The 134,477-nt window shown below is 35.0% G+C and overlaps 2 protein-coding genes across 2 annotated transcripts; one reads left to right on the top strand and one right to left on the bottom strand.

Moving 5' to 3' along the window:
• The first annotated feature begins 17,792 nt into the window (after window positions 1–17,792).
• LOC123658956 (myogenesis-regulating glycosidase) lies at window positions 17,793–49,690 on the top strand. Its single transcript, XM_045594246.1, has 8 exons — window positions 17,793–18,314; window positions 30,839–30,933; window positions 42,745–42,889; window positions 43,343–43,565; window positions 44,121–44,300; window positions 44,713–46,121; window positions 47,036–47,213; window positions 48,796–49,690. Exons 1-8 carry the CDS (start codon window positions 17,793–17,795, stop codon window positions 48,933–48,935), a joined length of 2,892 nt encoding a protein of 963 aa, XP_045450202.1. The 3' UTR covers window positions 48,936–49,690.
• A 5,618-nt stretch (window positions 49,691–55,308) lies between these two features.
• LOC123658955 (microtubule-associated protein futsch-like) lies at window positions 55,309–107,078 on the bottom strand. The gene is made up of 8 exons (XM_045594245.1): window positions 106,989–107,078; window positions 104,605–104,830; window positions 93,052–93,210; window positions 86,809–86,990; window positions 85,866–86,037; window positions 63,269–85,611; window positions 56,353–63,226; window positions 55,309–56,263 (listed from the first exon to the last, which is right to left on the bottom strand). The coding sequence occupies exons 1-8, from the start codon at window positions 107,076–107,078 to the stop codon at window positions 56,094–56,096; spliced, it is 30,216 nt and encodes a 10,071-aa protein (XP_045450201.1). The 3' UTR covers window positions 55,309–56,093.
• Window positions 107,079–134,477: the final 27,399 nt, after the last annotated feature.

The following is a 134,477-nucleotide window of genomic DNA, read 5'->3' as shown; positions in this document are numbered from 1 at the left end:
TCGGCCTACGTTGTATTATACCGTAGGTATAACTTTTCACTAAGTGTACCGATTTTAATGATTCTTATTTTAGTCGAAATCTAATGCATGTCTTGTCATCATCATCACATCAGCCTTTCTCAGTCCACTTCTGGACATAGGCCTCCACAGGTTCACGCCAAAAATGGCGTGAACTCATGTATTTTGCCCTTAGTCACCACGCAGGGAAGGCGGGTTGGTGACCGCAGGGCCGGCTTTGTCGCACCGAAGACGCTGCTGCCCGTCTTCGGCCTGTATATTTCAAAGCCAGCAGTTGGATGGTAATCCCACCATTGGTCTACTTTTTAAGTTCCCAGGTGACAGTGGAACTGTGTTAGCCCTTAGTCACCTCTTACGACAGCCACGGGAAGAGAGGGGGTGGCTATGTTCTTTAATGCCGTAACCACACAACGTTCAAAAAGTCTTATAGTTCCATTAAAATTTGTTCGAAGTCTGATAAATATTTTTTGAGTAATCTTTGATAATGTGTATTTATTTGACTATTTTTTCGTCTATCTACGTTGCATTAATTTATATATCGATGTAATCGAAGACGGTTTAAGTCAGTTTTTTTTTCGTTTGCGAGAAAACACAATTTATTAAACTTTTATCATAAATTAAAAATAGTAAATGTGTTTTACAATTGAATAGATAGAGCTAATTAAATATGTTTTATATCATTTCGTTTTTTTTTTATTCACTTTAATATAAATATCACTTCATATTTTTTAATAAAATTTTACAGTATAACATTTGATAACAATACCTAATGATATTAATAATAAATAATATTAATTGGTATTAGAATCTAATAATTATTTAATTCATATTACATCAAGTTATAACTTTTGAAATCTATAGATATACTAGCTTACCCAGCAAACGTTGTTTTGCCATATTTATTATTAATCCACTTAACCCCCCCTCCCCTTGTAACTAAGGGGTATGAAAAACAGATGTTGGCCGATTCTCAGACCTACCCATATACACACAAAATTTCTTAAAAAACGGTTCAGCTGTTTCGGTGGAGTATTGTAACTAAAATTGTAACACGAGAATTTTATATATAAGATATATCGCTTTACAGCAGCAGAAAATATCCTGTACAGAGTTTGGAGCAGCTCGACTGTGGAAGTACTTCATACTTACAGAAGATCACAGCGAAATAGTACTGCTTTCTGCGGTGAGTAAGGTTGCCAGAACTCAATATAGAGAAAACATAAAGTGAATTCATCAATCGTTTAATTAAAACTAGCTAATAAAAAAGTAATAAAAACGTCGAACTCCTTACATACTTACCTTTACAAACATATTAAATATATATGATTAATACTAGCTGACCCCGCAAACGTTTCTTTGCCATATATGTTATTAACCCGCTTAATCCCCCCCCCCTTATAACTTAGGGGTATGAAAAAAAGATGTTGGCCGATTCTCAGACCTACCCGATATGCCCACAAAATTTTATTAAAATCGGTCGAGCCGTTTCGGAGGAGTTCAATGTTTAACACCATGACATGAGAATTTATATATAGTAGTATTTATATATTTAATATAGGGAAAGTTTGAAAGTAGTACCCGTGATGAGGAGGGATGAAGGCTGTGTTGGTAAAAGAATGTTAGGGATGAATGTCGAAGGACGAAAAGCGATCGGTAGACCGAAAAAGCGATGAATGGATTGTGTGAGTGAGGATATGAGAAAGTAAGGGGTAAGCGCTGAAGTGACGAATAATAGAGAGGAATGGAAGAGGAAAACATGTTGCACCGACCCTACATAAGTGGGATAAGGGCAGAAAGATGATGATGAATAAACAAGGCGTTCAGTCTTAAATTGAACTAAATTATTCTAAAGTCTCCATTTAAAACAATATCTAAAAATCATCTAAAATCTACTTAAAAACATCACAGAAGCATTAGAATTACTTCATAAAATGCGCATGAATGTGATCGCAGGTATTGTACCACACGAGGACTCCATTAACATGTGAATACCGCTGCTTAGAGATCGTGATCTGCTTATGATTATAATTATACACTAGTTTTAGCGTACAGGTTCTTTCGTAACGTTTTACATTTAACAAAAATACTTATACAATACAAACTACTGAGCTAAACTGAATCAAATTTTTACGGGATCAAATGACGACTATTCCGCATCGAACAAAAACGTAAATCGGAGGGCTTAGACGAGTGGCAAAAACGCTAAACAAATAGAACAGAATAGAATTCTCGATGCATGGGAATGAAAGCTAGTGTCATTCCCATATATTGAGAATTCTATTCTATTTGTTTAGCGCTTATGCCACTTGTCTAAGCCGGCGGATTCGTTAAATTATTGTACGTGTACGTATTACATAATAATTCCATGGGCGGATCAGAAATCTCGGCGTAATAGGTGTAATACAAAAAAATACCAACCGAATTGATAACCTCCTCATTTTCGAAGTCGATCAAATACAGTATTAATACATTTTTATTGAACCCAAAAATACAAAACACACACCGAAAAAGTACAAAGGCGATCTTCTCTTCTTCGAGGTGAAATTTTAAACGTAATCTAAACGTTACCAAATCAACATATTTAACTAAATTATATCCGATACAATAAAAAATCATTGGATTAGATCATCGAATAGAGACAAAGAGGCGTCTAAAACTTTTTTATATACTAAACTACGTATGTAAGAGCGTGTGTGTGATCTTGTTATCTCGTGTGATATGACGTAAGAAATGTGGATGAATCGTAGGTAAACATTTAACTTAAGTATGTCAAGAAATATTACTTTACTGCTACTGGTAACAGCACTGGTTTGTTACTATTTCGCTGGCTGTTGTGGGTTCGATCCCCGCACATGACAAACATTTGTATTGGCCATACAACTGTTTGCCGTGGTCTGGGTGTTTGTGCAGTCCTCCTCACCGTGCCTCGGAGAGTACGTTAAGCCATCGGTGCCGGTTGTTATCATGTAAACCTGATAGCGATCGTTACTCATAGTAGGGAATATATCCGCCAACCCGCATTGGAGCAGCGTCGTGGATTTAACTCTGATCCTTCTCCTACATGGGGAAAGAGGCCTATGCCCAGCCGTGGGATATTATAGGCTGAAGCGAGCGAAATTGGATTATATATAGCAGGTATAATTTACTCTTAATAAATAAAATCAAAGATTATTGAAGTGGACTTCAAAAGCCCTTTTATGGCCTGTTTAACCGCTTGTGGATCACGCTATTTGACGGATGACGACACAAACAGACTGACAGCGGGAGGTAGAACAGGCCAGTAGGACATGTTCCTTCTCAGTTAATACACAACAACTTTAACGTTAATATATGCAAATAGCAATATTTATATATATAGTTGAACTCAATGGTAAAAAAGAAAAATGAATCAAAAACTTTTAACTGTCGGATACTGACATCCGCCGAATAGCGTTATCTACAACTGGTGGAACAGGACCTTAAACCGTCATTGTATATTTCCGAATTAATTATAGTCATCAAGAAGCTATATAACAGTCAGTCAGTCACTTCAGCCTGTTGCAGTCCACTGCTGGACGTAGGATTCCCCAAGTTCGTACCAGACATCCCGGTTTTTCACATTCCTCATCCAGCTTACACTGGCAATCTTACGGAGATCGATAAAAATCTATATAACAATAGTAAATTAATACTTATCATTACAGCCTTTACAGTCCACTACTGGACATAGGCCTTCACAAGTTTACGCCAAAAATAGCGTGAACTCATGTGTTTTGCCCATAGTCACCACGCTGGGCGGGCGGGTTGGTGACCAAATACTTATAAGTACTTAATATTGTAAAGCTGAAGAGTTTGTTTGTTTAAACGAGCTAATCTCAGAAAATACGGGTTTCAATTGAAAAAGTCCTTTTTGTCTCGGATAGTCCATTTACTCAGGAAGGATATAGGCTACATAGTATTTAAGTGTATACGTTTACCCCCCTCAAATTAACGTGAGTGAAACCGCGGGGCAAGCTAGTATTTATTATACGCACACGATCGACTGTTCCTATGGTAGATTTAAGTAGTCTGTAGGACTGTGTATTTAGGTAACAGTTAACTCAAGTAAGCATAAATTCACAATACCATACAGTCACCATTCAGTAAAAGCAGTGAGATTACTATGACCCAGGCGTCTTCAACGTCACCGGAATATCGGGATTTTTAAAAAGTAATCTCAATAGGTAGAGTATAATTAATTTGTACTGTGTGGCTACGGTACTAAAGAATATAGCCAACTCCTCTCTTCCCGTGGGTGTCGTAAGAGGCGACTAAGGGATAACACAGTTCCACAGCTACCACCTTGGAACTTAAAAAGCCGACCGGTGGCGGGATAATCATCCAACTGCTGGTTTTGAAATACACAGGCCGAAGACGGGCAGCAGCGTCTTCGGTGCGACAAAGCCAACCCTGCGGTCACCAACCCGCCTGCCCAGCGTGGTGTTCACGTTATTTTTGGCGTAAACTTGTGGAGGCCTATGTCCAGCAGTGGACTGTATAGGCTGTAATGATGATAATTAACGGGCAACAGAAATACACATTAATCAATTGGAAATCACAACGCTGCAACTACATTGAGTTTTTTGACTAGCCCGTTGGCGCAGTTTTTAGTGACCCTGCTTTCTGCTCCGAGGGTTGTGGGTTCGATTCCCACCCCGAGTCTGGGTGTAACATAAATATTTATTTATATATTTATATATGTATTATTTATAAGTATGTTTATCGAAAAACTAAATGTAGTATACCAGTCGACTGTTACCTATAACACAAGCATTAAGTTGCTTACTTTAGGAACAGACGACCGTGTGTGTATTGTGTAAATATTTATTTATATTTATTTAAAATCAGGATCACTGCGAACTACGCCAACGGTCAATCAAACTCAGGTATAATAATGTCATTATAATAATTGTAAGAGATAAAAAATGTGTCCATGTGTAGTTGAGATATCTTTAAAGTATAGCAAATAATTTGTAGACGCTTGTCTATAATCTATACAAAAAATTGAATAGCTATCAGTGAAAATCAGCTCTTTAGATGGAATACGTTTTTTATAACAATTTTTTATTTATTTATGTACAATCAATAATAATAAGCTATTATATACAAAATTATACTTTTTGCTGTCTGTTTGTTTTGTAAGAACATTTAAAATTCTTAGTTCTTATGAAATTAAATTAATTATTGCTCAATAACATATCATATATCATTATGACAGCATGTAGGGACGTAATAAGTAAAACATAATAATATCACACTTTTTGATTTATTACATCATTCATCATCATTACAGCCTATACAGTCCACTGCTGGACATAGGCCTCCACAAGTTTACGCCACAAATAACGTGAACTCATGTGTTTTGCCCATAGTCACCACGCTGGGCAGGCGGGTTGGTGACCGCAGTACTGGCTTTGTCGCACCGAAGACGCTGCTGCCCGTCTTCGGCCTGTGTATTTCAAAGCCAGCAGTTGGATGGTTATCCCGCCATCGATCGGCTTCTTAAGCTCCAAGGTGGTTGTGGAACCTTGTTATCCCTTAGTCGCCTCTTACGACACCCACGGGAAGAGAGGGGGTGGCTAAATTCTTTAGTGCCGTAGCCACACAGCATTTATTACAATAATTTTTGTATTAATTTTAATTTTAATTTTAATTTTGACTTATTTTTAAATTATAATTCTTTCATTTGACATAATTGACACCTTTGGCTCTTTTTTTGACATTTTATGACTTTTTTTTAATTTTGACTTATCGAATGACCCGTCTATTTTATATTAATTTTAGTGGAAATTTTATTGATAAATAATTTTTGTATCATTCTTTTTGGGCTTATTTGGTAGACATACATATTGCTAAATAAATGACTGAATTGTATCTGTTAATCTTTTAAAGTTTTTGTTAACTATGTATGTTTAATTCATTTTTTTAATCACATAATTTTTTTTTAAAATCGAACTATTTTTTTTTTTCTCTTTTTGACAGTAAATTTAATTTGTATTCTGTTAACTTAATTTAAAATATCGACTTTTCAAATGACATGTCTGTTTATTATTGTTAGTGGAAGCTTTATTGATAAATGTGTTTTGTAAGCAATTTAATTGTATGTGACGTTTATATTGTTTGTTTCCCAAATAGAATAAAATAAAAATATACACTTGTAAGTTTGGCTGAAAAAACGTGAAGCTACAAATGATAAAACGGAAAAGTGTCCATTGTAATTACAATGGACACGATAGTGGTAAAACTGCGCGCACTTATAGTATAAATCGAAGCAGTTTTTTGTGGGTTGAACGCACTAATCTCAAGGCTGATTTTATAAAATCTTTTTATATAGAATATCAGTTCATTAATAACGATACAGTAAAAAACGCAAACATATAATAGGAAGATATGTCTAAATCACAATCAAATAATCTTTATTCAAACAGGCTTCAAAAGCACCTTCGAGTGGTCATTTTATAAATCAATTTTTTATTAATTTTAAAAGTAGAGCTACCACCGGTTCGGACTACAGACAGTCAGAAAAAGTTGTAATAAATGTTATTTTGGGATATGTACCGTGTATACAGCCGCATTTAGTAAAAAGCGGTTATTTCAATATTACAAACAGACAATCCAATTTTATTTATTTACATAGATTCCACTTAACATCATTACAGAAGTGAAGGCGACGCTGTAATGTCGTCGTTAACTAAATCGCTGGACATTATTCCTACTTTTCTGAAAGGGTAGTTATATGGACCGTGATTTCTTTGTTGTAAAAATAAATTCTAAGAAAATCATAGTAATAGTGTTCATTTGTTAGCTTATGTCCACTTGCGGTAATTACTTCGTGTATGTTCGTACTGATACAAGTTTGACGATTTCACGACACTCTCAAAGAAATATGAAGTTACTTTTATGATACTAAAAGATATTTTAATTCTATATTTCAAATACACATGAACGGTATTATAGATTACTATTCAATAAATTTCATTTGGTGCTGCCATCAAGGACATGCCTCTATGTTCCACTACCAACTTGGATCTTATAAAGCCCACCGATGGCAGGATAACCATCCAACTGCTGGCTTTGAAATACACAGACCATCATCAGAAGTATCAGTAGTATCGGCAAGCGCGTTGCCGACATTACCCCCAATTACCCCCAGGAGCTCTGGTCACCTTACTCACCAACAGGAACAAAACACTGCTCGAAAACAGTATTATTTAGCTGTGATCTTCTGTAAGGTCGAGGCACTGCCCCAGTCGGCCTTCTCCATATTTTGACCAGGAAATTTCCTACTGTGCCCTACTTCAGTTAGAAAATACAGCTCATTGTAAACTACCGTGAGTACTTTACTAGTACTTACTAGTACTTACTCGTAGGCATAACGAAAATCAAGCCACGGGCATAGCTTTAAATAGTATCGAATATATTTATAAAATAAGCTTAATAAGGAAAACAGTCAAATTATTATAATTATTACACTATAATTTCCTGTACGAATTTGATAAGGTATTGCTAATGACAGCGCATAGGAGCTTAACTGACAGTTAGTTTACAATCGACCGCTAGTGGCGTTGGAAATAAATTATTGTTATTTCTAAAGTGTATATGTTTGTGTGTTAACATAATTGCTGCGCTTAAGCAAGTCTTCAGCGCATGACAAATTGTTAAAATAATAATAATTCTATTTTTTTAAACATGCCATAGTGTAAACGCAAAATCGTTGAATAAACGCAATGTGTGATGTGTGAGAGTGATCAATTTGGACGCATTGTTTTATATAATTCACTAGCTGACCTGGCGAACTTTGTACTATCCAATTTTTTTTGCGAATATAATAATTATTTATATCGAAATAAAATATAGCCTATCTTTCAAGTTGGATCAAACTGCACAGGGCGTGCAAATTTGATTAAAATCGGTTAAGTAATTTAGGAGTCTATTGCAGACAAATAACGTGACGCATAATTTATATATATAAAGATTTACAAATCACTTTAAATCTATATTCAGTCAACATTGTATCAATTACTGTTAGTTAATATTAAAAAAATCGAACTCGAAAAGCTATTAGAAATAATTTAATACTTACGTTTTAAATCAAGCTTACATTTTGTTTATGGTCTATGAAGGTTTTATATATATTTTGTAATTAGAACACATTCCTATGACATATATTTGACTCTGTGATTTTTACAATCGACTTATGTATGTTGGATAAAAAGTAAACACGGCTATAAGCATATTTAATGCTATAAATGGTTTTATTTAATATTATATTCCAAGAGTCTATTTAAAATTTAAATAATTATTTCAATCATCTTTAAAAATCTACCTTAAATTATTTCCCGATAATCTGGGTACTAATCATAACTATAATTATACTTGTGTCTTAGCGAAAAACTCAAGGACGACTGGAGCAATTCGATTTCCACAAAAGGAGGAGGTTCTCAATTCAAGTGTATTTTTTTATTTTTTATTTAATGTACTAGCTGTGCCCGCGACTTCGTCTGCATGGAATTTAACATAATTGTGTTTTGCTGGCAGACAAAAAAAAAACCGACTTCAATTACATCGACAAGTAATACAATGTAGGTAGACGAAAAAATCGTCAAGTAAATACGCATTATCAAAGATTACTCCAAAAGTTGTAATCAGATCTCGATGAAATTTAAATGTGACCACATGATAAACATCGGCTTTCGATTAAATTAAAAATCATTCAAAAGTTATGCGGATTTTCGAGAGTTTCCCTCGATTTCTCTGGGATCGCATCATCAGATCCTGGTTTTTTTCCTTATCATGGTACCACACCGGGGATATCTCCTTTCCAACAAAAAAATATCAAAATCGGTTCATAAACGACGAAGTGACGACGACGTGTATAACAGTAAATAAATAAAAATAAAATATATTTAATTAAAAAACAACATGAAACAAGGCTCTTTGGTCTTAGACCTTTGCCTTTACAGTTATTTAAACAAAAACAATGAATTTATGCTTACATTGCTTTGGAGCGAAACGATAAGTGGCGCGCCATTTTGTTTTAAAGCATCTATATCTCAGTCATTAAACATCAGTTGTATCGTTTGTTAAAAAACCGTGTGAAAACAATAACTTAACGTCTGCAATGTTAATATCAAGTGCGAAATGTGAATATAACATCTGAAAGCTACGGAACTAAGCATGGTTACCGCAAGTTGTATCGTTTGTTGATCTTGGAGTCGAGATCGTTTTTACATACTCCTGTTCGAAAATAACTTATAAAGTTGCGCAACGGCGCATGGGTGGCACTCCTCATAGCACCAGAGCTAAGGTGAAGTCAGACGCGTAGCTCAAAGGTATTATAATAGCTTTAAATTCTTCCTCTAATCTCAAAACTTTAACCATGGATATCTCCATAACCATGGGGTTTCGAAGTGTGTCAGTATTACTTTGTATAGCTTCCCCTACACCCTCCGCCCTCCACCCCTCAAAACTCCATAATTCGGTTTCCCGGTTCTCCATTCATTATTATAGATATAACTAGTATGTTACATATAACTATATTTGGAATGGTCAAATAAATATATATACAGTCGAATTGAGTAACCTCCTCCTTTTTTCGTTTGTTTGCAGAGTAATAAAATTAAAAAAATAAATCTAAATTAAAAGAAGCCTAAGTTACTCCTTATTACATCAGCTATTTGCCAGTGAAAGTCCCGTCAAAATCAGTCCAGCCGTTTCAGAGATTGGCCGGAACAAACAGACAGACACAGACAGCCAAAAATGATAAAAAAAAATATTTTGGTATATGTAGCATGTATACATACATATGAATTAAGTTAAAAGTGGGTATTTTAATATTACAAACAGACACTCCAATTTTATTTATTTGATTAGATACTGGAATTACGATTGCATACCGAAAAATAAAAAAAACAATATTATCATTAACCCGACAATTTGATTATACCTTCGTTATCGTTAAATTAATTAAATCGAATGACGATGAACCGCATGATTTGCAATCGTTAGCAAGTCATTAAAATAATTAGCAAACTCGAAATATGCTCTTGCTAAAGTCTAGTATCGCTCTGAATGTGAACCTTGTTATTATTTGTACCTATAAGTAAACGCACGGAAATCTATTAGAATAAAAAAAAAAGTAGAAAATCTCTAAAAAGTTTTTATTACGTTTACGTTTAATCATCAATTTACAAATCCGTCAATTACGTCATTCTCAAAAAAAAAACTAGCGATCTCTGTCCGTCGATATTTTTTACATGATAAGTAATCACCAACATATCATATACTAAAACCTTCTCCGAAACACGCTGCGTCTTATGGTGTAAGCATTATTCCGATCGGTTCAGCAGTTTTCGCAGTAAAACCGAACAAAAAAATCGGCTCTCCATTTATTATTATAGATATAATAAGTATTTTACCTACTTATAACTACATTTGGAATGGTCAAATAAATAATTAGTCTGTTTACAATTTTTTTTAACTATGTCCAAAAATCTATACTAATATTATAAAGCTGAAGAGTTTTTTTTTTGTCTTTTGTTTGTTTGAAAGCGCTAATCTCAGGAACTACTGGTACGATATAAAAAAATCTTTCAGTATTAGATAGCCCAATTATTGAGAAAGGCTATAGGCTATATATCATCACGCTAAGATCAATAGAAGCGGAGCACCAATGATTAATATTTCAAAATCGGGGGATTTTTTTCAAGTAACTATTCCAGTCGGACGAAGTAGCGGGGAGAAGCTAATTTTTAAATTATTTTTAATCGCCAATGTACCAATTTATTGATATAAAATACTTTTCTTAAGTATTTGCTATTTAACTTACGTATTAATTTTTATTACGTATTAACTTACCTTTTTAAAAAAAACCTATAAAAAGTTTGTGTGTCTATAATTAATAATTAAAACCTGTTTATATATGTATTTAGTGATGTAATCAGACCATCAATGGTGGTCTTTAAATAAAAAAAAGCGTGTGTATACTTATGTACGCACGTAAGAAGTTATACTTCATTGGCTAGCTAACTCCACGTCGCTAACTTCTTACTGACTAGCTCTCAAGGTGTCGGTTTTTTTTTGACAGTGTGCGCGCGCATTGTAAAATTTACATCATTTTCCCCAAGCGCGGTAAGAAAATATAACTTTGAAATAATAAAAAAAACTTGAATATCTAAAACTGATACACATTTAAAAAAAAAATATTTGACCACTCACAAATCTTGTCAAGCTATTTTGAAATGTATATTATATTAAGATTCTGATACCTAACTTTAACTTAGGTACGGCAGGAAATTTCCTTCAGATTTTGAGCAGCGGTACCCTACAGTAAAAGTCCTCTGGTACCGTATATTAATTGTTGTAAAAACAATATCAATTAAGAATGACAGTTCAATAATTATGCAAATGTCGTAAAGACGTAATGACAATCCAATAATTGTGAACGTCATAAAGTGGAAATATTAGAGGCTGAGTGTTACTTACTATTTTCCTTAATTTAGGACTTAGTCACTTTTTGAAGACATATCACAGAGCTACAATACCTTAGGTTCATATATAAACGCAACTTAGCTAAAGTATTCTCATTAACTTTGTATATACTTGAACAAGAAAGTACGATTATGTTGTATAAAAAAATAACAGTATAAAAAAGAAAGAAGGCTTGGAAAATAACTAATTTAAGAAATATTTTCATTCAATATACAAATACAGTTTTCGATAATTGAACGAAATATCTGTTACGTTAAGAATGTAAAAATTTCAAATCAATTAACAACAAATTTTAAAACAGACTCGATCAACAACAACGGTCGACTCGACTAACAACAAAACGTGGTCAACCTTCTTTGTGATATCGTTTTAATTAAAAAAAAAAAGAAAAAGAAAAAGAAAAAACAATGACAAACATAGTGGAATGTGCATCTACTGAAAAAAGTTGTAGTCGTTGGTTTATATTGAACTTTGATTATATTGTTTATGCCATATTAACGGTAGCTGTGGTGACAATATTCGTGTATTTTATGGTGGTAACACCATGAAGAGAGATAAATCAGGTAATTATTATTAATACTTTTATGAAAATAGTCAATATACTATCAGGTAGATTATCTTGTATTTAATGATCAATATTGCGCGTAAGTGGTTATTATTGTTTTCTAACATTTACGCGGATTTCACTCATTATAATAAAACAACTTTTTCGGATTTTATCGCGGTTTATTATATATGTATAGTATGTAGACACTATTCACAGCTAAGTGATATTGCTTTCAAGTTGTTGTTGTTGTTGTTTCAAGTAGTTGTTGTGTTCCTGATTGAGGGTAGGGTCGGCAAGCGCGTTTGCGATGCTTCTGGTGTGTCTGTAAGCTACGGTAATCGCTTACTATCAAGTGAGCCGTACGCTTGTTTGCCGACCTAGTCGTAGCTATGTATAAAAAGGACAGCTATTCACCTATTCGTATTCAGAAAACACATGGCTAAATTTTCACGCACAATTAATCTCGCTAGTCATACCTATAACTTTGAAACTCGGTTCTTTAAAATAAATTAAAAAAAAGTATCTATATTTGAACGAAATTCGATTTTCAAACAAAATTACGATTATTTATGCATTGATTTATAGTTATTGAGTTTAAGTTTCTTAATATCGCTCTAGCCTGTAATATCCCACTGCTGGGCATATGCCTCTTTCCCCACATAGGAGAAGGAGTAGAGCTTAACCCACCACGCTCCTCTATATATTTCCGAATATAAGTAACGATTCATATCAGGCGTATATGATAACAACCAGGGCGGACTGCTTAACGTGCTCTCCCAGGCACGGTTGGGAGACCCACAAGGACTAATAACCTGACCGAAAATAAATATTTGTAAAACTACGAATGCGAATCGAACCCGCGACCGTCGGTGTTTAGGCCAAAACGGTTTAGCGGATTATAATATATTTTAGTTATTATTTTCAAAATGTTTGCTAGATTGTCAAGGTTCTTTAAGTATGTGTACAAGTAACGTAGATACATTATGTATCAAACGGTAAGTGTGAAGATTATTATCTTCAATATCTCAAGAGATAATCATAACAAACATGTGAAGTGTGCTGTGTACATAACAGTGTATGAAGCGAAGCTTAACTTGTAATTGTATTAAATTCACGTAAAAATTGGTGTATAATTGTGCTTGGAACAATTTTTGATAAAGATTTTTAGGTAAATTAAAAAATCTAAAATTTGTGTAATTTTTAATTGCAGTGCATTTTTCCCGAATAAAATTTACTTTAAGCAATAAAATGGTATTTTTATATCTTTATAATTGAAATGTAACAGTTCCGTGGAAAGACTAGTTCATCATTACATCATCATTACAGCCTATACAGTCCACTGCTGGACATAGGCCTCCACAAGTTTACGCCAAAAATAACGTGAACTCATGTGTTTTGCCCATAGTCACCACGCTGGGCAGGCGGGTTGGTGACCGCAGTACTGGCTTTGTCCCAGCGAAGACGCTGCTGCCCGTCTTCGGCCTGTGTATTTCAAAGCCAGCAGTTGGATGGCTATCCCGCCATCGGTCGGCTTCTTAAGTTCCAAGGTGGTTGTGGAACCTTGTTATCCCTTAGTCGCCTCTTACGACACTCACGGGAAGAGAGGGGGTGGCTAAATTCTTTAGTGCCGTAGCCACACAGCACGACTAGTGGAAACTGGAAAGACTAGTTACTAAAGATAAAACTAAATTATTTTTTCGGATTTTTAGCCGAGTTCCAAAAAAGGAGGAGTATCTCTATAGGATTGTATTTTTTTATTTTTTATTTTATGTATGTTAGCTCAGAACTTTTGACTGGGTGGACCGATTTCGATGATTGGTTTTTAATCAAAAGGCGGTGCCGGTCATCCACATGTCCCGCTTAAATTTAATTTAAATCTAACAAGTACTTTTCGAGTTATATCTAATAATGCGTTTTTACTTGACGCTTTTTTCGTCGACCTACGTTGTATTATACCGCATAACTTTCTATTGAATGTACCGATTTTGATAATTCTTTTTTTGTGGGAAAGAAGATATCCCTAGTTTAGTACCATGATAAGGAAACCAGGATCTGATGATGGGATCCTAGAGAAATCGAGGGAAACTTTTGAAAATCCGCAATAACTTTTTACTGGGTGTACCGATTTTGATAATTCTCTTTTTGTGGGAAAGAAAATATCCCTAGTTTAGTACCATGATAAGGAAACCAGGATCTGATGATGGGATCCTAGAGAAATCGAGGGAACTTCTAGAAAATCCGCAACAACTTTTTACTGGATGTACCGATTTTGATAATTTTTAATTTAATCGATAGCTGATGTTTGTCATGTGGTCACATATAAATTTTATTGAGATCTGATAACTACTTTTTGAGTAATCTTTGATAACGCGTAGTTACTTGACTATTTTTGCGTCGATCTACGTTGTATTACTCGTCGATGTAATTGAAGTCGGTTTTTTTTTCGTTTGCGAGCAAACACAATTATTCGTCAACCTACGTTGTATTATACTGTATAACTTTTTATTGTTCTTGTTTTAATTGAAAGGTGATGTTTGCGTTGTAGTCCCATTTTAATTTGATAGAGATCTGATAACGACTTTTTGAGTAATCTTTGATAATACGTATTTACTTGAATATTTTGTTCATCTACCTACGTTGTATTACTTGTCGATGAAATTTTTTTCAAGTCGGTTTTTTTTTTCGTTTGCGAGCAAACATAATTATGTCTGTCAGTCATTAATATTAGCTGTTCATACCTTTTCATAGCAGGCTCTTACCTATAACATAAGCATTAAGTTGCTTACTTTAGGAACAGACGACCGTGTGTGTATTGTGTAGATATTTATTTATTTATATTATATTACATTAATTATCTTAGCTAAACGAAGGAGAGAGTAATCACGAACAATGTCGTGAGAACAATTAGCTATTTATAGAATAACACTTCATTTGTATATAGTCTTTAAATTAGTTCATTTATTCTTTTTAATTGTTCAACAGCTCGACAAGAATCACTCTCGTTGATTTTCCTACCGATTGGTAACAGTATCATAAGTATTCGAATGTTAGGTGTCATGTAGTCAATGTATGTAATGTAGTGTCTAATTGTATTAGCACACAGGAGACTGTGCGAACACAGAAATTAGAATGACAGGATAATATTATATTAAGCCATGTTAATATATATTTAACCAACTTCAAAAAAGGAGGAGGTTTTCAATTCGACTGTATTTTTTTTATGTATGTAATCTCAGAACTTTTGATGATTTTTTTTAATCGAAAGGTGGCGTGTGTCACGTGGTCCCATTTAAATTTAATTGAGATCTGATAAGTACTTTTTGAGTAATCACTAGAAATACGTATTTACTTCACCATTTTTTCGTCGAATGTCATTGTATTACACATCATAAATTATTATTAGCTGAACCGATTTCCATGATTCTTTTTTTATCCGATAGGTGGTGCTTGTCGCATAGTTTCATTTAAATTTCATTGATATATGAGTAATACTTTTTGAGTAATCTCTGATAACGCGTATTTATTTGATTATTTTTTCGTCTACCTACATTGTATTACTGGTCGATTACAAAATGTAAAAATATGAATTATACCAACTTTTTTTACTTTGTTTTAATTTATTTTTTATTTTGATTTAGGGACTTTTAGCATGGCTGGAAATATCAGTCCTATTATACCCTAATTATTTTCGACAAATCAACAATATTAAAACAACTTAAGGTAGAGAATACAACAATCTCGCCTTAAGGGAGTAATATTAACGATTTATGACTTCATATTCATCGGTATTGTTTACAAAAACTTATATGTTTAGAACTTTGAACAAAAAATTACATCTACATTCAACCTTTAACTATTATATCATCTACTAGACATATTAACACTTTCACGCGAACAAGTCAATATTGTAGCTCTATGCGATATTGCACATCATTTTTTCATATAAATTCGAGCGGCGTCTAATGACGTTGTGCAAATAGCTGATGATATTAGTATTTAAATATATTGCGCTGACGTTCCTAGACGTCGATGTTAATATACGCCATGCTTCAAATGATTTATAAAAATCTACGCAGTAGCGAACAACGTATCATAACGTTGAAGTCCATATACGCTGTGCAACAACATATATAAAAAGTGCCATGACGAAGAATGTATTATAACGTCGACGAAATTAGGTATTATTCTTAACAACAAAAATATAACGTACAAACAAAACATCTATAGGCTACATATTTTGTGTGATTTCCAACTAAACACTAGTTGAAGTTTCATCAAACTCAAACGTAGGTACGTCTGTAGTTGTATATTCCCATTGATCTATTGGCTCAGGACTACGATTTCTTGAACGTCTCAGATTACTTTCTACAGTGTCGTCCTCATTTCCAGAATTTCAATTACAGGATACAGCGGACGATTCCAGATCCAAAGATGGCGAAGGCAGCTGAAGGTTTGGTGTAGGTCCTAGATATGATGCGGCCTGCAGCATGTTCCGTGTTAAATTAGCTTCCGTTCTTGCAGGGTCTAATGACGGCGAACGCGAATCCACGATAGGCATAGAGTTTGGGGAAGGTAAATGCGGCTGCACATAAATTGTCGAGTCAGATTCCGGTGGAAGTAACAGCGACTGCGCATGAGATGTCGAGATTCCATAATGCACTTTTAAGATTTGGTAAAATAGATGATGGCTGACCAACAGGTCATTGGCCCTCTGTAGAAAGGTTCTGCCAGAGAAGCTGTGACTGATCTTCTAAGTCTCTAAAACCGTTAAGTAGAAACGCATCCTCTAAAAGGCCATCTCCTACATTTTTTCGCAATACTTCAGAGTATATGTGACATATTTGCAATGCTATCTGGACTGGGTCGTAATCAGCATCCGATCCAAATTCTCCATCGTCAACAAAAGGGTCTGGGGTGATTTCCCGTGATAACGAAAGTTCTAAGATTTTCAAAGAAGATTCCTTTTTTTAGCTCATTTTACATATCTAATACAAACAAAAAATACTAAATATGTATTTTGAACATATTCAGAATGATTAAAATAAAGTAAAATAAATTATTATAATGTATATAATGTAGTAAGATAGTAAAAATACTTACATTTTACGTCAATATTCTACGCGAATACAGAATCGGCGCACGCACTACCCCCGTGAGGCGCACAAGTCGAGTGAAGTAATAAAACTTCTTAGGCGAAACGACGTATAGTGACGTTGTGCGCTAAAAAAGTAGGTACTGTATCAGGACTGAATGCCATCAAAGAAGGCAAAATTAAATCGGTGCGGCGTAGCACTACAATTTTTAGAATTCGATATGTTGTGGCACAGCAACCAAACTTTTAAACATTAGTATGGCCAGGCACCGAACTATTACGTTGTGCTCAATAAATCGGGGTTTTGCTGAACGTTATAGTACGTTGTGCCATATCATATCTACCAATATGTGACGTACATATACGTTGTTCGCATGAAAGTGTTAATTATTGGATAATCGTTCATGACACTATAGGTATTTAAAAAAAAAAATGTTAGTGCAAGTCGTGATGTAAACTGCCATACTAAGAAAATTCCTTCTCATCACTTCAGTCAATCGCAGTCCACTGCTGGACATAGGCCTCCACAAGTTCGCGCCAAAAAGGCGTAAACTCATGTGTTCCTTCCTTCTAATCTAAGCTTATTATCTTTTCCAGACAATCGATATGAAATAACAACGCAAAACCATGGCAGAAAACGATACAAGCAACGCACCATACGAAGATGTGGCGAAAGGACTAAACTCACCCGAAATACGATCGAACACAAACATACCGTACGTAGATGAAGTCGTTGAAATGGAGCACGTTACAGCTGACGAACCGATCAGACCAAAGCGTCTTAGAGACGTAGAGAAAAATCCAGAACCTTTTGAATTAAAACAGGATAGAAAGATTCATGCGTCTGATTTAGGTACAGTGCATTCACCAAATAGTGACACTATAGTAGTCAATACACCTGAAGGAACACTATACATAACACTTGATCCCGATTCGTCTAAATCATCCAAACCTACTAGTCCCAGTACTCAATCGACTGATGTATCCATAGAGACACCTACTAGGCCTAAAGCATTTGGAGCTTTAGAGTCAGAAGATATGATAACAGTCGAAAAAGAAGTTGAGCAGCGAAGAAGGAGCTTAAGAAGAAATTCTATATCGATGCCTACTCTGCCGAATCTAGAGTACATGGGACAGACGCAAGACCAGGTGGGTTTTTGTTTTTGTTATTTTTTTAAATTAACTTTTAAGACAAAGATTAGAATTTATTTATACATATATACAGTAAATCATTTGCGTAATTTGAGTTTAAAATGTCAAGTTATATTTAATAACAAAGATATTAAATGTCATATAATCACGTTGTAAATTCAAGATATAACAATTAATAAGTCAAAGATCATCAATATTGATAGTTTTATCTGAATCTTTGCACTCATTAATCTACATTTGCTAACCCTTGACACTATTGCGGGTATGTATGCGATGTTAGCTCTGTAAAGATAATCTTCTAAAGCCCCACTAAGGAGACTTATTCTCATATATAATCAGCAAGGAAATATTATACAAACATTGAAACGAATGTTTATTTGACAATCATTTCATTATCTCGCGTCAGTTTTTATCAAAGCGAAATGATATGAGCAAATTTGATACAAGAAAGAAATTAAATTCAGTTTGATATCGCTGTCCCAGTGATACAAGTGTGATGATTTCGAAATTTAAATGTTAAAATTTTTAGCTCAATAAAAACTCAAAAATTAAATTTGTATTTCAAGTTAATGTGAATTTGTGATAGTGGATGTATTTTTCCTTGCTTATCGAGATTAGTAGCACTTCCTTCTGATCGAGAAAATTTATCCTTGGAACAAGATAAGCGTTATCTAGTGGCTAAAATATATCAAATATTTACGTTAAAATAAATATTTTCACGTCATTTCGAGCATACTTAGGATTATCAAAGGTGAATGAATTAAAGTGAAAATGAGGACGAGGAAGAAGCCAGATCTTCGCCTGGATATACCATCATATCCCCATGATTATGTAGAAATGCCGCCGGAAACGAGACGGTTGATACACGAAGCTAATAGAACCCCCAACGATATACAATACATCGATGATGATAACAAACCGGCAATAGGGTTTCAAGTCGGTAGTCCGTTATCGCCGAGCAAATTCGGATTTCGTTCTTCAACACCTGAAATAAAAATTTCTGGACCAGAAGACGACGCCAATTACAGCAAAGAACAAACAAGATTGTCTTCAGAAAATGAAGACAGTCCTGTCGTTTACAGAGATTTCAATAGAGCTTCTCTCTGTGTTCCGGACAAATGGAAACATTCCCAGAGCATTACGAACCAAAATAATGTAAGTTAGCAATCATAAGCAAAATACACAAAACGACAATAACTAAAATTGTCAAAATTAAGTTTATTGTTGCTGTATCGACCTATATTGTACATTTATAAGTTATACAGCCTATAGCCACAATGTCAAAATGCTGTTAAAAGCAAAAAAAAACTTTATATTATACGGATTCTGTAAATTAGTATCGGTGTGTTCAAATAAATCAGCTGCCTCATTACAGTTTATAATAGAAAAAGTAGTAGACGTAACTTGTTACAATTAAATACATTATTCAGATGTACATTAAAAACTCAATCAATCAAGGTCAATCAAAATCATCTCAGGTCAATTTTTGATATGATATTCAAAAAAATGTTTAGAATTCCTAATGTGTGGGTAACACAAAAATAAAATCGTACATATTAAAAATAGCATGGTGTCGTCTCCTGTCAAAGATTTTCATTGTAATATGAAACTTTGAATAGTTACGGGTCTCTGTAAAGAACTCACTATAGACGGCGCCACGGTTCGCTTAAACCGAAAATAAAAATCATCATATCAAGAATTTCGCTCTGGCGGGTACATCGTTCCATAGCTTAATTGGCTAGAGCGCCGACACGGTCAGTCGGAGACGCGAGTTCGAATCCCGCTGGAGCGGTCAATTTTTGATATGATATTCAAAAAATGTTTAAACAATAAATTAGCTGAAATGGTCGAAACGTTCTCGAGCTATGCACTTAGCAAGATTCATTTTTATTTATTTACTTATTTATTTTTTTATTTACTAGGAAAACAAAGAGAAAAAACATATCTAAAACAATACACCAACTACATGTTTTCACAATAAAATTACAAAAAAATATCTTGTTTACTTGATACAGTTGTATTAAAATGATAAATGGCACCTACGGATCAGTTCGAGAGCTATTAAACCAAGTGTTCGTCAAATTAGTTTTGAAATAAATTAAAAAAAAATATATAGATCATTATTTGCCATAAAAGATTAAAAACTGTATCTTTATGCATATATCATTAGTTTAGATACTATTATGGAGAGAAATGACTTGTATTTTTTAAAGTTTCTAATGTTTTCAATTTTCAAAAATTCTAGACACCGGTAGAATTCTACGTTATTGCAGTGTCTTAGGCTACATTTTAAAGAGAAAAACAGCCCAAATAGTGTACCTATACAACCGAACGAAGTCGTGTACGGAGAGTTAGTAAAATATTTATTTATTTTTATTTATTCATTTATTTTTAACCGACTTCAAAAAAAGGAGGAGGTTGCTCAATATATACCGATTTTGATAATTCTTTTTTTGTTGGAAAGGAGATATCCCTAGTTTGGTAACATGATAAGGAAACCAGGATCTGATGATGGGATCCCAGAGAAATCGAGAGAAACTCTCGAAAATCCGCATAAATTTTTACTGGGTGTACCGATTTTAAATATTTTTAATTTAATCGAAAGCCGATATTTATCATGTGGTCACATTTAAATTTCATTAAGATCTGATTACATCTTTCGGAGTAATCTTTGATAATGCGTATTTACTTGACTATTTTTTTGTCTACCTACGTTGTATTACTTGTCGATATAATTGAAGTCGGTTTTTCTTCGTTTGCCTACAAACACAATCATCTAATATTACAAGCATAAATAATATATTTTTTAAATATTGAAATAGATAATGAGAATAAAAATCGTCTGGTGAGCTTGTTCTTAACCGGGTTAACGTATAATTTAAAATTTATCTTAATATATATTCACGTGTACCTGGAGATGTTTGTAATGAAATATTTCATTTATGGATACACGCTTTGGCTCATACTCAAAGCTCACTTTTAGTAATTTTATTTACTATAACAATATTTTCTTGAATTGGAGGTTGCGACTGTGATGAGTGCTGTAAGATTTGGTATCGTGCGTTGTTTTAACAAACATTAAAAAAAAGGTTTTTTTTTCATCATCACTTCAGCCTATCGCAGTCCGCTGCTGGACATAGGCCTCCCCAAGTTCGCGCCGGACATTATGACGTGAACTCACGTGTTTTGCCCATAGTCAGCACGCTGGGCAGGCGGGTTGGTGACCGCAGGGCTGGCTTTGTCGCACCGAAGACGCTGCTTGTTTTTTTTAATCCATACTAATATTATAAAGCTGAAAAAGTTTATTTATTTGTTTACTTAAACACGCTTATCTTTAACTACTGTTTCGAGTTAAAATTACAAAATGCAATTTTTTTTTGGCATTAAATGAGCTGAAGAACGATATAGACTATTTTGAGGTGGCGAATGCTAGCGCGACCCCATCTCGCTCCACCCAGGCAGACGACTGCTCACACATGGTGGTTTTTAGTCAGTCGAAGGCTGACATAACCCTTTGGCGCCCCCGCGCTGGAGGGTATCCATGAAGGATTTTCCCCACGTAAAAAAAGAAAAAGTAAAAAAGGATATAGACTATTTTAGAATGCATTTTCCTCAAAGCAAAGGGCTTAAAACCGCGAGTTACAACTAGTTTATAATAAAAGGGCTTACTTAACATCACATCATCACATCAAATCAGCCAGTCCATTGCTGAGCTTAGACTTCCCCAAGTTCGCATCAAACATTCCGGTTTGCCGTAATCCTCCTTCGGCCTCCACTAGCAATCTCTCAGCCATATTAATAATAGCAACATCACCGTGGTCGAAACCTCTATAAAGTTCTAGTTCGATATATTTAAACGAACAAGCGACAAGTCCGCGGCACTCACTCAAAGTCGTCTCGACGAAATTGCCTGACATCCTGTCGAGGGACGCGCGATTTTTTAACGATAATATTCCTTTATATATCGATTATCGTAACATTGAAACATTTGCTTTCAACTAATATTAAAGTTTACTCTTAAAGATAGGATGATAAAAAACGAGTGTGCTTAAGACCACACGACTGAAGTAAAACTACTTTAGTTGGCTCTCTCTTTCTATCTTCACTAACTTATATCTCCCTCTCAATTTCCATTCGCCTCGCCCGATTACACTTTTCGTAACGCTCTCGTCCAGTATCCACCAGTTTACTCCCCAAGTAAAGCGTGCGTATAGAAGTTTTACTTCAAAAATATGCCAAGGTAAATCGTCTGAAAAAACTGACGCTGACAATCAGTGATTTTACAGCGCTTTTAGCTGTTTTTGTAACATATAGGCATAACCATCGGCGTACCCACAGTGGGGTAAAGTCGGGCATTTTCGCTACCCTGACTCGAAGCTCCTAATTGATATTTTTTAACAAGGAAATTTTAGGTAGATGTAGCCAAAATCTCCATAAGGTATTATTAAAATAGTAAAAGTAAAATTGCAGTGATTAAAAAAATCCCTTTCCCCTACTATCGAATTTTGCATTTTTTGACGCCATCTTTACAATATTCTGGATACGCCCATGGACATTTATATTATTATTCTAATCTATTTAATATAGCACTTTAATTTCTAATTATTGCACCCACATTTTTTATAATTGATCTTTATTCTTAATTAGCATTGTCGAGAAATAAAGATAAGACCCACGTTCAATTACAATGGGTTACAAACAAACTTAATTCGAACAGCGTAAAAATTAAGTGGATTTAGCTTATCACACGTTAACAGTTTCAAATTGTTGACCTTAATTGAAGTTTGTCAAAAGTTATACATTGTTAATTTTATTACTTTATATACCTATATCACATCACTAAATCTTAAAGGTCGCCTGTATCTCGTTGCCTATTTGCCTACATCAAGCGCCCGTGATCTTACAAAGCATCTGTTATCTTAAATTCGTTTGACTGTGATGTGTTTGATTTAAAGTATACCGTTTACATTTAAAATATAATTCTAATTAAGAATTTGATTCATTTAAATATGATTATTGATTTAAAGGCTATCTTGTGATTCTGAGTTTCGATGCTTTTGATTTAAAGGTGTTGATATATTTTGGATTATATCATTGATTGTGTTTAATCAGGATTAACATATTCCTACTTTCAATTATTTAAGTTTCAGATTGGAATAATTGTTTGCAAAAGTAATCGTGAGAAAATATTTACAGCTATCTACTTCCTTTGAATTCAAGTACAAATAAATTATTAAAAGTTAAGGTTCAGTTTTCCGTGTTTGTTTATTAAATATTAAAATGATGAAGAGTTCGTATTCAACATCCCAAATGAACAATGAATCAAAACTAAACGCTTTCGCACATACATTCAAATATCGGTCACCGTTGTGGATTGAATCTGATTCAGACATTAGTAAGAGTGACAGTGGGGGTGGGAGTGGGGGTTTGGGCAACAGTGACGAGAGTTTGGAATGCAGTTCCAATAGTTCGGATAGTATCAACAATTTTTTGGATAAAAAGGTATATTCAATATATAGGATAGATTTATTCGATTGATTATTTTAATTATTAATAATATTTATTTTTGATTTGATGTCGTGTGCCAGAAGCGGTTGTTAGTTCGGCAGCTTATACCTTTAATAATTCGTTACAACCAAAAAAACAGAAAAATATTTTGGTGTTTATTGGATCGATTCTTAAGGAGTAAATCAATTTTCACATAAGGCCCCCGGTATGAAAAAAATATGAGGAGTAAAATCCAATCTGAACGAATGACCTCGTTACGTTTCTCGTAACGCCATCTATCGGAACCAATAGGGTTTCAATTGATGGCGTAACGACGTTTTCTAATAACCCCATCTTAGATAGATAGATAGCGCTATTTGATTCGTTTATTTACCATTAGATATGGTATTAATCTTTTTCCTAGACTAGTAAGTCTTTTTTGTGCCTATTTAAACAGTTGATTTGAAGGAGTATACTCCAGTCGTGCGTCAGAGCTGGCACACACACTTTTTTTGTTTCTATTATACAATTAAAATAGGTAAACATTATTTTGAAAAAATGTTACACAAACGTATTTTTCACTTTAAGGTATCAATATGTGTACACAAACGTGTATATTTATATAAAATAACGTGTCAATGTTATTAGATAAACACAGGAAACGGTAAAACAAAGGAGTAAATTACAATATTTTGCAACAATGTCGAGATAACTGTTGCTATAATTAGAACATTATTAAATATGTGAATTCGTATTATATCAAATAGTAATTGTACATTTGTTCTAAAAGTTTAATATACATAATAATAATAAATAATAAATATCTATAACATACACACACGGTCCTACTTATAACTTACATATATAAATAAATAAATAGATATTACACCCAAACTCTGGGAATCGAACCCACAACCAACGGAGCAGAATGCAGGATCACTACAAACTGCGCAATCGGGCTAAGCATGTGACATGAGAAATCTGTACCAAAAATATTAACGAAATGACTAAATTATTAAAAATGTCAGTTAGGATCGGGATTTGTAACTCAAATTGTTGGGTTACCTTAGAGGAATTATGAAGTAGCCAAAGAAGTTTTACTGCATATTCATCTGCGTATATAAAATATGGAGCAGCCCGACTGGGGTAGTACCTCGACCTTACAGAAGATCACAGCAAAATAATACGGTTTTCAAGCAGTATTGTGTTCCTGTTGGTGAGTAAGGTGACCAGAGCTCCTGGGGGGGGGGGGGATTGGGGATTGGGTCGGCAGCGCGCTTGCGATGCTTCTGGTGTTGTAGTCGTCTATAAACTACGGTAATTGCTTACTATCAGGTGAGCCGTACGCTTGTTTGACGACCTAGTGACATAAAAAAAAAAAAAAAATTAGCGAATAATTTAAAAGTCTCAATTTTGAACATAACACCAATCTATTTCTTCATCTAATTAAGTATAAAATTCGAGCACTATATTTAGATTATCGCTTATACTATTATTTAATAGAATAATAACAAAAAAAAAAATTCAAAAGCAATGAGTTACTGATTCTGCTCCTCTATTGGTGATCTTTAGAACTATATAGTACAGATTGAGCACTGTCAACTAGAGTAATTGTTTTACTAAATGTCGTGTAGATGGCGGTAGTGAGATATACCTCAAATTATTTCTTTTTAACCGACTGTCAATTTAAATTAAACTATTATTTTATTTTGCATTATTCAATTGATGTTAATAGTCTGTTTCGCCGGTTGCTTTATTTCCTACATAAGCTACTGATAAGTTTTACCAGCAGTAATATAACACCATCACGACCTTTTTGTTCTTAACTGCAACCCCTAGATCAGCTGAATAGTACTGATCAATACGAAATTCTACTGGATGGTTTTCATTGTAGGTAAAACTACGATATATAGATCTTTAGTTAGTTTTTTGTAATTATAAAAAAATTGTATAGAATCAGAAATCTGAATGAGAAAACGGATATGGATATAAAATAAAAAAATGTTGGTTTGTCTATCGGTAGGTACATTATTAAATTAGGTACACCTAATTTCTTCCCACTTGAAAAAAAAACTTTAAATTGTCACTAAATAGTTGTGCAAACGGGAGAGTTAAAAAGATTCAAAATTTTTAGTATCAACTTTACCTGATTCTCTTCATCTAACTTCATCTAACCCATAGGTATTTTTTCAAATTTCCCTGAAATAAATGAAAATCTTCAACATTTCCGACAAAAGACACCTTAAGTGGTACAATACAAATGATTACGTCCAGGTCAAAGTAACACTTACAATCTGAGAGCAGACGCGAGTCAGACGTCAATTAATTAAAAGTTCTCTAATTGTCACTCTGAGATCCGTTACGGTTCACCGCGGTGCAGCGGGTTGCAAGATGCGCAGTGTGAAACGTCGTGATTTTGACTGCATTCCGCTTACTAAGGTCTGGCTTTATACTATTATATACATAAATATATTTTAACACTTTTACTAGAAAATGTATTGGAATGAATAACAAATAGAAATTTTATTAATTTCTGATCTGTAAATAAGTCTGATCGTCTTTCTTTCTGTTTTGAGCAGAAGAGTCTTAGGGCCGGCTTCGTCATGCGTCAAATCGCGTTTTCTACAACTGGTGAAAAAGGCCCTTATTGTCTAATTATTTAACAGTCATACGCAAGAACGTCCAAAGACATAATACACCTAATATCCTAAAAACAAGTATGCTTTAGACCAAACAACTGAAGTAGAATTTCTTTAGCTGCCCCTCCAGTTATGTACGAAACGTAACTCTCTCTTTATCTTCCCTAGATTAAGTATATCTCCCTCTCAACTTCCGTTCACCTCGCACGATCACACTTTTCATAACGCTCTCGTCACGCGTTCACCAGCTTACTCCTCAAGTCAAGCGTGCGTAAAGAATTTTAACTTCAATAAATACTATTTATTATATAATAATAATATTTCAAATTTAAAAAAAATATATATGAAAAAAGGGAACCAACTAGCGTACGAGTACGTGCCAAAAACTCAATTTACTAACTGTAATCTCCGAATATTATTAATAATATTCTTTATCACACACCATGTTAAAGCTGTCGTTTGTCTGTTTGTTTATTTGAATGCGCTAATTAATATTTTAATGTTGTATAGTCTATTTACTGTAGAAGGCTATAGAATATGTAATATGTTAGCACGTTTTTCCCATAAATTAGAGCGGATGAAACCGCGGGGAACAGCTAGTTTTAAAATAAAAGTTGTTATAATATTATTTTCTTTACTATAAAAATACAAGAGCTTAAGATTTTGTAAGCGTTAGGGAAATAAAATTTGCGATAGATGATCTTATTGTTAAGGCAAAGGTATAAACAAGATGGAAAATCATTAACGTCCGGTTACCAAGATTCAACAAATTGTGCATAAATGGTTTATGTTAGATGAGAGGACTCTTTCTAATATATAGAATAGTCTTGGTCAGTGGACTCGCGTCGATATTTAGAGACTATAAGGCTAGTTCTTAAGTTTTCTAAAGTAACGGTGAGGTACCGATGCATGTTTAAAGGAAAAAAAATTAAAAAATATGGCATAACAAAAGCACGGGATAAGCCTGTGGAAATATCACTTACATAAAAAAAATATATATCTTATATGTATATAAAATTCTCGTGTCACAATGCTAGTTAAAATACTCCTCCGAATTGGTTGGAACAATTTTTATGAAAATTTGTGTGCATATCGGGTAGGTCTGAGAATCGGCCAACATCTATTTTTCATATGCCTAAGTTATAAGGGGCAAAACAAAGTTTGTGGGGTCAGCTAGTATACTCATATTATTTTAGATTCATATAAGAAATACTCTTCATGTACTTGTAAACATTACCTTGATAATACTAAGACCGGCTACTTGGCAACGTTTGCGGTCTTACGCTGATGTGTACTTAACACAATTATGTGATAAGGGTAATTTTGTTTGTATTGCTCCGTGTCCACACTTCAAGGACAGATTTGAAGGGCATTGCAACTGATTTTTTAGGTTTCGTACCTAATGACGTTTTTTTTTTTGTTTTAATTCGTAATATTAACGTTTACACTTACCCCATAAATTTATATATTTTGTTTTAAATTTTCAATCTATGCGATTGCTGTTTCCCGCGATTTCACTCGCTTCAGTTTGAGGAAATGACGTATTTAGTGCATTTAAATAAACAAACAAAGAAAAACAAAGTCTTTAGCTTATAATATTACCTAATATTAATAATCTTAGGATCTACTGGATCGAATTGAAAAATTCATTTTATGTTACGCTTCAGCCTGTAATATCCCACTATTGGGCATAGGTCTCTTTCCCCATGTAGGAGAAGGATCAGAGCTTAATTCACCATGCTGCTCCAATGTGGGTTTGCGGATATATTCCCTACTATGAGTAACGATCGCTATCAGGTGTACATGATAACAACCGGGACCGACGGGTTAACGTTCTCTTCGAGGCAAGGTGGGGACACCCACAAGGACTGCACAAACCACGGCAAACATCTGTATGACCAATACAAATGTTTGTCATATGCGGGGATCGAACCCGCAACCGTCAGCGCAACAGCTACAAATCAGTGCTGTGACCGTTGCGCCAACGCGGCGTCATTTTGTGTTGGATAGTGCATTTGTCGAGGAAAGCTAAGCTAATATCCAAATTAACGCGGGTAAAGCTGCGGGACACAGCTAGTCGTTAATAAAATTTCATATAAAGTGAGTCCTTTATCATTATTGACATAGCGACCAAAGCAAATTAATTTATTTGTACCTACCCTCAAACATTCGATGACATGATAAACTGCGGACCAACAAAATGATTTTATTGTTGTAATGTGTACTACTGAGTTATGGAAAGTTAAAGAGTCGGTCGCGTTTGCTTTTTTTGTATAAATTATGTGTTGCACTTGTAAAAAAAATTAAACAGTGTAAATAATAGAAAGTTGCAAGTTTTGAAAATAGTTTTGTATTATTTCTTATTATATTTATGATTTTTTTTTATATTTAATTCTGGCTTACTTGTGAAGTCATTAGAAAAATGAGCAGAAATTTACACGTTAATGTTATTTTGTAGATTAACTGTGTAGTGGATTAAATAGGTACTAATACTACCCATAGGCAGTAAAGGTTCAGCTGTGGAAATGGAACGTTGTCAAAGTGTTATTCCAGTCACATTAGAAGTTCCACCTCTGAAGAATAGACAACGTTTCAAAGAGGATTTAATATTATTATTTTTTTGGACAAGAGACCTTTTCCAAAGTTAACTGAAACCTCCGACGCCTGTAGCTAATTTACTTAAAAAATTCAATATTTTCGTAGCCCTATTCTATCCTTATTGATTCAAAATATATACCAATTAAAAAAAATACGATTTTCGTTTATGTCGACCCCTGAAAAGTGTTTTTTCGATCGAAATGGGTGGTAATCGAATACCTAAGTTGCCGTAGTTGAAAAACGTACCGAAGCTGAATTCCATTTTCAAATTTAAATGACCACAGTTCAATAAATTATATTCTGGAGACTAGACCTAAACACAGCCAGTCCCATTTTTGCTTCATTTCTACGTAATTTAATTCTGGACTAATTTTACGCACTACAAAAACATGGTGTCTGGTTTTTTTTTTTACAAATTAATCGTTTTTATATTTTATAAAAGTAGTTTTGTCACGCACTTAGGTACACGGTTTAATGTCTAACAATGTTACTTTATACTTCTGATATGTATTCGAAAAATTACTCGTAAAACTATGTGCAAACGCCTGAAGAGATGGATTTAAAGCACCTACGAGTTATTTATATGGTCAGTAATTTGTGCGTGAGAATTTTTTGTTTAAAGCAGTATCTAGTCTAAACTAGCTGTGCTCGCGACTTCGTCCGCATGGAATAAAATAAAAGTAGCCTAAGATACGCCTTATTACGTCAGCTATCTGCCAGTGAAAGACCGGTCGAAATCCGTCCAGCCGTTTCAGAAATTAGCCGGAACAAACGGACAGACAGATAAAAATCGTAAAAAATATTATCTTGGTATATGTACCGTGTACATCCATATGCATTTAGTAAAAAGCGGTTATTTTAATATTACAAACAGACACTTCAATTTTATTTATTTGTATAGCTTACATCAACACACTGCTTTTTGGATAAGATAAATTACATAGGTTTTCTACAAACTTAAATAAAAAATGGAATCAGAAGTTGGGCTAAAATTTCTTAACAATTTCTTAAATTGTTGATCTATTATCTTCTTAAAAGGCTACAGTTTCATATTTTATATTTCCTCGTATAGAAGTAGATTGTTACAATGTGGAGTTTTCATAATCGAAATATTTTTGACAGCGTAATGTGAAATAGATATTGATTTGTCTCCATGACAACATTTTTAAAAGTGTGGTAGAAGTTGGTGTTTTGAATATAATATGCATGTATTCGTATATCGAGATCACAGCCTATTTTTCATTTGATACGACATAGCTATTCACATTTATTTGATTTTTTCAAAACAGTAAATTTTTAAAGCACGAAATAACACTTTTTTATTATTTAACTAGCTGTTAATTTAATCTAATTTTTTTTTAACAAATAGGTCACCAGTTAACATAACTTTAAAAATCAATATTTAAACAATATTGACCACTTTAACAATTTAGACATAGCCCACAGAATTAGCAAGTTGAAGTGGCAGTGGGCTGGTCATCAGTGTCGCAGGACCGATGGCCGTTGGATCAGACGGTTCCTGGAGTTGAGACCGCGTCTTGCCAAACGTAGTGTGGGACGTCCTCCGGCCCGTTGGACCGACGATCTACGTAAGATTGCCGGTGTAGGCTGGATGAGGATTGCGGAAAACCAGGATGTCAGGCGCGAAATTGGGGAGGCCTATGTCCAGCAGTGGACTGCAATAGGCTGAACTGACTGACTACTTTAGCACTTTTTTTTTTGCTAACTTTAATTTACAATCAAACTACGATACTACTTTTGCAAAGATATAGAAGCTATCCTTTTGTCTTTCACCAGATCCCTGAACATCATCAGAGCTCGACATCCGTGTTCAGCGATGGCGACAACCAAGCGGATGACGCGAACGTCGTTTCTGATGAGGAAGCCACCAAGTAAGTTTTATTTGTTTTTATGTAAGACCAGTAAACTAATGCGGTTTCAACCTTGACTCTGGTGGTTACTGTTCTTCTTACGTATTTCTATATAATACACATTAATGTCAGAAGCACTGGTTATCAGGAGTTGACTTGACAGAGACAATACCTTCCTAGCCAAAGTACCTAGTCTATATAAATAAAAATGAATGTTGCTAAGCGCATAACTCAAGGATGGCTTGACCAATTCCGCTAATTTATGTTTTTGTATGTTCCTTAAAGTCCACGGAAGGTTTTAATAGAATAAATAATATTAATAATAATAAAATTTACTGTTGACAATAAAGGCCTGATTGCGTTATACTTACTACAGAACGATAGTAGCAAATAAGCGTGATTCTGATGTTTAGTCGTAGCAAATGGACGCCTACAACACTAGAGCATAATTTCCTTTTCAATCATCATCACATAAAAATGTCTTCCAAAACACCCGATTTAACTTATAATGGGTTTAATTCAAAGATAAGCTCAAGACAAACTCACAGATAAATTCCACTTGAAACATTACAAAGTACAAAGATCACTCAACATCATAGATGAACTACGGAAGACTGTAATATTCGCCAATCGCCCTACATCGCGATGACGAAAGGGCAGACGGGTCAACGGTCGAATGCACTTCCTCATTAAATCTCAGACGTTGAGAAATCGCATTACTGAGTGCCTAGTGCGAGTTTTACTCACAGAAACATGAGAGAAACGCGTTTATACGTGAAGTTTATTTTGCATGGGAATTTAAACACTGCAGCCTAGACGATAAAGAATAGTATACGATACAATCGATACAGAGTCATCTAGCGGCACACGCGAGAACTAGGTTGAAATGCCGAATTTCCCATACAAAATTAAGTTAAAATTTACGACCGTTATTGCGAGACGGATAAAACAAAACTCGCACTAGGCACTCTGACCACGTGAACGAGTTGCGAGTTGCGGCCATTTTGTAAATCTGCATTTGCATTTAGGTTACTTCATAAGAGGATAAAGGAATTGTTTTTTGGTTTCAAACAGACTTTTTCATACAACTTTGCCGGCAAACAAGCGTACAGCTCATCAGACGGTAAGCGATTACGGTAGCTTTTAGACGCTTGCAACACCTGAAGCAATGCAAAATGGTTGGTGACCCTACCCCAAATCCCTCTAAGGGCTCTGATCACCTTACTCACAACAGAAACACAGCACTGCTTGAAAGCAATATTATTTAGCTGCAATTTTCTGTAAGGTCGAGGTACTTTCCCAGTCGGGCTGCTTCAGATTTTGACCAGAATATTTCCTGGTGTGCACTACCTCAACAAACAATTCCAGAACGGTTTATTACATATCATAGTTTAAAGCTAAGTGTACTTTAATTTAACTTACTCAAGAACGTCTTATTAAAATAAAATCAAAGTAAGAAAATGGCTTCATTCAAGTAAACTTCATTATCTTGATTATTTCATTGATTCACCTGTAATCTGTAAACTCAACTGAAGGCTCTACGTGTTCTCCGTGGCAAGGTAGAACTCACAAGAACAGACAGCTAGACCGTAATTAAATATGTACAAGTACCTACAAAACTTAAGTCGCTAGCACCGGGCTTGAAGTACCATAACTAAGGAACATCATAAAAATTTTAATGTAAAACTGCTAGCGATACATTGTCTCTCAGGCGTTACACTTTAAAGTGACATATTTTAACGCTGGTTCATTTTATACCGAAGATGTGCGTTAGTGCTACAATACAACACGGTTTTTATAATTATAGGTACTTAACAGTAATCACGGAGGTACAAATAAATATCTATTTTTTTTATTTTTGTATACAAATGTAGGCAATATTTCTGTCGGGTTCGTTACGGGTCAAGAATCCTTCAGCCTTCAGCACCCTATTGAATAAACTAGCAATTGACACACATCGCACTGAGATGATTTATCTCTGACTATTACTGTGTCGCTGACACTTACTGACTACGATCACGCTAATGACAGTAATGCGTTTACTGTCGTTAACTGCTTAGAAACAATGACTCGGTCTTCATTTTTGACTCCGTGTGTGTGTAATAGAATTTTTTGGGGTAAAACTTCTTTAAGCACACTTGATTTGGAAGTAAGCTGGTGAATGCGTGACGAGAGCGTTACGAAGTGTGATCGGACGAGGCCGACGGAAGTTGAGGGGGTTAGTGAAATTAGAAAGAGAGAGAGTTACGTTTCGTAAGTTTTACTTCACACTCGTTTTTGTTTACATGAAACGATCATTTTTGTATGTGTACACATATAAAAGTTTTATTAATTGTAAATCTTGTATAAAAAATTATGGTTGAGTCTTCCCAGTGAGTCGCATAGATAATTGTTTGGGAAATGGCTAGCTACTGCCCTTTATAATACTGATAAGGAAACTTAGTATTATAGGTATAGGTAATATTTATGAAAACACGTTCTAAGAACCTGTCAAACAATTTTAATACAAATATCATTAGCATATTATTTTACTGAGATGTAAAATTGATAATCCCCAAGATAACGTAACTCGTTTTATCTAATTTTACTCGAGCTAACATCGCCTTTATCTTTATTTACTAAATTAATGACATATCAACTGTCTCATTAAATGTTTGCAATACAAAAGCTCGACTAAATATAAAAATAAATTACAATAACTAGCTTATTTTGTCGAACGGTAAAAAGTAATAAAAATTTAATATTAGTTTTACCTACTCAAAAAAAAAATTTTTTTTTCCTAAACGACATTTTTGCTCTGAAAATATATACAGGCGCTTATTTTAATTTGTTAATTGAAAAATCGCAGTAATATACGATGTTCGTTGATTACAAAATGATATACGGCGTAACTTTATAAATAAATAATGTTGTCTGTCTGTGTGTAATATATAAAATATTACGTCAATTGGCGAAGACTTTGGCGCAGCGGGCAGTGGTTATGGCTGTTGCGCTGACCTTAGAGATGATCGCCATTTTTTCCACTCGCCACTTGGGTGATAGAGTGCTCACAGTGCCCGTGGGCGTCCTATAGGCGAAGGCGGCCCAGACAACCGTCGAGGCGTTAGTGGGGATTTTGAGTGTGAGGTCGTTTACTTATAAAAAAATATTTTACTTTTACTTCACGGTCTAAAACGATACTTTTCAACATTTATCTTTTCGTTCCCGTGTGAAGACCATTTTGGTAACCCTGCTAAAAATTGCTAATAAAAAACGATGATTTGTATGGGAAGTTATTGTATACTGTTGTGTGTTTGAAACAGGGATTCCAAAATTTTCATACAATTTTTATCTGTTTTTATTTTTATCTGGAATCCAGATAGCCCGGATAATTTTCGTTTTTTATTTGAAATTTTTAGCAGGGAATGTGTAAATCGCTGTAAGGTTGACAGTTGTGGGTTCGATTGCTATCATAAAAACCTGTTTTATCTGTTTTTACTTTTATCTGGAATCCAGATAGCCCAGATCATTTTCGTTTTTTATTTGAAATTTTCAGCAGGGAAATTTTAAATCGCTGTAAGGTTGACAGTTGTGGGTTCGATTGCTATCATAAAAATCTGATAGCAATGGTTATTTGTGATTGAATAAGGTCCCATTCTTTTCCTCTATGTAAAAGACGCCCTTACTCAGCATCGTGACGTTAATGATCTGATTCATTCATACATTTAAAAGAAGGATGTCATTAGACAGCGTCATCAATATTAACATAATAATTACTTTTAATAAGTAAATAATCTACACGTACCGCGTGACTTCGGTTGCATTTTTTACTCCTAGACGTGTTGACTGTGTAACCGACGTCCAAAAAAGGAGGAGCTGTGAACTATAGATTTGAATTTGATTTGTTCTACATTTCAAAAGTGGGAATAACAGTCGAAATATTTCGACTTTCAGACTCTAGCCCACAAAGTCTTGGTTGTGTCAAGTAGTGTTACTTATTAAGGAAATCGTGTATATATGTGTGTGGCGGCATCTATCTTGCGATATACAAACTAGAAAAAACTGACGTGTCCTACATCGCGCTATCAAAATTATCAGAACGATTGAATATATATACAAGAACCCGACAACAACCGTCGGGCGTTAGCCCACCAGACACAACACCTGTCTGGTTGGAGGATCCTCCCGTTTCGATGGGGAAGAGGACCTTTACACCGATGTTGATACGATTCAGGGTAGATGCGACCTGTACCGTATCTAATTGCGATTTCGAGGTTCACGGTTTCAGGGTAGATGCGACCTGTACCGTGTATAATTATGGTTTCAAGCTAGAAGCCACTTGTATCACTACCTTAATATTATATTGTTATAACATTAAGTTTTTTTTTCTTCTATTTGTTACTAATGGAATTTTAAAAAAGGGTATTATAATAAATGTGTTTTGTTATTATTCACGAGGGCATGAATTTTAGCGGATGGCCGAATGTTAGCATTTAAATTTGTAATTCTAACAATTATTAAAATATTGAATTTTGTATTTATATTGCTCTTATTGTTTATCCGTTTAATACCGGAACAGTACAAAGATGGTGACGCCATCTACCGAATGGTTAATACCTTATAATTTACGATTAGTTAGTCACTATCTTTGCTGTCTGTTTTGCAGGGTAGTTACAGAATAAATACTGTTATCATTTAAATGTGTGCTTCTAATCTAATATATAAAATTCTCGTGTCGCGGTGTTTGTAGTTAAACTCCTCCGAAACGGCTTGACCGATTCTCATGAAATTTTGTGTGCATATCGGGTAGGTCTGAGAATCGAACAACATCTATTTTTCATACCCCTAAGTAATAATGGGGGGGGGCTAAAGAGGGTTATTAAAATATTATGACATTTTGTGTGCATATCGGGTAGGTCTGAGAATCGGCCAACATCTATTTTTCATTCCCCTAAGTTATAGGGGGGGGGGGGGGATTGAGAAGGTTAATAAAATATATGGCAAAACAACGTTTGCGGGGTCAGCTAGTAATTTTATAAGATTGTATCGTTCTTATTGTGATTATTATGTGTTGAAGTACCAGTTAATACTAATTTTCTGATTGGTCAGTCGCTCTTTGTCATGTATTGGCAGGATTATTGTCTTATAAATATGATAATTTGTAAGTGATGAAGCAGTTATTGTTTAATGTGCGGCTAGCGTTGCTGCTTGATAAGTGGCGTATAAGTGATTAATGTGATAACGTATTCAATGTAGTTAAAAGAGTGTATTATGAATGAATTTCTTAATTTTTTTTTCATTTTTTTTTATTATTACTGAAAAGATAAGATTAAAGCATGCTGTGTGGCTACGGCACTAAAGAATTTAGCCACCCCCTCTCTTCCCGTGGGTGTCGTAAGAGGCGACTAAGGGATAACAAGGTTCCACAACCATCTTGGAACTTAAGAAGCCGACCGATGGCGGGATAACCATCCAACTGCTGGCTTTGAAACACACAGGCCGAAGACGGGCAGCAGCGTCTTCGGTGCGACAAAGCCAATACTGCGGTCACCAACCCGCCTGCCCAGCGCGGTGACTATGGGCAAAACACATGAGTTCACGTTATTTTTGGCGTAAACTTGTGGAGGCCTATGTCCAGCAGTGGACTGTATAGGCTGTAATGATGATTATGAATGAATAACTATAGATTTGGAGTAAGAAATAATTTGATTATTTTTTCGTCTACCTATGTTGTAATACTTGTCGATGTAATTGAAGTCAGTTTTTTTCTTTTGCGAGCAAACACAATTATTAAAGTTGTTAACGTTTAATAAGCTTTCTATCCTTAATTGCGAAGTACGAGGAACTCTCTCAATGAAATAACATCGCTTCGCTAAACAACAGTGCGATTTTTAATACTAACATATTGATTTTTTCTCAATACATATATATATATATTACTATTCATTCTTATATTTTAGAGTTATTTAGTACTATCTAAGGAGTTAATTTGTGTTTGTATTTGTACTTTTTTATGTTTCGCGCAAATCATATAACATACAATACTCGTATACCTTATCACACACAGTCGTACATTTACGATTTTATTAATTTATTAAAGGATAACACACGAAATATATATATTAATAATAATTTCTTACACGTGAACTTACATCAGGATGTCAATGTTCTTTTAATTACAGGTTATCATAACATGCAATGTCACGTTAATTAACACGAAGAATTTTAATATCATTTAATTGCTAAGTACAATAATTAGTCAATAGATAAACTCATCGACAAGTAATCACTAACTAAAATTTAAAATTAACAATTTCGTCAATGTGTGTCAAGTCCAATGTGCTAATCCAGTAACAATTCAGAATTCTATCTGTACTAATAACTGTTTTGTTTTGTTAGATCATATTGCAAAATCTATGGAAATGATCGGAATAATACTTATACAATAAGATGCAGCGTGTTGCCGAAAAGGTTTTGGTATATGATATGTTGGTGATTACTTATCGCGTAAAAAATATGGATGTCAGAGGTTGCTAGTACATGATAAAATACAATGTCGAAAGCACAAAAATATAAGATGATCCCATTAAAAAAAAAAATAATAAAAAACAACACTCGCACACACAAGTCAAACACAATTAACAAATTACCACGTTATGCCAAAATACAATGTCAAAATAATAAAATTAAATGTAATAAGTTGACATAAATTATGATTTATAATAATTTATTCAAGTGATTGGTAGTAAAATAATTCGGTATTAGTATTGAAAGTCGAAAAATAGTTACTATAGAATAAATGATCATCATGAATAATAATTATTATGTGAAAACAGAAGTAAAGATTCGAATGGTAAATAATTTTTCCCGTAAAGTTTCATTAGAACTCAAACTCTCATTAACTTTACAAAAATGTTTCAAATTATATACAAAATTTTAATAATACTTCAATATATTAAAAGAACAAAGGAAAGTAAGATGATATGTTACAACTATCAAATTAGTATGTCAGCAATGAGTGATTTTAAATTCACTGACGTATAGGTGCAGTGTATCATGATTTATGTAAATTTTATACTTTGATTAGACACACCTTTACTTTGATTAGGCAGACCAATTCTACGATGTATTTCAAAAGCAAACGTTTTGGTGCAGTGACATCTGCGACTGAATATTTAGGCCTTGCTATAACAACCGGGAATTTGATTTATGTTCATGACATATCTCTATATTCAGAGTATGTACATATTTGTTTTTTATCATGCCTTAAAAACAAAACGTGTTTAAAAATACATACTATTTTAATTTGTCATGAACATATAAATAAAAAGACTCGGTATACCTCTCGTTACTCTGTTTCTATGGTAGACAACATATTACTTCTATTTTAGGGTCGGTCTGCGATATTTTGCAGGCTTTGACTCATATGACTCCCGAAAAGTGGGTTATCTGTCAATTGTTTCAATGTATTAATTAATTATAACATACATAGACGTTATGGGCTAAGATTGAATAAATCTTTTGTTGTTTATAACGATGCACTCTCACTTAGCGTATAACTTATTTCCATTACATCGCTGAGCCGTCATACCGGCCAGTGTGTCTTGACTAACGCCGTGACAGGCCGACTCTTGCACAGTTTTAGTGATGTGTCTTGTCCTCGTGTGCTAAATTTTATATGTAAGTGTTTTTTTAATAATCTCAATCAGGGCTACCAAAACTATCTAGTGGCTGTTGTGTGCTGTGATTTTTGTTTCTGTGAATTTGTTGTTATTTTTTCTTATTATAATTATGATGTTGTAAATTCATTGGAACCGGATTTTTGTTGGTTTTGTGTTTAATTACGTTTCCGATTTTTATTGTTTTGATAACTTTTATTTGGTAAGTTAAATGTTTTTTTAAGCGGAGTGGAAGTGTTTTCATTTAATTTTTAGTATGAATTCGTTCGAACGAAATTGGAAATTTGAAATCGTTTTTCTTTCTAAAATTGGACCTTTACACAATCTAGTACCACTAGGTACAAACAAATAATATAAAAAGGCGGCTTTATCTCTTCCAGGTAACGTTTAATGATAGCAGTTTATTTATCAATTTTTTTTTTTAAATTATATTAATTTATTTAAAATACCAAGTTGTTATTTATTCTAAGAATGATGAATATTTATAACGTAGCGTAACTATTTACTTGATAAATTTATGCAAAAATTAAACAATTAAGACTAGTTGTAGTTAATATCTGTTTGTCATATTGAAATGTCAAAATTGTTTTTTTTTTTTTAACAAATACATTTTTACAACAACGTGTCACTTTTTTTTTTGTTTTATGAATTACTTTAAATTAAAATGTAACCAAAGAATTTGAATTTAAAATACCACACGTAAAATGTATTGGAAAGTTTATGAATTAAATTTGCTTACTTTAAACAATCTACAACTGGAATCGACATAATTATGTAACAATATCAGTATGTAAATAATGTATTATTTATTATGTATAAACCTGTTTAGTGATTTGAATCTCGAATTTCCTAGACGGGTAAGAGTTTCAAACTTTACTCATATAGGCATTAACACGTGCATAATCTAGATGCTTCCAGATACTTTGTGGTGCGTGGTTTAGAGGATCACCACGCACGACCTCGCACCGTGCTATGAGAGATTGGTCTCGAAACCAATTCTCCTGTTACATTCATGTCCCATAATAAAACTATAGTTACGTTTATTTTGACGCTTTGTACATTCTACTAATTGATTTCCTTGCCACTTGTTACTCTTTACCACTAACACTCGTTGCCACTCTTTAGAAATTAGTATATTTTTCATGTTATCGAATAATTCTTATATTATTTTTACTACTTTTTATCATTTTGATAGTCGAAGCCATAAGAAGTTATTTTGCTAATGAGTTTTTATAAGTCCCGAAAAGTATTAGCGTGTTGGTCCCCCGAGTACATGATGGCACAGTAATGGCTTAAAAAATATTTTAGTGCCTTTTTCCTCAAATTAACGCAGGCATAACCGCGGGACATGGTTAGTGTTGCGATGTTTGTAATGTACGTAATGTAATGTAGCAATTTTGAAACTAATGGATATTTTTGCTACCTTCACTTTTGTCTTTGAGAACGTAGATTAGAGTAGATTTTTTTTAAATGTTATTTCATTACCCATTCATTACCAATTCAAATTTTTTATTATTATTTATAAAATGGTTAATTAGTAAGTTAAGTGATCAGTTTTAAGTAAGGCAAAAGTAACGAAGAAAAACTAGCTTTACATATAGTTTATATCACAGAATACAGACATAGTTTAATTATTATGATTATTATAAACAAGAACCTTTTTTTATGTCATAGGTCGGCAAACAAGCGTACGGCTCACCTGATGGTAAGCAATTACCGTAGCTTATAGACGCCTGCAACACCAGAAGCATCGCAAGCGCGTTGCCGACCCAATCCCCAATCCCCCAGGAGCTCTGGGCACCTTACTCACCAACAGGAACACAATACTGCTTGAAAACAGTATTATTTAGCTGTGGTCTTCTGTCAGGTCGAGGTACTACCCCAGTCGGGCTGCTCCATATTTTGAGCAGGGAATTCCTGCTGTGCCCGACCTCAGTAACCTATAACAAACCTATAACAAAGTTCAGAAGAGATGCTTCACATTAATAGTCCCATATAAAAAACTTAAGATTAATACTAAAAACATCACTACGAATTGATTAACAACCAGCCAGAGAGAGAGAGAGAGAGAAAGAGAGAGAAAAGTAATCAATAAAGGAATTCAAAAACAATACGGGCATTATGAATCAAATAAATAAAGAAAACTTATCACAGAATAGCCTCGTAAGAAAAGATTTCAGTGTTAGCGTCGATTAACCTTGTCCAGAATCTTGCATCTGAGGTAATGAGGAAACCAAGCATTACACGAGCATTAGTTAAAATACAGAATTGTAACACCTTTACATTTGATAGGAATATGAGCCTTATGTCCTGAGGGATATGAACTAGATATTCCCGTGTAGGAGAAGGATCAGAGCTTAATTCACCACGCTGTTCCATTGCGGGTTGGCGGATATATTCTCTCTACTATGAGTAACGATCGTTATCAGGCGTACATAATAACGACCGGGACCGACGGATTAACGTGCTCCGAGGCATGGTGGGGAGATCCACAAGGACCGCACAAACACTCAGACCACGGCAAACATCTGTATGGCCAATACAAATATTTGTCATGTACGGGGATCGAACCCGCAACCGCCAGCGCAAGTCACAAACCAGTGCTGTGACCGTTGCGCCTACGCGTCGTCGTAAATGCTGTTAATATGGGTAGGAGAACTTCTAGTAAGTTCAAGAGTGGTTTGTTAAAAAGGAATATCATTTTATATATATAATTGGTTATACACTGCGATTTTTTAATTTTGAAACACTAAACGTTTTTGTGTTTCACAAAATGTATAGCGAAATTGAATACTTCGAAGGAAAACAAAAATATAAACCCTTGAAACTAAGTTTTACTTGTTAAATAAACCATTATTTATATACTGGCTGCCCGGACAGACTTCGTTCTGCCAAAAGTTAATAGTAAAATTTAAATTTAAAATAATACATTTTTTTAGTTTTAAAACCCTCCGTGGGCCCTAGGCCCTAAGGAACATACAAAAAAATAAATTAGCCGAATTGGTCGAGCCATATAGATTTATATATAAAACCTTTAATCTAATCAAAAACTTATACATTTTTGTTGATTACAAACACTTGCTATATATTTTACTACCCTTTAGAAGTGGCTGTAGCATTAAAAACTTTAAAGTAAGGGCAATTAAGGTTATTTATTAATCAATAATGAAATTAAAAATTAGTTGTGTGTTTATTTATTTATTTACTTATAAGGGATGGTACACAGCACAGAAAAAAATATAAAAAAAAAAACTAGAATGAAATATAATCAAAAAGGCCAATAACGACCATCCATCCGTTTAAAATTTAAATTAACAAACGTGAAAAAATAAAATAAAAGGAAAAACACAAGAAAAATAACAAACTTGTTTTCATATTAAACCTATAAATACCCCTGGGAAGGATAATTTAAAAACAATTAACTCTATATGGAAGGAAATATAACATAATATATAATAATGATAATAATAATAGTGAACATTATATAAATATTTATGAAATATATATAAATTATTTATATTTAGTTGTAGTTTTGATTATTTTTTTTAAAGAACTGTTGTTTTATTTTGTTTTGAAAAATATTTTTTGAACCATTGAAAATATTTACGTTTTGAAATTTCAAATTGTATGAGTTAGGTAATCTTGTAAGTATAGAATTCTGTGCATAGTTGGTGGAGCAGTTCGGGACATAAAATAAAGCAGTGTCTTGTGCGCCGTGAAGGGTTGTTTAGTATAATGCGTTCAACAAGTTCCGGGCAGTTGATGCGGCCACGAAATATATCATACAATAGCCCCATGTCTAATACCTCCCTGCGTTCTGTTAACGTCAGAAGGTTATAAGCTCGGCAGGTATCTACGTATTCATAGCTTATATCGGCTTTTTTACACTTAAATTTAAGGTGATGAACAAATTTCTTTTGTACACTTTCAATGCGTTTTATATAAACATCATACCTTGGAGACCATATAGGAGCAGCGTATTCTAAGATGCTTCTAACGTATGCATAATAAACTATTTTGAAGCTAAGACGATATTGTGTTATACATAAGAATATTAAAAAAATCTCTAACATCAAAATAGCACCATTACACTTTGATAAGAAAAATGTTTATATTATAATAATTTCGAAAACGAGTTTCAAATATTCATTCTGATTATTATTTTTTCTTTCAGAGTACCCCTCAGGTCACCGCGTCGCAAGTCGACAGCGCCCAGAAGATTCAGATCAGAGTTCAGCATGGATGACGACGAGTACTCGCCAAGCAACTCGGTCACCAGCGTCAATTCGTTAGCAAGCTTACTCAAGGAAAAACTACAAGTAAGTAAAAAACGAATGTGCTTTAGACCACTCTCTCTTTCTATCTTCACTCACTTATATCTCCGCTCTCACACTTTTCGTAACGCTCTCGTCACGCATTCACCAGCTTTCTCCCCAAGTAAAGCGTACGTAAAGAAGTTTTACTTCTAAAATATTTCAGCTTTGATCTTCGGCGTCGGCGCAGGTTGTAGTGGCCCTGCTTTCAAGGGTCGCGGGTTCGATTTTGGCCTGAGTCGGGGTAGAATACACATATTATACCCCGATTCAGGCGAAATTTATATGTATATGTATTATTTCTATATAAATTTATCGAAAAAATAAATACCTATAACAGTCAGCTGTTACTTGTAACACAAGCATTAAGTTGCTTGCCATAGGAACAGACGACCGTGTGTATGTTAAAGATAGCATATTTGTCAAACAATAACAATCATATATACCTACATTTTTCAGAGCATCCCACAAAAAATAAGAAAGAAACCCACTGACTACAAGCTCCGAGCGTTCGTCGGCCTCATGTTCCTTGCCGTGGCTTTCTTCGTCGGTTTTGCGTACGTGCTCTACCACCGACAGGCGCTCACCAAGGCCTACTTCCAGAGCGTACGGTTCAACGAACCCAAACGATTAATAAGAGTTTTTAATAACGACGACGTCGAGATTTTGAAAGCTAGCTTGGGTAAGAATTATTTTATGTCACGAAAATGTGGACCAAATCTTAAATATGAATATCATTTTTTTTTATATCACTAGGTCGACAAACAAGCGTACGGCTCACCTGATGGTAAGCGATTACAGTAGCTTATAGATGCCTGCAACACCAGAAACATCGCAAGCGCGTTACCGACCCAATCCCCAATCCCCCCAGGAGCTCTGGTCACCTTACTCACCAACAGGAACACAACACAGCTTGAAAACAGTATTATTTAGCTGTGGTCTTCTGTAAGGTCCATGTACTACTCCAGTCCGGCTGCTCCATATTTTGAGCAGGAAATTTTCTCGCTGCTCTCTGCCTCAGTTAAAATTTAATTTAAAATATAACCAAATATTTTTTTACTATGATCTTAATGATGGCCAATAATAAATTTACAAATTAAACGGTTGTGGTATACCTTTTTGGACATTACATACTTTCATTTAAAAAAATGTAATTTCGTACTTATTTCTTACAGAAACATGCAAATATTAGGGGCACAGTTTCAATTTTTGATCCTTTTCGTAATTGAAATTTCAGCCGTTGGTATTCAAGGCAAGCAGAAATCATTTCCTTGTCTCCCCGAGCACCGTTTGTCCGATGGCTCGGAATGTCTGGAATGGCTTCACAATCTCCGCTTCTATTTGAAATGTCTTCCTCATGACCCTGGAGTCGATAATACTACGTGCTATTCTATTCATTGGAAGGCGTTAAAACCAGGTTAGTATCTACCAATATTTAAGTATTTGAAAATTTATAACTAACTAGTTACACCTCGCGGTTTTAATCACATATTATCCGACCCCATGGAAATTTCAGCGTAAAAAGTACCTTATGTGTTATTCTTAATGTCTAGTTACCTAGACAATTAATTTAGTAGTTTTCGCTTGTAATTTGAAAATTCTTGCGAAATCACGTAACTAATAATAAAAATAACTCGCTAATCCTCTGATGTAGCGGGTATCTATGGATGTTGTTTTCACTTACCATCTGACTACAGGATGACTGTCCGTTTTCCCCTATTCTATATACATATATATATATATATATATATATATACATATATATATATATATATATATATATATATATATATATATATATATATAAACAATTCGATGTTTCTTTTCAGATGTAACACCAAACGACTGTTTCGATTGGAGCGACACGAAAGTACACTGGTTCGGTGCTGGACAATCAGTAAACCTAACATGGCCACTCGACTCTGGTTCAATCGATTACACGCCCTTTATAACTGGTGACATGCAGAAGTCTCAATGGGGTAACGTACTAACACGCTATCTGATAAACTCCAAAGGCGCAGCAATAATTATTGACGAAGAGACTCCATTGCATATTTCCGTTAATCAAGGTAAGAGAGAGATATGTTTAAAAGCTAAATATGACGACTTCGCATTCGCTAATAGAGTCACAGAATTTCCTGAAATGAAATATAATATCTGTACGTCAAGAGATATGAAATCGCTTCATACATCCATCCACAGTCACAGAAGCGCTCCATTATGGGATGGACTAAAGCCAGCTGATATGAAGACTTTGGAATCTCTCATTTCTGAACCAGTGTGGCAAATTGCTCCACGTTTCAAACACGAATTACAAGATGAAACGATAGCAAAATACACGGAAGATGTAATCAGTTTAGGTTTTTTAAAACAAGGGCATGTTCTTATTAACGAATTTTGGCAAGACGAAATAGGCGATCTAACTGTCGACACAAGTCGATTTGCAACACTCAATACAACTGTTGATAAGCTTCACAGACGAGGTTTCAAAGTAGCTTTTACCATTCAACCTTTTATAAGTACAGAGAGTAAGAACTTCGCTGAAACTGTCCAGAAACGTTTGCTCATAACTGAACGGAATAGCGATAGACGGATACCAGCTTTAACTAGATTTAAGACATTAGCTAGTGCCGGTGTTTTAGACATTACAAATAACAGATCAGTGCCTTGGATACTAGATAAGTTACAGGCTGTTATAGATAAATATCACATCGATTCATTCTATTTTGATCTCGGCACCGCATACGATATGCCCCATTACTATCAGTGTGAGAAAAGGTTAATTAATCCTGATCAATACAAAACGATATTTACTAGAACTTTCGAAAAAATTTTGAACATAATCGGTGTATCTTCAGCCATTAACTTGCCGAGACCTCCGACTTTTGTGTCTCTACCACCGTTCGAATCGAGTTGGGAAGCTTTGAGACTAGTTATACCAACAATGTTGACGTACGGTGTAAACGGTTTTCCATTTACGATGCCTGGAGCGGTAGGTGGTGATATATACTGGCCGGGTAGTGAACAGTTTCTACCATCAGCTAAAGGTGCAGCGGAATCGAACACGAACACAACACAAGACAACGGTATCGCACTACCAGAGAGAGAGCTCTACATGAGATGGTTGCAAATGGCTACCTTCTTACCAGTTATGAAGTTCACTCACCTCCCGAGCAAGTACAATGATGAAAGAGTGTTGGAGATGGCCAAAAACTTGACGTTGTTAAGACAGAAACTTGTAAGTACATTTTCCGGTTTTTTGACATTAAAAAAATAAAATCTTGATGTATTATCGTAATTAAATTAAATAAACTGCCTGGAGCTGGACTCGACCCTCGATTACCCGCCGTTATGGCGACTACGTGCGTTGCGATGCTAGAAAAAATGTAAAATACCCATTATTATGTAACTGACATTAAATGCTGAATTAAATGTTACACTAAATAATATACACTTACGCTTCAGACTGTAATATCCCATTACTATCTCCATGTAGGAGAAGAATTAGAGCTTAATCCACCACGTTACTGTGGTTTGGCGGATATATTGCCTTCTATGAGTAACGATCGCTATCAGGCGTACATGATAACAACCGCGACCAATAGTTTAACGTGCTCTCTGAGACACGGCGGGGAGACCCATAAGGAATAACCAGACCAGAAATATTTGTGTAAAGTCAAGTATTCACTCCGAGCCGGAATTGAACCCACGACTGTTGGTGTTTAGGCGCCGCTGACATGGCACAAGCACCATTGCACCAGAGCTGTCGTCGTAAATAATAAAACATAGATTAAAATGAAAGTATTAAAATAAAAAAGTCACTGACAGCTGCAAAAACATATACATACAAACACAAAGAAAACTGACAGAAAGTAAAAAGTATCTATCTCAGTATAATTTGGCAAGAGGCAATGTCCAGATGTATATCTATTTTCTGACATACCCTCCTCGTCAAGAGATTTGTTGTTGTTGGCATTTAGAGCTTCCTTCATTTTCTTCTATTTACTCCTACTAAGGAATTAATTCCTTTGGTAACTTTAATAGAAATATAATTCTAGACGAATTTTAGGAGAGTTCTCCTTCTCCTGTACAGTAAAACAAATCTACACCTCAAAATTTCTTAAATTATTTCAAATAGAAACATAATGCCAGGTAACTCCCCTACTCCTGAAGTACAAGCGCGAGGCGCTGGAGGAAGGCCTGCCGCTGATCAGGCCGCTGTGGCTGGTGGCCGACGGGGACGCGCCGCTGCTGGTGGACGATGAGTTCTTGATCGGGGACGAGCTCGTGGTGGCGCCGGTGCTGCGTCAGGGGGAGACTACTAGGGAAGGTACAAGTGATATATCTGCTAGGTTTACATTTTTTACCATAAAGCGAACAAGTGTAGCTTGTTGGTACGTGGAAGCGTATCGACGTCTGAAACACCGGGAGTACTGCAAGCGCGTTATGGAACCTATTTTAACTGAGGTAGGGCACAGCAGGAATTTCCTGCTCAAAATATGGAGCAGCCCGACTGGGGTAGTACCTCGACCTTACAGAAGATCACAGCAAAATAATACTGTTTTCAAGCTGTGTTGTGTTCCTGTTGGTGAGTAAGGTGACCAGAGCTCCTGGGGGATTGGGGATTGGGTCGGCAGCGCGCTTGCGATGCTTCTGGTGTTGCAGGCGTCTATAAGCTACGGTAATCGCTTACCATCAGGTGAGCCGTACGCTTGTTTGCCGACCTAGTGACATAAAAAAAATTCTCGACCATCCCCAGGAGCTCTAGCTATCTTACTCACCACTGGAACACAACATTACTAGTAGCATAATTTAGCTTTATCTTCATTACATATATTTAGATATATTCTCAATTTTGATATCCACTCTCACACTTCATCTTTTTGATCTGTGGCTTAGTTTCTGACGCACAGTGTCCTCTATGTTTGTGCGATTCTGTCAAAACCATGGAGCATAGAGAAATGCTCCATGGTCAAAACACAAGTTACCTTTTTGCCTCCAAATAAAAATATTCAGGAAAAAAGGATAACATCTCTATGTCTATGTTATATGTTATTGTTATTATGTCAATCTTATCGTAAAAATCACACAGAAGCTGATTAACCACAAGACAGTTTGTCTTTATAATCTTTACATAAATGTCTAAATAGCCATAAGTCCGCCCATTGTACTTCACAGTCTGTAACCGTCTTTTTAATACAGTAGCTCAAAAAGTGGCGTATTGCAGGGACGTATAGCGTTCGGGATGTGGGCTATTACATAGTCGTGCTTTTTTTACCCTTCCCGAACCTTTCCCGAACTCGTGCGTTCTCTTTCCCAACTGTCAAAATAATGTCTATTAAAAAGAAAAACCAACCATGAAGTTTTTACTAAAAAAAAAATTCATAGAAGTTTTTATGATTCATGCAAATACGTATATTTCTAAAAAGAAGCTACTAATTTGTTTCAATATCAGATTTAATGATTTGATTGAATGAGTTTGGTTAGGTTTCATTTCATTTCATCTCATTACATTTCATTTTCATTTCATATCAATAAAAAACTTCTACTGAAGACTTGGCTGTATGGGCATAATTCCCTTTGCCTACCAGAATGGGTAAAGAAAAAAAAACTCTGTTTATATTCTACGGTTGGCGCCATTTTTCAGAAATTTTCTGTATTAAATTGCTTCATTTTTTCGCAACTGTATTAAAAATAGTCGTTCAGTACACGTGCGGAACCGTCACTGCAACTTGTTCCGACTGTCAACAAGACATTTGTCGGAACTCTTTGCAATGACAGCCTTTCCACACTTGTAATGAAATACACTATTAAGTGTGTTTAATGTTTAAAATGTACTTAAGGTTTACAATAAAGTATTAATAAATAAAACAAATACATTTAAATTAACGTGCTTTTTACGTGCATTCCAGTGTATCTCCCCGCTGGGCTGTGGCAAGACGGTATCGACGGTTCCTTACGCAAAGGAAACAGATGGATGCACGAGTACAAAGTGCCAACTAATCGCGTCGCGTACTTTCTAAGAAAACCTGATGATTTGCGTTTTAAATAACGTAGTAGATGAACTCGTGATAGATATTTATGATGCCAAGCGCTGCGCCTATATTTATTTTTAGTTGACGCAACGGTCAACTTTTTGTAAGTTGAGTTGCGACAACTACATTGCCTAGTTTATGGTAGCGACTTTTTTGTATAAAAACGGACAAAAAGGTTGTTACGAGTTGCCCATTGTCGAAACTAGAGAATGCTCAGCGTCTTAAATGTTAATATAAATGATAGTATTGCTAATGTGATAAAATGTGTAGTTGTATAGATATTAGAGTTGCCAGTTGTCATTTTTTTGCCTAGAATGTATTAAGGCAATTCTAATTTCAAAATTTGTTTTGTTAAACAAATGTGCCGATTTTTAAATGAAATTATTCGTATATAGATAGTTCTAAAATAAACTTTTTTAAAAATACCTTAACACAATCAGAAAAAAATCCAAAAATAATTATGGTATCTTATACTGCGAATACAAATTAAGACTTAAATGGCAACTTTAATATATTTAATGATAGATAAAAAAAAACGCTTTCCCTAATTGATGCACCAAAAAATCTTGTAAGAGTTCTTGCCTACATCCAAAAACGAATTCATTTGCGGTTTCAACGGGAACAAATCAATTCGTTTTTTGGTTATAGGAATTGGGAATATAGTTTTAATGATTGTAAAATTTTATTTAGTTTAGATAATATATTTTGATAAGCAATTCAAGTTTGATAACTATACGTTTTATAAACGAAAATTATAGAAAATTAAGTAAAATTCTTTTTATTTATTTATGTATTCTTTATGATAGTGCTAATGATAATAATAAATTCTTTATTTTATTACAAGTATTTGAATGTAGACATTTGTATGTAAGTTTATTATACATCTACACCACCTACCCAATTTAGATAATAAGTTTCCTTTCTATGTATGGGTTGTCTGGAAGAAATGGCTAATTAGCCATAAGTCCGCCCATTGTACTTCACTGTCTGTAACTATCTTTATGCTTTCGATGTAATATATTTGTGGTGTACAATAAAGTATAAAATAATATATACATACTATTAAAACGTGTGGTAGTAAACATTATAAGGAACACAATAGTTTCTTAAACGTGAAAGAGATAGATGCTTTCATAACAAACGAATACGTATTTCTACAATTGTTAGTAAATAAAAAACTTTTTTTTAATGACAAATAGGCAGCCATTTGACCACAATCTCACCTGATGTTAAGTGACGATGCGGTCGAAGGTGGAGCATGCCTGCCTAATAACAGCCTATTCACTCTGGCCTTTAAGGCACCCAGATTGTATCGTTCTTAACTTAGAGTATGTGCTAAAGACTGCACGGCAGAACTGAAAACTTCATTTGTATGTTATAAAAACTAAAACGCTTTCAATTACAAGGTTTTATTATCTCACTAACAGGTGCCTTAAGACAGTGAAGTAACTAAAAATTTGAATTTTCGGGAATGTGGAAAAAAATGAAAAAACTTACCGTGTTGTGTGACTTGGTTTCATCTATTCAATTAAGCACTGACTTTACACTATACAGTGCTGGGTTTAAGATAGAAGCCATTTTAAGACATTTATTTCTTCATCAATCTATAATCAAAGATAATTTATGTTTAAATTGATTGCCTTTCATGTGGTTGTGCTTCGCCATACAATTATGATCAATATTCCATCCAAAGTAAATGAACCAAAACCTGTATGATAAGAAGTAAATAAAAAGTTTAAAGTGAATAATTTAATGGATTCTTATGACACATGTGATTCAAACATAAGTAATAATGATATAAAAATAGCATTGTGTGATTTTGTGTTTTATGCCTTTATATCTAAGTTATTTATATATAGATATAGTATCTAATTAATGGCAAAAAGTCGATGAGACACATTGATCAATCTTGAATTTCGGAAAATATTTAAGTTTAAGTGAACTTTTATGTATACATATATGTATATTTTAGCAAATAACTATATAAATAGAAATTTTTTGTTATGAGCTGAGGCAAGAGCGTTCAGAGAGGACACGCTCTCGCCTGTAAGTTATTACGAGTGAGAGAATTTAATCGTATTGCTTCTTTGTGATTGTCTTCTTGAGTCTAGTCTTATTGGAGATATTTTTCAATATTTGATTGTTTCTCTGAATATGTTGAATTGAATATATGCTAATTTATTGAGTTTGTGTTTTCATTCACAATGATATCCCCAGTATGATCTTCATTCATAAACTATGTGCATAAAAATATATGATGAGCCCTTTGGCGCAGTTTGTAGTGGCCCTGCTTTACGTTCCGCGGGTTGTGGGTTCGATCGCCGCCTGAGTCGGGGTTTTCTTTGTTTATTTATATTTAAAAAAATTAGCTATAACAGTCGTCTGTTACCTGTAACACAAGCATTAAGTTGCTTAACATGGGAACAGGCGACCTGTTTGTTATATTTAGAATTCCTAATGTGGGTAACACAAAAATAAAAATCTTAGATATTCAAGTACTTGATTTAGTTCTCGCAGATAATCACAGATGGCTCTGATTCATTATTTTATTATGGTAGAAACTAAAAATATTTATTATTAAAACATTGAAGGACTTTTCAGCTTTCATATTCATTTTTGGCCTTCTTAATTCTAATAATAAGTTCGCTAATGTTTATCTAGCTTTAAATTTCATTAATAAAGATTAAAAAAAAATGAGAAATAAATCGTAACGTCAGATATATTTATTGGTCATCATATCGTTATTTTATTGCTATTTTACAAATAAATAGTGATCGCCCAGTGGTCGAAATTCAAACCATAATTTAACAACAGACTAACAACACATAAACGAGTACGATTATGCGTATGTGTGTCAAATACATGGTAGTGTGTGTAATATTTCTTTTATTGATTTAATAATTATATTTTTATGCATAATTTTCGAAAAATCTTAGCATTCTGCACTCCCTCTCTTTATAAAGTACTAGCTGACCTGGCGAACTTTGTACCGCCTTCTTTATTTTTTTCTTAAATATAATAATTAATATATCAAAATAAAATATAGCCTATCTTTCAAGTTGGATCGAACTGCACATGGTGTGCGAATTTTATTATAATCGGTTAAGTGGTTTAGGAGTCCATTGAGGAAAAACATTGTGACACGAGATTTATATATATTAAGATAAGACATACTTACTACTACATTTCATACTTCTCCGTCCGCGCAAATAAATAGATTAATAATAGATCGAATTTAAATTATAATTTTGCAAAAACGACTTGGCATTTAAGAGTTAATAATGTTTTCTTTTAAATAAATGTGTAAAGAAATGTCAGGGATTTGATAAAAAAGTTGTTATTTGGTAATATTCCTATGGTTAGCAGTAAAACAAAAAATATATGTGTATATGTGAGTGTGCGCGTGTGTGTAGTGGTGGATTTCTCTCTTAGTGATTTTGAAGTAGAAATTTTAATTCAGACAGAAGTTAACCAAACACTTTTTGATTTTTATGAGTAAGTTGCTGCTTTTTGCTCCGGGTGTTTAGGGTTCGACTCCATCCCCGAGTATGGGTGTAATATTTATTATTTATGTACAAATATATTAAAATATGTATAAATATCAGCTAAAAACTCAGACATTGTGTCCGTACCGTAAAAATGCTAAAGATATGTTTTGAAGTTATACTTCTTTTGGCGTGTTAGGGAAAAATTATGAGAGTAAATTTTATAATTTTAAATTTTATATTAAAATTTACCGACTGAAGTTAGGTAGTCAACGAAAAATAAGTTAGCAACGTGAAGTTAGCTAGCCAATGAAGACATGACATTTTACATGCGTACATAAGTATACACACACATTTTTTATTTATCTGATACTTATCAAGTATTGTTCCATTGACCTGTATGAATAAAAATATTATATACCTAGTTATAAGTTAGTTGGGTTACTACTATAAGAGGTCACGACTGAAATAAAAGATACGGTAACATTTTGAAATATTTTTTTTTACTTTAATGATTCTCATACCAAACACGCTCCATGGAGATTAGCGACATGACTGATACAATGAATGGTTTTTATATTATATACTTTTAATTTTAATTTACATAATACAGTAGACATTACAAACACCTAAAGATCCACGAAAGGATTACACATCATTATTGAAATTATTAAATCATTATTGAATCGAAAAAATAATTGCGAAACAAAATCCACCAATACATTCATCAGTCTCTTGCCCATCTACCGTGTCATTGCCAAAATAAATCGCGACTCAATCAAAATAAAAACATATATGATTTAGGAATATAATATTTTATAAAGCCGCGATTTATTTTGGTAATAATTATTATACAAATTCGTCTTAGCAGTTGTTAGCACCACATATTCACACAAGGTTTTCACACCGTTACCATAGAATTTTCACACTTCCGTATACATCGCGAAATTTCATAATTTAAATCATTAACATATCATTAATTAAAGTGATTTAAGCCGATCGAAACGATACATAGAATTTTTCTTAAATATAAAGAGATTCAGAGAAGCTTCGAACGAAATTATAAAATTTTCAATTTCATTTTCGTTTTATCTTTTTTATTTTATTATTTTACATCGAATCGTTAAGTATTAAAAAAACAACAGAAGCCTCAGTGTTATTATGAAGAATACAACATTTAATAATTTTGATAATGATTTATTTCTCAGAGCTATTGATGTTCACTAAGCTGATACAATTCTTATTTTAATAACATTTTAATATTCCTAATATAATATGCATTAGAGTTCTAGCTATCAAATACAATAGTAAATTTTGGGTCAGGCTTCGAAACCAGCAATAGTGGTCGCTGGATGAGAATACTAAGCCGACATAGATACCCACTAGCACTCAGAAAGCAAATGTTCCAAGATCGGTGCATCTTCTAGAAGACTCAGAAGGTATAACAGAATTTAATGAGACTAAAAAAGAGTCAAACACTATAGCAGAAGTCTTAAAAGTATCGCTAAAGCGAAAGCCTAGTGTAAATAATCGCAAGTATAAATCAAAAGAAAGACTTCAAGAGATGCACCAATAATGAATCATATACACTTCAAACAATTCTCGCCTCCCTGTTTCGTCCCACTCAACTGTTATAAGCGTTTCACATAACAAAGAACGTAATTGTGCTCACACAAAACTAACACACATTGATATAATAAACATTATATTACTATAAAATAAACTCACATCCTTTCTCACAATATTGTTAGATATAAAATAAATATATTGTATACAATTATTTATGTATTTGTTTATGTATACATATATATATATATATATATATGTATGTTATTATATTGTGCTGGTGCCATCATACAGAATCATTTTTACTATTTTTTTTTCATTAATTATTATTTAGTTAGTTTGGCAAAAAAAGCGATGACAGGCTTAGTTCTGCTTAACTCTATGGATGACTTAAAATTAATTGACTTAATCTTCACTTGAATTGGCAAACAAAAAGAGATTTTTTTCTCGTTCAAGGAAAGTTCTCTTACAGCTTATCCACTAAACTAGATGGTAAATTTGATGATTTTTTTTTTATCAATATCACATTCTCTCACACAAACTTGAATTTTACGGTAATTTCAAACAAATATCCATCTAAAGGAGAAATCACAATGATTATAATAACATTAAATCAAAATCAATAGATAAAAATTCTATAAATCATTTTACATAGGAACATATAATATCAATACGCATTCACATGTATTTGGGTTGAAATCGACTAGAAATTTAATATAATCAATAAAAACGTATCAGAAATAAAATATTGCCAAACGATTCGTAAATCAGAGATCTCATTATAATTCTGTATTCTGTACATGAAATGAGTTCAATTTAAACAACATTTAAAATATCATAGTCATCGCAACAAGCAGATATTAACTTAAAACAAAGGTAAATATATTGTTTTATTTTTATTAATAATTCTAATAAAACATTTATTTTAATATGGAGTAAGCTCTCTATCATCTTAGGCTGATATCTAGTTAGACAAATAGCTGCTTCGTTATGGGAGAATACGGTGCGTGATGAAACGCATCAAACGCAGGCACCATTTGATAAGTTCCACGAACGCACCGATTATAATTTTACATGTCTGATTTGTACACTTTCAAAAAGGTCCCAGTTGATTACGGTACTTAGTATTAAAGGAAATATTGAGGAATCTACTTCCTTCAACCGTCGGTACCGTTCAGTCGTTTGTGGTCGGAGGAACAACTATCCTTGTCTGCTAGATACAGATATAGAATAAAATGACATCGTTTCTAACAATAATTAGTTTACGTAATTAGTGCAAGCGGCACTAGCTCGTCGTCAGACGTTTCAGAAGCGTCTTCATAAGACAATAAGTAAAATATACTCTTCAAATATATATTTCAATCACATTACAAAACATTTCGTGTAATTCAGATGAACATTGATCGTTCTCGTTATCGTTTATCAAATAGAACTGGACATCGTTTCATATAACACGTCCGTCATAAAGCGATTCGCTAAAATAATATGCAATACGTATACAACATTTAACAATAAGTCCTATTAAGAAGTCAATGCTTTAGCAAAATAATTTGATTTTTAAAAATTTTAATATTTCGCACAAGCGGTGTTTTTTGGCTAAACAAAATGGACTGGTTTCGCTAAAAATCGTGTATAAAAGCACTACTGATTGTATAAGACCAAATTCAAAAATACCGTCAGAAAAATATTTTAAATGGCATGTACTATTTTTGTCAATGACGCTACTAGAAAACAGTTTTAGAAAAAAATGGACGTTTCTGTTTTTAGGTCGAGAATTTGGTTTTTGACATTCGTATTGGATGCGGTTTAGGACTTTATCGTTTCAAGATCGAATCTCGGCCGACAAACACTATACACTTCATAAAACTTCTACGGGTTTGTTAAACTCCACAGCAGTCTGTCGATTGCGTTCTAATATCACATAGTCTTTTACTGCATCTATTTGCAAACTATCTCATACGGAGTAGTGTCCTCCAAATTAGGCGCTTTTGAATGCTCCGTTCTTTATCACAGCCTTAATTTCCTACAACAATATATGACTCTTTGGTTCCCCATTCAAAAGTGCCCAGTTTTTCTAAAAGAGGATCACTTCTTCGATGAGAAGGCTACAAATAGACCCGACACCTAGAATTCGAGCCTATACGCAGCGCATGAGGTCTCGTGGTCTTGCAAGTTGATTGTGCAGCGGGACGCGGAGGGAGAAAGATCGATTTTGTATTTCTCGAGCGCTTCCTCGTTTTCAGTCACCCAGTAGCCAAGAACGTCCGTATCGTACGTGGGAATTATGGTGACTTCTGCAATTGAAAAATTAGGGTTTATTTTAGCTTTAGTTGAAGTAAATGCTTAAAATTTATTTAGATGTTGTTAGAACTTGATATCTTACCTAAATCTTTATTTTCCCATGTCTTCTTGGCATCAAGAAGGGCGTTATAGATTTCTTTCGATGGCTCCGTTCCAGAGAATACATAATATCTAGCCCGAACTCTCTTGAAAAATTCCATAGCTGAATAATACGAATTGCCGTGATGAGGAACGTAAGTTAAATCCATATAAATTGGAGCTGGAGATTTTTTCTTCGAAGGAGATTCAGATGCCCTTTTCGCTTCCTTACTCTTCTCTTGATTGATTTTATTCTTATTAGCTACGGTTGAGCTTACTTGTTTCTTTGGTGTGCCTTTACTATCACCCTGATTAGGTGGAAGGATTGGACTTGGTAGGCCAAGTGGCTTACCCCATGATTCTATTGGATCTTTAGAGAGGGTGTGCGACGCTGTGTGCTCAGTTTTCTCTGACTTAGGTTCTTCTTTACTACTGCTAGACGAAGAACTTGTCTGTGTCACTTTTTTTGTATCGGTTTTCAGATCTTTGAGAGTTAAAGACGTCGTCTCTTTTTTATGCTCCTCGTGACTCGAACTAGATAAGTGATGCTGATCGAGTCTATATTTTCCTGTAACGCTAGATATCACTTCAGGCCCACTTACTTTTTTATGTTCTTCGATTGCCTTTTCAAAATGTTCGTCTGCTTCTTTCAAAAACGAAGCATCTGAAGTTTTACTAGTAGGTTTCGTCACACTAGAGTGGGATTGTTCCTGGCTAATAAACTCTTCAGTTAATTTTGTATCTGTTTTATCAACGAAATGTATTTCAGTCTTTTCATCGGAATGTGTTGAATATGTACAGGAATCGTCATCAGGTAATTGTCCGTAAACTGACGTTGACATTGGATCAAATCCTGTTCTAGCCGTAAATGTATCATGACTGGTTTCTTTGTACTGCGGTAATTTCGTGTCTAACTCGAAACTCAAGTTTGATCTCGGTGAATGTGCTATTTGAGATTTTGTACTACTGGGACTTGCTTGACCATCATCATCACTATAGTACATACCACTACTTTCAGTTCCCCATATATGAGTTGCAGCCCGCGATTCTCTTGAACTAATATCAGAAGGTGGTGATGATATACCAGGATGATCTAAATCATCGCTAGCGGCAGATGAGCTTCGCATATCACTGGCTTTCGATGACAATTTAGAGAATGATTTTTCACTTTCACCCGTGTCAATAATTTCTTCATATTCTTCTTTAATTTCAGATATCGTTGTTTTTGTCGATTTGGTGGTTTTTGTGACACCATCGCTTCCTCTACTAACAGTGGTCGTTTCAACAGTAACTTTAACTTTCTCAGGAGATATAACTTCTTTAGTAGTAACCACGGTTATTGTTTGAGTTATCTCATTATCACCCTCTTTTAACACTTTCGTGAATGTATCTGTTTCTGTGGTTATTTCCCCAACAGGTGAGCGTTTTTTGGGCTTGGATTCAGGTTGCATTTCTATTTTTGATTCTAACGGCAATTTACTTACAGTCGGTTTTTCCTCTGTAGCACTACCATCGCTTCGAGATAAGGATTGTTTTTCTATTTCTTCTAATTCTTCTGGAGACCAATCCTCAAGCGTTGTTCCCATTGGCAGATATGTCACTTGAGTACTTATATCATTTGTTATCTGCGTTGTTCCATCCTCATTCACATTTTCTGTAACGGTTTCAGTTACTGTTTTAACTGCTACTTGGTTCTTTTCGGCATTTACCATTTCTTCTTTGGTGACATAGGTTGTTATTGTTTGATTTATTTTTTTCGAATCATCCGTGAAAATTACTTTCGACTTTTTGTCAACTGATGATTTCACTTTGCCTGTCGGTTTAAGACCTTGTAATGCAGCCTGTAAATCACTATCATAAGTTTTTTGTGATTCTGAAATTGTTATTTTTATATCCTTTGTAGTCTCAATCAATCCACTAGGATATTCATCATCTGTTATTGTTTCTATAGTAGTTCTAACACGTTCTATATCTTTGTCTGAACTAGCCAAAATTTCACGTTTTGTTTTGGTTGTAATAGTGCGGTTTATATCCATATTATCTTTCCGAACAATTTCATTTTTTACAACAGAATCTTCAGATGTATCCTCCACTATTTCACTTTCACCTATATATGCTTCCGTATTCTCTTGTCCATCTTCAGCTGATGGAACACTAAGCAAAAAATCTGCAATGGAAACTTTCTCACTCTTCTTAGTTACTACTGTACCATCCGGATATTCATCTTCGGTAGTAGTTTTAATAGTTGTTTTAACTTTTCTAGATTTCATTTGGACATTTTCGAATTGTTCCCGAATTGTGGTGATTGTGATTTTTCTATTAATTGTTTTTCCGTCCTCAATAATTTGCTCGTTTTGTACATTTGTTTGTATATCTGGCTCTTCTAGCTGTGTATAACCTACTAAGTTTTCATCGAAAGAATCGCTTTCGTAATCAGATACAGTGATTTTTACATCTTTTGTAACCTCGGTGGTTCCATTTGGTAATTTGGTCTCTGTAATAGTTTCAATAGTTGTTTTAACAATTTTCTTTGCATTATCTACAGTAGCTAAAATCTCTTTAGTAGTTGTTATATTAATTAATTGATTTACTTTAATACCATCTCTCACAACTGTCTTTTGTTGGTTATCTATATTCACAGACTTGTCTAATAACTTTGAATACTCTTTCAACTCATCAGATTGCAATGAATCCTCACCATCAACGTCTGTTATTGATTGTCTCTTGTCAACGCTGATGCGCGAGGAACCATCTGGATATTTGTCAGTTGTTGTTACAGTAGTAATAGTCTTTATTTTTCTGACTGTTCCATGCGCATCTGCATAATTGGTCTTAACAGTTTTAGTTAAGATTGTTCTTTTTATAACTAAATCATCGTGTATTATGTCTTTTGTTTCGGTATTTTCACTTTCTTCGGGTTCACCCATAACAGCAAGATCTTGTAGTACTTCTTCTACATTATAACTAGCATCTTCATATACTGGGCTGGATGTAAGTTGCGTAGTGGTCGATTTTATAGATTCAGTGGGGCTTTTTTCTGCGCTACTTATCAGTACATCATCTAGAATAGAAACCTTTTCGCTAGTTTTTATTATAACAGAACCATCAGGATATTCATCTTCGATTACTGTTTTAGTCGTTGTTTTGAGACGTTTAACATTTTGTACTACATTTGTAAATTCTTGAGTAATAATAGTTATTGTTGTTTTTCGTTTTATTTGAATATCGTTCTCATTTACAATCTCCACATTTTCCGTAACTTCTTCTTTAGGTTTACCAACAGATTCAAAACCTTCAGGTACTTCGTCTTCAGGTTTTCTGGTATAATCTGAAATCAATACTTTGGATTCCTTTGTGACTTCAGTTGTACCATTAGGAAGCGTTGACTCAGTAACTGTTTCAATTGTAGTTTTAACTTTTTTCTTAGTTTTATCACTAGTTGTTAAAATTTCTTTTGTTGTCGTCGTTGTTATTATTTGATGTATATTTTTACCATCAATTACCGTGTCCTTTTCTTGTTTATCGACATTAACCGTTTTGTCTTCTATCAGAGTATAATCATTAAGTTCTGTGGTTTCAACAACATTTTTATCTTCAACATCTGTTAACGATGTGCTACAATCGACTTTTGTTTGAGATGAACCATCAGGATACTCGTCGGTTGTGGTGACTGTGATTACTGTTTTTATTTTTCTTAAGTTTCCATTCTTGTTTGCATATTTTGTTTTGACAGTCCTAGTTAATATTGTCCTTTTTATAATAACGTTTTCGTTTACTATATCTTCTGTTTTAGTTGATACACTTTCTTCTGGCTCACCTAGAGTAACGTATTCACTTAATATCTTATCAAGATTACTGCTAGAAGTTAAAACAATATCTTCTGTCTTAACTTCTACAGTCTTTTGAATATCCTTAGAACCATCAGGATATTCTTTTGTAGTAGTCACTTCGATTGTAGTCTTGAGAATCTTTTTATTTTCATTTATTCTTATAGTTTCTTTTTTTGTAGTGGTAGCAATAGTTTCAACAATGTCTATATTATTTTCTTTAATAACTCGTTTACTTACGTCAGTGTCAATTACTGTATCTTCTATATTTTCTTCAGAATCAGATTCTTCTGAGAAATCAGCTTTAGTTCCAGTTTCTTCTTTATTGATATCTTTACTTTTACTGGAAGACATTTGGGATACTTTTTCAGTACTTCCCTTCATATGGCTACTTGTAGTGGTTTCAGTCTTTTGATCGCTTGAGTCGAGGTAGGATTTGTCTAATTTGTTATCTTTCAAATATAAATCCATTAGTGAGGTAGACTTAAGGCTGGAAGAACATTCTGATAGAAGAGTTTGTGTATCTTTAGTAGTAGTTGTAGAACCATCGGAACTCTTACTAAGAGTAGTAGTTTCGATTGTTGTTTTAATATTTTGAGGAGTGCCATCTTCTCTTGAAATAATTTCTTTAGTTGTCACTGTCGTGATGGTTTGGGTAACAACATTTTCACCCTCTTTTATAATTTTCGTTACTGTGTCAGTTTCAGTTTTAATCTTGCCAACCGTTTGCATCAAGTTCAATATTTCAGAATCTCCATCGTCTTCGGTGTCACTTTTTAGTGTTTTAGGTACTTTCTCAGTAGATGTCGATATTCTTTGAGTAAGTACATCGTCACCTACATGTACAACTTTAGTAATCGTTTCTTCACTTCCATCAGATTTATCGTATGTAACTTCACTTTGAACACCATCACTTACTTTAACGTCTTGGAAGCTACTCGGTACCTTTGGTAAAGGACTGACAGGGACAGTAGGTGGTGTAGATACTCTATCAAACTCAGGATATACAGTAAGAGATTCTACTCCTTCGCTTTTTATACCTTGCTGTACAGTGTCATCGCTAAACGCTTTATGTACAGTTTCCATTAATTGAATAGCATTTTCTGTTAATGCTTGTTTGACACTGCGATCACTTACAGGTAAACTTTGATCTGTATCTACGTGTATACTATGTATTCCAGAATCAGATGTTTCAGATAAAAGAATTTCATCTTTTGGTTGCTCAACAGAATCCAGTGTAAATTTTTTTAGTTCGCCGTTTTTATCCATTTTAGTTTGTGTTAATAACGGTTCAATGGAAAATGATTCTGTACCAGACAAATTCAACATATCTTCTTTTTTCTGCACAGATTTTTGAATCTTTTCAGAGCTCTCAAAAGAATACTTCTCTTCTAGACTGATTTCTTTGGATACGTCTTCTGAACTACTATGTACCAGGGTTTGTGGAGCAGCTTCTTTATCTGTGCTTGTATCATCGACTATACGTTTACTAGCGCTTGAAGTTTCTTTTAACTGTGTTTCGTATTTTGATATCATCGATCTTTCTTCATGAAGCATTTGTTCCGTTTCCTTTGCTAATTGAGCCATAGATTTGGATTGTAGTGTCTTGTTAATTTCGTCATGAGCGTCTTTGGGTGATGATGTTAATTTTAATTCCTTAGTGCCTTCTTGTTGCGGTAATTTCTCACCCACTGGTTTTGTTTCACTACTAGGTAGTTGCATCTTAGTATTTTTGTCCTCTTCTTTTATTTTTGGTTTCAAATCACTCTTATCATATAGTGTTTCTTCTTTAGAAGATACTCCATTAACTTTTAAAACATCCTTCTCATCTAAATCTTTTTCTTCGTACTTATCTAACTCTTTTGTCGGTATTTTATCACTTGTTATTAGCTTTTCTTTTTGACCTGTTTCATATTTATAAAGTTTTTCGTTTATGTGCTGGTGGTCTACAATATCATCAACTGTTGATACCTTTTCAGTAGTTTTTACTACAATACTACCATCCGGGTACTCATCTTCAATAGTTGTTTTAATTGTTGTTTTGGTTCGCTTAATATTTTTAAATACGTTATAAAGCGTTTGAACGATTTTCAACACTATTGTTTTTCTTTGAATGGAAATGCCATTTTCTACAACAGAATCTATTTGTGTGGTAGTTTCTTCTTTTGGCTCCTCTGAAAATTCAAATCCGTCTTTAGACGAGGCTGACATAATTTCAAGTTTCTTATCGGTTGAAGTGATGTCAGCAACATTCAATATTTTATCAACCAAACTTATTTCTTTGCTAGTTTTAGTTGTAATTGTTCCATCAGGATATTCATCCTCAACTGTTGTTGTTAAAATTGTTCTAATTCTATGCATATTTGCTTGTGGATTACTGTAAGTTTGCTCTACCGTAGTCCTCGTTGTTTTTCTTTTAATAATAACGTTATTTTCTGTAATACTCTCAACATTTACCGTGCTAAATTCTTTAGGCCTGTCCATTAAGTAAAAACCATCAGGAATATCATCAGTCGATGAATCTTCAGATTCAAATTCTTCAGCAGTTTTAAGACCACTCAGTTGTTCATCTTGAGGATGTTTTTTTAATGGCTCACTCTCTAATTTACTTTTGTTCACATGAATAACATTTTTGTCAGAGGTACCTTCAAAAACGTCGTCAATTACAGAAACTGCTTCATTAGTTGTAATAGTTTCGGTACCATCTGGATACACTTCCTTAATAACCGTCGTGACTACTTTTCTAGTTACCTTAGTATTATTTTTAATATTAATTAAAGCTTGTTTGGTTGTAGTTGTTGTTACAGTTTGCTTAACTATTATACCGTCTTTAGTAACAGTATTTGATACAGTGTCAGTTTCAGTGACAGGTTCACCGATTTCAGAGAAATCATCAGTGATATCGGTGGTATGGCCGTAATCTGAAAAGTACACTTTGACATCTTTCGTCCTTTCCGTAACACCGTCAGGTAAAATGGATTCTGTAATAGTTACAACAGTAGTTCTCAATTTTTTACACGATCTTGCTTCATTAGTTAAAATTTCTTTAGTTGTAGTAATCGTTAAAATTTGTAAAATATTTTTATCGTTTACAGTTACAGTTCTTTCTTGTTTGTCTTCAGTAACAGATTTTTCTTCAACTGTTGTAAATTCATTATAACTTATATCATCTTTATCTTTAAGGAAACTGATATCTTGTTCCTCTTCACTAGAGCTATGTAGATTGTCGGTTAATTCTGTATGACTGTGTATTTTCGCGTCCGATTTTTCTAAAAATATTCGCGTCTCTTTGTCCTCTTTGGGATGGCAAGAAGATTTTTCGCCATATATTTCTAGGACAGATTTTTCCTTATCATCTTTAGTCGGACTAGAAGTCTTTTCAAATAATTTTTCTACTGTCGGTTTCTTAGCGTCTTCCATGGCTGGGATTGATAGCTTTTTATCAGGTTTAACTTGACTCCCAATCTCAACAGTTTTGACTACAACAGAATTTTCTTTGTCCTCTTTATAAGAGCTTGGAGATTTTTCCTCTAGTTTTTCTAAGGTGGACTTATCTTTGTCTTCTTTATTTGAACTAGTAGCCTTTTCATCTAACTTGTCTGAAATTGGTTCTTTTGTGTCTTTCTTGAAAGGACTAGGCGATTTTTCATCGGGTTTGTCGAATCTGGGTGTCTGGATGGCTGCTGTAACGGTACTAGGAGATCTCTCGACTAGTTTTTCTAGGATAGGTTTTACTTTATCATCCTGTAAGCAGCTAGATGTTTTTTCTTCTGACTTTTTGTCAATGAGTGTCTCCTTTGCCTCCTCAAAGGGACTAGAAACCTTTTCCTCCATCACAGGACTCGCGGGATTTTCATCGGACTTTTCTAAGAGAGACGTTTTACTGTCCTTTTTAACTGGGCTAGAAACCTTTTCTACTTTGACAGGGCTAAGAGATTTTTCTTCAGGTTTTTCTAAGACGAATGTTTCTTTTTCCTCCTTAACAGGACTAGACACCTTTTCGTCCTGACTAGGGCTAGGAGTCTTTTCTTCAGGGTCTTCTGAAATGGATGTATCTCTTTCCTCCTTAATAGGACTAGGAATCTTTTCCTCATTGATAGGTCTAGGAGTCGTTCCTATAGACTTTTCTAAGAGGGATGTTTCCTTTTCCTCCTCAACAGGACTAGAAACCTTCTCCTCCTTTTGAGGACTAAAAGGCTTTTCTTCAGACTTTTCTAAGACGGGTGATTTTTTTTCTTCCTTGGCAAGGCCAGGTGTCGTTTCTTCAGGCTTTTCTGAAACGGATTTATCCTTTTCCTCCTTAACAGGACTAGGTACCTTTTCCTCCTTAACGGGGCTAGAAGTCTTTTCGTCGGGCTTTTCTATTATAGATGTATCTTTTTCTTCATTGAGGAGACTCATAGTCTTTCCTTCAGGCTTTTCCAAGTCAGAGGTTTCCACTTTCTCTTTGATAGGAGATTTTTCTTCGGTCTTTTCTTGGACAGATGTATCCTTTTTCCCCTTGGCGAGAATAGTATCTTTTTTCTCCCCAATAGGGCTAGGAGTCTTTTCTTCATGCTTTTCTACAACAGATGTATCCTTTTCACCCTTGATTAGACTAGAATCCTTTTCCTTCTCAACAGGGCTAGGAGTCTTTTCTGAGGGTTTTTCTAAAACAAATGATTCTTTTTCTTTCTTACTAGGACTAGGAATTTTTTCGTCCTTAACGGGGCTAGAAGTTTTTTCTTCCTTCTTCTCCTTAGCGGCACTAGGAACCTTTACATCCTCGATAGGACTAGTAGTCTTCTTGTCTTGAGGCTTATCAGTAACTGATTTTATTATTTCTTTTTTGACATGACACTTTTCAAAGACAGGTGTTACTTTTTCCTCTTTAATAGGGCTAGGAACTTTTTCATCTGACTCTACTGAGATAGATATTTCTTTTTCCTCCTTGATAGGACTAGCAGTCTTATATTTTGGCTCTTCTGTTACTGTTTTCTGTTTGTCGTCTATGACAGGGCTAGGAACTTTCTCATCTGACTTTGCTGTGATAGAGGTTTCTATTTGTTCCTTGACAGGACTAGGAGTTCTACCTCTATGACTTTCAAAGATTAGTTTTTCTTTTTCATCCTTGACTTGGCTAAGAACCTTCTCGTCTGGCTTTATCAAGGCAGGTGTTTCTTTTTCCTTCTTGACAGGGCTCGGGTACGTTTCGTCCGACTTTACTGAAAAAGGTGTTTTGTTTTCTTCCTTAATAGGGCTCGGAATATTTTCATCTCGCTTAGCTGAGACAGGTATTTCTCTGTTCTCCTTGACAGGACTTGGGATCTTTTCACCCGGCTTTGCAGACACTGGTGTTTCTTTTTCTTCTTTGACTAGGCTAGAAGTCTTCTCGTCTGGCTTTACCAAGGCAGGTGTTTCTTTCTCTTCATCGACAAGGCTAGGAAGCCTTTCGACTGATTTTGCAGAGACATGTGTTTCCTTTTCTTCCTCGACAGGGCTTGGAACCTTCTCGTCTGGCTTCACCAAGAAAGGTGTTTCTTTTTCCTCCTTGAAAGTGATCGGAATCTTTTCATCCGGCTTTGCTGAGACAGGTGTTTCCTTTTCGTCCTTGGCGGGGCTTGAAACTTTCTTGTCTGGCATTGACAGGGCAGGTGTTTCTGTTTCGGTCTTGACAAGGCTTGGAATTAGTAGGTCCAATTTTGCTGACACAGGGGTTTCCTTTTCTTCCTTAACAAGGCTCGGAATATTTTCGTCTGGCTTTGCAGACACTGGGATTTCTTTTTCTTCTATTACAGGGCTAGGAACCATTTTATCCAGCTTTGCAGACACTGGTGTTTCTTTTTCCCTCTTGACAGGGCTTGAAATTTTGTCGTCTGGCTTTTCTGACACAGTTGTTTCTTTTTGTTCCTTGACAGGGCTCGGAATCTTTTCATCCGGCTTTTGTGAGACAGGTGTTTCGTATTCTTCCTTGACAGGGCTTGGAATCTTGTCGACCGGCTTTTCTGAGACACCTGTTTTTTTTATTTCCTCCTTGACAGGGGTTGGAACTGTCTCTTCTGGCTTTGCCAAGGGGAATGTTTCTCTTTCTTCCTTGACAGGGCTCGGAATCTTGTCATCCAACTTTGCTGAGAGAGGTGTTTCTTTTTCTTTTTTGACAGGGATCGGAAACTTGTCATCCAGTTTCTCTAAGACAAGTGTTTCTTTTTGTTCGTTGACAGGGCTTGGAACTTTCTCGTCTGTCTTTACTAAGGCAGATGTTTCTCTTTCTTCCTTCACAGGGCTCGGAATATATTCATCCAGCTTTATTGAGGCAGGTGTTTCCTTAACTTCCTTGAAAAGATTGGGAACCTCCTCAACCAGCTTTGCAGACACTGATGTTTTTTTTTCCCCATTGACAAGTCTTGAAATCTTTTCATCCAGCTTTTCTGAGACGAGTGTTTCCCTTTCTTCCTTGACAGGACTCGGAATCTTGTCGTCTGGGTTTTCTGAGGCAGGTGTTTCCTTTTCTTCCTTAACAGGGCTTGAAACCTTTTCATCTTCCTTTACTGAGATAGGCGTTTCCTTTTCTCTCTTGAAAGGACTTGGAACCTTCTCGTCTGGCTTCACCAAGGCAGGTTCTTCTTTATCTTTCTCGACAGGGCTCGGAATCTTTTTATCTAACTTTGCTGAGACTGGTGTTTCCTTTACTTCCTTGACAAGACTGGGAACCTTTTCATCCAGCTTAACAGACACAGGTGTTTCTTTTTCTTCCTTGACAGAGCTCGGAGTCTTTTCGGTTGGCTTTGGCAAGACAGTTGTTTCCTTTTCTTCCTTGATAGGGCTCGGAATATTTTCATCTGGCTTTGTTGAAACAGTCGTTTCCTTTTCTTCCTCAACTGGGCTTGGAGCCTTCTCGTCTGGCTTCACCACGGAAGGTGCATCTTTGTCCTCCTTGAGAGGGATTGGAGTCTTGTCATCTGGCTTTTCTGAAACAGGTGTTTCCTTTTCTTCCACAACTGGGCTTTGGACCTTCTCGTCTGGCTTCACCAAGGCAGGTTCTTCTTTATCTTTCTCGACAGGGCTCGGAATCTTTTCATCCAACTTTGCTGAGACAGGTGTTTCCTTCACTTCCATGACAAGGGTAGGAACCTTTTCATCCAGCTTGGCAGACACTGGTGTTTCTTTTTCGTCCTTGACAGGGCTCGGTATCCTTTTATCTGGCTTTGCTGAAACAGGTATTTCCTTTTCTTCCTTAACTGGACTTGGGAGCTTCTCGTCTAGCTTCAACACGGCAGATGCTTCTTTGTCGTCCTTGACAGGGCTCGCAATCGTGTCGTCTGACTTTGCCAAGACAGTTGTTTCCTTTTCTTCCTTCACAGGTCTCGGAATCTTTTTATCTGTCTTTGCTAAGGCAGCTGTTTCCTTTTCTTCTTGATCAGGGCTTGGAACCTTTTCGTCTAGCTTCACCATGGAAGGTGCATCTTTGTCCCCCTTGAGAGGGATTGGAGTCTTGTCATCTGGCTTTTCCGAAACAGGCGTTTCCTTTTCTGCCTTGACTGGGCTTGGACCCTTCTCGTCTCGCTTCACTAAGACAGGTGCTTCTTTATCCTCCTTGACAGGGATCGGAGTCGTGTCGTCTGGCTTCGCCGAGACAGGTAGTTCCTTTTCTTCCTTTACGTGGCTCGGTATCTTTTCATCTGGCTTTGCTGACATAGGTGTTTCCTTTTCTTCCTTAATTGGGCTTGGGACCTTCTCGTCTGGCTTCACCAAGGCAGGTACTTCTTTATCTTTCTCGACAGGGCTCAGAATCTTTTCATCCACCTTTGATGAGACTGGTGTTTCCTTTACTTCCTTGACAAGGCTGGGAACCGTTTCATCCAGCTTAGCAGACACAGGTGTTTCTTTTTCTTCCGTGACAGGGCTCGGAGTCTTTTCGGTTGGCTTTGGCAAGACAGTTGTTTCCTTTTCTTCCTTGATAGGGCTCGGAATCTCTTCATCTGGCTTTGCTGAAACAGTCGTTTCTTTTTCTTCCTCAACTGGGCTTGGGGCCTCCTCGTCTAGCTTCACCACGGAAGGTGCATCTTTATCCTCCTTGAGAGGGGTTGGAGTCTTGTCATCTGGCTTTTCTGAACCAGGTGTTTCCTTTTCTTCCTTAACTGGGCTTGGGACCTTCTCGTCTGGCTTCACCAAGGCAGGTTCTTCTTTATCTTTCTCGACAGGGCTCGGAATCTTTTCATCCAACTTTGCCGAGACAGGTTTTTCCTTCACTTCCTTGACAAGGCTAGGAACCTTTTCATCTAGCTTGGCAGACACTGGCGTTTCTTTTTCGTCCTTGACAGGGCTCGGTATCCTTTTATCTGGCTTTGCTGAAACAGGTATTTCCTTTTCTTCCTTAACTGGACTTGGGAGCTTCTCGTCTGGCTTCACCACGGCAGATGCTTCTTTGTCCTCCTTGACAGGGCTCGCAGTCGTGTCGTCTGGCTTTATCGAGACAGGTGTTTCCTTTTCTTCCTTGACTGGGCTCGGAATCTTTTTATCTGTCTTTGCTAAGACAGGTGTTTCTTTTTCTTCTTTGACAGGGCTTGGAATCTTCTTGTCTAGCTTCACCACGGAAGGTGCATCTTTGTCCTCCTTGAGAGGGATTGGAGTCTTGTCATCTGGCTTTTCCGAAACAGGTGTTTCCTTTTCTGCCTTAACTGGACTTGGACCCTTCTCGTCTCGCTTCACTAAGACAGGTGCTTCTTTGTCCTCCTTGTCAGGGATCGGAGTCGTATCGTCTGGCTTCGCCGAGACAGGTAGTTCCTTTTCTTCCTTTACGTGGCTCGGTATCTTTTCATCTGGCTTAGTTGAAACAGTCGTTTCCTTTTCTTCCTCAACTGGGCTTGGAGCCTTCTCGTCTGGCTTCACCACGGAAGATGCATCTTTTTCCTCCTTGAGAGGGATTGGAGTCTTGTCAGCTGGCTTTTCCGAAACAGGTGTTTCCTTTTCTTCCTCAACTGGGCTTTGGACCTTCTCGTCTGGTTTCACCAAGACAGGTGCTTCTTTATCTTTCTCGACAGGGCTCGGAATCTTTTCATGTAACTTTGCTGAGACTGGTGTTTCCTTCACTTCCTTGACAAGGCTGGGAACCTTTTCATTCAGCTTAGCAGACACAGGTGTTTCTTTTTCTTCCGTGACAGGGCTCGGAGTCTTTTCGGTTGGCTTTGGCAAGACAGTTGTTTCCTTTTCTTCCTTGATAGGGCTCGGAATCTTTTCATCTGGCTTTGCTGAAACAGTCGTTTCCTTTTCTTCCTCAACTGGGCTTGGGGCTTTCTCGTCTGGCTTCACTACGGAAGGTGTATCTTCGTCCTCCTTCAGAGGGATTGGAGTCTTGTCATCTGGCTTTTTCGGAACAGGTGTTTCCTTTTCTTTCTTAACTTGGCTTGGGACCTTCTCGTCTGGCTTCACCAAGGCAGGTTCTTCTTTATCTTTCTCGACAGGGCTCGGAATCTTTTCATCCAACTTTGCCGAGACAGGTTTTTCCTTCACTTCCTTGACAAGGCTAGGAACCTTTTCATCTAGCTTGGCAGACACTGGCGTTTCTTTTTCGTCCTTGACAGGGCTCGGTATCCTTTTATCTGACTTTGCTGAAACAGGTATTTCCTTTTCTTCCTTAACTGGACTTGGGAGCTTCTCGTCTGGCTTCACCAAGGCAGATGCTTCTTTGTCCTCCTTGACAGGGCTCGCAGTCGTGTCGTCTAACTTTGCCAAGACAGTTGTTTCCTTTTCTTCCTCCTTAGGGCTCGGAATCTTTTTATCTGTCTTTGCTAAGAGAGGTGTTTCTTTTTCTTCTTTGACAGGGCTTGGAATCTTCTCGTCTAGCTTCACCACGGAAGGTGTATCTTTGTCCTCCTTGAGAGGGATTGGAGTCTTGTCATCTGGCTTTTCCGAAACAGGTGTTTCCTTTTCTGCCTTAACTGGACTTGGACCCTTCTCGTCTCGCTTCACTAAGACAGGTGCTTCTTTGTCCTCCTTGTCAGGGATCGGAGTCGTATCGTCTGGCTTCGCCGAGACAGGTAGTTCCTTTTCTTCCTTTACGTGGCTCGGAATCTTTTCATCTGGCTTTGTTGAAACAGTCGTTTCCTTTTCTTCCTCGACTGGGCTTGGAGCCTTCTCGTCTGGCTTCACCACGGAAGATGCATCTTTTTCCTCCTTGAGAGGGATTGGAGTCTTGTCATCTGGCTTTTCCGAAATAGGTGTTTCCTTTTCTTCCTCAACTGGGCTTTGGATCTTCTCGTCTGGTTTCACCAAGGCAGGTGCTTCTTTATCTTTCTCGACAGGGCTCGGAATCTTTTCATCTAACTTTGCTGAGACTGGTGTTTCCTTCACTTCCTTGACAAGGCTGGGAACCTTTTCATTCAGCTTAGCAGACATAGGTGTTTCCTTTTCTTCCGTGACAGGGCTCGGAGTCTTTTCGGTTGGCTTTGGCAAGACAGTTGTTTCCTTTTCTTTCTTGACAGGGCTAGGAATCTTTTCATCTGGCTTTGCTGAAACAGTCGTTTCCTTTTCTTCCTCAACTGGGCTTGGGGCCTTCTTGTCTGGCTTCACTACGGAAGGTGAATCTTCGTCCTCCTTCAAAGTGATGGGAGTCTTGTCATCTGGCTTTTCCGGAACAGGTGTTTCCTTTTCTTTCTTAACTTGGCTTGGGACCTTCTCGTCTGGCTTCACCAAGGCAGGTTCTTCTTTATCTTTCTCGACAGGGCTCGGAATCTTTTCATCCAACTTTGCTGAGACAGGTTTTTCCTTCACTTCCTTGACAAGGCTAGGAACCTTTTCATCTAGCTTGGCAGACACTGGCGTTTCTTTTTCGTCCTTGACAGGGCTCGGAATCTTTTCATCTAGCTTTGCTGAGAGAAGTGTTTTCTTTTCTTCTTTGACAGGGCTTGAAACCTTTTCATCTAGCTTAACACATATTGGTGTTTCTGTTTCCTTCTTCACAGGGCTTGAAATATCTTCATCTGGCTTTGCTAAGTCAGGTCTTTCGTTTTCTTCTTTAACAGGGCTTGGAACCTTCTCATCTGGCTTCACCAAGGCAGGTGCTTCTATGTCGTCCTTGACAGGGCTCGGAGTCTTGTCATCTGCCTTAGTTGAGACAGGTGTTTCCTTTTGGTCTTTGACAGGGCTCGAAATCTTTTCTCCTGGTTTTACTGAGACAGGCGTTTCCTTTTCTTCCTTGACAGGGCTTGGAACCTTCTCGTCATGCTTAACCAAGGCAGGTTTATCTTTGTCCTCCTTGACAGGGCTTGGAGTCTTGTCGTCTGGCTTTGCTGAAACAGGTGTTTCCTTTTCTTCCTTAACAGAAGTTGGAACCTTCTCCTCTGGCTTCACCAAGTCAGGTACCTCTCTATCTTCCTTAACAGGGCTCGGAGTCTTGTCATCTGCCTTAGTCGAGACAGGTGTTTCCTTTTCGTCTTTGACAGGGCTCGGAATCTTTTCTTCTAGTTTCACTGAAACAGACGTTTCCTTTTCTTCCTTGACAGGGCTTGGAACCTTCACGTCTTGTTTAACCAAAGCAGGTGCATCTTTGTCCTCTTTTACAGGGCTCGGAGTCTTCTCGTCTGTCTTTTCCGAGACAGGTTTTTCCTTTTCTTCCTTGACTGGGGTTGGAACTTTCTCGTCTGGCTTTGTCAAAGCAGATGTTTCTTTTCTCTCCTCGTCAGTACTCGGAATGTTTTCATTCAACTTTGATGTGACAGGTGTTTCCTTTAGTTCCTTAACAAGGCTGGGAACCTTTTCATCCAGCTCGGCAGAAATAGGTGATTCTTTTTCCTCCTTGACAGGGCTTCTAATCCTTTCATCCGACTTTTCTGGTATAGGTGTTTCCTTTTCTTCCTTGACAGGGCTCGGAATCTTTTCATCTGACTTTGCTAAGACAGATGTTTGCTTTTCGTCTTTAACAGGGCTTGGAACCTTCTCATCATGCTTCACCAAGGCAGGTTCTTCTTTATCAAGGCTAGGAACCTTTTCATCTAACTTGGCAGACACTGGCGTTTCTTTTTCGTCCTTGACAGGGCTCGGTATCCTTTTATCTGGCTTTGCTGAAACAGGTATTTCCTTTTCTTCCTTAACTGGACTTGGGAGCTTCTCGTCTGGCTTCACCACGGCAGATGCTTCTTTGTCCTCCTTGACAGGGCTCGCAGTCGTGTGGTCTGGCTTTATCGAGACAGGTGTTTCCTTTTCTTCCTTGACTGGGCTCGAAATCTTTTCATGTGACTTCACTAAGACAGGTGCTTCTTTTTCCTCCTTGACAGGTCTCGGAGTCTTGTCGTCTGGCTTAACCAAGGCAGGAGCATCTTTGTCCTCTTTGATAGGGCTTGGAGTCTTGTCGTCTGGCTTTTCCGAGACAGGTGTTGCCATTTCTTCTTTAACAGGGCTTGAAATTTTTTCATCCGGCTTTTGTGAGACAGGTGTTTCCTTTTGGTCTTTGACAGGGCTCGGAATCTTTTCTCCTGGTTTTACTGAGACAGGCGTTTCCTTTTCTTCCTTGACAAGGCTTGGAATCTTCTCGTCTAGCTTCACCAAATAAGGTGCTTCTTTGTCGTCCTTGGCAGGGCTCGGAGTCTTTTCGTCTGGCTTTATCGAGACAGGTGTTTCCTTTTCTTCCTTGACTGGGCTCGGAATCTTTTCATGTGACTTCACTAAGACAGGTGCTTCTTTTTCCTCCTTGACAGGGCTCGGAGTCTTGTCGTCTGTCTTAACCAAGGCAGGAGCATCTTTGTCCTCTTTGATAGGGCTTGGAGTCTTGTCGTCTGGCTTTTCCGAGACAGGTGTTTCCATTTCTTCTTTGACAGGGCTTGAAATTTTTTCATCCGGCTTTTGTGAGACAGATGTTTCCTTTTGGTCTTTGACAGGGCTCGGAATCTTTTCTCCTGGTTTTACTGAGACAGGCGTTTCCTTTTCTTCCTTGACAAGGCTTGGAATCTTCTCGTCTGGCTTCATCAAATCAGGTGCTTCTTTGTCGTCCTTGGCAGGGCTCGGAGTCTTGTCATCTGGCTTTGTCGATATAGGTGTTTCCTTTTCTTCTTTGACAGGGCTTGGAATCTTTTCATCTGGTTTACCTGAGATAGGCATTTCCTTTTCTTCCTCGACAGGGCTTGGAAACTTCTCGTCTGGCTTTACAAAGGCAGGTGCATCTTTATCCTCTTTGACAGGGCTCGGAGTCTTGTCGTCTAGCTTTTCCGAGACAGGTGTTTCCTTTTCTTCCTTGACAGGGCTTGACAGTTTTTCATCCGATTTTTGTGAGACAGATGTTTCCTTTCCTTCCTTGATAGGACTCGGAATCTTTTCATCTGGCTTTGATGTTACAGGTGTTTCATCGTCTTCCTTAACAAGGCTTAGAACCTTCTCGTCTGGCTTCACCAGGGCAGGTGCGTGTTTGTCCTCCTTGACAGGGCTTGGACTCTTGTCGTCTGGCTTAGCTGCGACAGGTGTTTCCTTTTCTTCCTTGACGGATCTTGGAATCTTCTTGTCTGGCTTCTCCAAAGCAGGTGCCTCTTTGTCTTCCTTGGCAGGGCTCGGAGTCTTATCATCTGCCTTTGCTGATATAGGAGTTTCCTTTTCGTCTTTGACAGGGCTCGGAATCTTTTCATCTGGTTCCCCTGAGACAGGCATTTCCTTTTCTTCCTCGACAATGCTTGGAACCTTCTCGTCTGGCATCACCAAGGAAGGTGCATCTTTATCCTCCTTGACATGGCTTGGAGTCTTGTCGTCTAGCTTTTCCGAGACAGAGGTTTTCATTTCTTCCTTGACAGGGCTTGAAATCTTTTCATCTGGCTTTTCTGCGACAGATGTTTCCTTTTCTGCCTTAATAGGGCTGGGAATCTTTTCATCTGGCTTTGCTGGGACAAGCATTTCCTTTTCTTCCTTAATAGGGGTTTGAACCTTCTCGTCTAACTTTGCTGAGATAGGCGTTTCCTTTTCATCAATGAAAAGGCTTGACACCTTTTCGTCTGACTTCACCAAGGAAGGTGCTTCTTTATCTTCCTCGACAGGGCTCGGAATTTTCTCATCAAACTTTTCTGAGACTAGTGTTTTCTTTAATTCCTTGACAGGCCTGGGAACCTTTTCATCTAGCTTGGCAGACACTGGTGTTTCTTTTTCCTCCTTGAGAGGGCTCGGAATCTTTTCATCTAGCTTTGCTGAGAGAAGTGTTTTCTTTTCTTCTTTGACAGGGCTTGAAACCTTTTCATCTAGCTTAACACATATTGGTGTTTCTGTTTCCTCCTTCACAGGGCTTGAAATATCTTCATCTGGCTTTGCTAAGTCAGGTCTTTCGTTTTCTTCTTTAACAGGGCTTGGAACCTTCTCATCTGGCTTAACCAAGGCAGGTGCTTCTATGTCGTCCTTGACAGGGCTCGGAGTCTTGTCATCTGCCTTAGTTGAGACAGGTGTTTCCTTTTGGTCTTTGACAGGGCTCGAAATCTTTTCTCCTGGTTTTACTGAGACAGGCGTTTCCTTTTCTTCCTTGACAGGGCTTGGAACCTTCTCGTCATGCTTAACCAATGCAGGTTTATCTTTGTCATCCTTGACAGGGCTTGGAGTCTTGGCGTCTGGCTTTTCTGAAATAGGTGTTTCCTTTTCTTCCTTAACAGAAGTTGGAACCTTCTCCTCTGGCTTTACCAAGTCAGGTACCTCTCTATCTTCCTTGACAGGGCTTGGAACCTTCTCGTCATGCTTAACCAAGGCAGGTTTATCTTTGTCCTCCTTGACAGGGCTTGGAGTCTTGTCGTCTGGCTTTGCTGAAACAGGTGTTTCCTTTTCTTCCTTAACAGAAGTTGGAACCTTCTCCTGTGGCTTCACCAAGTCAGGTACCTCTCTATCTTCCTTAACAGGGCTCGGAGTCTTGTCATCTGCCTTAGTCGAGACAGGTGTTTCCTTTTCGTCTTTGACAGGGCTCGGAATCTTTTCTTCTAGTTTCACTGAAACAGACGTTTCCTTTTCTTCCTTGACAGGGCTTGGAACCTTCACGTCTTGTTTAACCAAGGCAGGTGCATCTTTGTCCTCTTTTACAGGGCTCGGAGTCTTCTCGTCTGTCTTTTCTGTGACAGGTTTTTCCTTTTCTTCCTTGACTGGAGTTGGAACTTTCTCGTCTGGCTTTGTCAAAGCAGATGTTTCTTTTCTCTCCTCGTCAGTACTCGGAATGTTTTCATACAACTTTGATGTGACAGGTGTTTCCTTTAGTTCCTTAACAAGGCTGGGAACCTTTTCATCTAGCTCGGCAGAAATAGGTGATTCTTTTTCCTCCTTGACAGGGCTTCTAATCCTTTCATCCGACTTTTCTGGTATAGGTGTTTCCTTTTCTTCCTTGACAGGGCTCGGAATCTTTTCATCTGACTTTGCTAAGACAGATGTTTGCTTTTCTTCTTTAACAGGGCTTGGAACCTTCTCATCATGCTTCACCAAGGCAGGTTCTTCTTTATCTTCCTTGACAGGGCTCGGAGTCTTGTCATCTGCCTTAGTCGGGACAGGTGTTTCCTTTTGGTCATTGACAGGGCTCGGAATCTTTTCTTCTAGTTTCACTGAGACAGACGTTTCCTTTTCTTCCTTAACAGGGCTTGTAACCTTCACGTCTTGCTTAACCAAGGCAGCTGCATCTTTGTCCTCCTTGACAGGGCTTGGAGTCTTGTCATCTGGCTTTGCTGAGACAGGTGTTTCCTTTTCTTCCTTAACAGGAGTTGGAACCTTTTCCTCTGGCGTCACCAAGTCAGGTATCTCTTTATCTTCTTTGACAGGGCTCGGAGTCTTGTCATCTGCCTTAGTTGAGACAGGTGTTTCATTTTGGTCTTTGGCAGGGCTCGGAATATTTTCATCTGCCTTTGCTGAAACAGATGTTTCCTTTTCTTCTTTTACAGGGCTTGGAACTTTCTCGCCTAGCTTTACCAAGGCAGGTGCTTCTTTATCTTCCTTGACAGGGCTTGCAGTTTTGTCGTCTGGCTTTGCTGATACAGGTATTTCCTTTTCTTCCTTAACGGGGCTTGTAAACCTCTTCTCTGGCTTTACCAAGGCAAGTGCATCTTTGTCCTCTTTGACAGGGCTTGGAGTCTTGTCCTCTGTCTTTTCCGAGACAGGTGTTTCCTTTTCTTCCTTGACTGGGGTTGGAACCTTCTCCTCTGGCTTCACCAAGTCAGGTACCTCTTTATCTTCTTTGACAGGGCTCGGAGTCTTGTCATCTGCCTTAGTTGAGACAGGTGTTTCCTTTTGGTCTTTGACAGGGCTCGGAATATTTTCATCTACCTTTGCTGAGACAGATGTGTCCTTTTCTTCTTTTACAGGGCTTGGAACTTTCTCGTCTAGCTTTACCAAGGAAGGTGCTTCTTTATCTTCCTTGACAGGGCTTGCAGTTTTGTCGTCTGGCTTTACTGATTCAGGTGTGTCCTTTTCTTCCTTAACGGGACTTGTAACCTTCTTCTCTGGCTTTACCAAGACAGGTGCATCTTTGTCCTCTTTGACAGGGCTTGGAGTCTTCTCGTCTGTCTTTTCCGTGACAGGTGTTTCCTTTTCTTCCTTGACTGGGGTTGTAACTTTCTCGTCTGGCTTTGTCAAAGCAGATGGTTCTTTTCTCTCCTCGACAGTGCTCGGAATCTTTTCATCCAACTTTGATGTGACAGGTGTTTCCTTTAGTTCCTTGACAAGGCTGGGAACCTTTTCATCCAGCTCGGCAGAAACAGGTGATTCTTTTTCCTCCTTGACAGGGCTTCTAATCCTTTCATCCGACTTTTCTGGTATAGGTGTTTCCTTGTCTTCCTTTACAGGGCTTGGAATCTTTTCGTCTGACTTTTCTACGACAGGTGTTTCCTTTTCTTCTTTAACAGGGCTTGGAACCTTCTCATCATGCTTCACCAAGGCAGGTTCTTCTTTTACCTCCTTGACAGGGCTAGGAGTTTTATCGTCTGGCATTTTCGAGAAAGGTGTTTCCTTTTCTTCCTTGACAGGGCTGGAAATCTTTTCACCTTGCTTTGCTGGGACAGATGTTTCCTTTTCTTCTTTAACAGGGCTTGGAACCTTCTCATCATGCTTCACCAAGGCAGGTTCTTCTTTTACCTCCTTGACAGGGCTAGGAGTTTTATCGTCTGGCATTTTCGAGAAAGGTGTTTCCTTTTCTTCCTTGACAGGGCTGGAAATCTTTTCACCTGGCTTTGCTGGGACAGATGTTTCCTTTTCTTCTTTTACAGGTCTTGGAACCTTCTCGTCTGGCTTAACCAAGGCAGCTGCTGCTTTGTCCTCCTTTACAGGGCTTGGAGTCTTGTCATCTGGTTTTATCGAGACAGATGTTTTCTTTTCGTCTTTGACAGGGCTTGGAACCGTCTCGTCTTGCTTCATCAAGGCAGGCACATCTCTGTCCTCCCTGACATGGCTTGGAGGCTTATCGTCTGGCTTTGCTGAGACAAGTGTTTTCTTTTCTTCCTTAACAGGGCTTGGAACCTTCTCGTCTGGTTTTACCAAGTCAGGTGCTTCTTTATCTTCCTTGACAGGGTGTGGAGTCTTGTCGTCTGACTTTGCTGACATAGATGTTTCCTTTTCTAGCTTAACAGGGCTTGGAACCTTCTCCTCTGGCTTTACCAAGGCAGGTGCATCTTTGTCCTCCTTGACAGGGCTCGGTGTCCTGTCGTCTGGCTTTGCCGAGACAAGTGTTTCCCTGTCTTCCTTGGCAGGGCTTGGAATCTTTTCATGGGTCTTTGGTGAGGCAGGTGTTTCCTTTCCTTCTTTTACAGGGGTCGGAACCTTTTCGTCTATCTTAACCAAGGCAGGTGCTTCTTTGTCCTCCTTCATAGGGCTCAGAGTCTTGTCATCTGGCTTTGACGAGAAAGATGTTTTCTTTTCATCTTGGACAGGGCTCGGAATCTTTTCATATGGTTTGACTGAGACAGGCGTTTCCTTTTCTTCTTTGACAGGGCTTGGAACCTTCTCGTCTAGCTTCACCACGGAAGGTCCATCTTTGTCCTCCTTGAGAGGGATTGGAATCTTGTCATCTGGCTTTTCCGAAACAAGTGTTTCCTTTTCTGCCTTAACTGGGCTTGGAACCTTCTCATCTCGCTTTACTAAGACAGGTGCTTCTTTGTCCTCCTTGACAGGGCTCGAAGTCTTGTCGTCTGGCTTTGCCGAGACAAGTGTTTCGTATTCTTCCTTGACAGGGCTTGGAATCTTGTCAACCGGCTTTTCTGAGACAGGTGTTTCCATTTCTTCCTTGACAGGGCTTGGAACTTTCTCTTCTGGCTTTGCCAAGGGGAATGTTTCTCCTTCTTCCTTTACAGGGCTCGGAATCTTCTCATCCAACTTTGCTGAGACAGGTGTTTCCTTCAGTTCTTTGATAAGGCTGGGAACCTTTTCATCCAGCTTTTCTGAGACAGGAGTTTCTTTTTCTTCCTTGATAGGGCTCTGAATCTTTTCATCTGGCTTTACTGAGACAGATGTTTCCTTTTCTTCCTTAACAGGGCTTGTACTCTTTTCGTCTGGCTTCACTAAGGCAGGTTCTTCTTTGTCCTCCTTGACAGGGCTCGGAGTTTTTTCGTCTGGCTTTGTTAGGATAGTTGTTTCCTTTTCTTCCTTGACAGGACTCGAAATTTTTTCCTCTATCTTTTCTGAGATAAGTGTTTTCTTTTCTTCCTTAACTGGGCTCAGATAATGCTCGTCCAGCTTCGCCAAGGCAGGTGCTTCTTTGTCCTCCGTGACAAAGCTTGGAGTCTTGTCACCTGGCTTTACCGAGGCAGATGTTTCTTTAATTTTCTTTACAGGGCTAGGGATCTTTTCGTCCGGCTTTGCTGAGACAGGTATTTCCTTTTTTTCTTCAACTGGGCTTGGAACCTTCTCGTCTGGCTTTACCAAAGCAGGTACTTCTTTATCTTCCGTGACAGAGCTTGGAATCTTGCGGTCTGGCTTTTCTGAGACAGGTGGTTCTTTTTCTTCCTTAACAGGGCTTGAAACCTTCTCACCTGGCTTCACCAAGGCAGGTGCCTCTTTATCTTCCTTGACAGGGCTCGGGGTCCTTTCGTCTAGCTTTGCTGAGACAGGTGTTTCCTTTTCTTCCTCTTCAGGGCTCGATATCTTTTCATCTGGCTTTATTGAGACAGGTGTTTCCTTCAGTTCCTTGACAAGGCTGGGAACTGTTTCATCCATCTTGGCAGAAATAGGTGATTCTTTTCCCTCCTTGACAGGGCTTCTAATCCTTTCATCCGACTTTTCTGGTATAGGTGTTTCCTTTGCTTCCTTAACAGGGCTCGGAATCTTTTCATCTGGCTTTGCTAAGACAGGTGTTTGCTTTTCTTCTTTAACAGGGCTTGGAACCTTCTCGTCATGCTTCACCGAGGCAGGTTCTTCTTTATCCTCCTTGACAGGGCTCGAAATCTTTTCATTTGACTTTGTTGAGACAGATGTTTCCTTTGCTTCTTTTACAGGGCTGGGAACTTTCTCGTCTGACTTAGCCAAGGCAGCTGCTTCTCTGTCCTCCTTTACAGGTATTGGAGTCTTATCATCTGGTTTTATCGAGACAGGTGTTTTCTTTTCGTCTTTGACAGGGCTTGGAACCTTCTCGCCTGGCTTTGTCAAGACAGATGTTTCTTTTCTTTCCTCGACAGTGCTCGGAATCTTTTCATCCAATTTTGCTATGACAGGTGTCTCTTTTAGTTCTTTGACAAGGTTGGAAACCTTTTCATCCAGCTCGGCAGAAATAAGTGATTCTTTATCCTCCTTGACAGGGCTAGGAGTTTTTTCGTCTGGCATTTTCGAGAAATTTGTTTCCTTTTCTTCCTTGACAGGGCTCGAAATCTTTTCATCTGGTTTTGGTGAGACAGATGTTTCCTTTTCTTCTTTTACAGGGCTTGGAACCTTCTCATCTGGCTTAACCAAGGCAGCTGCTTCTTTGTCCTCCTTTATAGGGCTTGGAGTCTTGTCATCTGGTTTTATCGAGACAGGGGATTTCTTTTCGTCTTTGACAGGGCTTGGAACTTTCTCATCTGACTTCATCAAGGCAGGCGCATCTCTGTCCTCCATGACATGGCTTGGAGTCTTGTCGTCTGGCTTTGCTGAAACAGGTGTTTTCTTTTCTTCCTTAACAGGGCTTGGAACCTTCTCATCATGCTTCACCAAAGCAGAGTCTTCTTTATCCTCCTTGACAGGGCTCGGAGTCTTGGCATCTGCCTTAGTCGAGACAGGTGTTTCCTTTTGGTCATTGACATGGCTCTCTTGGCTTGGAATCTTTTCTTCTAGTTTCACCGAAACAGACGTTTCCTTCTCTTCCTTGACAGGGCTCGGAATCTTTTCCTTTTGCTTTGCAGACACTGGTGTTCCCTTTTCTTCCTTAACAAGGCTAGGAACCTTCTCGTCTGGTTTTACCAAGGCAGGGGTTTCTTTATCTTCCTTGACAGGGCTTGTAGCTTTGTCGTCTGGCTTTGCTGACACAAGCATTTCCTTTTCTTCCTTAACAGGGCTTGGAACCTTCTTCTCTGGCTTTATTAAGGCAGGTGCATCTTTGTCCTCTTTAACAGGGCTTGGAGTCGTTCCATCTGGCTTTTCCGAAACAGGTGTTTCCTTTTCTTCCTTGACAGGGATTGGAACTTTCTCGTCTGGCCTTGCAGATATTGTTTTTTCCATTTCCTCTCTCTCAGGACTAGGAACCTTTTTATCTGCCTTTTTGAGGGAAGGTTTCTCTTTTAAATCCATAAGAGGTGTTGTGATTTTCCCAATTGGCTTTTCTAATAACGAATTCTCCATGTCAATCGTGACAGGCTTTACTGGTTCAGGTTTTTCTATTTCAGTACTTATTGTTGTGTCATGTTTTTTGCCTATGCTGGGAGCTTTGTCCTCGAATGTTTTTTGTTTTAGTTCTGCTTCTTTTTCTTTTAAAATACTTGGTGTTTTCTCAGATTGCTTAAGTTTATCTGCCACTTGTTCATCTAATGTTAGTGGTATTTCTTCTTTTTCGATAATATTTCTTGCAGACTCGGTACCTTGAAGTTTATCGGTTTCCTCTATTGCTTCGGACATATTAAGTTTTCTTTGAATTGTATTTATGTCAGGCAAAGTAGGCATCTTTTCTTGAGATATATTTGGTATATATTTCTTTGACGATACTAAAATTTTCACAAGTTTTTGATTGGATATTCGTTTTGTAATTGTATTATAGTCAGCTACGTAAGTCGCAGTTGAGATAACACTTTCTACTTCTTTATCAGTTAGATTGATATCACTTTTAGATTCGATAGTTGTTTTTAATTTTCGTCGTAATCTCATTTGGTTTGTAATTATTTCCTTAATAGTAGTCGTGTTAGTTCTTTGAATTATCCAACTTTCACCTATGCATACTCGTCTTGTCTGATCAACTTCTTCACTTTTAGTATCTTCTTTGATATTGAAACGCCTTATTTCAGAAATAACTTTGTCGTCAATATCACTTAACATCGCATTACCATCTAATTCTGTGGAAGAAGTTCCATTGGGTCTACAGTTTGTCACTGTTGTAATGGTAACTGTTTTCAATTTTCTGACTATTCCATATTTATCAGTATACTTTGTTTTTATTATTCTTGTTGTAGTAATTCGTGTTACTAAAATTTCTTTCTCAACTACATTTTCTGTTTTTACGTCGAAGGTTTCTAGTGGTTCTCCGTGTACCGAGTATTCGCGAAGCGTTTCTTCAATTTCCTTCTGAGATGACAGTAAGGCTATCATATAAACTTCAAAAGTTTTTATTGAATTTAATATAACCTTAATATCTTTTTCTAGAAACATTGGTTTTGTTTCAGAAGGTTTTTCTTCCAATATCTTTTCTGGTGTATTACTTTCATCTAATTCTAGTGATTTCTCACTTTTCTTTGTAAAAAGGCCTTTTGCTATGGTTAGTTTTTCATCAAATTTATTCATAAAACTACTTATCATAGATTTACTTTCTTTTTTCTTCTCTTCTGGTCTTATTTTCTTTCCATCATCACCATCGATTTTTATAACTTTTTGTTCAACATCTTGTGGAATATCTCTTATATCTTTTTCTAAGCTTACTTGCTTTTCATCAAGTTTGCCAGAAACAATAAGAGGTAATTGTTTTTGTTTGTTGTCAAAGTCCGTGAGCTTTGTTGTATCTTTAATGTCTTGTATTAAATCTGGACTGAGAACTTCATCTTCTTTGCTTAAATTCATATGAGTAGACATTTGTAAACCTTCTTTCTTAACCGTATCCATGGATTCACCGACACCAGGCTTTGGTATATCCGGTTTTCTTTTAAGTTGTTGTTTTTCCTCAATAACGAATTCTTTTTCAAGAACTTTACTGAGTGAGTCTGTTGGTAATGATGAGTCGATGGCAATTTCTTGTTTAATTTCCCTTTTATGAATAAGGTCTTTTTCTGATATTTTGTCCTCCATTATATCATGTCGATATTGCTCCTCTTTTTTCTTAAGATCTGCCATTTTTTCTTCCAATTTTTCTAATGTTTTTGCTGATTCTAATGTAACATTTAGCCTTTTAGGTTCAGAAGAATCGGCAGCAAAACCATTAACTTGTGATTTTTCTTTCTTATCAATGTCATCTTCCTTGATTTCAGATTTTCTTTTCTTTTCTTCACTAAGTACCGTTTTATCAGATACATCACTAATATCTTCAGAAGTTACTGACCTTGTTGTTTTCTCAATATCAGATTTGTCAACTAAAGGTTCACTGCTTTTTTCTTCTTCTTTCAGGAAAGCTTTAGTAAGGTCAACGTGACTAACTTCTGTTGTAGGAACTCGACCAAATAGTTCTGGAGACTTTCGGAGCATAGGCGATTTTTCAGCGATAAGTTCATCAAGGCTTTTGTCAGATTTTAATACTTCTGCAACATCTGCAACTATTTTTTCAACATATTTTGGACTCAGCAAGGGTTTATCAACGCTTTCCAATTTACTAGCTTCTTCTATTTCTTTTTCAACATCTTCTGGTATAGATGGTATCTTTTCGGGCATTGAAGGAATTTCTTCGATAGTAATAATATCATCCTTAATAGGAGAGTCAACTGTTGTTATGTGGGTTTCTCTCAACTTTTCTGTATATTGTCCATATGTAAAACTGGAGTCTTCATACTCTTTTACTGGTTCTAAATCTTTTCCTGGTATTAACGTGACTTTCGCTAGATCGTGATACATTGGCGATTCTGGTGCAGAGCCAGGAGTAACTGTAACCAATTCTGCGTGAGAAGGACGTTGAACAGTCTTAACAATTACGTCGTCTTGTATAGTTTTCATGTCTTTAAGTGGCTCATCTGATTGTTTGTCGACCAAAGGCAAGTCCTTGGGTACTGTTTCTAATCTACGTTTAAAATCATCTTCTATAGATGTCTTTTTCACTTCATAAGTTCGATAGTCAACTTCTTCGTGTAACGGTAGGTCTGCGACTTCATCCGGCGTTTTTACAACCTCTCTAATAGGTCCTGGCAAATGTGTAATTTTCGGAGTTTTTTCTGCAGATATCGGTTTTTGAACAAGAGTTCGTGGCGGTTGAATCTCTTTTGTTTCCTCTTTTATATGCTTTTCTTCAACATACTGATCTTCTTTAATATCGTCCAATGTTATACGTTCATCTTCTGGTAGCGTAGGCGCGGTGGTGGCACCAGATTCTATAGTAGTTGATATTTTCTCATCCGGATGAGTTTCTTGAATAATATTTTCTAGTGAATCTTTTGGTTTTATGAGACCGCTTTTACTATCAGACGTTTTCTTTTCGCTGCTTATATCCTGTTTTTCTTCTATACTTATAGAATGATCTTTAGATTCTATTTCTTTACTTTCTTTTTCAGGAGCTGGTTCTGGTTTGATTTGTTGTTCTTGATCAAGTTTTTTCTTTTCAGATTCTTCTGTATCTTTTTGATGTTTCTGTAACTCATCTTCTTTTTCATGGCTACTCTCTCTGTCAGCTATAGATTCTTCTGTATACTGATCTACTTCTTCTTTTTCGATAATCAGATATTCTTCTTCAAATTCACCGTCAGCAGTTGTTTCAGTTTTGACATCATCTAAAAGACAAGTTATTTTTTCTATATCAGACCTTCCAACGAAATCTATTTTTTCGTCAGCTTCACTGTCTCTATTAAACACTGCTTCAATTTCCCTTACAATTTCTTGTTCCTCTCTCTCATCTAACTCTTGCTGCTTAATGTCGTCTAAAGATCTTGAAGTTTCTTCATCTGATTTTTTGGCATCTCGTAATATATCTTCGTAATTAACTCTCTGAAGACCTTTTAACTTTGATGTATCGGCTTTCACAGATTTCATAGATTTTGTAGGACTTTTAATTGCTTTAATCCCTTTAACAGGTGATGACAATGGTCTTGGTCGACGAGATATTGGTTCGCGTTTAGCTTTTGTTTCTTTTTTATCCGAAGCTTTTTGTGTAGGTTCTCTTTTTGGAGAAGCTTGTTTAAATTTTGATTCGACTACTCGTCGATTGTTCGCCTCTTTCATACTTTTTGCTGGAGTGCTCCCTGGACTTAACTTTCTTGTTTTTGTCTTAATTTTATCTTTAGTAGAAGATGTAGTAGTTTTAGAATCTACTACTTTCTTTGGTGTAGTTGGCGGAGATTTTTTGTCTATTGTACTCAATGGAACTTTTTTCTCTGCCATTTTTAGTTGTGTACGATGACTAACTTTAGTTTTAGTTATTGATGACGACATTGTGTCAACTTTTGTTTTCTCAGACTTTTTCCTTGGTTCAGATTTTAATTTACTATCACTTTCCAATTTTTTTATTTCGGCAGCTTTAATATTAGAGTCTTTTATTTCATCAGTCTTATCAATACGTTTTATTTTTTTATCAGCTACTTTTTTCTTGGCATCTTTCTTTTTCGTTAAACCATCTATTACAGTACTCTCATACTGAGCAAATTTATCATCTAATTTAGTATCAACTCTAGCAGTTATAGCGTCTTTTAATACTGATTCTATTTTTTTGTCATCGCCATCTGCTAGTTCACTTAGTAATTTGTTGTCTATTATATTTTTGGAATCCGTTTCATCCTTAGTTAGTTTAGATTCAGGTTCAGTAACCTTGTCTTCTTTCTTTTCTGTAAAAATACCTTTGTCTTTACTAATTTTTGATAAAGATTGCTTAGTCGTTTTTGTAATAGTTGAGGTTATGGTGGTAGCAGGTGCCGATACTGGCACAGGCGTCATCTGACGTCCTGTATATGTAGGGTGTTGTAAAAACTCTAAATGTCTTAACCTTTCTAATCCTTCGAAAATTTTGTGCTGTGGTGTCGATCCGGGAAACATTATTCTAGTAATCGTATCATCTGGGTTAGCTGGTCGCCACACTAAAAGTGCACATATCGATACTAAATTAGGGATAGGAAAATTGAACTGTCCTGACATACTGGCCCCCTCAAAAAGTTTCTGTTCACTATTATGCCACCTCTTGAGGAACTCTCGAACATATTTTGAGTCCTTGGACGGATTTAGCACGTACATGTCTAAGGTCCCTGGAATAATAAAACGCTACCATTAAAACTTTAGATAAAATATTAAATGAAAAGTTGTTAAAATTTCGCAACCATAACGAGTACCACAATTATGTAGTTTTTTTTTTTTAATTTTTATATCATTTTATATATAAAAACTAAAGCAAGTGTTATAATTCATAATCTGTGTTAATCAGTGCCATAAATTTAACATCGGAGAAATAGAAGGGAAAATGCTAGAAAAACATAAAGTGAAACGTAAAATAGCAACTTACCGTGTCCAACTTTGTGATATAAATTGATTGGATCAGGACTTCTGTAGCAGTGTTGCGGTTTTAGATTTAAGTGTCGTAGATCGGTCATCATATCAGAACCCGATTGTAATAGAGACACCAGTAGTGGGTCTGAGTCTTTGTCACCGTCTGGACTCGCTAAGCCTCGGCGTTCCTTAAAATAGAAATCAGTTGATTTACTAACAATAAATTTATACTTATTCACAACATAACAAACAATATAAAATAAATAACAAAGAAGACTGTGCATGGTAAAAAAGTGTAGTAGTTTTTTGTTTTCACTCCAAATTGTGCAGAAGTGTACGTTTTTATTTTTATTTTTTTATAATGATACGAATAATTAAATATCAGATCGCTGTTACCTGAACACTGATATTAAGTTACTTTAAGAACAGACCGTGTGTGTATGTTAATTTTTTTTTCTTTAAAAGGTGACAAGTACAATAGTTCTTATTACTATTTTTGTCAGACCAGTGGCTAGTACAAAAAAGTTAATTCCGATTTAAGTACAAGTTTGCTTTCTCTTCAGCCTGTAATATCGCACTGCTGGGGATAGGCCTCTTTCCCCATGTAGGAGAAGAATCAGAGCTTAATCTACCACTCTGCTCTAATGCGGGTTGGTGGATATATTCCCTACTAGGAGTAGCGAACGCTATCAGGTGTACATGACAAAAACTGGGACCGACAGCTTAACGTGCTCTCCGCTTGCGATGCTTGTGGTCTTACGAACCTCTATTAGGCCGTACCCTTGTTTGGCGACGTAGTCCTATATATTAAAATAAGAAGAATAGACTGACTTTAAGAAAAAATGTTCATCACAGTTGACATATTCCACCTAATAGGGTCAAATCTATAAAAAAAAAAAAACTTGTAGGACCGTAGCAGAAACAGTTGAATTGTTTATAAAATTTGCCAAAATACTCACTTCAAGATTGCAGAAGAAGTGACCAATTTGTGGGTAAACTGAGGCCGTTGCCTTTCTATGGAGAACAGACGCCATGCCCGAGACGGAGCAGTTGTTGAGCCTCGTGAAGAGTACCGCGTCGAGTCTGTCCAAATGACGTGCGAAGTCCCACCAGCATGCCTTCCGAGAGAAGCCACCGTCAACTGGAATGTTACGAGAAATTTGTTGAATTATAAGTGTCGAAGAAGAAGAAAAAAACTTTAAGTGCCATCGACAACGACCAGTAAGATTATTAAGTATTAATTAAAGGGACTCTTAAGATCTTATTCAAATTTACATAGAGATACACAAGTACCATCTTTTGGATAAAAAGAGAATCACTAAAATCGGTATGCCCAGTAAAAATTATGACACACATAATTAACTCAACTGGAATCAATACCACCTTTTTTTAAGTCTATTGAATATTAAGTTGTTTCTTTTGATTTCTGTCATAAATAGAATTTTTCTTAACCGAAAAACTTAAGAATGAATAAATAAACGCTTCACATTCAACGGCCTCTAGGAGGATTTCTCCAATTTCGGGAGTCCAGTAACACACAACAAGCACAAACACCCAGACTACGACAAACATGTATACGGCCAATACAAATGTTGGTCGTGAGCGGGGATTGAACCCGCGACCGCCAGCGCAACAGTCAGTGCTGTGATCGCTGCGGTAACGTATCGTCATTAAATTAGCGATAATAACAATACATTTGGAATTCTAAACATTTTTGAATATCATGTTTTGTTTGAATATAATGTGTGGGTAACACAAAAATAAAATCGTACATAACAATACATTTTTTAAGTTAGTTACATTTTACCATTTCCACATCACCACAGATCATGAGCAAGTTATCAAATACAATAAACGGTTAAGTCTATCTGATTACTGGACTCAAAACAAAGCTTTCAATAATATTATTATTTACTCCGTACAATTCTGTAAGAGCCTGAAGACATATAATTGTGTTTCCTCAATAAAATAAATTCAAACTCCATTCAACATTTGATTTTAAATCAATGTACACATTCATCTTTAACTCAAAAGTTTTTAAAGATAAATCCTAATCCAATAAATTCTGAACCCATTCACAAAGTTTTCGATTTAAATGAAAGCAAATATAATATTTTATGGATTTGCGTTTCGCGGTAGAGATAAATCTTTGATACATCGAACTGGCTGATTGAAAAATAAATTGGCTCGCATGACGGCCAGTTCGCTCTGTGTTTGCACGCGCTACGATATGTAAATGCTTTTTTTTAAAACCATTACAAACTTGGATAAAATTCGACTTGGTTATTTTGATGACCTTTTCTTTATTTATACGCTTTTTAGGTCTTATTTCTCTTATACCCTTAAACGAGCATTCCTTGTATACATAGGTAAACAAGAACTGCCCGGTTCGAATCCAGATGTTTCCAGATTTTTCTTTCTTTCTTTTCCAAGTTCCTTCTTTTGCGAGAAAAACGCAAATGGGAGCCCTTTATCGACTCATTTCATTCGCATCTATGTGTATTTTAACAAATAACAGTTCATATTTATTTATTATTATGTCAGTAAGATCGAAAAAAAATATTCATATTTCATCAGTATGTAGGCAATTCGTGTATAAATATTATTTAAAAAAACACAATTTACAAACAAGTACAAACAAGACAAGTAATATAATATAGGTATTCGAAATAATTGTGTTTGCTCGCAAACGAAAAAAACCGACTTCAATGAAATCGATAAGTTAGAACCTTTCCTTATCATGGTACCACACTTGGGACATCTCCTTTTCTATAAAAAGAATTATCAAAATTGGTTCATAAGCGACAAAGTTATCCCCGAACATACATAAAAAAATATACGGTCGAATTGATAGCCTCCTCCTTTTTTGAGTCGGTTAAAAATACTCAATGAAATACGCATCAGGGTTAGCTTAAAAAATACCCATCAGATCTCGATTCGAACCCCACAATTCTTTTTACAATAAATAACAACCCACGTCTTATCCCAAGCTTAAGTCAATCTCTTTACCAATTTACTTAAAACTAATTTTACTATATTTAATTTTACCTTCTAGTACTTCGTATTTATAACATGCGTTGTTAAACTGTTTGTATATTGGTAACACGTTCGTTCATGAGCTCTTCAAGCTCGATGCTCCACGAGAGTGCTCTCAGCGTCTACGATGTGTATCTTTATGTACACATTTTGAAGCAAACTTTGTACGTAAGTAACATTTTACTGAGACAATAACGAGGTCACTTGAAAGAGTTTTTGAATAAATGGGTTGAGATATGTACAGTACCTGTTTTTATGTATGTCGAGTTAACGTATATTTAATTTTAATATGACTGTTGTCAATTATTATTTTCTAGTAATGTAAATCTCAATGGATTATGTAATCGAATAATCGATTGATTATTTCATTAAATAATCCATTACGCTTCAGCCTGTAATATCCCACTGTTGGGCATAGACCTCTTTCGCCGTGTAGGAGAAGGGTCAGAGCTTAATCCACCACGCTGCTCCAATGCGGGTTGTCGGATATATTCCCTACTATGAGTAACGATCGCTGTCAGGTGTACATGATAACCACTGGGACCGACAGCTTAATGTGCTCTCCGAGGCTTATATAATATACATAAAATAATAATTTTAATACTTATTTCCGAAAACAAGAACAAAAATCATAGTCTAAAATAATTAAACAAATTTGCATGAAATTACAAACAAATGACGACAAAACGTTTAAAAATTGCGTTTAACAAGTAATACTTTAAAAATATACGCCCCATAAAACACGTAAGTGGGGGATTCTAGTCACAAAACGCCTAAGAGAGTCATGCACGGTTTTCGTATCGCTGGCTTCGAGCCAGATGCGAACAAAAGAGCAATTTCCGACATAACTAACGAAAAGGATTCGCAGACGAACGCAAATTGCAACTTGTACAATGCAAAATGAGCTGAAATTAACCGAGAACAGACTAATTTATACTATTCACGAGTCTATGTATGTTTTATTATTTCAGAACTAGCTACAGCACTTATTACATCAGTTGACAATACAGATATTCTGAATATTTTTTATTTATTATGTTATTAGTTACTTTGTTTGTCTTAATAAAATCGACAAACTGTCAACACTGTTTGGTGATGAAAGAGGTGCTTGGTATTTACATATCCAAATTTAATTTACTATGGCACAGTTAGTGCACAAATATTATAATTGTGTTTGCTTGCAAACTATAAAAAAACCGACTTCAATTACATCGACAAGTAATACAGCGTTGGTATACGAAAAAATAATCAAGTAAATACGCGGTATCAAATTTTCTCAAAAAGTTGTTATTAGATTTCAATGAAATTTGAATAGTAAATAACTACAAGACAAGCATCAACTTTCGATTCAAACAAGAATCATCAAAATCGGTATACCCAGTTAAAAGTCATGCATCACAATGTAAGTTGACGAAAAAATAATTAAGTAAACATTACAGATATATCTCGAAGAGCACTCGTCAGATCTCAAATAATTTGAAAGGGACAACATAACACACAACACCTTTCGATTAAAAAAAACATCGAAATAGATCCACCCAGTCAAAAGTTCTGAGGTAACATACATAAAAAATATAATTGAATTGAGAACCTCCTGTAATATTTCAGGTCTTATTAGATTCAAGCAACTTGTTCTTTTTGGTTACCACCCATACTCATACATATAAAATATTTAACCGGGGCAACAAATTTACAAAACTGCTCATAATCGTATAGTAAAAAAAAAGTAAAGGACTTCTATTTCTTAAATACCCTTATAATAATTTATTCCTAAATGTCTTTCATAGACAAACATCTGTCAATTATATTTTTATTATAACCATAGACAATAAAATGAATAATTAGATCTTAATTATTATAAAAAAAAACTATAAAATACGCTCTTGTTCGGTTAAAACGCTTAAACGACATTAATTACTTTTTTGTCGTAATGTCTGGCTCGACGCCAAAATTGGTCGAGATATTATTTTCCTTTTTCATTGGTGATGTCGCTGTCATCTGTGTCAGACAGTGTCCTTCAATTTTTTAACGCTTATTAGTGTTTTATCTTGATTTTTTGTTTAGTATGCTTAATTAGACATCGACAAAAATATGTAGAAAAATAGTAATTGTCTCTGTATTTTTGAGACTTAGTATGTCAGCCAGTAACAGTGGTAATTGACAATATCAACAGTAATCGTCGTTGTAGGCGGAATTAGCTTGGAACACATTATTTATCATTACGTTAGTAGCTTTTTGCTTGTTTTTTTTTATATTAGTTTATTTTAAAGGCATTTCATATCTTATCATAATTTTCGGTAATTATTCTGTGAATTTGTAAACTTAAGATATGTCTATGTTCAGACTGAAATAAAATCGAATTTTGTTGTAGTAAAATGACTAATTTTTATCTGTAATTGAATGTTAAAATTATCTTTATAAATTATACAAAAATAGTTTTATAATGTTTTTCGAATACATTTTTACTACTGAACTCTCCTAAAATTATAGACAATAATAGACAATAATAATAATAGACAAAGGTGTCTCCTAAATATGAGAATTGTAACGTTAAATTAAGCTTAATCTACCATTACTTATTTTCTTCAGATTAGCGGATATAAACTACTTACCGACTTATGACATAGTCATTTTAATTTAATTTAAAAACAATTTATCGTAAAAATTTTTTTATGTCTCCAATACCTCGAACATAAATCATCCGATTTGACATATTTCTACAACAACTCTTCCAATTACATTAGTGTTTGAGACACTATAAGTAAAACACAATAAACTGTGATTCCGCCCCGTCGGTGCTTAAGGGGTTTAAATCACGGATGCCCCGGAGGCCAAGCTGGCCTTGGCTGGAGAGTCTCGGCACGGTGCCAAGCGGAATATTGGTTTTCTATCTAGCACATTTCTTTTATTAAATAATGTTTATTTTATGATCGAGAAAATTTTTATTGCCGTCTCGAGTTTTTTTTTTGCTGGAAACTTCGATTGGTGATAAATTTAATTTAGTTCTTTTTGAACTTTTTGTATCATTCTATATCGAAAAGTATTTCTCGCAATTATCGTAATTTGTACTGCTATTAATTTCCAATTGCTTTGTTTCGACTTTTTTTTAAATGAAAATATTATTATTAATTTGTATCAAGTTTAAATACATATGTGTTTTTAACCGACTTTAAAAAAAGGAGGAGGTTACTCAATTCGACCGTATATATATTTTTTATGTATGTTCGGGGATAACTCCGTCGTTTATAAACCGATATTGATAATTCTTTTTTTGTTGGAAAGGAGATAGTTTAGTTCCATGATAAGGAAACCAGGATCTGATGATGGAATCCCAGATAAATCGAGGGAAACTCTCGAAAATCCGCATAACTTTTTACTGGGTGTACCGATTTCTGGGTGTAGCGAGATCTGATTACAACTTTCGGAGTAATCTTTGATAATGCGTATTTACTTGACTATTTTTTCGTCTACCTACGTTGTATTACTTGTCGATATAATTGAAGTCGGTTTTACTTCGTTTGCCAGCAAACACAATTATTTATTTAAAGACATTATTTATTAAAAATTTCTTTCGAAATTAAGTAAAATGTTTTGTATTTAACTGTGCCTAGTAAGACCGAGGGTTAGAAAAAATAACACAAACAAAAAAAAAACGCAAAACCCATCGGAAACGCCAGAATGTAATTGACAATCGTTAGAGTAACAACGTATTGCCGTGACCACTATACCAAGCACTTTTCTTCTCACTTCACAATTCAATTCATTCATCCTTGGTTTTATATGTAGGCTAGACTAATATAGACTAATATTCGTATTATGTATCTTAGATTTACATATTTTTTATGTTGATTCTTTTCTCTACAGTCGAGAAAAGCCTTATATAAGTCAGTCTTATAATACTGGTACCCAATAATTCTATTTTATGCCGAAAATGTCCTATATTAGAAAAGATCTGACACTCTTCAAACTACTGGATCTATTACTAAAATTTACAAAACATAGCCAAGAACCACTATCATGAAACTCGCTTTCATGTGAAAAGCAATCCAATGTATATATTTTGTGCCATGTGGCCGAGAGCTACGACATCATGGACAGAATCACAGACGGATTGGTGTCAAACTTGTAAAGCATCTCTTATTCTAGTAAGAATTACGTTCACTTACCAAGCATGTTAAATCCGTTGATGCCGAATAGTGCAGCGTCGCCCTGACCGCCAGGGAAGACGTACAGGGTCGGGTGACTGAAGCGGATGTTGCCCACCACGTCGCTGGACACGAGCAACTGTTCCAGGCTTGCGGGCACTACGTATGGTTCGAGGTACGCTGTTGAAAAAAGTTTATAAATTAATTTACTAATTTAATAATAAAACACAGTTTATCTAAAGAGTAACTGCGGAGTTTCTTGTCGGTTCTTCTCTGCAGAATCTACATTCCGAATCGGTGGTAGCTTCATTAGTAAAGTGATATAATTTCAATTTGTGTAACGGTGATTTAAATGTGCTTTCCAAGCCTAGTTAAATAAAGTAATTTTTGATTTGGATTTTGATAGAGTGGGAATTCGTTTATATTTATACCAGCGACCTCTGTCCGTCATATTTTTTTACGCGATAAGTAATCACTAACATATCATATCCTAAAACCTTCTCCAAAACACGTTGAATCTTATTATATAAGTATTATTCCGATCGGTTCAATGGTTTTCGCATCATCATCATCATTACAGCCTATACAGTCCACTGCTGGACATAGGCCTTCACAAGTTTACGCCAAAAATAACGTGAACTCATGTGTTTTGCCCATAGTCACCACGCTGGGCAGGCGGGTTGGTGACTGCAGCACTGGCTTTGTCGCACCGAAGACGCTGCTGCCCGTCTTCGGCCTGTGTATTTCAAAGCCAGCAGTTGGATGGTTATCCCGCCATCGGTCGGCTTCTTAAGTTCCAAGGTGGTAGTGGAACCTTGTTATCCCTTAGTCGCCTCTTACGACACCCACGGGAAGAGAAGGGGTGGCTAAATTCTTAGTGCCGTAGCCACACAGCATGGTTATGGTTATGGTTAGGTATATGGTTTTCGCAGTATAACATTTTTAAATTGAATAACTTTGAATTATTATTCTGTTCCCAAAACTATTATGACTACTGGTTCTATTCTATATTGTTCTTTTTTAACATTGTTCTCCTTATATAAATAGAATATTTTTGTCACTGTAACGTACGCGGTCTTAATTTTACTATTATTCATTTGCATGTTGTCGTCACCTGTAATTGTGCTGGCACTTAGTTATATTACTGTTGATTATTATATTTTATGTAGCAACAGTGTACAGTATGTTGGTGATCTTATAAATAAATAAATAAATAACAGAAGAAAAAAAAACGACTCTCCATTTATTAGTATAGATATTTATTAGAAGAAGAAGAAGAAATATACTTTATTGTGCATATTACAAGCTAACATAACATACATCTTTAAAAAAATAAAATTTGGTGTCAAACTTAATTGTTGTAGATATTTATTATTGTAGATATTTATTATTATAAGTTTCATGTAAAACTCCATTTTTCTATAATATTAGTGTATTTTTATGTACCGATCATATTTTATTGGATATGTAATATCTGTATATTTCATATTTTCGGTCGTCTTGTGTATTCAATGCGTATCGTATAACTGTATTGACAAATTACTAAGTTGTATTTATTTCACAATAGCGACCCGCCGCGACTTCGCACGGTTGCAAAAACTATCAGTGTTCCTCTAGTATATTATGCATGTATTATACATATAAACTTTCGTCTGAAATAGTTGTATTTACTAAAGAAAACCGCATCAAAATCCGTTTCGTAGTTCGAATCGACTTTGTTTTATACTATGCAATGAAGACGTACGCCGTAAATGTTATTGTTAAGTTATGTAAGTACATGCCATAAAAATTAGATAATCGGATGAGTTATTACATCTCAAGATCCTTAATTTTAAGACAATTTAGTATGCAGAATAATGACAAATAATTTAATTCACAAATTGAAATTAATAATGTACTTCTTTGGATATTCTACGAAAATTTTCTGATGATAAAACTTTTCCCTGCGGGTTCATTCGTGAGCCTCTAACTTGTACTTTTCACATTTCTGTCCCGAGATAATATTTTAAGACGTTTAACGAGATAAAAATAATCTTAAGCGAGTTTTCCTTTACTACGTCATCTGTAAATAAATTTGAATTAAGATAATGCGTTTTTGGACTGTTTCATTTCTTAATATAACGATATTTTTTGGTAACATTGTATACATTTTCTTTTGTATTGTTTCTTAATAACAGTAACGCCCTTATGGGCTAAAATATTCATAGCTTTTAGCGTAATACATAATTGCATTAGAGTATGTCTAGGTATTATTAGAGTTTTGGAGTTAACTCCTTAAAATGCGGAGAGTGAAAGCGTGTAAAATAAGTAACGCTGACGATAAGATTAACGTAATACAGTGATTTAAGCTGTGATATAAGATACAGGTTTAATAGTTTACCAGTATTTACTGTACGTAAACTAATAGTAAGAGTCAATTTGTTTTAATTGTAGATTGTTTGAAGTAAAACTTCTTTACGTACGATTGACTTGGGGAGTAAGCTGGGGAATGCGTGACGAGGGCGTTGCGAAAAGTGTGATCAGGCGATGCGAACGGAAGTTGTGAGGGAGATATAAGTTAGTGAAGATAGAAAGAGAGTTACGTTTCGTAAGCTTTACTTCAGTCGTGTGGTCTAAAGCACACTCGTTTTTTTTATTACAATTGGAACATGGACAGAAAGAAAAATATTATGGATTTTTATGAATTTATTAATTTATTTGTGCAAATAATTATTTCCGCTTTGGATGTCTATCCTTGTGGGTCTCGATCGCTATCAAGTGTACATGATAACAACCAGGACCGACGGCTTAACATGCTCCGAGGCTCGTAGGGAGACCCACAGGACTGCACAAACACCCATACCACGGCAAACATCTGTATAAATCTAATTTTACGCCCTAATTTAGAAGAATAATTACCCTGAACTCCCTGACTGACAATCTCTTTTAATATTGTTTTCTAATGTTTACGCGAATTTTACTCATTTAATGAAACAACTTTTTTCGGATTTTATCGCGGTTTATTATTAACTTTTGATTCCCGACGTTTCGACAGTCCTCCCGTGACCATGGTTGCTGTAAAGTATCCGAAACGTCGGAAATCAAAAGTTAATAATAAACCACGATAAAATCCGAAAAAAGTTGTTTCATTAAATCTCTTTTAATTTATTACATACTAAGTACATTCTGCAATTTGCCCTGATATCTAATGAGACTCTAATACCGTAATGAGAATATTTTAATATCACGTTAAATTACCTTCAGAAATTTGTTTAAAATTATATCATAAATACTGAAAGTGGGGCAGGAATATTACCTTGGTCATTGATTAGATTTAAAACCTGTCTGTACATTAAGGTCACATATGTAACTTTGTTTGTTAGGTCAGGTAGAAGCCAATTAGGAACTTAGTTTCAGAATGCCCTATCTAGTTTGTAGCGGCACTGAAGTTATAATGATATTGTACTTTAATAGCCTATATAGGCCTATTAACGACAGACTAGTCTCATTTTTGGTGTACACGTATATTCTGTTGAAATTTAAAAGTATGTAACAAGTTTGAGTTCTACATACCAACTAAAAATTAAACGAAGGTATGATTATGAAAAGTTTAAAAAAAATGATGATTCAAGTCATCAAAAACTTTTTTACGGTGAATGCCAATTTCTCTAATGTAATGGCTAAGAGTGGTGTTTCGCTAAATTTTCTAGTTATAATTCTGATACAATTTACTGACTAAGATATCACGTAATATATGTAAATCTTCCGTTTACGTCGATCCAAAAATATATACAATTTTTACGAACCCTATTTAAAAAAAAATACTATCCATAGAAGTAGAAAACTAGAAAGTCAACTTTCAATAAATACATACAAATAAAAATCTGTCTCAGTCTGTTTATATACAGAACAGTATATCGAAAACCGTGAAGTATAAGATTTCCACGTCATAAAGCGACAATGTACCGGATAGAGATTACGAGTAGGAATAAACGGCGCATTGAAAAAGTTCATTTACACGGAAAAACCTCGACTTAACTCTCACTGTAGACCGTTCGTTGAGACGAACTTATTCAGGGAATTAATTTTACTCTTTTCCTTGTTACTTTGCTTATAAGTGTACTTAAGTGTAAGAAAGACAAAGTTTAGAATACTAAGAAATAAAATGAAGTCCTGATCAAGTCCTGGCATTGTTCATAATTTCTAAGATGTTTTAAGGTGTGCTGTGATGTTACTCGTAATTAAAATAACAGTCTTTTATAGATATCCTCAAATCTTCTATTCATTTTATGAATTATTAAATATGTTTGAAATTAACTTGTTCGGAAAGCTGTTGCTTGGTACTGTTAGGTCGTCAATTGATTATTTGAGTAGTTATAGCTACCAACAGATCGGAGTGATGTACTGAAAATGTCCAAAAATTTTAGTAAACGCTTATTAAATAAAATGGGCTGATTTTTATCTGTTACACTAAATTTTAAAACCAATACTGACAGCGAAAACAGCACACATCACATTTTTTAGTTAAATATCAGAAAATTAATTAAAAATATGCGAATATAAAAGCAAAAAAATGTACGTAACCAAGTATTTTTTCAATTAAATATTCCGTCAATAAAAAAAAAAGTATTTCTACGTGTAACGGAAAGCCATTAATCTTAAAGAAGAAGAAGAAGTAAAGATAATATTATGACCAGAATCACAGTTCTAACATCGAAAGACATTCTACAAAAATTATATGAGCAAATAATTTGTAAGTAAATATTGCTTTTATAAAATTAACAGGAGTTTTTGAATTTCTTTCATTAAAATTGACGTAATTCACGAAATACACGATAAAGCTTTCAACGATGCCTAAAATTAAATAATAAAATACTAATTTTATTAGCTTCAAGCAACGGGTAGATTGAAAGCCTACAATTTAAAATACGTTTAAAATATCATGTTATGAGTTGTATTAATTTATTCAATTTTGAAGTAAAGCTTATTTAGAATTATTGTGATTTTAAACTGAATGAAATGAAAATGCGTCACGATAAAGAAAGAAAAATATAAATGTATAGGAGAGAATGAGATACAATACATTACCGCTCAAAACGCGTAAGCGACACGTTGTGCATGGCGCTTACGACCTTTTTCACGAGACCGGGATCATCGTCCATAGAACAAATAGCAACGGCCTGCCTTCCTACGACTTTTCAGAATTTTCACTTCTGCCGTGTGTTGCACACACGCACTTTGATATAAGTTGGTATATTATTATTTTTCACCGAATTCCACTATTTCATATATATATTATATGAAATTATGGAATATTTTTATTCGCAATTGTTAATCTAAAAATATAAGTTTATTAATTGAGGCGAAACAGGTCCTAATTGCCTGTTCTACCTCCCCTTCCACTGTTAAAATCTAATCGTAACTTATTTGTAGGATAAACTTTTCCATAACTAGTGAAATGGGTCCTTAATCATTAAAAGACTTAACTGCTTTAGAGATATAATTAATAGAAGGTAATAATTAGGTAAATATGGGAAATAATGGAAGAGAGTCAGCATTTAAATTTCTATTTCGAGATCAAACATCATAATTGGCGTATGTGCTACAAGAAATAGTTTAACAGCAGAACTTCGAGGCTCGTAATAATAAAGTTATATAACAAACGTAATAACACCACTCGAACCCCGCACTATTGTTACAAAATGTCACTAACTTACCTACGTACGTGAATTACAAATTCCCCGCAGTTAATTTGTCGTTGAGAGTTCCTGCAAAGTTAGTCTGCCTGAAGCGTTTCCAGAGCTACAAATTGCAATTGTCAAACTAGTTTAAATGCTAATGGCTTCCTTTACATTTTTTTTTTATCATTACAAAATAAATAAACTTGTAATAATAAAACGAAATACCAACCCGCCTGCCCAGCGTGGTGACTATGGGCAACACACATAAGTTCACGTTATTTTTGGCGTAAACTTGTGGAGGCCTATGTCCAGCAGTGGACTGTATAGGCTGTAATGATGAATAAAACGAAAAAAAAAAATACTGGCCACAATTTACGTCAACAAGTATAAAAATGAAACTTTGTCAATGGACCACCTAACAAGCTTTCGACTAACGATGACTTTACAGATGTCATAAATTTAGTCTAATTGAGAACCTCCTACTTCTTTTAACAAAAGGCACAAACAACTGTTTTTTTTTAAACAAAGACAGATTCAGTATTGCTTACACCGTCAATTGTTTTTATATTTTGTAATTATCTCGCAGAACAGTAGTAGAAATAAAAATTTATTCATGAAACTTCGTTCGATTGAAAACTATTTGATATTCAACGAATCGAAAAATCATCAATTCAGAAAAAGTTCAACATAAATTGTTGCATTTTTTCAACTGCACTAATGACTTTTGCTATCGACCGGCAATTGTTGAATCAAGCCTTTATTTATACTACAAGTCTACAAGTATTATTTAAGCCTGTTTCTACTGGTCAACTTTTAGGTATAGGTACCATAATTGAAATAATTTTGGATATTTAAAATCCCTTTTACCAAACGCAGGTGGTAAAGTTTGCCGGAGGAAGCTGGATGAGGATTGCGGAAAACCGTCTTGCGCGAACTTAGGGTATATGTCCAGCAGTGTACTGCGATAAGCTGAAATGACTACCTGACTTACACAAAGATAGAATTGAGTCTTTGCTAGGACATATGTTAGAAAACACTTACAGGTCTGAAATGAATTAGTAAAACTAATAAAAATTTCACATCCCCGTGTAAACTTCGACCTCGCTACGAGAGATATGTTTGCTATCGCGGACGTCGTTTTGAAATTCCACTTTTTAATGAAAAACTTCCTTTCAGCGCGACGGAGCTCGATATTACGGTATTCAAAGGAAAGTTATTGAAGCGGGTTTTTTAATTAGTTGAGTCATTTATCATTACACCTCACTAACCGTGACTTTCTTAATGACATACTCTAATTGCACAGTATGATATAGTATCAAAAGTTACCGTAAGTCCAACAACGTGACAGCTAATATTAAACTAACGCTTATCAGTTGTTTAAATTGAAATTTGAAAGTTTGTCAAATAAAATGGACGTACATTTAATTGACATTGGTTCTCTGAAATCAATTTGCGTGATTGCTAAGCCATTAAGGTGTATTTACTTGAACAACGCTGCAACTATAGTCGTGTTATGGCTTTTCTATGAAATAGAAAACGCTAAATTTAAGTGTACGCTTAAAACTAGCCATAGTGTTATACATTTATTTCCCTCAAAATTCTCTTACAATTGGAAGAGTGAATCTATAAATATCATGTTGTTCCGCTGTGGATTGACGAGTAACGACGTACAAGTAATAATTTTTATGAAATATTTTGGATAATAGTCGAGAATGATGGCTTTACGTGCTATTTGAGCTACGATGAGGACATACACAGACAAACATCTAAACTACAAAGAAATATTTGCACAAAAGAGTGCAAATCAAGCTCACAACCCAGTTGTCCATGGAGGATTCTTCTCATTACTACACTAGATCGTAAGAACTAAGGATTTTTAAATAATTACTAAAAGTAAAAACGATGTCTAGTGCGAACTTGGGGAGGCCTATGTGAGCAGTGGACTGCGATAGGCTGAACTGACTGACATCCAATTTTGAGTTCTTAATTTGCACGTTGATTTAGGAGGATAAGAATATTCGAAAATTTGCTTTTATAAATTTTTTTTGATGTTACGGATTTTAACTCAACTTTTTTCCTTCAATTTTCTTCTTAAATTTTGTAGTGTCTAAGAAACAATAGATTGAAATACCAGAACGTGCTTGACATTATTTGTAAATTTTATTTAATTGCATAGACTTACAGGTCAACTAACGGTCAAATAATGGCCAATTAATGGTCTAAAGATCAAGCACTTGTAAATTTTTTTATTCAATGCAATCGCTCCTATTCGAAATTGGAATATCCGCTCGCGACTCCAACCTTGTGGATAGCATAATTTTGGTTGTTTTTTTTTTTATGTCACTAGGTCGGCAAACAAGCGTACGGCTCACCTGATGGTAAGCGATTACCGTAGCTTATAGACGCCTGCAACACCAGAAGCATCGCAAGCGCGTTACTGACCCAATCCTCAATCTCCCCCAGAGCTTTCTGGGCGAACTCGCCCCATCTTCGACCTCGTCTGTGCTCTAGAGCTAGACTGAGGTCAAGAGTAAGCCCATAACATAATAAAAAAAAAAAAAAAAAGAATAGCTCTGGTCACCTTACTCACCAACAGGAACACAATACTGCTTGAAAACAGTATTATTTATTACAAACGTTCAAAATACAAATCTTATCTTTTTATAATATTAAATTATAGATGTATATATTTGTATGTCTCCAACGTTGGTAGAACTACACATAAGTTATATGATCTATTAATTGTAATCAAGTCGTGCCACAAGAAGCGTCATTACTTTTGAATGTCAGAGTAGTGACGCTCTCTAATTTATGAGTGGCTGAATAGTGTGATTCATATGGAAATTACCGAAATATGGGATAGAACTGATAACTAGCTAGAAAACGCCAAAGTTAAGATTGTATGATGGAATTGAAAGATATCTAATTAATTTCAACTAAAACTAATAGCTAAATCGTTTAACTTAATACTTGAATATAGTTGTAATAACGATTATGTTTATTGGTTGGCTAAAATGGATCGTAAAATGTCTGTTTTATAGTTAAGGGAAATCTATAAAAATAAATAAAATTGGAGTGTCTGCTTGTAATATTAAAATAACCGCTTTTTACTAAATGCAAATGGATTTATACACCGTAGGTACATAATATGTAATAGTACCAAAATAATATTTTTTACAATTTTTGTTTGTCTGTCTGTTTGTTTGTTCCGGCTAATCTCTGAAACGGCTGGACCGATTTGGCTTATGTAATAAGGAGTAACTTAGGCTACTTTTATTTTAGATTTTTTTGTTTTATAACTCTGGGAACTGAACAATAACTTTTTTGTTAAATTCCACGTAGACTAAGTCACGAGCACAGCTAGTTGTTAATAATTTACAATTTTATGGACCACAGATAAATAATTCAAAATTTCTTAAAAACAATACTTTATATTAATGCTGAACAAATCTAAATTAGCACATTTTGATACAAATATATCTTTCGTTTAATTAAATTACTGATGCTTTTGATTACGATTTGATTAAAATTAAGTTTCAGACGATTGTGCTATTTATCTAGTGTTATGAGTGAAATATATTTTTAGTAAAAACGGTATCACGAAAACAATTAAGTCAAGTTTGAATAAGATGTAATTTTATCTTAAAATGACATCCGGTCCTTTATCTTCTTTTACTGAGTTCTGTACACTGTATTTCATCCGTACGCTGTATTTTAAACCCCTCTCAACTAAAGTAGGAAAGTCCTGTATCTTACTAGTTAATTATGTATATAAAGCAAATTGGATAGTTTAGCAGAAGCGCTAAAAGCACTAACAATGTATGTTTAATTACGTAAGTGGTCTAACAACCCTCCAGAGTTTACTATGTAATATAACACCCCTTAGTGTTTTAAAAGTTGCTTTAATTATTAAATAAATAATTTTAATATGTCAATTTGTTGCAAAAAGTTCACACATGGAAATATGGTAAAAAAAATATATTCGATTCCCGCTCGGGATGGATGGTTGTATTTGTACAAATGTTTCTTTTCGGTTTGGTTTTTTGTCTCTCCTACCATGCCATGCACGTTGTGATGTCGGTCCCGGTTGTTATCATAAATATCTGATAGCGATCGTTACTTATGGTAGAGAACATATTCGCCAAACCGCAGTGAAGTAGCAAGTGGTGAAGTAGCAGTGGTGGATTAAGCTCCCAATCCTATTCCTACGTGGAGAAAGATGCATATGAATACTAGTGGGATGTTGCAGGCTAAATCGTCGGGATAACGTGTCCCCAAATGACCAAAATTTGAAATAAAATTCGTTGTCTCAAAATTTATAATATTAGTAAAAAATATGAAGTTTAATGACTTGGTTTAACTTTTATAGAAGATATTCTTTTTATAAATAAATCGAGTTTCAAGAAGCAGTCAAGATTTATTTTAAAACATCAAAAGCGAAGATAAATTTAAACGTCTAAATTTTGTCTGTTCTTGATCACGCAAATCTACTGAAATGTGTCAGACACTTAGTACTTAAATATAATAGTGTTAATATAAGCTATCAACTTAGGATCTTACAGTCGATTAAATTTGGTAACAGTAAGTACACAAAAGACTATTAAGAACTAGCTGTGCTGTAACCGTGTTAATTTAAGGAGTTATAGTCTTATCCTTCCTTGGTAAATGGGCGTACCATTAGCGCATTCAAACAAAAAAAAAATCGAAATGAAAAACATCTTTATTCAAATAGGCTTCAAAAGCACTTTCGAATCATCATTGTATAAATTAATATTTTAAAGTGATTATTTTTTTTTAAATTAAAGCTACCACCGATGCATGATGTAGATTCTGCAGAGAAGAATCGGCAAAAAAGGCTCACAGTTACCGTTTTGAAAATAATATGTAAACTGTGTTTTTAGCACGAAATTAGTAAAAACTTGCATGAAATACAGCGTCACTGGGTCAGCGTCAGTAAGTTTTTCCCGTAAATCCCGATTTTGCGGGAATTCCGTAATAAAAATAGCCTATATATTCCTGCACAGCCTCCTCTATATTCTAGTGAAAGTCTCATAAAAATCGGTTCAGGTTTTCTGAAGATCAGTTCGGACAAACAGAAAGACGGATAGATAGATAAAATTTTAAAATCTTTATTTGTGTTTTAGTGTCGTGTAAATAAATATATGCACTTGAAAAAACAAAATTATTTTGTAATCACAGACAGACAGTCAATTTTATTTATATGTGTAGATAAAAAAGCTAAAACCATTTTAAACTAAGCATTTCAATCTATTCTAAAGAATATTGTTGAGAAGTTTCAAATTGTAAATTGCATCAAAATTGCGATGCAAGATAACTTGAAATTGCATCTCACGTTTATTTTGCACAGGCGTCCTTCTAATTAAGTTATGCGTCTGAAACTGCAGCAATGAATTTCTGTATGCATATTATATTCAATTTAGAGTTGGTGTTGCTGTGTATTCTATGGTATTAACATTTGTAATAATTAAATAATCTATTTTTAATTTTGTGTAAACCTAGTATTAATTTAATTGTATAGGAAACACATTTCTTATTTTTTAAAAACTTCCTACACAAATACATACATCTCTGTGTGTGTGTGTGTGTGTGTGTGTGTGTGTGTGTGTCCAGGTTGATTTCCGAAACTACTGGATATGATTTTATTGACACGTTCGCAGAGATTCAAAATAAAAAAAATAAAAAGTAGCCTAATTTACCCCTTATTACATCAGATATCTGCCCGTGAAAGTCCCAGTTCAAGATCGCTAGCTCAGCTAGTATTTTATATATTTTTAGAGTTAGTCACGACATACTTTATAAGTAAATTAATTAATAAATTCTATCAGAATATTGTTTAATATTTTGACCACGTCACAACACCTTATACAAATAAATACAATAAGCAGGTACTTACTGATAAAATCCTTGATGGCTTGTGAGCCTGAGTCGAGTATATCAGTGGGGTTGACCCTGATCTTGCAGTGTTTGGCGAACGGCATGTCGGGTAGCTTGTGCCACTCACCGCCGCCGGTCGAGCAATGTATGTCAATGGAGATCGAGTTCTCGTAGGCGCGGATAACGCGCTGAACTTCGTTCTCTTGGTAAGCGTCAGTAAAGTCAGCAAGGGAAAATGTCCCATCCTGAAACAATTAGGGCCATTTAAGATATTGTTAATAGAGCTTTAGGAAATAAATTTATGTTTGTAGAGCTTACTGGTTAAATTGATACACAACTATCAGCAGGCTCAGCAGATGGCTAGCGATTACCGTAGCTTATATACGCCTGCAATATCAGAAGCATTGTAAGCGCGTTATCAACCCTAACCCCAATACCGCAGCAGCTCTAGTCAACTTATTCACCACAGGACTAGAACACTGCTTGGCAGCAATATTATTGTGATCTTCTGTAAGGTCGAGGTACTACCTTAGTTGGACTGCTCCAGATTTTGAGCAGGATATTTTGTGTGCCTTACCTCAGTTAATTATTAAATATTTAATATCGATAATATCAATAAATTCTTGTTTATATCATTATGGTGGCAAACAACAGTACGGTCCATTTGATCGACTCTCCCCAGTATCTCTAGCTACCTTTGCTGTCACAAAAACGACTACTAGCTGCGTCCACTTGCGTATTATTTGATTGTAATTTTTTGTAAGGTTTAGTTACTTTCCTCGTCGTTGTATAATTGATTTAATAGTTAATTAACGGTATAATAATGTTATAGATTGCTGATGCTTTAAATGCTTAAATTCGGTAATTATTTGATTAATTAATTTAGCATGATGCGGAACGACTAACGTTTATTGAATTAGTACAAGTATGGCCTCTACGTCTTTAAATATACGTCAATCGATTCTTAAAATATCAATTATTATTAGATTAAAACTATTAATTCCGAAGCTATATTAAAGTAAGTGTAGGACATAAAGTTTTTAAATAGGATGATGTTACCAAGAAGCCAAGGAAACGAAATAATACATAAACCTTAGGATACGTGTTGACTAAAGTCTATCTCCAAATTTTCACAGAACAATAAAAAGAAAAAAGAGTAAAGAATGAAAAATTATACATGGTGAAAGTTGGAAATTTTTTAGAATGGTAAATGGTTGACGTATAAATTTTGATTGTAAAAAGAAAACTTAGGAAAGCTGTATATGTTTATTGTATAATATGTTTTTCCGGGAGTCGATTTTTAGACATTCTTGAAACATAATTAAGAGAATCAATAACTGAGGAATGTATTTCTAATTAGTATTCTTGCTATTTTATCAGGTACCAATTCAATCTCTACATCTATCAGAATCGATATAATAATAAATTATGTTTGTTAGCAAACGAAAAAATAAACCAACTTCAATTAAATAGACAATACAATGTAAGAAGACGAAAAAAATTAAAACCCTTAAGATCTGCATCTTTCAAACAAAAAAGGATTATCAAATCGGTTCATAGGCGACGAAGTTATCCCCAAACATATATATATATATACACAGCTAATCGTAAATTAATAGGTATAAACCATTTGGTAGATGGCGTCACCATCTTTGTACTGTTCCGGTACTAAGCGAATAAACAACAAGAGTAACATCGACACAAAATGCAATATTTTAATAATTGTCATAGTTACAAAATTAAATGCTAACAAAATACATTAAAATTAGTTTTAGTTAGGTTTAAGCAAATTAGTCGAAATGTCAATTCATAATCTTTCACCGTTTATTAAATCAACGTTAAGAATATAAGTAGGTATTTTTAAATTATTTAATTCATTCATTTGTTTTAATGGCTTCCAAAGGTCCCGCACTGGTACTAATGGTTTTAGCAATATCAAGTAGAAGTATTTATAGATTTTGAAAACGGAACACATTTCCCGGATAAATCAATGTCATTCCTATCCGTTAATGTCGTGTCGGAGCGAAGCGGAAATTAAAAACCCGTAACGAGCTTCGCTTGGCAACAAAAAAAAGGGTAACACGTATCATATTTATTAATAATATTGGCTTTATTGCATTTAATGGATTATCTTTATACTCTATATTAATATGTGAAGCAAAAACTTTTTATCCCTTTTTACGAAAATTGCACGGACGTAGAAGAATGAAATCTCGCACACTTATAGTATATATGGAGAAGGAGTGCAGAATGCTGATTTTTTTTTCATTATGCATAAAAATACATTAAATCAATAAAAAAAAAACATTGCACTCGCTACCTGACTAAATTAAATACAAACCCAGTGGCGCCAACTTAAAGGATCGTTCAAAAGATAAATTATCCAAAGTAACCGATACGTACTTGCATAATCCAGGAGCCGTTGCCGGCAAACGTATATCCGGCGTGTACGAGATGTCTGTGTCTCGTGAACGAGCTGAGCAGGTTCCTCATGCACTGCATCAGCGTGTTCATCTGGGGATGAATCAGGATCTCCGTCACGAGGTTCTCGGACGCGTACTGGATCAATCTTTCGCCTGGAAATAAGGAACGATATTTAATGGAACGGATAGTTGTAGTACTAAAGTTGGGTATATTTTTTCTGGCAATTGATCACTGAGATGTATGTACGTGTATTACTTTCGAATGACTGCACCAATTTTGACAGTTATTTTTAAAGTAAAACCTCTTCACGCACGCTTGACAGGGGAGTAAACTGGCGAAAGCATGACGAGAGCGTTACGAAAAGTGTGATCGGATGAAGCGCACGGAGCAAGAGAGAGAGGTGCGTGCACACACATATTCTTTCTCTCTTTCTCTCATAGGCAGTTACGTTTAGTATATCGAAGACACAGTTCAGATCTATTGTACCTTATTGTCAGGACATGGCTTATAGTTAAAATACAATAGTATATTATTATTCCATGCTATTACAAATTGATTGTATTGATTGTTTTATTCTGTTTCAGCCTGTAATATCTTACTACTGGGCATAGGCCTCTTTTCCCATGTAGAAGGATCAGAGCTTAATCCACCACGCTGCTCCAATGCGGGGGACGGCTTAACGTGCTCTCAGAGGCACGGTGGGGAGACCCACAAGGACTACACAAACACCCAGACCACGGCAAACACCTGTATCATCATTACAGCCTATACAGTCCACTGCTGGACATAGGCCTCCACAAGTTTACGCAAAAATAACGTGGACCAATAATTTTTGACGCGAACTTGTGGAGGCCCATGTCCAGCAGTGGACTGCAATAGGCTAAAATGATGATGATGATGTTATAATTCATAATATTGAAACTGTTTAACGTAATATTGCTACTCGACGATAGATGTCGTTGTATGCATTTAAATTGTGCTATCGTTTAGTTCTACAGTTTTGATAGATGCGTCTCCATATAATTTGTCTTGCCTTCAAAATTTCAAATGAAAAACCTCACTTTGCAACGGCGTATTTATTTTGTAAATCCCGTAGAATAGGTGTAGTTTTCTTGGCGGGTTGTGCAATACTCGTAAAAGCTATTAAAACAAGAAAAATAATCTCGATTGAGTTAAAATGCAGTACAATGCAAAAATAAAACTAATAATATTCGTAGATTTTAATCAGCTAACATGTAGGATTAAGAGGAAATAAGCATGAATAAAAATGTCAACGCAAGTGGAACTGAACGGAACGTTAAGTCAAACACATATAAAACTAAAACATAAACAAAAGCAAACCCAATGAACAAACCCGCAAGGGGGAGAAGATTCAAAGCGACATCTAACGATATTCTTAGCGTAGCGCAGAACGACGCCCGTGACCTTGTCTTCGTAAACAAAATTAATGGCACTAAGGCGCTGGTTATTGACTCGTTTATCTCCATCACACTCAGCTGAGCGGAAAAAGTAAGAAATGTACGAATATTTTTCAAAATACAAATAATTTCTCCGTCTAAGAATTTTTTCTTGTAAAACTAATGGATAATCTTTCTTATCTTAAATATTTACCCATGTGTAAAAAAAATTGGTTTCCTTTAGTCCCTTTTTCACATACAATCCTATTATAGGACCTGCATATTGTTTTTTTTTTTATATATATAACAAATAGTTTATTGATATCTATATTAATCTATCCACCAACCCGCATTGGAGCAGCGTGGTGGATTAAGCTCTGATCCTTCTCCTACATGGGGAAAGAGTCCTATGCCCAGTAGTGGGATATCACAGGCTGAAGCGTATATTAATCTATGCGGACTTAAATATTCACTTTACATTGTATTACAATCTTGATTTTGGTATGAATACGTAGGTACTTATAACAAATTTTTGTTCATTAATATTTCAAAACAAAAAACATAGTCTTATCCGTCTAAAGCCACTTGTGATTTAAAAATTCTATTATGAGGTATAGGAAAAATTGAGGTAAAAGTTGAGCAGCCCGACTGGGGTAGTACCTCGACCTTACAGAAGACCACAGCTAAATAATACTGCTTTCAAGCAGTGTTGTGTTCCTGTTGGTGAATAAGGTGACCAGAGCTCCTAATGGGAAATGTGGATGGGTCGGCAACACGCTTACCATCAGGTGAGCCGTACGCTCGTTTAAAAAACCTAGTTTAAAAAAACAGGAGGTAAAAGTAAACAAAAACCAAACTTATAACACATGCTACAACTAAATACATCTGAAGGTTTCAAAGATACAAATCATAATTTGATTCTCATTCATCGTAATGTCATATTCTTTTATATTATTAAATCCTTAATTAGCGCCATTATCACATTTCTATACTTTGATGTAAGAAAAGATGTGCTCAGAGAAAAAAGTAATATTCATTGAGGCGACGAAATTCAAAGGCAAGTACTAATTAGACATCATTTGGTATATTTCGGAGCGAGAGAAATGCGACGAGAAATCCTAAAAATGAGGGGAGGTTTCAACGCCCTCAAGTGACCTTGACCCTTTTGAAAAGGGCAATTGTGGCAACAGCGCTTTGTTCATAACACTCGGTTGTTACTGGAAGCGTGCAATTAGTCTGTCTGTTGTCTAATATCTTATCTTTGCTAATTGTGACAAACGCTGCTTCGTTAAGGTTGTTTTAGTTTTTGTTTTGATTAACCTTTCTTTTTGAATTTTTAATTTCATCTCTAACTTTTTCTTTTGTGTTACAAGATTAATTTCGTTTCTGAATAATTAACTATTTCGGTTACTTTTCTTTTATAACATGGAGTCTCTCCTCATTGTACTAAATTGTAGAATTTAAGTATAGGATGGTTTGAATTTATATTTTATTTAGACTTCGTATTTGATTCAATGCTTCTATTTTGAAATATCATGTTCACGTATTTGGTACTCATATGACGAAAGCAGCAAGTGTAGAGGCAGAGAAAACTGCATGGGTTGGTAATATGTTATTAATATTTTAGTTTTAGGTACTGAGACTTTTTAAAGGAAAGTGTTAAATTGAATCTTCTTGCTAGTAGAATTTCAGCCACAAATCTACTGATTACTTTCACTCTGATCGTAATATACATTTTTAAAATTATATCTTTTGAATCGGGTGTTTGAAGTCTAACTGGAACGATGTACTTTTTTTAATTTTGTTATTTAAAGACCCTATGAATTTTACATATCACAAATCATTCGTGTATAGCAAGTAAATACTTTTTCCACTTTCTCTTGGTTAGATCGATTCTTAGATCTAAACTAAATTTAACAGATTTTTTTTTTTGGTAAATGAAATTAAATTTATTAAAATCCTATTTTTACAAAATTGTCAAAGTAACGTTTTAATATCTTTACGTGTTAATCGCTTCCCGTCCTCAAACCTCATGACAATCGCTCACGCCATTCATTCTGTTTTCGAGTGCCGGTAATCCGATCGTCACTGAATAGGTCCGTTTACTTCACTTTTCGAGTATCGAGCTTATCATTGAACAGAATATCATTTAGGATTTCATATGAATAGGGCTTAGAAATTTGATACCACTTTGAGAGTATATTGACTGAATGAAAGGGGGACAGAAATCTTGCCAATTTGAAAGGCATTGAGTTATTTTATATGTGATGAATACTAGATGGATATGTAACATAGGTATGTAAATTCTTAAAACAATCAACATATTATCTAAGGTCTACATCTTCTCGATATTTAGAACGCACCATTTTGTATATTATTCTATTTGAAAAAAAAAACTAAGGTCATATTTAGTTTTTTAAGTAGCTTAAATTTTTAACTTCTCAGTATAAACTGACATTTGGTTCAAACTTTGATGATTTATACAATGCTATGGTTACTTAACAAGGTTTCACTACCAACTTGGAACTTAAGAAGCCGACGGATGGCGGGATAACCATCTAACCGCTGGCTTTGAAATACACAGGCCGAAGACGGGCAGCAGCGTCTTAGGTGCGACAAAGCCACCACTGCGGTCACCAACCCGCCTGCCCAGCGTGGTGACTATGGACAACACACATGAGTTCACGCATTTTTGGCGCGAACTTGTAGAGGCCTATGTCCAGCAGTGGACTGCAATAGGCTGGAATGATGATGATGATGATGATGATGGTTACTTATGCTTATGTGTATTAAATATTACTTATATCCCAAATAAATAAATAAGACAAGTAGATAGTGGTACCAATTTGATAAGCAATACGCCTGAAATATTTACTATATTTTCTTTTTATTTGAGCAGAAATTAATCAGAAAATTAATATGATCTTCTATTCTCATCCTTAGCTGAGAAGCTATTTCATCTCTTAACCAGTAAAGCAATAATATGCGGCCATTCTGCAACAACACGTGTTTATTGTCAGAAGTTTAGTACTAACAACTTTTAAGATCTGGCTATTTTTCTGAAAAAAGCGTAATAGTTAACAATCTAAAATCTAAATATATCAATAGCCAAAATTAAGTTTTATTATTATGTACATTTATTGGCCACTGTATCCAATTTCTTCTTCTTTTACCTTCTTAACTTTCTATTGTTTCGTATTATTGTCTTCTTCTCTTATTCTGTTCTGTACTGGACTGGACTTTAGGTTTTACTATAAGGTACTTTAAGTTGTAAAGGTATCTAACTTCTACTTCTCTGGTTTTCTATCACTGGATCTAGACCACTTTTTCTATAGTGGAATTGATTTATATCATAACATGTATGTCTATATGCCATTTCCTTTGAACATTACATGGTTTCTTCATGGTAAGAACTATTATGTAAAATCTAACCAACATTTTTTATCCAACTGGCTTTTCATGTAATTAAAGTATTTTCGTCGAGGCCTTTCATAAGATATTACTTGAAAAATATTTTTCGTAGAAAAAGTCCCTCGCAGAGGCGTTGCGACGCCCGAAGCGGAGTTCTCGCCTTGATAATTTTTTTTTGTCATTTTTTTATGCTGGCTTAGTTGAGAGAAATTATTTAACGGCTTTGAAATTGAGAATTTTAATTTTTAAAGTTTCTTTAAATTTGGTTTAAAATTGTTCATTTAGAAGTTTGAATAAGTTTCAAATGAATTTATTTTCTTTATAAAATCGTCTCAGATCCTTTAATTACAAAAACTTTATTATATACTATCATTTTGTATGTATGTTCCTAAGTGTGTGTTTCAATATGTTCTAAATTACAAATATTTTTTATTTTTTATTTTTTATTTTTTGTACTAATGTTTTATTTTTACTTTATAAAACACCTCAACACTGCAACAGTAAATTTGTTCAAGCTCGCCTTCAAATAAACGTGTTTCTATTATTGTGAATTAAATAAAATAAATAAACTTCGAAATCTTAATACAACTCAACAATATTATTAAGTCATAATTAATATTTAAACTTGTTAAGTTTATAAAGTCATTATTCACTTAGCGTAAATCCAAGTTTTGGTAAAACCATTCATCTAGAAACACAGATAAAACTCGGCGTTGGAACGGAGCCAGCATTTTGATATAACTCATCTGCAAATTAAAGTAGAGCTTATACACGCAGCAAACTAACGCGAAATTGATTAAAACTGATGGAAATGGTATTGGATATATTTGAAAATTATGAAATATTCTCATTTCTTTTAAAAAGTATTTGCTTTTACGAAAATGGGATCAAAAATGTTTATGAAAAATGATGATTGTCGATTAAGAGAAAGTAATTGTACTATATTTAAAATGTTGAATGTTTCTTTGTAATTAATTTCGTCTATAAGCTAGGGTAATCCCTTACCATAAGGTGAGCCGTACGCTCGTTTGCCGGCCCACTTGTATGAAAAAAATCTTGACAGTGAAAATAATAATAACGATGGAGAAGAAATTTTCTTCTTCTGTCATTCTCGTTGAACAGATGAAAGGCTATGCTTAGCATTAAAATATTACCTATGGCTTAGCTATTTACGACATGGAGTTATATTAGAAGGAAGGTAAAAGATGATCAGATATTTGACCTACGAAAATAAAAAGGCAAACATGAGTAGCGTCCCCCTTGAAGTAACATACTATTAATAATAATAATAAATAGGTGTCAACTATATGTACCATAAAACCTAATACTTAAAGGAGGGAGTTAATATTGCTCACTATAATGATTAATGTTGTTGGAAAGTCGACTATCATTAAAAAAAAACGAGTGTGCTTTAGACCACACAACTGACGTAAAACTTCTTTAGCAATAGGCCTTTAATGTCTATTAAAGGCCTATTAAATGTCTTAGAGATACGAAACGTAACTGGCTATGAGAGAAAGAGATGAAGAAAATGTGTTCTTGTACTTCTCTCTCTTGCTCCGTTCGCCTCATCCATCACATTTGCCGTACCGCTCTCGTCACGCATCCAGCTTACTCCCCAAGTCAAGCGTACGTAAAGAAGATTCATTTCGATAAGTAGCTCGGAAAGAGAAGAAACAATTTTGAGTAAATTATATTTTGGAATATAATATCTGTAAGCTCATACTTTCTCAAATGGACCCTAAACGACATTTATCCTTAAGCGAAAACTTTGACGTCATCGTCCCATTCACCCTTGTAGCGACCTTGAGACGTTTCACAAATACTGGATAATTCTGCGGCAGTAATACATCATGTTACAAACATTGTTTTTAATTTTGTGGGTAGAAATAAGATTGTAAGAAAAATATGGACTGGGGAGGGTAGGATGTGATTAGACAAAATCTTTTCCATACGAACTCCTTTTTTTAAATAGTTGTGCCCCACGGTTTCACCCAGGATAATTTGAGGAAAAACATAGAATATAAGCCTTCCTCGGTGAATGAACTATCCAAAACAAAAAGAAAATACATAAAAAAACAGTAAAAAAACAAAAAAAAAAACAATTTGAACCAATATTTCATGAGAATAACGTATTCAAACGAATTTTTCAGCTTCATAATATTAATATAGATTATTTCTAATGTTTCTTTTACCTGTAATCCCAAACCCATAATCCCTAAAATCATAAATAAAGACAATGGTACCCTTTCACAAAAACGTATATAATAAAGTACCTCAAGAACCCGATAACAGTTGTTAGAGCAAAATATGAGGGCTATCATAAAAAGTAATGACGTATAACGTTATAACCTCCATAGTGACACCGATTTAAGTAACGACGTTTGTTCGGGAAGGCAGTAAGCGTTTATTACATAATACGACTTGGGTTTCTGGTCAGTTTCAAGGTTTTTTTGCAAAATAAAAAGTGTGTGTGTCAGCTCCGACGCACAACTGGAGTTTACTCCTTCAGATCGACTGTCTAAATAGGCACAAAAAAGCTTACTAGTCTAAGAAACGTGTCTATATAAATAGTCTATGCTGTGTGGTTACGGCATCAAAGAATATAGCCACCATCTCTCTTCCCGTAGGTGTCATAAGAGGCGATTAAGGGATAACACAGTTCCACTACCACCTTGGAACTTATAAAGCCGACCGATGGCGGGATAACCATCCAACTGCTGGCTTTGAAATACACAGGACGAAGACGGGCAGCAGCGTCTTAGGCGTGACAATGCCAGCCCTGCGGTCACCAACCCGCCTGCCCAGCGTGGTGACTATGGGCAAAACACATGAGTTCACGCCATTTTTGGTGCGAACTTGTGGAGGCCTATGTCCAGCAGTGGACTGCAATAGGCTGGAACGATGAAGCTTGTAAAAGGACTTAAGTCAAAGAGTTGATACTATTTAGAATAAGGAAGATAAAGAATCTACTAAGTTTTGCTTTAGAAAAAAATAGAGCAAAGTTAGCAACGGTCACTATTTGATCAAATAAATCCTATGATGATAGGCTAGATCATTGTTACAGTCAATGGATTAGAAAATTAAGAATGAATTCAAAAATTAATTCAAATAAAGTACGTGCATAATTTTTTGGAAAAATATTTTGAGCAGACCAATCTTATAAAAGCCATACAATTCTATGTTATCTAGTTCTGTCTTCTAAAATAAAAGTATTATATAAATGCACGGAACGTGTTACTTTTATCGTTTACAGGATTAAGACATCTTGTGAATAAAGAATCAAATAAAAAACAGACTTGAGATATTAAAAAAGCTCGACGCTTGACAAGAGCAATTTGTTAACCTGAATTTTTACAAAAGCTACCCAAAAACGTCGGATAATTTTGTGCTCTACATTCAGACTAATGTAATCGGTTTATGTCCACATTTCCCACAAAGATTTACTAGAACTACCTCTATTATTTATTACGCTGGCATTGAAACGCTGAAAGTTTTATTCTATCGACAAGATTTATTGATATTTTTTCTTTTATTATATTTTCTACTAAAGACGTTTCTTGTGTTACGGAATGATTGTATGTGGGATTCGATACTGGATCCAATTTGTTAGGATAATATAAGTTGTTTTCGCAATAAAAATAAACCTACAACTTAATAGGCATCCGTTATAATCTTTCTTGTTATAATTTGTTAAGGATAAATTATTATAATCTTTAGAAATTGATGACGCGTTGGCGCTGTCACAGCACTGGTTTGTGGCTGTTACGCTGGCGGTTGCGGACGGGGAGTTCGATCCCCGCACACGACAAGCATTTGTATTGGCCATACAGATGTTTGCTATTGTCTGGCTGTTTGTGCAGTCTTTGTGGGTTAAATAGTTTTTTATCCTCTTGATTTTTATAACATTTGTAAACGCAACTAACATATAAACATACTATTAATATTAATACCATTTGAAATTAATATTATATTTACAGCTCTTAGGGCCGGTTTCACATGTTTTGGATTAAGTCTATCCTGCACATAAGTAACGAATAGACTTTAACAGAAGGAGGTAAAATACCAATAGGACCTGTTTCTCCTCAATTATTAACTACAACTTTACGATTCATATTTGCGAATAGGAATATTTTATACATATAATGAAATTCGATGGTAAAAAAAAAGTAATATATCATAAAAAAATTATCTATTGAATACTGACATATATATGTCAAATAGGGTTATCCATAACCGGTGATACAGGCCCTTAAGAAACAAAATAGTTATATGAAATACGTACCGTATCTGGCTTCCTCCCCCTCGGGTGCCTGGGCCGAGAGGGTGGCAAGTTCCTTCTCCAGATCGACCTGGTGCTCGCCAGAGTCCCATGACAGCAGCCCTGTAATAAAATATCACATTAATATCGAGCGTCAAAATAAAATTTAAGATAAAGCCTATGGTAATGTTACTAACTCGTATGTATGTATTTGTTTGGCATTTACTGGTTTTTTTTTTCATTGCGAAGTCTATTTATATAAAAAATATTACTAGCTAAGAAATGATAATTTGACATACAAGGGTGATGTAGTAATTATCGTGATTTTGTAATACTAGTAAATTTTGAGATGTAATGTATACGTTATTTTACTAAATTTCTTAAAATTACATAATAATATTATAATACATCAGAAATTAATAATTATAATATAATTTCTTGATTACAATAAAAATATACTAAAAGTAATAATCTATGTGCGTTACCTTCCTAAACTGACGCATCTAACATTAAAACACATCCATAACAATAAAATTCTTAACATTTTATTGGTAAAGTACAAGTAAGGAATAAAGGATTATCATCTCTAGGAATCCAATAATAAAATTCGAATAAAGAGCAATATGAGCGGTATTTTCCAGGACAATAAACCTGGGTCGCAGTACGTCCACGAGCCTCGCAAACAAACGGACAATAGACTGACTTGTACAAACAAGTTCCAGTCACAATTTCCTGTATTACTTCCTGAGGCGCCCGGAGGAAGAGTTTGCTACTAGTACATTGAACTAAATTAATAACGAAATATCGGGAAGCGGAACTGAGTAGTTAAATATTAAACTACAGATATTGTTGATATTTCAGATACAGAAATGTTGGGTGTATACAATAAATATTACTTTAAATGATGGGGTAAGTGTATTGCATATCGATGTTAGATATGATTTTGTGTTAATAGTATTTTTATCAGTATATTTTGATTGATTTTAAAAAAAATGTTTAGAATTTCCTAATGTGTGGGTAACACAAAAATAAAAATCGTACAAATTAAAAATAGCATGGTGTCGTCTCCTGTCAAAGATTTTCGTTGTAATATGAAAACTTTGAATAGTTACGAGTTTCTGTAAAGAACTCACTATAGACGGCGCCACGGTTCGCTTAGACCGAATATAAAATCATCATATCAGAAATTTCGATCTAGCTGATACATCGTTCCATAGCTTACCTAATTGGCTAGAGCACCGACACGGTCAGTCGGAGATGTAGGTTCGATTTTTTTATGATATTAAAAAATGTTTAAATGTAACAGAAATCATTTATCAATTTGTTAGAAATGTGTTTAAATGTGCGACGGTCTTATCTCTAAAAGAGCGATCTCTTCCACACGACCATTTGGTACAGAGCATTATACCTAAAGATATGGTATGGTGAATAAAAGGTATGATGTTACTCGTATAATGATTAACGTATTGTATACAATTGTTATAATTCAAACATTCGTTGTTCACCATTATTAACGTTTTCCAGTATGGAATCTACCGTAGCAAGCTGCGATTGTTACACATACCTAGATGAATCCATTTGACCTGTGAAAGGGTAGGATTACAGCATCACGTCATCTGTCATGCTACGCTCCTCCTTTGTAGATACGTTATTCAGTATTCACAAATATCTACGTATCCCTACGACGCTTATCACGTAAATTTTCTATACATATATAAAATACAAATAAACCTTCCTCTGAAATCACTCGATTTAGTAAAGAAAACCGTATCAAAATCCGTCGCGTAGTTTTAAAGATCTAAGCATACAGATAGCGAGAAGCGACTTTGTTTTATACTATGTAATGATATAGGATAGACTCAGCTTTTTATATCTCACTGCTGGCTCTCTTTCTCCTTGTAGGAGATGGGTCGGAATTTAATCCATTTTGAGTATAGCTGCTGATCTTTTATTGGCAGTTGAGGTCATCTAGCAACATTGTAGTAAAGTCGCTTCAAGGTCAACGTTAACCTGGGTCAGAGAGTTGCAACGTTTCTGAACATCACATTCGTTAGGTCTAGTTTCAGTCGAGCCGTTTTATTTCTGGCTGAGAGTGAAACTAAGCGAGAGGTCAAGTGATAACACTGTTAAATTTCTAAGCATGCATTGTTCTATGATCATTATGGAACAAGGCCTTTCTCGTACAAACAACGAGTAACATCCGCGAATTTTACATGAAATAATATATAAATGTAACCGAATAGGAAATTTTACATTATTTTACATTTTACGGATTTTTTATAGTTCAAATTTAAGAGGAAAATAAAATTATTATATTTTGTGAACGGTATATAAATGTACAAAATGTATTTACTATGACGATTCCTTCTTCCTATAAAGTCGGTACTTAGTTTTTAAGTCAATTAATTAAAAAAAAAAAAAAAAACTAGAGACAATTATTGTAACTATATAAAGGACTTGAATCTGATAAAACCTGAAATTTAATAGATATATCGTATTGCTATCACACATATATATACATATATACCTTCAACAGGTTGCCATGTTGTTGTAAGCAATGTTTTCTTCACAGTTGGCAACGATTGCAGAATGCAAATTTATGAAAAAAAAAATTGACAGCTATAAAATACACAACGAGCAAAATTGCGCGGGGCATCTAGTAAGCCATATAACTAAATATTCACTCACAACAATTACATAGCAGAACAATGAAGGGTTCCGCAATAACCGCAGACACTTTGGCCGTAATTAAAATTTTCTTTTCATTTTGAGCTACCCGTTTCAATGCACCATTCTTTGTTTATAGGTCACGGATCCGGAATTAAAGCTTGTGTTATTCTTTACTTGTTGAATAGAAGTAATTTCGATGTGTTTGAGAATAGGTAATTAACTCATTTCGTGGTATAGTTTTTTTTTTTTTAATTGTCATATGGCACAAATATTATCTATACCTACATATAATAAAATGGTAGGAAAGTCAAAACTGTACATTGAATATTTTTTTAAAAGAATAATTGGGGTGTGATCTACAATCGATACCGAATCCAAAAATATAGTTTTTAGAATTTTTGTCTGTTTGTCTGTATGTATGTCCGGGATAAACTCAAAAAGTACTGCATGGATTTACTTCAGGCACGAATATTATTTAGATGTTGGGTCAACATATAGGCTACATATTATCATGCTATCACCTACGGGGAACGAGCAGTGAACCTTTATTTCCTCAACGCATTCTGTAACAAGGTGTAATCTAACGACGCATATTTGAATGTTGTTGTTATTATGTTATTAACCATGCTATAAGCTAGCTTTATACTATAAATAAAGACATTCTGTAGTATATTTAGTATCAGCATTGCACCCGTGCGAAGCCGGGGCGGGTCGCTAGTGTTATAATAAAATCAAAGAAGCAGTAAGAACCTAATTTCAACACTTTTATCCCTATCTCTTTCCCTCTCTTTGTGTTTCTCTCTATTATTACTCCTTTACAATAAGCAGTTAATAAATATATTAAATACAATATTGAACATATTCGAAGAAATATAGTTCCTCATAGAATTACATATTTAACTATAAGAAATATATTGGATAGATAAAAAGAAAAATTGAATTTGTAAAAGAAAAGCGCATTCTCTAGTATTTATTCTTAGAAATAAAGCCTTGCTCGAAAGGTAATATCCGATAGGAAACGTTGAGATCCATTCATTAGGTTTAACGGCTTTTACGAGTCCCGAAATAGCACAGATAATATTGTCAAAGTGACGTAGGAGAGAGTAGACGCGATGAAGACTGATTGGTGTGGTTGGGATAACAATCACCATAGAATAAGAAAGACATTGTAGATTAGTTTTTAACCGACTTCAAAAAAGGAGAAGGTTACTCAATTCGACCGTATATATATTTTTTTATGTATGTTCGGGGATAACTTAGTCATTTATGAACTAATTTTAATAATTCCTTTTTTTGTTGGAATGGAGATATCCTAAGGGTGGTAAGGAGATCGGGATCTGATGATGTAATTCCAGAGAAATTGAGGGGAACCCTCGAAAATCGTAGTGACGATTAGTGCGTTTGTTAATTTTTTTCGTCTACTCACGTTGTATTACTTGTCGATGTAATTGAAATCGATTTTTTTTTGTTTGCTCGTAAATACAATTATTAACAACCGTTAATATTTTAAAATAAATTACAACACTACTTATTGCTAAAACGTTTTAGAGACGCATAATATAAGAAAAAAAGTTGAAAAAAATGTGACCAACTTCCGTCGAGATGACAACCTATGACCACTCTATGACTAACAATCTGGGTCACGATTTCCTATCGGAAAAAATATTAATATTTAAAAAAAATAGTTCTGGATGGACGGTTTACTCTTTATAGAGGAACTATCCGCCGAAACAGCGAATCAGACTAAGCTTCAACCCTTCTGCTATACGATTAAAACATAAATAAATAAATAAATGATTTTTTTTGGTCCAATAGTGGAATATTTACATAGGCTGTTTTAGTTCTGTTAACCACTATATAATATTTCAATATATTAACTAGAGCATCAGATGAGATAATTTTGCTAGTGCTGGCAAATAGATGATATATTGTGATCGTTACATTACCTCGTGATTTATGAACTTGATATCAGTCTGATTAATTTTGAAGCGTTTGATATCACGGAATAATGTATAGGATATTCCATTTCGTAATATTCGAAATTATATTAATCTAATTGCCAGTTCCGTAGCAGGTAGGTTTATGTCAGTTACTAATAGTATGGCAAAAGTTTCTGATTATAGATGGTGGAAGGATTGGTGTTAGAGTTTCAGAAGTTTCGCCGGAAGTTGAGGTGTTACTAGTTTGTATTATCTATATATTTTTAGCTATTTATTAATGTAGGGTTTAAAATTAAATCCAATAATGTGATTGTCAAAAAAAAATTTTTATTTCTTTGCGTAGTTTTTATCTTTATGATCATATCAGCTATCACTTCCTAATTTTTAGAACATATATGAAATGGGTAGAGAATCGTTCAATCATATACGACCATAATAATAATTATTTTTGTTGCATCAGACAAAAGATCTGCTAATACAGAGAACAAAAAATTAGGTGGGCAGCAGAATTCGTTCCTTTAGCACCTTAGATATCTTTGGATTTACTATATTTTTAAAATGTATTTTTTTGAAGTCAAAATAAATAACGTAATTCATAGAAAATCCTGATAATATTTAAGTGTATAATTAATATATAATTATAATTAATATAAATAATATAATTAATAATAATATTAAAGGTTGCAAAAAGCAAATCACGGTAAAACTTACAACATACTTGTAATTGCTTGCAAACGAAAAAAAAAGTCGACTTTGAAAAATAGTCTAGTTAATAAAAATATAATAGCACATTAATAAAAATAACTCAAGAAATACTCATGAATTCTCGATCAAATTGAAACAGAATAATATGACAAGCACCAAATTTCGATTTAAAAATGAGTGAACCTCCTCCATTTTTGAAGTCTTTTAAACATAATTTTAGGGCTTCCTTTATACCCATATACAAAATTAAGTACAATTTCAATAATTCTAAACAATAGTACTAGGTAATGAATTCAAAGAAAATTTGCATGTATATGAAACTTCTGAACATAAAAATGGATTCGTGCACGAAGGGGTTTTTGCTCGTTCTAGAATTTATGGGTGCATTAATATTTGCATAATAGTCGAAGTAGGTTTGTTTGAATAGAACTTCATTGTTAAGGAGCTAGACACTATCGCAGCATTACCTGATTTAAGTCAAGAAATTTTTCAATCAGCTAAAGGAAAAAATATGAGAGTAAATTTTTACGATGCACGCGCATACCGTCACGAAAAAAACCGACATTGAGAAGTTAGCTAGTCAATGAAGAAGAAGTTAGCAACGTGAAGTTAGCTAGCCAACGAAGTATAACTTCTTACGTGCGTACATAAGTACACACACACTTTTTTTTACATCAATAGCGTCTTTTCTCGCTAGTTCAAGGGTAATGTTAGTTATGCGCGAATTAGCTTCTTCATCATCATTTGCAAACTGATACTCTCCTAAGAATTGGATGTAACTTGATAAAAAAAATTTATTCGTCAAATATCCGTGTCCAAAATGTAAAAAAAATACTTGATCTTTATGCTGTAGTCTAAAATTGGTATTAAAGTGACAAATCATTTTGTAATAAATATAAATGGATTAATAACTTGATTGAAACGTACGATAATATTTATAACGATTTCCTCAATGATTTCTCAACGTTACGTAGACATTACATTAAAATAAAATCCTTAAGCTTATCGACAATCCGATCTTTCAACACGCTATTTTGTTAATGAAGTGAAACAACTAACAAAAAAATCACGCGAACATTACATAAATTGAAGTACTAGGGTCTTATGGACTCATTAATCGTCGCCAGGAAAGAATTACATACTTTCGTTCGGTTAAACATGATTATAAACGACATTTACTATTTAAAATGATATAATATAACAAGAACTGCCAAGAAGCCGGAGAGTTACTTGATTCTTTATTGTTGATTTTTTTTTATATTTTTTTTTTTATTAAGGAACAACAGTTTAGATTTTTAAATTTTAGAATAGTCAAATATTTTCGCTTATAAATTATAATGCTACAACATACAAGAGAGGAGAATTTCTCCGAGATAGGAGCCTTCGAATCGTCATTTTACAAATTTAGCTATGTTAAATTATTATGGTTAAAAGTGAAGCTAACACCGATTCGAAATGTAGATTCTGAAAGAACCGGCAAGAATCAGAAGGCAGAATCGGCTGCTCTGCAGTTACTCGTTAAAAAAAGTTTCAATAGTTTTAATCGATACGTTTATGGTCGGTTTATTAAACTTCCTAAGTTATGACTTCCAACAGAAGTGATTACATAGTTCCACAGGTAGAATGGAGACATATGAACAATCAAGATGAAATAAGAGTTAATATTTGTAATGTGGTGAGATTAGACCAGAGGCCACTAAACCCTGTTTAGGCTAACGAGGTCATAGGTCGGTCGCGATTTAGAACCGCGCCCCTTTTAACACCCGGCCTCTTTTTACGCCCCGCCTCTTTCACAGTCGACCTCTTTCACAGTCGACCTCTTTCACTCGTATGCGGATTAAACTCAGTGTAATGTCAGCTTAATGAATAAACAGTAACGAGAATTTTTTTTTTATAATTTCGCAATAAAACGGCACATATTCATATAATATTAAAACTGACTTCATTAGGTTTTCAGAGTACACGCTTTTCCACTTTTCAAATGTATGTGTATGTAGGTTAAAGGTTTTATATTATTTAGAATAAGGACTAAGAACACTTTTCAGCGTACTTTTTTATTGAGGTACATTTTAATGTAACCTAACGTTGTATATTTTACTAAAATATAGACGATTAAAATATTAACTGAGGTAGGGCACAGCAGGAATTTCCTGCTCATAATCTGGGGCAGCCCGACTGGGGTAGTACCTCGACCTTACAGAAGATCACAGCTAAATAATACTGTTTTGAAGCAGTATTGTGTTCCTGTTGGTGAGTATGGTGACCAGAGCTCCTGGGGGATTGGGGATTGGGTCGGCAATGAGCTTGCGATGTTTCTGGTGTTGCAGGTGTCTATAAGCTACGGTAATCGCTTACCATTAGGTGAGCCGTACGCTTGTTTGCCGACCTAGTGATATATTTAAAAAAAAACTTTTTTTCGTGGTTTCGTCGTTTCGTGAATTGATCTCTAACTTTATATATTTTGCTTTATGGTAAGTTAATAGTTGTCGAGTCCTTACTGTTAAACTGTCGAAAATTAAAAATTTCTGACTGTATCCTAATACGATTATATATACGATTCCGTCCGTAACATCCCGCTGCTGGACATACTCGTAGGCCTCTTCCCCCATATAGGAGAAGAATCAGAGTTTAATCCATCACGCTGTTCTACTGCGGGTTTGCGAATATGTTCCCTACTATGAGTAACGATCGCTATCAGACGTTTATGATAACAACCGGGGTCGACTGCTTAACGTGCTCAACGGGCACTGTTAAGTGTAAACGTTATATAAATGAAAAAATAATATAGTTCGGTCAGATATAATAAAAAACGTATCGATAGTCTTTTTATTATTTTATAATTAAAGTCGTATCCAAAAAATCGTATGGTTTAAAAAAAATGTAATGCGTCAACTGACCTAAATTTATAAAAGCCGTTATTTAAATAAAAAATCTCAATAACACACACAATTTAAACTCCATTATAATTTATTTAATACTTTCCAATTTAACATTTCAATTTAATTTTGAAGTGCTTTCGTTTAAAGTATTAACAGAATGAAACAAATAATACTAAATAAATATGAGTTGTTTTTAAATTCAATTATGAGTTATGAAGCTTTTTAAATAATTTTTTATATAAATAAATAAATAAATATAACATTCACACACGGTCGTTTGTTCCTAAGGTAAGCTTAATGTTTGTGTTCTAGGTAACAGCCGACTGCTACATTATTATTATTTTTTTTTGATAAATTGACATAAAATAATATTACACGCAGATTCAGGCGGGAATTGCATCCACAACCCGCGGAGCAGGAAGTAGGGCCGCTACAAACTGCGTCAACGGGCTAGTCGACAATACAATAATTATATTTTACTTCATAAAAAATTGAAGTATCAGCCATCGTTATGGATTTGTAAATTTGGATAGTAAAAAGAAGATTGGAAGATTTTCATACTTTAAATACCATTTTTAATAAATCATTATATTATAAAAAAAATGCCATCAGCTGATTTGCCAAATTGTGATATAAAGTCTGTGACTGCGTTCATTTGAATTAACTCATTATTGATGTGGAAACGTGGAGTGAAGATTTTTTTTTAAATTTAATAAAACCAGTTTACTGCATTCAAAAAACGTTACATTTAGCTTAAAACAAAAAAAGATATCTTTTGTATGTATTTCATTTGAGTACAATATTTTTGAATGTTATCAATACATATAATAAAAATGTAAATGTAATATGTTTGTGTACGCTACTCTCAGAAACGGCTAATTCGATTTAGATACGGTTTTCATTAATATATTGTGGTAAGCTTCACTTAACATTTAAAGTTTGTTTCATGTACATAGGTTCATAAAAAACGTACGCCAATTCAAAGAATTACGTTGAACAAATAAATACCCAAACAACGGTGTTCATAATCTAGAGAAACCAAAATATGGAACCAAAAAATGCTTTCACAAGTGTCTGTTCTACGCGGACGATATCGTGGGCATAGCTGTTAGGAAATAAGTAAAGAAGGTCAAATTCGTTTTATAAATAAAATTAATGAAACAGCTTCAATACTTTAGATGCCAAATTCTCATTTCTTTTTTATTATACAGCAAATCCAATGGGACTAAAATTAATCCCAACAGTATCGCGTTTATTATTCAAACATCGGTTGATAAAAATGGCGATACATTTAAGGCTTATTCGCGTACATATTGAAGGTATACATTATTTATTTTTACGTTACATAATTATTCCCAGTTTTGGATTTCCAATTAATTTAAAATATTCATAGCCTTTATATAAAGTTGTTTTAAGATTAATTAAGTCGACCGATTGCGCCGTTGGGCTAGTCAATATAGATAATGCGTTCCAGAGTTAAAAATCGTCATCTCATTGTAGCATATTGATTATATCATATTGTAAGTGAGATTTATGTTATTATGACAAAAAAGGTGTGTGTGTCAGCTCTGATGCATAACTGGAGTTTACTCCATCAGATCGACTTTCTATATAGGTACATAAAAGGCTTACTAGTCTAAGAAAAAGATTAATTTCATATCAAATGGTAAATAAACGAATCAAATAACGCCATCTATCGGAACCCAATAGGGTTGGTGTTATAAAAACGTAAAGAGGTCATTCGTTCAGTTGATTTTACACCTAATATTTTTGCATACATTTTGCCTTATATGAAAATCGATTCCTAAGGAGAAAACTCAAAAAACCTTTAAAAAAAACAACTGTTCTTTGTAAAGTTGTAAAAAATATAAACAAGAATAATGTCTATATTGAGCGAGCTTTGTAGCTTCACGGCAAAATGTTATGCTCCATAAAAATTATCTTGTAAATCTCTTTTGTAAGAAGGGATAAAGAGGAAATTTTTAAACACTGAGCCGTCTTAAAGCTCGCTGTTACGTCTCGAGTATATTTCACGCTGTTTTCATAAAAAATAAGACAGTTTAAGCCATGCTTATTTGGGGCGTTATTTATAAGTATTTTGCCTAATTTTCGTGGTACGATTATTCTTTATCCCCTTGATAATTTAATTTTCCTTTTTTAATAGGGATTTCTTTATACAATTATTTATTATTTCGCAACTATAATTTAAATGTAATTTAAAAAAATTATGGACACCGTATAGGCACGAAATATTTAGGCAGAGAACAAGGGCTATGCTAAGTACATATAGGGTATTTTTTCTTACTGTGTGTGTTGTGTTAATTTATACAAAAGCTAAAATATGACCTCAAACGTAACCATAGTTAATATATATTTTTTTTATTAAAAGTGTTTTGGTCTTACATGTCCATTCTTGTATTTATAATTAGTTAAAAATTATGAAACCTAAAATATAACCTATGATGATTTCCTGTTTTAGCGTTTTACTTTTGAGGCGCTGCCAACAAGTGTGGTGGCACTGTGAGTTGGTGGTTATCCAGCTCGCAGGACAGACGATCTACGTAGGATTGTGTATTTGTTGAAAGACGGAGGCCTACGTTCAGCTGTGAAATGCGATAAGCTGAACAGACTGACTGACTGATTGAATTTTTACTTTACAGATACATAATTAAAATACAATATATCTACCAATAAGATTATTCCTTAACACAATACACTCTACGTATATGATAAGAAGATCAGAAAAAAAACGAGTGAGCTTTGGACCACACGACTGAAGTAAAACTTAATAATATGTTGGCCTCCAATAGTAGTATTGATATATTCACTATGAATTCGTCTGAATTTGTGAAATCTTGCTTTAAGTATTTAGAATTATGTTAATGTGTATACCCGTATTATAAGATAAATTGTTATTTCTTTAGTGTATTTGTTGTAGTGTTATTAATTTATGGTTGTTTATTGTACGCCTTGGTTGTATACTGTAAGTGCAATAAATGTAAACTGGTAAATAAATAAATAAATAAAACTTCTTTATTTGTCGCAACAGTAATATACTTATATCTTCACTATTATATATCTATCTACCTCTTAACTTCCCTTCGCCTAGCCCGATCACATTTTTCGTAACGCTCTCGTCACGCATTCACCAGCTTACACCCCAAGAAAAGCGTGCGTAAAGAAATTCTACTTCAACAACTCAAAACAAATTTTCTTCCAACAATATGACAAAGTAGCCGAAGAATGTACCGTTAAAGCATGATATTAAAAAAGTTACGATCTCAAAGGAAATAATTAAAGGTATTTTCGGTACTAAGAGGACTCTTTAACTTTAGTACATAAACTTATTACATTAAGTTTATGTTGTTAATCGCTTCTTTGCTCGCAAAAGTCATGAACTGATTATTTTAGATGAACATATTGTTTAACTTGTGTGATATTTTGCTTCGTTGGAGACATTTCAAAATTAAAAAAAATATATATATATTATAACAAATGTGCCACAATCAAAATTTCAGCTATGTGTATCTCTCGCATTTATTTACTTTATACGATATGTAATTTTAGTGTTAAAATTTAAATTTATATTTACCAAATTCATCACCAGTAAAATTTAATTAAAATTACTACGCGTCAACCAGCTTTGTTCCAAAATACAATTAGATCATTCGGATATGACAAAATTACTGGATAATTCCTGATTATAAATTAAAACGAAATTATTGTATTGAATAAGAGCCCTTTGTTGGCCTACTAAGCAGAACAAGTGGATCAAAAATAAGCTTGGAGAGTTTTCTCCCATTTCACCTCTATTTTACTAACTAGTTGAGCGCCGCGGTTTGACCCGCGTTGTTATAGAGCCTTCCTCGGGAAATGGACTATCGAACACAAAAATAGTTTATTTAATTTAAATTTAAACCAGTATTTCCTGAATTAGCGCGTTTAAAAAAACCTTTCAGCTTTATAACATTAGTATATATATAGTTGACGACGCGTTGGCGCAACGGTCACAGTCATGGATTGTACCGGTTGCGCTAGTGGTTGCGGGTTCGATCCCCGCAGATAACACACATTTGTATTGGCCATACAGGTGTTTGCCGTGGTTTGGGTGTTTGTGCAGTCTTTGTGGGTCTTCCCACCGTGCCTCGGAGAGCACGTTAAGCCGTTGGTCCCAGTTGTTATCATGTACACCTGATAGCGATCGTTACTCATAGTAGGGAATATATGGTATATAGTATATATGGTGGATTAAGCTCAGATCCGTCTCCTACATGGGGAAAGATGCCTATGCCCAGTAGTGGGATATTACAGTCTGAAGCGTAAGCGTAAGTAATTAACACATATAAAACAACTACAAACTGTAATGTAAACCAATTCAGACAGTCGCGTGTAATATGGTCAATCGACTGACCTGTTAATTCAAAAGTTGTAATTTATTAGTTAAGGTAATATATACCTTGAGTATCTGTCCACATAACCAGTAAGGTCCTAATACTAATGCAATGGTAACTGTTTCAATTTATAAATTCGTAGTCATAGCTATCGATCGACCGCGCCCTTTTATCGCCTCCGACATTTCGCTAGAACACCTAGTGTTTAAATATTGGTCTAAATGTTGACTTTGCTTTTAGTAAAACAAACTGTGGTCTAGAATATTGTTTAAGCTTTGATATTTATGTATTTCGTATGTAGTTTTTAGGAAGGTTATGACTTTTACTTTTAGTAACATCCAATGGAACGAAAATATAGTATCGTAATATGTTTTTAGTTCCAATTTTCTTGCACATGAAATGAGCTCAGCCACGAAAAAAAACAAGGCGATTGAAAATTTTGATTAAAAACTGTTCCATCATCTATCCACACGTTTTATCCCGATTTTCACACGAAATTAGTAAGGCGCATAAAACCGCGTGGAACCGCTAGTATGTTTATAAATTAACTTGTCGCGATTGGCTAAAACATAAACGTTGTAAAAAACTACAGACCCTGGGTTCATAAAAAGTTAACCAAGAAGTGTCTTTTTAAAACCCCCAATTTCTAAATAGCCAACGAGTTATAATAACTCCTTTATGAAACCTGTAAACCACAGAAGCAATATAATTGTGTTTTTTTTTTTATATCACTAGGTCGGCAAACAAGCGTACGGCTCACCTGATACCGAGCGATACCGAGCGATTACCTAGCTTATAGACACCTGCAACACCAGAAGCATCGCAAGCGCGTCGCCGACCCAATCCCCCCAGGAGCTCTGGTCACCTTACTCACCAACAGAAACAAATTATCTTCCAACTGCTTGAAAACAGTATTATTTTGCTGTGATCTTCTGTAAGGTCGAGGTACTACCCCAGTCGGGCTGCTCCATATTTTGAGAAGGGAATTCCTGCTGTGCCCTACCTCAGTTAAAAAGTTTGCTAGCAAACGAAAAAAAAACGACTTCAATTACATTGACAACGTAAGTTGACGAAACAAATTAACAAATGCACTAGTCGCCAGTATGATTTTCCAAGCTTCCACTCAATTTCTCTGGAATGCCATCATCAAATCCTGGTTTCCTTATAATGGTACCACCCCTAGGATATCTCCTTTCCAACCAAAAAGCATCAGCAAAATCGGTTCAGAAACGACGAAGTTATCCGCGAACATACATAATAAATATATACAGTCGAATTAAGAAACCTTCTCCTTTTTTGAAGTCGGTTAAAAAGAGGAGAAAATTTAATGTCTTACTTATATATTAGAATGAATAAAATTTCATTTATACGCTTTTCAGTACATATAAACAGGATGTATACAAGCTAAGGACATTGAAGTATACTACATAATCATGCGAGTAAGTAGCATCAAAGGAGTCGTACTCGTAAGCAGATCAGTCATAAAGCTATCTTGTGCCGACGCCATTGCTTCTATTGGAACAGGGATGTCAATATAGTATATTAATTAATAATAAACAAACGAAAAAAAAAAATTATTGACACAAGTAGGTATTTATTTAGTGTTCACCATTTTTCATGATATAACTAATGAATCGTGTACAAGGTACAAAGATGCCTATATATAGACATTAAGACCGCTGACTTCGATATTTACGTAGAATTTATAATAATTATTTATTAATAAAATTGACTATATTCCTTGTACTAGTTGTTTTTATTTACGTTGTTGTTAATAAAATCTTATTACATAGCAATCTCAATATTTCGTTAGGAATGTCACGGTTAGTGAGGTGTAATGATAAATGACTCAACTAATTAAAAAACCCGCTTCAATAACTTTCCTTTGAATACCGTAATATCGAGCTCCGTCGCGCTGAAAGGAAGTTTTTCATCAAAAAGTGGAATTTCAAAACGACGTCCGCGATAGCAAACATATCTCTCGTAGCGAGGTCGAAGTTTACACGGGGATGTGAAATTTTTATTAGTTTTTCTAGCTCATTTCAGACCTATAAGTGTTTTCTAACATATGTCCTAGTAAAGACTTAGTTCTATCTTTATGTCAGTCAGTTAGTCATTTCAAGATAACGCAGTCCAGTGCTGTACATAGACATCCCCAAGTTAACGCTAGATATTCCAAAGTGATTTTGAAGCGTACTTGAATGGAGAAATTTTGATTTCATTTAATTCAAAGTTCTTATCAAAATAAATCAAAATTAATTGCTTGGTATTTATTGGTATTTCGTTATTATATTGTGTATTATTCCATCGTGACACACCTCACTATCTCAAAGAACGCATTTCGTTTCTCTGCGACACCCATGATCGATCTCTTCGATCTGACTCAAATCTGCTTCTTAAGATTCCACATCACACTTCTTCGTTCTACGCCAACTCCTTTTCCGTAACAACTGTTAAACTCTGGAATTCTCTCCCTCTCTCTATAAGACAAGCTCAATCAGTCTTTAGCTTCAAAAAGTATCTTAAGGCTCACTATCTGTCACTAAATTCGCCATGATTGTCTTTTCATCTTTGGATGACATAAATATGTATAAATTGTTTATATTTATATATGAGTATATGTGTATATGTGAATGTATGTAAGTGTGTAAGCATATGTATGTATGTAAATATGTATGTATAATTTTATAATCTATTGTGATGTATTCTTATTTCTATAACAATTATTTGTACACTTACTAACCGCTTTTCTATGCGCTGTCCTATACCCAAAGGTTGTCTGGAAGAAATCGCTCTTTTAGCGATAAGACCGCCTTTGTACATCTTCCTCTAATTATACTACTTTTGTTTGTATCTTTTAATGGTGTGCAATAAAGAATATTATTATTATTATTTTTTTTAAAAAAACTTAAAGTCTAAAGGATAAACAATAAGACATTATATCGATTAAAACTATTTAAATAAAACTGCTTTTAAATCCAATTCAAAATGGTTTCAAAAAAGAATATAGACTCGTATGTAATAAAATATAATGCAAAGCAAATATTTTAATAAAAGCTAGCCAAGCTACCAAGAAATCGTAAAATAATCATAAGAAAAAATACTACTTTGAGTAAATTGCCACCATTGCTCGTAAAGGCTCATAAAATAAAACAAATATACGAATTTCTCACGAAACTCTATTACAAAAATGAATCAAAATTAAATAAATATACGGCACACGCAAGACTAGAGCCACAAGTGAAGAATTCATACTAATAATATTTGACTATTCTGGATGAATTTGCCACCAAAGGTAATGAAATTGTATTCGACAGACAAAATATACCACCTAAACCAACAATAGTACCAATCTTTGAAATACACAGGTCGAAGACGGGCAGCAGCGCCTTCGGTGCGACAAAGCCAGTGTAACGTATATTTGAAATGCTTTCGAAGTTTATTTCAAACTAGCAGTTTGTTTTGCCAGTGGTTTTATTCGCGTAGAAATTGATAATATTTAGATAGAAGGGTTAGAGTAGTGTATAAACATTATATTACAACGATTCACGACCTCATTATACTGCATTTATAGTGCACCTTTCGTTCGTTAGAATTACCAGACCGGCTCGTTTATTTCAAATGACATAAACATAATTCCAAAATGTAAGGTTTGCTTAGGAAATTGCCGGTAAAATGGTTACAGTATTTATTCTGTATATTTTGACCGGAGCAGTCGATTGAGTCGTATCCTAAATTGAGGTTATTCCATTTACCGTTTTGCTCGCAGTGGTATTGTATTTCGAAAATGACATTCGCAAATAATAGATATTTTGGTCAAAGAGAGAAATCACCTATAACGAATTGAACAAATAAAAAGGTAACCACGACAAATGATAATTTTTGGTATTAGACTTTTAGTGAATAGTTAAGTGAAGGATTGTTATAAGTCATATTTAACGAAAAAATTCAAATGAGCTATTGTGGAAAAACACAAAATATTTAATACCGTCTTCAAACGTAAATTTTAGTATTATAGCCCAATTTACTCTCTTCAGACACACTATAACACTCAAATCGGATGAGTAAATTGTGTTTGTTCGATAATAATGAAAATATATTATGATTTTATAAATCTTTTTAGAATAATATTTGAAGAACGAAAGCTTTGATATCAAATCCTATCCAACTTTCTCAAAGAAATAACTATGAATTACACAAGGACTAACCATTTCAGGAATTCATCAAAGTGGAACAAACTGGAACATAAAAGAATGAATAGAACCTACTTTAAGACGACGAAAAAAAATTAGACCTTTAGAAAGAACGGAAAACACTTGAAAGTGCAAAAATTCAAAATTGCCAATTCTATTTTAAGTTTAAAAGACAGCCGTCAGTATAAAAGACCGTCTAGGTATTCTAGGCCATGAAAACTCTGAGGAACTAATTAGTCAGTCGTGTGCTTAAGTTGGACTTCATTAGAATCCGTACTTAAAGTTTGGCATATTAAAACAATATTACAGATGCTGACAGTTGGTAAAAGTTTTTTGAAAATATGGTAAAACTTCAGTCATAATGCGGTGATTTCGTTTGATATGAAATTATGTTTATTTTATGAAGTATTTTTTGAATGAAATAGTTTATTTCATAGCGTTTGCTTCTTGTGGCACCCATTACGTAAATAATTTTGAAATTATTAAAAACGTTGTAAGGTTGGATAAGGATCAGATAAACTATTCAATCAAATTAATTTAGACATTCCTAAGTTAAAAAAAAAATTAAAAGTAATTCAATTTATTGACTATAATTTCCTTACGAGCTGAGATGATCCAGCAGGTGAAAGTAAATACTTTTTACAGAGCAAATATTCTGGCTTTTTAGGTTTTACTTGAAAATTCCACTTAGTTTGAGCGCGAAAAACTTCCAATAAATCTTGGTAGATATCGGGCAGGTATATAACATATTTACCGATGTGCGGTAAAATAGGCCTTATCTAACTAAAATACTTTGCCTAGCTGTGGGCTTACAGGTTGCAGCGGACGCAGTGGGGCAGTTACAGCGCAACACAGCTACGAAAAGGTCTATCTAAGGGTCTATCTATAAATAGCTACAATACCGACATTTTTTGAAATCTTGATAAAGTTTATTTATATATGTATATTATATTCGGACGATGTCATAAATCTCGCGAGTAATCCATCAAAGTGGATCGTAACTCACTTTTACTTCGAATATAAGGAATGCTGGTGGCAGTTTCGTACGATGATGTCCTTTGTGTAATTGATTGATGATCGTAATTCATATTTGGGAAAAATGGAAAAAAATGCCTTTGGGTTGATTTTTAAGGTCACTGTCAACAGATTTCCGGGGAAAATTTTTCCTGCCCTGTTTTTGTTTAATTAAGCTTTCTCGAAGGGGTTTCCAGAAAGTTCAAACATAAAACAGTGTATGGTTGTCATGGTAATAGTCAAGGTTGCCTAGTTTGTTTTATAGGAATTGGATGTTTTCAATCGCTAAAGTAATTCAATAAATTGTAGTTAATGACTTCCAATAGTGCACGGATTTTACTAATGTCACGCATTATTAAGAGGACAAGAAATAACATTTTAATTTTTATTAATTTTGATTGGTCAGTGTACCTCACAATTAACAGGTATTTTACGATACTTATACCTAGATACTGCAACAACACAAATATATAAAATACGACGAGCATACACAAACTAATGTTTGAGTAATCTTAGCATAATACTGTATGTTCTGATCCGTCAACTTTAGTTGTTTGATGTAGACAAACTCTTTTGTTTCTTTGGCAACCAAACGCAATTCAATATT

This window comes from Melitaea cinxia, chromosome 13 (assembly GCF_905220565.1).
Source record: "Melitaea cinxia chromosome 13, ilMelCinx1.1, whole genome shotgun sequence".
NCBI classification, from domain to species: domain Eukaryota; kingdom Metazoa; phylum Arthropoda; class Insecta; order Lepidoptera; family Nymphalidae; genus Melitaea; species Melitaea cinxia.
The sequence above is the reverse complement of the archived record's forward strand: the minus strand, read 5'-3'. Positions and strand labels throughout refer to the sequence as shown.

Bases quoted from the DNA above. Each gene is read 5' to 3' on its own strand.
- LOC123658956 (XM_045594246.1), top strand. From the start codon at position 17,793: ATGGCAGAAAACGATACAAGCAACGCACCATACGAAGATGTGGCGAAA. The intron at 43,566-44,120 runs GTAAGAATTATT...TTGAAATTTCAG, and splicing joins GATTTTGAAAGCTAGCTTGG to CCGTTGGTATTCAAGGCAAG. The intron at 47,214-48,795 runs GTACAAGTGATA...CGTGCATTCCAG, and splicing joins GGGGGAGACTACTAGGGAAG to TGTATCTCCCCGCTGGGCTG.
- LOC123658955 (XM_045594245.1), bottom strand. From the start codon at position 107,078: ATGAGGAACCTGCTCAGCTCGTTCACGAGACACAGACATCTCGTACAC. The intron at 63,227-63,268 runs GTAAACGATAAA...ACGATTACTACA, and splicing joins AACAAGAAAGAACTGTAACT to ACTAAAGAAATTTTAACTAA. The intron at 56,264-56,352 runs GTAAGATATCAA...TTTCAATTGCAG, and splicing joins ATGGGAAAATAAAGATTTAG to AAGTCACCATAATTCCCACG.